Source organism: Pleurodeles waltl, chromosome 3_1 (genome assembly GCF_031143425.1).
Source record: "Pleurodeles waltl isolate 20211129_DDA chromosome 3_1, aPleWal1.hap1.20221129, whole genome shotgun sequence".
In the NCBI taxonomy this organism is placed as follows: Eukaryota; Metazoa; Chordata; class Amphibia; order Caudata; family Salamandridae; genus Pleurodeles; species Pleurodeles waltl.
The window spans coordinates 1,378,630,620-1,378,734,188 of NC_090440.1; the positions used below are offsets into that span (position 1 = coordinate 1,378,630,620).

General features: G+C 47.2%; 1 long non-coding RNA gene across 1 annotated transcript; it reads right to left on the minus strand.

Annotated features, from left to right (window-relative positions):
• Positions 1-25,154: 25,154 nt before the first annotated feature.
• LOC138285220 (uncharacterized) lies at positions 25,155-94,162 on the minus strand. Its single transcript, XR_011201543.1, has 3 exons — positions 94,024-94,162; positions 36,634-36,784; positions 25,155-26,146 (listed from the first exon to the last, which is right to left on the minus strand). It is a non-coding gene; the product is annotated as an uncharacterized lncRNA (long non-coding RNA).
• Between the last annotated feature and the right edge of the window lie 9,407 nt (positions 94,163-103,569).

The window sequence follows — 103,569 nt, forward strand, 5'->3', positions numbered from 1 at the left end:
CTGTAGGGAAAGATGTGATCAATCGCAGCAGTGCTTATGCCAGCACCACTATGCTGATCATGACCTACCTTTCCACCAAGCTGTTCATGGTGGGGACCCCAAAAAGGGTTCCCTGTAAATGAATTGATATTAGACTGGAACGGGGAAAAAGACCAAAAGGAAAGTAAAACCCTACCTCCAAGTAAAGGTTCTAATAATAGAACCCAACAATTGTATTATGTAGCCAAACAGTCAGAAACAAAAACGATTTTCTGGTACTAATCAAACTTAATTTGCGATACCATTTTTTTCAGTTTATTGTAATACATCAAAAAACTTTAATTAACAGAATTATTTCAAATATATACCAACCATAATAAATTGTATAATTATCCAATGTTCAGGACCTAAATATTTGGTGCTTATAACTCTATGGTTCCAACTCAATGCCTATATAGGGCAGAATTGCTGAATTTAAGTACAGAGGCCAGTGATACTCTAGGAAGGGAACTTGCAGGTATGGAATTTCTTAGCCTTTAAGACTACCTTATGCTTCATTGGCAAGATCTGGACCTCGGAATGTCAAAAAGTGTCAAGCCTTTGGTCTCAGGAAATCTCAGGAAGTGAATTAAAATGGGCTGTGCTAGTTAGAAACAGATTAGTAAAAATCACAGTGAGGTTGAAAGTGTGCAAATTTAGAGTAACTGAGGCATCCCACGTATCAAAATGGGAGCTGAGAGAGTCCTGCAAGAGAGAATCTAGGATAACAGACCTTAATTGATTGTGTTGCAGGAAAACCCTCTGAATATAATTTACTAGAGACTTGGGACAACTCAAGGTGGTATCCTTACATATCACCATTTTTGAACCCTGAGAACTGCATGTTGCTACTAAAATTTCAGGTGGCGCTGAAGTTCCGGTAGTTAAAAAGGTGGGTATTTAATGCATTTTTTGATGCTGCAAAGAATTACTCCGGTGGGTTGCGGGTGACAAATTCAAATATTTTGTTTTAGACTGCCTTTGACAAAATATGACATCTGATTTTAAAGCCGCACTTTTTAAAATATGGTATCCATTATCGAAAAGAGGCATTAGCACTTCTCACGACAATGGAGTTCCCTGACGTGGCCTGTGAACTTGCAAAATTATTAAAAGCAAGCTTGTTCTAGAACTATAGTAGAGTTTAATGTTGGTCAATACAAGTTGAATTTTATGTTGAGTTATGGGAGAAGGGGGCCATTCAGGGATTTTAAGTTGTATTTTTATGGGGGAATCAAGTCTGAGGGGCAGGAGCTGGCTGTTTGAAATTCTTTTTTTGTGTGTAAATTGGGTTGAGGGGTGGTTGGAGTTTGGGGGATTTTACTGTGTGTGAATACATTGTTTTACAGGCATATATAAACAATGAAGATGTTATTTACAACTACTTATATTTAAATTATGTTTATTTTATCAATGGTTGTATCTAAGTATTTAACAGATGTGAACTTGCAAAATTATTAAAAGCAAGCTTGTTCTAGAACTATAGTAGAGTTTAATGTTGGTCAATACAAGTTGAATTTTATGTTGAGTTATGGGAGAAGGGAGCCATTCAGGGATTTTAAGTTGTATTTTTATGGGGGAATCAAGTCTGAGGGGCAGGAGCTGGCTGTTTGAAATTCTTTTTTTGAGTGTAAATTGGGTTGAGGGGTGGTTGGAGTTTGGGGGATTTTACTGTGTGTGAATACATTGTTTTACAGGCATATATAAACAATGAAGATGTTATTTACAACTACTTATATTTAAATTATGTTTATTTTATCAATGGTTGTATCTAAGTATTTAACAGATGTTTTATTACTTAATTGTGGTTTATTTTTTATGTTATCAATTATTCTTCTGTACATTTCCATGTTGATACTTCTATTTACTAGTGGCATTTCTGTTGGTAGTATTGTCTCTCAATGTTCTCTCCTCGTCTTTTTTCTTACCGTTTGTTTTTCAATTATTTTAAATATACATTTAAAAATAACTACTATAGCTGTTTAATAATTGTATCATTATTTAAAAGTTTTTGGGGTTATTTTTAGTCTACATTATATTTCAAGTACTTACCTTTGGACTGTTTAGATGTTTTTCTCATGCCTCTGTTTCTGTCCTTTACTGTTGATTTTGAACACACTCCTAGTATAGAAGCCTCAAATGGAGTAGCTCAAGTCCAGGTTTCCCTCACAATCCACATACTTTTTTCTTTAATTTGGAGTTTGCTCACATTTGTTAATTGTTTTTCTTTTGAATTTGACTTGTTACATTTTTGTTAAGATTTGCTTTTTTATTTTTATCTTTATTAGTAGATAGGTTTAAAACTGTTTTGGTGTGTTTGAATATGTATTTATATTTAATATTTGTCCATTGTTTTCTATTGATGATTATTTATTTTATGTGTTAATCTTTATTTTGCTGGTTTATGATATAGTTGTTTACGTGGTGTTTTATTTGCTGAATTATTTTGTTGAAATATTTGTTTTCTATATTTTATGTTTTATATGGTTTGTTTTCCTACATTTTTAATGTTTATATTTTTTTATCAATATATTTATTTTTGTGTAGAATTTATAGGAAGTCAGTATTATTCTACCCAATATATTTGCAGAAATACTTTTAGTAAAAATTCTGTCATAAAACAATTTCTGGGATATTTCATTGTATGTTCACCAGCTCCACGTAGATCCTTTCACAATGTGTTTGTCCCTTTGGTGCATTCAGATATTTACATTTATTGCTGGGAGTTCTATCCTCACCATGTCAAGTGTGCTGCATCACATGTCATACATGTGTTGGATCAGTCACTTTCTCACGAACCTATAGCTCTTAACAAATCAACTTACCCACCTACACTTAGCACCACATACTTTTGCAAGGTGAACACTTGCATATGGTTCCTCACAGGTGCATGATGTCCATGAAGCACTGGGAAGTTATTTTTCCCATCTCTGGAGGATCAGAGTGAGCTCTGCAGAGAAAATCAATGGAGGAAACTCCCTCAACTTCATAACGGTTGTGTGAAAGAGGATGCCTACATATTTTAAGCATGCTTCAATCACCCAGCATTACAAAAGGTAGAAAGAGAGAAAAAACATGTTTGAGTGTTTCCAAGAGTTTATGTATGTGATAAGGACTAAGAGAGGGAGAGTGTGTGAGAGACCACAAAAGTGTTTGTGGCTTGGTGGGATAAGGTGTGTGTAAATGAATGTGTGAAAATAAGAAAAAGTGGGTAAGATGGTGAAATATAGTAAGTTACATAGATTTGTGAAACTGTGTGTGAGACTGTATATACAGGATGTAGGTGAAATGCTTTGTATGTGCCCATGTGTGATTCATTACACATGTCTGTGAATCTATGTCTGTGTGCATGTTGTACTTTTGTTTTTTGTATGCACCATTATGGTTTAAGACAGGTATCATACTTATGATATGGAATGCTATCACAGTTTCTAAGGTGCATGTGCTCTCTGTGATATAAATACAGTAGGGTTTCCTGTGTATTATGTATGGTTAATTTATTTATATCTGTTCATGAGTGGGTGGTGAGGCATTCATTGGACAAATGTCGTTGCAAAGCACCAATACACAACACAAATCTTTGAAGAATTTAAAGATAGTGCTAGCTATGTTTCAATGTACTAGGTGGCATCGCAGTCAAAGAGGAAACAGGAAAATCATTACAAAAGAACTGGAAAACTCAAACGCAAGACAGTAAGTAAGGTAATTTAAATGTGGGAGACTATCATTTTTAATGTATTTGGTGTCCCAGTTATCGTTTACATGTGCTAGCGCTCCTTGCCCTTAGTAAGTAAACTTACAAGGGGACGCGTATAGTTCGATGAATCTTTTGGACAGCATAGAGTATCCTAGTTAAGCGGTAACCAATGGAACATCAATAAACATCATAATCGACAAGTAAACACCATTAAGAAACTTTACCGAACAAGAAAAATACCATCACTCTCAAAAAGGTTTATCGTTTTTATTTCCTATTAGATACAATTCTAATCAGGACCTTTATTTTGAATTTATTGTCAATCACACTTTATTAGAATCATGAGCAACAATTTCACCAAGTGTTATTGATATGTGAAAGCAATCATCAACATAAGTCAGCAAATCCTTTAACATTGAATAATTCAGCAATGCAAGTCAGTCAGTCTACCGTCACCATTAATTCACCCTTGTCAGCCTACCTATGTCAAATTAGCATCAGCATGTGGGTCTTCATGCAAAAACAATTTAGTCAAAAATCATTAATTTGGGATAATCTATCTTAGAGAGAAAACATTAAAAAAAAAAACACAGCGCAGTTGGTACCTAGAAGAAAAAGCACACATTATTCAGTCAACATTTTATAGCTACCTATCCAAGATAGATCAGCAACGAGTCAGTCTTCGTCTCCAGGTCATCAGACATCAGCAAGTATCAGGCTCACAGAGAGTAAGCTCAATTATCAGCCACTTCGGACAGCGTCTTCCGACGTCATCAACTTTCACCTGTCCGCTCTCTATTCCCTTCTATTGTCATGACTTTTTATTAGGGTCTCTCAGTCCGTCCCACAAATTGCTAATTGGTCAATCTCATCAGCAGTTATGATTCTAACCTATAGTTTTTGTTTACCACTTGTTTGCGTCGGTTCAAGTATCAAGTTCCATTAATATGATTGGTCTTTCTGTCGATGAGAACATCGTCCGGCTCTTCAGGTAACAAAATTGTTGCCCACAGTCTTTTAGTCAGTGCTTCCATTGTTCAAGTCCTGGGAAAGTACATTTAGCCTACTCTACACATAATTGTATCAATTTGTTCTGATTGTCTCCTGTCCGCTGGTACAGTGCGTAAAATTCAAGCAGATCTCATCTGAACTCTGTACAGTTCAAGGTCCTTTTCTCCAGTTCCAGTCCTCTGTAGCTCATCGCATCTTCACAGTTAAGGAAGCAAGGCCCAGCGCCTACCAGGCCTCTAGTTCGGCTAAGTTAAGGATATGAAGCATCATAAAACACAGATTATATCATCAATTATGGCATATTAATACAACATTTTAATAATTCACATTATTTTAGTACACGTTAACATTCGTGGTGACCACTCCCCGTGGGCACATTTTACTCATTGCACGTTATTTACAATTATTAGTTTCGTTTGTCATTATTTCTCATTAGTATGTATACGCAAATCATTAGAATATTCTCATATTAGCATATCTGTTCCAACAGTCCCTCCTCTGATGACTAAATATGTCATCATCATCATCATTATTAGCTTTATTTCGGTAAATATAAATACCATAAAAGCACATCACATTTAAAAAGGGAACAACAAACTACATAGTAGACAGTTTTAGTCATAAAAGGTTAAAAAGAAAAAGAAAGGGAAGAAAAAGGTATTTAAACATGAACATTTCCCTGCTGTAAAATCGCACCCTATAATTTTATGTAAAAGCGCATAGTGGGTATTAAAAGATCAAAATACAGACCTGGCAAAACATATCAGATAAAAAAGACATTTCTGTTTAAAGATATGAAAATATCTGAGACAGAACAAAATAAGAACAACAGGTGGGAGATACGTCTAGACCAGTTAAAATAGTAGGTGCATACAATAATAGATTCTTCAATTACTGCTCCCCACGTTCGTTGTTAGATTTCCCTCTGCTTTTTTGAGCGTGTTCAATCTGATACGCCAGATTGAATCTAAGTATTTTGCCAGACAACAAACCACTAAAACAGATAAGTCAGATTTTAGAATTCTCAGAGCTAGCGAGCAATTTTTAAAACCCATTATCCTGCATAGAGGAATGATCCAGCGGGCTCTTTGTTTGCGGTATGCGGGGCATTGGAAAAGAATATGAGTTACTGATTCTTCTCTGGCACAGCCCATCGGACACATCTTAGAAGAACAACTAAAATTAGACCATTTATATGTGAGGGTACGCAAAGGAAGAGAGCCCACCCTAAATCTGATGTATAATGCACGAGCGAACGGAGAAGAAACTATATCCATATATTGGGCAAATTCATAATGACATTTAAAATGTAGAAAATTTCCCGTCATGGAAGATGCCGAGACAGCAGACAGTTGTGTAAGTTGAACGTGGAGCCAGAATGCATCCTTTAATGTCTGAGTTGCATTCTTTGGAATGGATAATGGGTCCTTCCAATAAGACCCCAAGCCAAGTAGCGAGAGGGTCCGTTATACATATGCACACCACTTAATTTTGGAGCTGGTGTTATTGGCCATCAGGTTAACTAGCCCACATCTGTAGTGGACGAGAGAATCTGATGACCATAAGCGAATCCAATACAACAGGGGCCTAAGTGCGACGATCTGGCTAATGGAAGGCAGATTTAGGTCCATTCGTATTGGAAGCAGTGGGGTGCTGGAAGGAACTCTTAGCAGTGACCTTAAGAAAGAGTTTTCCACTTTTGACAAGTCATCTAAACAACAATGGCCCCACAATTCAGCTCCATAAATTGCACCCCCTCTTGCTTGTAATTTATAAATTTCCACAGCGGGCGTCATGGCAAAGCTGGGGGATCTAGCTGCGAATCTTACAATGCCACTCGCTCGCTGTTACAATATGTCATCACACCTTTCCCTTGTCAATCAATTACAAATTACTTTCAGCTACATTTTGATCTCTTTTGCTTATATTCTCTCTATAGATTCTTCTTCTGGGTTGTTCTTCCCTCCTCTGATTATTTTTAGCCCTATTTAGTTTAATTTTCTGCCATAATTTACATGCCCCCCATAAGCCTAATATAGCAATGATCACAATTAATATCCCCTGGATGGTTTTCCAAAGTATCCCCCCCAAAATTTGACTAAACCAATTGCCTACAGTAACAAATCAATTTCCAACCTTTTCCCAAACTCCTGGTTCCTTCAGCTCTTTCAAATCCTTACTTGCATTAGTTAAACTAGTAAGCAGAGTCCCTTGATCATTGTACTCTTGCGTGCCTCTCACTGATACATTGTTTTAGTCTCGGTCTTCATCCACCCCAGACTGATTAAAATTATGATGTTTTGGTGCGCTGAATAACTAACTTTAACCCCTTTCTTGTGTTCTCTCCAACTCAAAATCTACTCTGATTGTAGGTTAACATACTTAATTAAGTAGAACAGCACAGCTTAAGAGCCCCCTCGGGAAGCCCACTAGGCGTTGCAGTGCCGGCCTGGTGAGGAGCATTTCCCGATGATGATGCTAGTCATTCATTGTGATGCTTGAGGGCTCTTGCTCCTGAAGACCCCAGGTCCCCCAGGAGGTCAGAGTAGTTTGGAACAGTGTACTCTAATTCACAGGATTATAGTTGGGAGACTGTACACTGGACCACATAATCTCCCGGTCCCTCCCCCCCTTTTGTATTTATATTGATGTACAGCAGCTAGCTGTGGGACCTTTTATTTATCCGTATTAATTAGAATAATCTTCTTTCTCACTCATCCCTGGGATGGATGATTTCCAAGGTCTTAGTTATGACGATGAGATGGTGTCAGCAATCTTGCAGACACCCTCCATCCTGAGCAGTGATGGGTCAGCCCCCACGAGCAGCCTTAAGGCTGATTGGGACAAACTATCAACTCTTAAAAGAGAATTGATAAAAACAGTCATGCACGGGACCATCATGACGGAATATCTACGTGCAAACATTGCACCCAATGGCCTTCTTGTCTCCAACATACCACGGATATTCCTACAGGATCTGGCTTTCAGAAAAGATTGGGCACAGATAGCTAGGAAGTGTACCAGAGATTGGCTAGTCTTAATTATCAACACTTCCAAACGCATAGCTGACACGATTACAATTCAAATCAGTACTATAGAGAATACTCTTAAAACCACAGTCACCTTGACAGCTTTCAAAAAACGTCTTTCTGAAATTAATGCTGAGCTGAACGAAGCCAAGGAGTTTCTGACTCAACAAAAGATCACTAAACTTCAGAAAGACTTAGTTAAATTCAGCAGAGAAAAGGTATATCCTTACATAAAGGATGACTATGATGTGGATAATCAATCTCGGTCATCAGATGAATCCACCTCATCCTATAGAAAACCACATAACCAGAATAGTGGATCTTCATCTGACGGGTGGAGCACAGATGAGAACCAGCCACAAACTCTTTATAATTACCCTCCATATCCTGTACAACAACCAATACCTTGGCATCCTCCTTACCCCTACTTCCAACCACGCCCCTTTGTACCCTACATGCCTTTTTTAGGCCGCGGTCGGGGCAGAGGCAGAGGCAGAAGGAGAGGAAGAGGCAGACATATTCAATGGTCCGGAGAACAACCACAGATGGTCACCAGGAGCCAAGTGAAGAATCTCCCAGCGAGAACTTAGTTGTCAACCTGTCTAACCGTCATCTCACAGAGGAGGAAATAAATGTGTTGAATAGAGGTTTTGGTTTTGTTCCCACCCCTGATGAAGATTTTTTCCGTCTCCACATTGAACTTGCCCAATTTGTCCGTAAGATTCGCTTACACTTTTTCTTCAAGGACAAAACCGTGACACCACAAACAATTGATTCAGGTTTAAGGAAACCTTCTAGTTTTGTCCCTTCACCAGTAACTATGCCTCGTGAAGTCTTGACCTTTGAAAAAGCAGTTCTAGCGGATATCAAGAAATTGAGCCCGAAACATTCTTATATCAACTTACCCTCTAAAGAAAAGAGGGCTGTACGAGCCTTAGCCTCAGATCCCGACATCACTATTAAGCAAGCAGACAGAGGAGGGGCCATTGTGATCATGGATTCCACCAAATATAGACATGAATGTCTACGTCTTCTAAGTGACACCACTTACTATGCTAAAATAATGAGTGACCCTACAGGAAGACTGCAGATCGAGATTAGAAGCCTTATTGAAGAAGCCAGGAACAATCAGTGGATTTCACCGAAGGAGGCTGAATTCCTTGATACCCCTCATCCTCGGACTCCATACTTCTACTGTTTACCCAAAATCCACAAGGGTATTATACCCCCCCCCCCGGACGTCCTATAGTATCAGGGTTGGGTTCTATCTTGGAACCCCTTTCAATTTTTTTGTGATAATTTTTTACAACCATTGGTACACAGCTCTTCTACTTATCTGAAAGACACCAAAGATGTCTTGAACTTAATAGAAACCATCAATGACTCAGGAATGGTTCAAGGTATCATTACTTTGGATGTTGAAGCGCTGTATACAAACATTCCTCAAATAGCGACTCTACAGGTGATTGAGTCAGCTCTTCAGGAAGTATCATCAACATTATCCACTCCCGTTTCATTCATCATACATTGTGCAAAACTTGCACTAACTGAAAATGTCTTCCTTTTTAAGGATCAATTCTACCATCAGATACGAGGAACCTCGATGGGAAGCACTTTTGCACCAAGTCTAGCATGTTTATACATGTATGATTTTGAGAAAAAGTACATATTACCGTCCACCAATCCCTTCACAAACTCCATTAGATTGTGGTGTCGCTACATTGACGACATTTTAATCATATGGCAGGGTCCATTAGATATTGCAGATCACTTCATAACTTGGATCAATACCCTTGATCCCTTTTTGAAGTTTACTGCTACAGTGTCTGCCAATCATCTACCTTTTTAAGATCTGATGATCACCATTACCAACGGTAAATTGACAACTACCATTTACCATAAACCTACTGACCGGAATTCTCTTCTATTATATGAGAACTACCATCCCAAATCCCTTCGGGACAATTTACCAGTAGGCCAGTTTCTACGGCTAAGACGAAATTGTAGTTCACCCAGAGAATTTGATCTTCAGGCGGATATGCTGGAAAGAAAACTTTATAAACGCCACTACCCCTCCAAAATAGTGAACCAGGCATGAAAGAGAACTAGGAACAACAACAGGGACACCCTACTCACAACTATTGAAAAGACACCTCAGACAAGATTAACTTTTGTCTCTACTTATACACCATTGTCTAATTCAATCAAGAGACTGATAAGTAAACGATGGCCAATACTCACATGTGGGGGTAGCGAACTACCAAGACCCCTTTTTGCTTTCAAACACACAGCTAATATTAAGGACATTGTAGTACACACCCGACCACGACCATTACGTGAAGTATCAAGTCAACGGAGACTCTGGGATCTTCCCTCAGTTGTGGGGCATCATCCTTGTGGCACTTGTAATGTATGCCCTTTCACCAGTCACTTGAAAACGTTGAAGTTAAACCCTATAGGTACTTGGTACCTTAAGAAACACACTAATTGCAACACAAAAAACTGCATCTACATGATTCAATGCCCCTGTGACTTGCGTTATATCGGCATGACCACTAGACCTGTCAAAATACGCATTAGCGAACACAGAAGTAACATCAGGTGCAAGAGAATTACCACAAAACTTTGTGCTCATTTTCTTGAAGCACCCCATACACCGGATGACCTACGGTGGGTGGTTTTGGATGTTCCCAATATCAACTCTAATGACCCAATTGGTCTCTTGAAAATTGAACAAAGATGGATATTTAAATTAGGAACTAACACCCATGGATTGAACGATGATATTCCATGGACCTCTTTATCCTAATATCTATGATTTATACCATTACTGTGACCTTGAATTCCTGTTTGTCCAATGTCCAAATAACCGATGAAGTCATGTTGACCTCCTTTTTAATTTCAGAGGTCATGATAGACTCGACTTATTTTATGCACTGAGTGTACAGACACCTCCACACTGGTTTAATTATTAGCAATTGTTTATTTTCACCCTTGGCTAAAACAAGCTGATCACCACATATTTTTCTATTTCATTTTTACTTTCTTCACCTTGTTGGTCAACAATAATAATGATAGTATCCTTTTGGTTTTTGTAATAAGACGCTCCTTGTGCATAATACACTGTTTCGCTAACACATTTGTTTTTGTATTACTCCCCGACTCAAGAGCATGTAACTTCTTGGCTCCGAGCCCCTTTTCTATTTTTATGGCCTACCACACACATGTCCTTCTTTTATTTTTACTGTTCCAGACGCGCGCAAGCCGGAAGGAATTTCCTCCCCGGTTCCCGCAGCGTCTCTTTAAAAGAGACCCTGACAGCGCCCGCTTGACATTAGAAGCGGGACGCCGTCTTGAGGGTAGGTCCAATACACGGGACCAAAGACACAATCGTAAGTTTATTGCTATATCTGTGGGTTAGAAATTTTGGGAACTACCCCGAGCACATTTGAGCACGCCGCAACTCCCTCACTTTGTGACATTCAGGTGAAGTGAACGATCGCTGTATTTTTAAATCCTGGGCGTTCATTTTTTTGACACACAGACTTTAAAGTGATCAGTTGCTTGGGAAATGTTACTTTATCTTTCTACCTTCATTACTGAACTATACTTCAATGTCTAAGTACCAATTACATATCAACAGCTATTTTGTTTACACATAATACAAGGCCTTTTTATATATCTTTAACTAATTGTGGAACACCATGCATACTTTGCTGACGATTTTGTTTATTTATTGATTATGCACAGTGGTCTTTAGCTTCCATAGAACGTGCGTCCTAAGGAGCCTGGTCTCAATTTTGGGGATGGTAAGCCTTATGACCCGCGTGTGTCTTATCATTTCTTCTTTTTTGGCGTTTGACCCATGATAAGTTTACAGTCTTTATACTTGAATCACTGTATTACCATTTGATGGTTTTCTCTGGCCTATGTATATGTTTGTTTTTTCTTTTAGGGCGACCTGACCTTACCAGTTGACTTGAATGTAAGTGACTGCCTTTAATTCTAAAAAAGTTAGGGTACATAGTATTTTTGGAGAAGAAGTTTAACCTTTTTTGGTCCTGATGAAGCGTCAATGGATCCGGCTGGACCAATAGGACGCGAAACATGTTGACCTTGTTATAGAGGTACTATTTGAATTATAGTCCCCCAGGTTTTGGTTTTGAGAGTTCCTTGATCATTGTACTCTTGCGTGCCTCTCACTGATACATTGTTTTAGTCTTGGTCTTCATCCACCCCAGACTGATTAAAATTATGATGTTTTGGTGCGATGAATAACCAATTTTAACCCCTTTCTTCTGTTCTCTCCAACTCAAAATCTACTCTGATTGTAGGTTAACATACTTAATTAAGTAGAACAGCATGGCTTAAGAGCCCCCTCGGGGAGCCCACTAGGCGTTGCAGTGCCGGCCTGGTGAGGAGCATTTCTCGATGATGATGCTAGTCATCCATTGTGATGCTTGAGGGCTCTTGCTCCTGAAGACCCCAGGTCCCCCAGGAGGTCAGAGTAGTTTGGAACAGTGTACTCTAATTCACAGTATTGATTTTATCCTTCAGGTTGCATCAAAATACTGATTTGGGACTTCTCTATCAAAACAAAAAGACATAAACTTGTTTTGCCAATCACTTGTTGAGGCATATGCCCACTCTGGTCCTGCGTATTTTCGACTTGCTACTCTCTTCCTTTTCAACCTCCTTTCTCCTGTCATTTCACTGTCACTCAATTTGTCTTTCTCTGTTGTGTCTATTTCTTCCCCTATTTTTTCATTTATAACCAAGTCCTTTTTCTTGCCTATCTGAGACTCAGGCCAGTGATCTCCCTTTCTCGCCCCTTCTGCCAACAATCTCTTCAAGATTGGACTTTTTTCCTTTACCTTATCTGAAGTGCCTTCTCTTGATGGACCTGCGATGGGTTCAGGAGGAGTCAGATCTTTTTGGCTTTGACCTGTCTCAACTCTTTCCCCCTTAGGCTCTGGCACTTGATCTCCTTGTGTTTCAGCACTCTTTGTTCTCGTGAGGACCTCTCCTGTGCATGGATCTCTAGTCACTTCTGTTGGATTGATTTCTCGATCTTCCTCCTGAATTCCACACCCTCGTCTCTTACTGGGGTGATCGATCCTTCTTCCGCCAATTCTGGGTCTACTCCCGGCTCAACCTGCTCCGGTTCTGGTTCAGGTAGAACTATTCGTTTTGCAGCTGCTGGCGTTCTCAGCAACATTTCTTCATGATCCTAAGGACTCACCTCTTTTTTTGATTGGCTCGCATGTATCCAGTTATGCAAACCAGCACACTTCACAGCTGTTGTAGTTGTCAGCACCACTTGAAACAGACCTATCCATCGTGGCTCTAGGCAAGTCTTTCGCACATGCTTTTTGATCACGACCCATTCTTAGGTTGTGGCCTGGGTCATGGATAGGTGGCAGGGTAACGGCTTGTACCTGGTGAGAAAAAGAACGAACCACATCAGCTAGGCCCTTGCAGTAGTCCAACACCATATCATCTGTAATACTGACAAAGAGCATTGGCTGGTATTGCTGGTAATCTCATTGCTCTTCCCATAAGAATCTCATGCGGGGACAATCCTGTCTTCCTGTCAGGTATATTTCTCATTGACATCAACACTAAAGGCAATGCATCCGGCCATTTCAGATTTGTGGCAGCACACATTTTGGCAATTCTTGATTTCAGGGTACCATTCATCTGCTCTACAAGTCCTGACGCCTCTGGACGATAGCTGCAGTGGAGCTTCTGTTCAATGTTCAGTGTTGCACACAAGAGCTGAATCACTTTGTTATTGAAGTGTGTTCCCCTATCTGATTCTAAAGAGATCGGGAATCCTAACCTTGGTATCAGTTCTCTAAGGAGTAACTTTGAGACTGTGAGACTATCATTTCTGCGGGTGGGGTATGCTTCAATCGAATGACTAAACACACACACAATCACCAACACGTACTTCAGTCCACCACATGCAGGCATCTCAATGAAATCCAATTGCATTCTGCTGAATGGTCCTCCTGCTCTTCCAATGTGGCTCAGATTTACCACTGTCCCTTTTCCCATGTTTAGTTTCTGACAGATCACACATCTGTGACATACTGCTTCAGCTGCTTGCCTAAATTTCAGATTGAACCAATCAATCTTGAACAGCCTAATCATGGCATCCCTTCCGATGTGTGTATGACCATGGTAATACCAAGCCATCTGAGTCAACAGACAATTTGGCAATACCATCTGACCCTCTTCAGATACCCAGATCTCATCTGGTCTTTGTACACATTTCAATTTTGTCCACAGTGTTTTCTCTTCCTTGTCTACAGTTTCTTGCAATGTTTTTAATTCTTCTAGAGTATCGATTATTTTCAATGCAAAACTTGTACAACTGGTCTCTTCTTCTGGCATCAATTCTCACTTGTCTTTGAACGATATACAGTTCAGGGAGCAAAACCTTGCAACCTGATCTGCATACCCATTTCCCAAGGAAATGTAATCTGGCGTATTTGATGCACACTGCATTTTACCACAGCAATCTCTTGAGGTAATTGAATTGCATACAGTAATTATTTTATCCTGTCACCATTTTGTACTGGGATTCCACTTGAGGTCATGAAACCTCTTTGCGACCACAATGGACCAAAATCATTAACAATTCCAAATCCATACTGACTATCAGTGTATATTGTCACTCGTAGCCTGGTAGAAACATAACAAGCTCTAGTAAGTGCCACCAGTTCTGCCACTTGTGCTGAATATACAGGGAGTGCAGAATTATTAGGCAAATGAGTATTTTGACCACATCATCCTCTTTATGCATGTTGTCTTACTCCAAGCTGTATAGGCTCGAAAGCCTACTACCAATTAAGCATATTAGGTGATGTGCATCTCTGTAAGGAGAAGGGGTGTGGTCTAATGACATCAACACCCTATATCAGGTGTGCATAATTATTAGGCAACTTCCTTTCCTTTGGCAAAATGGGTCAAAAGAAGGACTTGACAGGCTCAGAAAAGTCAAAAATAGTGAGATATCTTGCAGAGGGATGCAGCACTCTTAAAATTGCAAAGCTTCTGAAGCGTGATCATCGAACAATCAAGCGTTTCATTCAAAATAGTCAACAGGGTCGCAAGAAGCGTGTGGAAAAACCAAGGCGCAAATTAACTGCCCATGAACTGAGAAAAGTCAAGCGTGCAGCTGCCACGATGCCACTTGCCACCAGTTTGGCCATATTTCAGAGCTGCAACATCACTGGAGTGCCCAAAAGCACAAGGTGTGCAATACTCAGAGACATGGCCAAGGTAAGAAAGGCTGAAAGACGACCACCACTGAACAAGACACACAAGCTGAAACGTCAAGACTGGGTCAAGAAATATCTCAAGACTGATTTTCCTCAGGTTTTATGGACTGATGAAATGAGAGTGAGTCTTGATGGGCCAGATGGATGGGCCCGTGGCTGGATTGGTAAAGGGCAGAGAGCTCCAGTCCGACTCAGACGCCAGCAAGGTGGAGGTGGAGTACTGGTTTGGGCTGGTATCATCAAAGATGAGCTTGTGGGGCCTTTTCGGGTTGAGGATGGAGTCAAGCTCAACTCCCAGTCCTACTGCCAGTTCCTGGAAGACACCTTCTTCAAGCAGTGGTACAGGAAGAAGTCTGCATCCTTCAAGAAAAACATGATTTTCATGCAGGACAATGCTCCATCACACGCGTCCAAGTACTCCACAGCGTGGCTGGCAAGAAAGGGTATAAAAGAAGGAAATCTAATGACATGGCCTCCTTGTTCACCTGATCTGAACCCCATTGAGAACCTGTGGTCCATCATCAAATGTGCGATTTACAAGGAGGGAAAACAGTACACCTCTCGGAACAGTGTCTGGGAGGCTGTGGTTGCTGCTGCACGCAATGTTGATGGTGAACAGATCAAAACACTGACAGAATCCATGGATGGCAGGCTTTTGAGTGTCCTTGCAAAGAAAGGTGGCTATATTGGTCACTGATTTGTTTTTGTTTTGTTTTTGAATGTCAGAAATGTATATTTGTGAATGTTGAGATGTTATATTGGTTTCACTGGTAATAATAAATAATTGAAATGGGTATATATTTATTTTTGTTAAGTTGCCTAATAATTATGCACAGTAATAGTCACCTGTACACACAGATATCCCCCTAACATAGCTAAAACTAAAAACAAACTAAAAACTACTTCCAAAAATTTCAGCTTTGATATTAATGAGTTTTTTGGGTTCATTGAGAACATGGTTGTTGTTCAATAATAAAATTAATCCTCAAAAATACAACTTGCCTAATAATTCTGCACTCCCTGTACAACAGGAAGCCAAGATGCTTCTAGGGTTCCTGTAATAGTACATACAGCATATCCTGCTCTCAAGGTGCCTGTTCCATCCCTACGGCATGAATCATCAACAAAGACAATTTGATAATTTTCTTCTAACCGAGCATCTCTGATATCCGGTCTAGGCTTTGTGCATCACTCAGTCACTTCGAGACAATCAATTTCTATATCCTCCTCTTTTTCAATTTCAACAGTATCACTTGGCAATAACGTTGCTGGATTCAACACTGTACATCTTTTAAAAGTTACTTTTGGAGCGCTCAATATGCTCGTCTCATACCTTGTTAGTCTGGCCCCCGTCAAATGTTGTGTTTTCGTTCTTGTCAGTAAAATTTCAACAGAATGTGGTACCATTACAGTCACTGGATATCCCATGACCACCCCTTCACATTGGGAAAGACTTTGACCAACTGCGGCTACTGCTCGCAGACAACCTGGTAAAGCTGCTGCAACCGGGTTCAAGGTAGCTGAAAAATAGGCTACTGGGCGATAAGCACCTCCATGGACCTGTGTCAAAAAAGACAAAGAACAAGCATCACGTTCATGACAAAACAATGTGAAAGGCTTTGTGTAATCAGGCATTCCCAATGCAGGAGCTTCGCACAAACTCTCTCTTAATTCAGTGAAAGCCCTCATTTTATCCTCATCTAGGCTAATGGGATCTGTAACTCCTTTGTGTGTCAACTGCTGTAGGGGTTTTGCTATCTCAGCAAAATTCGGAATCCATTCTCTATAGTACCCTACCATTCCCAAAAACATGCGAACATCTTTCGGGGAAGTCGGGGGATTTTTCTGCAAAATCATTGTAATCCTTTCTCTGGAAATTCTCCACAGCCATCTCTCAATTTGATGGCCCAAATATTTGACAGACTTCTGGCAATACTGCAACTTCGCAGGTGAGACCTTGTGTCCAAAGTCTCCTAAATGATTTAACAGGGCAATCGAGTTGTGCTTACACTCGTCCCTTGTTCTGGAGGCAATCAATAAGTCATCAATGTACTGCACAAGAGTCAATTGGCAGGGTAATTTCAATGACTCCAAATACTTCTTCAAAATCTGATTGAACAAGGATGGTGACTCCATATACCCTTGTGGAAGCCTGCACCAGCTCAAGGCTTTATCTAGGAATTTGAAACTGAAAAGAAACTGACTATCCTCATGACGTGCCACTGAAAAGAAAGCTTGTGACAAGTCAACCACCGTGAACCACTCTGTCTCACAAGGAATCTGATACAGTATCACTGCTGGATTGGGCACAATCGGACAACACCTAACCACCATGTCATTCACTTTTCACAAGTCCTGCACAACCCGTACCTTCCCACAAGGCTTTTTCAATCCCATTATCAGTGAATTACATGGGCTACTCAACACTTCCTTTAGAACTCCCTGCTTCAGGAAGTCCCCAATTATATGCCCCACTTTCATCATCACATCCTGTACTTATATCACAACTTATACTGTGGAAGTTTCGGGAACTCAACATTCGGCTTCAAAGTGATTTTAATAGGTTCCACTCCTTTGATCAATCCCACTTCTTTCCCTGTCAAATCCCAAACTTTCTCCTTTACTGTTCCCTGCAGGTCTGCATGCAACTCCTTCAGTGTGACCTTCGGAAAGATTTCAATCAATGGGTATTCTTCGGGAGCTTTATTGAATACCATGGTTAACGCCTGTTCTTCCTCATCATCACTATTTGTCTGGACCGCTATTCCTGCATCTGTGCAATTTCTGGAACATTTGGTCTTGCAAAATAGATCTCTGCCTAACAAGGACACAGGACTTGAATCAGACACCACAAATCTGTGTAGTCCCAAATCATTTCCAATTTCAACTTGCACCAGTTCTATGATAGGGTTCGTTAACTGCCTATTCTCCACTCCCACGACCTGAACTGTCCTGCCGGAAAGGGGTAAATCTGGTACTTCCACACTCCTCACTGTGGAGCGCATAGCTCCAGTGTCAACCAGGAACGGGACATTATGTCCCATTACTTTTACCTTCAAAAAAGGCCCTCTCTGATCTACTTCTAGGGACGCAGCGAGAATGCATGCTCCTTCATCTGAACTGTCAGTCATCCATTCATTGTTCATTTCATCCTCACTGTGAAATGGGTACTGGTGTACTATATTGTTACTACTGTTTGGTCTCTGACCAGTGACCTGTTGAGTAAGCATAACTTGTTGCTGCTCCATCAATGCTTGGGGTATGTGCATTTGCTGTCTAGGCACCATAGAAATCTGCTGCAGTACTGGTGTTAAGAAAGTAAATTGTGCTCCCGGCACCTGCAACTGTTGTACAGGCAAGAAATTCTGACCTTGATTTTGAGTATTCGGAACTATGCCCCTCATTCTTGAGACTCTTACAGTTTGAACTGCACCAACATCACCTTGCTGAAACATTCCTTCCTGCACCATCAATATGAACTCCTGCTTCCAGTGTCCCACGTTTCCGCACAAATGACATGGCAACATCTTTTTCATACGCTGCATGTCATTCTGAACAACCACAGTGCTTAGATCTGGACCACGCATCATATCCATCTCACGTCCTCTACCCCTCACTTGAGGTTGAAATGCGATGGCTCCCTGTTGCGACGGCATTGGCCGCACTAAAGCTCCTTGTACACCTGATTGTGCTGCCTTAATCTGCATCACCATTGCCTTTTCTTTTAACTTATTTTGTTTCAATTCAATCTCATTGCTACAATATTTAGCATACTGCAACACCTCATCAATCGGCTTTGCCTGCCAGCAAATCAAGTGATTCTTAATCATCTGCTCTACTTCAGGTCTCAATCCTTCAATCAATCAATCAATCAAAGAAATGTGTATAGTGCGCTACTCACCCGTGAGGGTCTCAAGGCACTGAGGAGGGGGGGGCCGAGGGGGTGGGCCAGGGAAGGTCACTGGTCGAGCAGCCAAGTCTTGAAGTTCTTTCTGAAGACTAGTAGGTCTTTGGTTTGGCGAAAGTCGGTGGGGAGGGAGCTCCAGGTTTTGGGGGTGAGGTAGGAGAAAGACCTGCCTCCTGTGGTGGTGTGCAGGATGCGGGGAATTGTGGCTAGGGCGAGGTCGGCTGATCGGAGGTTGCGTGTGGTAGTGTTGAAGTTTACTCTTTCATTGAGGTAGGTTGGGCCGGTGTTGTGGAGGGATTTGTGTGCGTGGATGAGGATCTTGAATGTGATTCTCTTGTCTATGGGGAGACAGTGTAGGATTTGAGGTGTGGTGAGATTCGTTCGTGTTGGGGGAGGCCGAGGACGAGGCGCGCAGCTGTGTTCTGGATTTTTTGGAGTTTGCGTTTGAGTTTGAGTGTGGTGCCGGTATAGAGGGCGTTGCCCTAGTCCAGTCTGCTGCTGATGAGTGCGTGGGTGACTGTCTTTCTGGTCTCTGGGGGGATCCATTTGAAGGATTTTTTTAGGGTGCTGAGTGTGTGGAAGCAGAAGGAGGTTAGAGTATTGATTTGCTGTGTCATGGAGAGGGCGGGTCGAGGATGATGCCGAGGTTGCGTGCGTGGGTTGCAGGGGTGGGTGCGGGGCCTAGGGCGGTGGGCCACCAGGAGGCGTCCCATGTGGGTTTGTTGGGGCCGAAGATGATGACTTCAGTTTTGTTTGAGTTGAGCTTGAGATGGTTAGTGGTCATCCAGTTGGTGGTGTCTAGGAGAGCGGCGTGTAGGTTGGTTTTGGCGGTGGTGGGGTTGCGGGTGAGGGAGAGGATGAGTTGGGTGTCATCTGCATATGAGAGGATTGTGATTCTGTGTGCTCGGAGAATGTTGGCAAGGGGGATCATGTAGATGTTGAAGAGTGTGGGGCTGAGAGAGGACCTTTGGGGGACTCCGCAGGTGATCTTGGTAGTGTTGGAGTGGAAGGGCGGGAGGCGGACTTTCTGGGTTCGGTCGGTGAGGAAGGAGGAGAGCCAGTCTAAGGCTTTGTGGCGGATTCCTATGTTGTGGAGGCGTGTGCGGAGTGTGTGGTGGCAGACGGTGTCAAAAGCTGCGGAGAGGTCTAGGAGGATGAGTGTGACGGTCTTGCCTTTGTCGACTTTGGTCCTGATGTCGTCAGTGCATGCGATGAGGGCGGTTTCTGTGCTGTGGTTCTTGCGGAACACAGATTGTGAGGGGTCAAGGGTGTTGGTTTCTTCGAGGAAGTGGGATAGGTGAGTGTTGACTAATTTCTCTGCAACCTTGGCGGGGAACGGGAGGAGGGAGATGGGGCGGTAGTTGTAGAGGATCTCTGGGTCGGCTTGTTTTTTTTTTAGGAGAGCGGTAATATCTGCGTTTTTCCAGAGGTCTGGGTAGGTGGTGGAGTCAAAAGAGGAGTTGATTATGTTGTAGAGTATGGGGGCGATGGAAGGGCTAGCTTTGTGGTAGATGCGGTGTGGACATGGGTCGGAGGGGGAACCGGAGTGGATGGAGTTCATGGTTTTTTCAGTTTCTTTGTGTGTGGTAGGGGTCCAAGTGGATAGTGTGGTGGGGTCTTGAGGGGGGGTTGAGTTGGGTGAGAAAGGGGTATGTGTGGTGGGTGTGTGTGATGTGAAGCTGTTGTGGATGTTCAGGATTTTGTGGAGGAAGTGGTTGGAAAGGGTGTCACATAGGGGCTGTGTGTGTGGGGTCTATGTTGCTGGCTTTCGGTTTCGCAAGTTCGTTGATGATGGTGAAGAGTTCTTTGCTGTTTTGGGAGTTGTTGTCAAGGCGTGTCTTGTAGTGAACTCTTTTAGCGGTGCGTATGAGTTGGTGATGGGTGCGAATGTTGGTTTTGAGTGTGGAGAAGTTGGTTGAGGAGGGTTCTATTCTCCATATTTTCTCAGCTTGGCGGCATTTGCGCTTGGAGTCTTGGAGTTCAGGGTGAACCATGGGGCGTTCTTGATGTTGCGGGTGGTGATGTGTCTTCTGAAGGGTGCTAGTGTGTCTGCGCAGGCAGTGATCCATTATGAGAGGTTGTGTGCTCCTGCGTTGGGGTCATGGTGTGGGGGGGGTTATGGGCCAGTTGGGAGTTTAGACGTTCTGTGGGGATCTTGTCCCACATGCGGTAGGGTGTGGTGTGTTGATGGTAGTGTGTGTGGGGTTTGGTGAAGGAGAGGTAGACGCAGCGGTGGTCAGTCCAGGGGAGTTTGGTGGTGTGGGTGTAGGCTATGTGTTGGCTTGATGTGAAGATTACGTCCAGCGTGTGTCCTGCTGAGTGGGTGGGTGCGGTGACCAGTTGTTTGAGTCCGAGGTTGTTGAGGTTGTCTATGAGGGAGGTAGAGTTGTGGTCTTGTGGGTTTTCTAAGTGAAAGTTGAAATCACCGACGATGATGTAGTCTGTGGAGGTGAGGGCGTACGGGCCGATGCTGTCTGCGATGGTGTCGCAGAAGGCGGGGCGTGGTCCGGGTGGTCTGTAGACTAGTGTACCTCTGAGGCTGGAGTTGTTGTTGATGTGGACAAGGAAGTGCATGTGTTCAGTGTTGCCGATAGTGTCTTGGGAGCTGGTGGTGACTTTGATGGTGTCTCTGTGTAGGATGGCGATGCACAGTGCTTCAACAAATCTAAACACAAAATGCATTCTGTCTTTTGGTTCAACCGCTTCCTTGCCACTGTACTCCTTGAAAGCCTTTAACAACCTTTCATAATAAGTATGTATTGACCCCTTAGTTTCCTGGACTGTCCTGTCAATCCTCTGCCAATCAATGTTTTTAGTAGAAATCCTAGTTTTCAGGAACTCAATCACCTTATAATAATTTTTCATTACCTCAGGTGATGGTGCGCCTGTAATCGTGTTCCTTTAAGGTTCACTCGTTGGCCAGTCTACTGCCCTCTGACATTCAACCCATAAGTCGGATGGCACAACTATCTCGAATAAGGTATTTAAGTCCTCCCACAAACACTTAGAGAGTTTCACGAACCTCTCAGTCTGTTGATACCATTCGACTGGCTTCTCTCTAAATCTGGGATAATCGTTTGTAAAAGACAACATGTCACTTCGGTGCCACGGGACATGAACAAACTGACCCCCTGGAATCTCTCTCATCGGAAGCATTTTAACTGATTCCCCTTTCTCTGCTCCCTCCGTTTCTTCTTGAGAATCTCATTTTCATTCATTGCCCATCTGCCTTCCCACTTTTCTAATGCTCCCCAAATTTGTGCACTCTGCAGCAAGTCCCTCAAAAAAATGTGCTTTCATTCCTGCTGATCTCATGTGTTCAAAATCTTTTGCCTCAAAATCTAATCTGTAACTTTGCCTTAAATGTTTCGTTGTTTTAAAATCAATGTCATGCTTCTCTGCTACTTCCGCTAATTTCTTGTGTATTTTCCCTACTTCTTTTGTAATCCTTGGGCATAAATACCTCAGCTGTTCTTCAGAGTAGGATTCTAACCTGTTCAATCCCATTGTTCCCCCGACTAATTCATTTGCTTCTATATTTAGTCCCACTAGGTTCAATTGATCTTCCCCTTTTGATGCACCTTCCAAAGAATTTAAACTCTCCAGCCAACTAGTTAACTGCTGAGCTGTGAACCCTTGTAATGAGATATTACTCACATTCCTGACTGGCAAATGCTGTGCCACTGTACCAGAGGCTTGCGGAGTCAGAAGTCTCAAGCTCTCATTTGCATTAGAGACGTTTACCGCATCTGGCAATGTTGCAAGTGGACTAAAACCCGTAGGAGATCTGAGCTCACCAGGACAAGGTCCTGAAGATGATGTTGACTGCATTGAATCTCCCACTCCCCTTCTAACCAAACTTTGTGACATCTCAATCTGTTCCCCTGCTTCTGTTTTCTTCTGTGCATAAAGAGATACCGCTGGACCAACAGTGATCGGTAATGATATTGCATCTGGGGCTGCCCTAGCACGTTCACCCTGGGTGAGTGGTACTCCCATTGCCTGGTTCATAACTGGTGTGAGGTCTACCGAAGTCCCTGTCAACGGATTAAACTTCGACATACCCTGCATCTGTGTTGGTGGCAATAACGGTGGGGTCGGGTCAGTCTGGACCAACATTGGCTTCAGAAGCACCTGCTCCCTCGGCACTACGATATTTGAAACAGTCTCAAGAACTGGCACATCTGGATAAACCCTTGTTACCGAAGGTGCCTGATCTACTGCACTCATTCCTGCGACTGGTGTACTCTGTACTGCCCCTGGTAACTGTCCTTCTTCTGCTTGTACAGCTCCCTGGGATGTTCCAGGAGTAGCAGGAGGGGCTGTAGCACTAGTCCTTGGACCCCCTGCATAGGTCGTCATAGGTGGAGGTCTATCTCTCAGCAACTGTGTAATGAGATCCTCAACATCACAATCATCATCATCCACATAAGACTTCTCTCTTTTCTTTTTCTCCTCACTCTCTTCTTCCTTGGCATTATCCCCTTTGTCTGAATCATCACCTTCTGTGATTGCTGGGAACATCTTCATCTCTTTCATAGTTGCAATCCTCCATCTTTTTTGCTCCCAATCCCACCTACCTTCTGCTAGTGACTTTTCTATCTTCTTCACCCTTCTGTTGAACTTTAGCTCTTGCTGCTGTCTGGCCACTAACTCCCAAACCGCTAAAGCCTCAAATTGTGCTGGTCTCGGAAATAGCCTCATGTCGTACAATGATATTCGCAACTGGTCCAAAATTCTCAAATTGAACGTTCCATGCTCTGGAAAAGCTAATGTCCCTTGATTCTTAGTCAATTTACTCCATTGCTTTAACCAAAGACATAAGCTATACCTTTTTCCGTCATTACGAGGTGCGCAGGAGTATCCTCCGGGGGGGTGGGGGTTGTTTCCCCCACTGACGCCTTGATGTATGAATCTCCCCTCATCGCATTTTTAAATGCCTTGAAAAACATCATTTTGCCTGTTTTGTGTACTACAAATTCAATAAATGAAATGACTTTAACTCCCAAGATTCCCTTCACCCGTTTTCTCAACCAATTGCCTCTCACGGACTGCTGCCAATCCGGTTGCAGCTCTTTTCACTAACCGACCTATACCATGCACGGCACACACTGAAGTCACACTGACTCACAGCGGCTGACAAAGTCTTGCGGCTTGTCCTCCTCGACTCATTTCCACTCGACTAATGTGATTTATTGCAAGCGTCTTCACCAAATAATAACTAAAACAACCCTGCTGGTTTACTACAGGAAGGGACACAATCGCTTCAGGGACCTTACGGATTTTCACTAATGGCACTTTCTGGCTCTTTAGCTATTCCTCTTTCTCAGTCCCCCACAGTTGCAAGTAAAATTCGACCTGCAAACTTTACTCTTAACTGATCAATGGGTCTGTCCTGGTGCACATAGGACTCGCCAAATCTCAGTTAAAGCTTCTTTTATTCATCTAACATTCACTCCAACTTGTTGACCAGGCCCGATCAACCTACTAAACCAGACAGATTACAACATATAACCAAGTGTCTCCTACACTTGTCAATATACTCCGGAGTATTAGACCACGCAGGATCCGTACATCACCAACAACCACGTGGACAATTTTTGAGCACAGAGCGCCACACACATATGAAGTTTGACGACTTCCCTACTCTCACACTTTGGAGTACGCACACTCCCACTAACCCTAAACTGGAGTACGCAGACCCCCTACTTTTACCTCTCATACATCATAATTCACCTGCGATTTTGCTTAAGCCTGTGCCAGCGCAATCTACTACTCTCATACTATCTCAAAACACGCCGAGAACACACTCAATCTTACCAACAGGATCCAGGATCTGGGAAAGTCATTTCTGGGTTTAAGAGGACATCATCTTTGCTACCATTGATATTTTAGAAAACAAAATTCAAACGTCATAAAAATCAAACAATTCTACTCAACTTTAAACTACTACCATAGCCACTAGTCACCACCTCACTAGTTCCCTAAGGAAACTAACCATCAAGCTGCTACCAAAAACTGCTAGCGCGCCTTGTTCTTAGTAAGTAAACTTACAAGGGGACACGTATAGGTCGATGAATCTTTTGGATCGCATAGAATATCCTAGTTAAGCGGTAACCAATGGAACATCAATAAACATCATAATTGACAAGTAAACACCATTAAGAAACTTTACCTAACAAGAAAAATACCATCACTCTCAAAAAGGTTAATCGTTTTTATTCCCTATTAGTTACAATTCTAATCAAAACCTTTATTTCAACTTTATTGTTAATCAAACTTTATTAGCATCATGAGCAACAATTTCACCAAGTGTTATTGATATGTGAAAGCAATCAACATAAGTCAGCAAATCCTTTAACATTGAATAATTCAGCAAGGCAAGTCAGTCTACCATCACCATTAATTCACCCTTGTCAGCCTACGTATCTCAAATTAGCATCAGCATGTGGGTCTTCATGCGAAAACAATTTAGTCAAAAATTATTAATTTGGAAAAATCTAAGAGAGAAAACATTTAGAAAAAAAACACAGCGCAGTTGGTACCTAGAAGAAAAAGCACACATTAGTCAGTCAACATTTTATAGCTACCTATCCAAGATAGATCAGCAACGAGTCAGTCTTCATCTCCAGGTCATCAGACATCAGCAAGTATCAGGTTCACAGAGAGTAAGCCCAATTATTAGCATTTCAGACAGCGTCTTCCGACGCCATCAACTTTCGCCTCTCTGCTCTCTATTCCCTTCTCATGTCATGACTTTTTATTAGGGTCTCTTAGTCCGTCCCACAAATTACTAATTGGTCAACCTCATTAGGGGTTATGATTCTAACCTATAGTTTTGGCTTACCACTTGTTTGCGTCGATTCAAGCATCAAATTCCATTATTATGATTGGTCCTTCTGTCGATGAGAACATCATCCGGCTCTTCAGGTAACAAAATTGTTGCCCACAGTCTTTTAGTCAGTGCTTCCATTGTTCAAGTCCTGGGAAAGTACATTTAGCCTACTCTACACATAATTGTATTAATTTGTTCTGATCGTCTCCTGTCAGCTGGTACATTGCAGACAATTCTAGCAGAGCTCATCTGAACTCTGTACAGTTCAATGTCCTTTTCTCCAGTTCCAGTCCTCGGCAGCTCATCGCGTCTTCACAGTTAAGCAACCAAGGCCCAGCGCCTACCAGGCCTCTAGTTCGGCTAAGTTAAGGATATGAAGCATCATAAAACATAGATTAGATCATCAATTGTGGCATATTAATACAACATTTTTATAATTCACATTATTTTAGTACATGTTAACATTCATGGTGACCACTCCCTGTGCTCAAATTTGATTCATTGCACATTATTTTCAATTATTAGTTTTGTTTGTCATTATTTCTCATTAGTATGTATACGCAAATCATTAGAATATTCTCATATTAGCATAGCTGCTTCAACACATGTTTGTTGGGCTAGTTATGGATTATAGCGCTAACTAAAACTAGCAAATTGTAATGATTTTTAAGTTTCGTTTTGTAACCATAGTTTCAATTCATCTGTGTTTTGGGGATTTTTTTTTAATAAACTAACATTACGATGTTATGCCAATTCTAATCATAACTTCACTTAACCAGTTCTGTGCCCAGGACGTAATGGTTACGTCCTGAGGCACACTGCTGCTGTGCCCAGGACGTAACCATTACGTCCTGGTCACAGAGCCCAGAGGGAGCGCTAGCGCTCCCTCTGTGGGGTTCCCCCCACTCCCCCAAGTCAGGGATGAAAGGGGAAGCCCTTCCCCTTCCACCCCCGACCCCCCCACCCCACCGTGATGTCAGCACGCGCTGACAATCACAGAGCCTCCCCCATCGCGCTGGAAGCTCGGCTTCCAGCATGATCGAAAGAGAAATGCTTTGCATTTCTCTTTCGATCACGTGGGGGAGGCCCAGAGAGGCTTCAAAGGGAAGGAAATGCATTTCCTTCCCTTTGAAGTCTCTCCAAGCATTTCAAAAGCCGGATTGCTTGCAATCCGGCTTTTGAAACGCCCACTAGACACCAGGGATGTTTTTTTTTTTTTTTAAATGGACATAAGGGAGCGACCCCTTGGGCAAGGGTCGCTCCCGGGGGGGGGGCATTTTTTGGGAAGGCCTTTTCTGCCCCCCCTGGGGGCAGAAACCTCTAGGCACCAGGGATCATTTTTTTTTTGTTTACTTTTTTGTTTTAGGTGTGGGGAGCGACCCCTTAGGCAAGGGTCGCTCCCCTAGGGGGCAAATTATATTTAGGCCATTTCTGCCCCCCCTGGGGCCGGCTGAGCCTGAGGCCAAAATCCACAGGTAGGCACTTTGCAAAAAACACCTCTGTTTTCTGTGAAAAAATTTGATGTGTCCACGTTGTGTTTTGGGCCATTTCTTTTCGTGGGCGCTAGGCCTACCCACACAAGTGAGGTACCATTTTTATCGAGAGACTTGGGGGAACGCTGGGTGGAAGAAAATTTGTGGCTCCTCTCAGATTCCAGAACTTTCTGTCACCGAAATGTGAGGAAAACTTGTTTTTTTAGCCAAATTCTGAGGTTTGCAAAGGATTCTGGGTAACAGAACCTGGTCAGAGCCCTACAAGTCACCCCATCTTGGATTCCCCTAGGTCTCTAGTTTTCAAAAAGGCACAGGTTTGGTAGGTTTCCCTAGGTGCCGGCTGAGCTGGAGGCCAAAATCTACAGGTAGGCACTTTGCAAAAAACACCTCTGTTTTCTTTTAAAAAATGTGATGTGTCCACGTTGCGTTTTGGGGCATTTCCTGTCGCGGGCGCTAGGCCTACCCACACAAGTGAGTTATCATTTTTATCGGGAAACTTGGGGGAACACTGGGTGGAAGGAAATTTGTGGCTCCTCTCTGATTCCAGAACTTTCTGTCACCAAAATTTGAGGAAAATTTGTTTTTTTAGCCAAAGTTTGAGGTTTGCAAAGGATTCTGGGTAACAGAACCTGGTCAGAGCCCCACAAGTCACCCCATCTTGGATTCCCCTAGGTCTCTAGTTTTAAAAAATGCACAGGTTTGGTAGGGTTCCCTAGGTGCCGGTTGAGCTAGAGGCCAAAATCTACAAGTAGGCACTTTGCAAAAAACACTTCTGTTTTCTTTAAAAAAAATTGGGGGCATATTTATACTCCGCATGTGCCAAAATTGCGTCGTTTTTTTTCGACGCAAATTCAACGCAAAACTAACGCAATATTTATACTTTGGCGTTAGACGCGTCTAGCGCCAAAGTAGGAGTAAAGAGCGTCATTTTTTTGCGTGAACGCCTTCCTTGCGTTAATGAGATGCAAGGTAGGCGTTCCCGCCCAAAAAAATGACTGCGACGCAAATGCGTCGTATTTATACTCCCGGGCAAAAATCACGCCCGGGAGTGGGCGGGTCAAAATACCCTGCATTTGCGCCGCTTTTTAACGCCTGGGTCAGGGCAGGCGTTAAGGGACCTGTGGGCTCAAAATGAGCCCACAGTTGCCCTCCCATGCCCCCAGGGACCCCCCCTGCCACCCTTGCCCACCCCAGGAGGACACCCAAGGATGGAGGGACCCACCCCAGGGACATTCAGGTAAGTTCAGGTAAGTATACATTTTTTTATTTTTATATTTTTTTTTTGGCATAGGGGGGCCTGATTTGTGCCCCCCTACATGCCACAATGCCCAATGACCATGCCCAGGGGACAGAAGTCCCCTGGGCATGGCCATTGGGCAAGGGGGCATGACTCCTGTCTTTACTAAGACAGGAGTCATGTAAATGGCGTCTGGGCGTCGTTAAAAATGGCGCAAATCGGGTGGAGGCGATTTTTTTGCGTCAACCTGACTTGCACCATTTTTAAGACGCCCTAACGCCATTTTTCCCTACGCCGGTGCTGCCTGGTGTACGTGGTTTTTTTCCACGCACACCAGGCAGCGCCGGTCTGCTTGCGCCGGCTAACGCCATTCAATAAATACGGCGCCCGCATGGTGCTTCAGAATGGCGTTAGCCGGCGCAAAAAATTTTTGACGCTAAACTGCGTTAGCGCAGTTTAGCGTCAAAAAGTATAAATACGGGCCTTGATGTGTCCACGTTGCGTTTTGGGGCGTTTCCTGTCACGGGAGCTAGGCCTACCCACACAAGTGAGGTATAATTTTTATCGTGAGACTTGGGGGAACATAGATTAGCAAAAAAAGTGTTATTGCCCCATGTCTTTCTCTACCTTTTTTCCTTCCAAATATAAGAGTGTGTGTAAAAAAGATATCTATTTGAGAAATGCCCTGTAATTCACATGCTAGTATGGTCACCCCGGAATTCAGAGATGTGAAAATAACCACTGCTCCTCAACAGCTTATCTTGTGCCCATTTTGGAAATACAAAGGTTTTCTTCATAGCTATTTTTCACTCTTTATATTTCAGCAAATTAATTGCTGTATACCCGGTATAGAATGAAGACACACTGCAGGGTGCAGCTCATTTATTGGCTCTGGGTATCTAGAGTTCTTGATGAACCTACAAGCCCTTTATATCCCTGCAACCAGAAGAGTCCAGCAGACGTAACGGTATATTGCTTTAAAAAATCTGACATTGCAGGAAAAAGTGACAGAGTAAAACGTAGAGAAAAATTGAAGTTTTTTTCACCTCAATTTAAATTTTTTTTTTTTAGTTGTTATTTTCTGTAGGAATCCTTTGTAGGATCTACACAAATTACCCCTTGCTGAATTCAGAATTTTGTCTACTTTTCAGAAATGTTTCGGTTTCTGGGATCCAGTATTGGTTTCACGCCCATTTCTGTCATTGACTGGAAGGAGGCTCAAAGCACAAAAAATCGTAAAAATGGGTTATCTCCCAGTAAAATGCCAAAATTGTGTTAAAAAATTTGGATTTTCTGATTCAAGTCTGCCTGTTCCTGAAAGCTGGGAAGCTGGTGATTTTAGCTCTGCAAATCCTTTGTTGATGCCGTTTTCAGGGGAAAAACCACAAGCCTTCTTCTGCAGCCCCTTTTTCCCATTTTTTTTAAAAAAACGAAATTTTTACTGCATTTTGGCTAATTTCTTGGCCTCCTTCTGGGGACCCTACAAAGTCTGGGTACCCCTAGAATCCCTAGGATGTTGGGAAAAAAGGACGCAAGTTTGGCGTGGGTAGCTTATGTGAACAAAAAGTTATGAGGGCCTAAGCGCGAACTGCCCCAAATAGCCAAAAAAAGGCTCGGCACAGGAGGGGGAAAAGGCCTGGCAGCGAAGGGGTTAAACTGTATCTTTTCTTTGAATGAGTTTTTATGATACCCATCTTCTTTGTAATGTTTCCTTTTCTGCTGCACACAGCCTCCAAGCCATTCAGCTCTACCTCCCTGGATAGCAGGACTAGGCCTTCTACAAAAATCTGCAGCCACCAATGAGTAGTTCTTTTTTTCAGATTTTTGGTGGTTCTCCCAATAACTTTTTTTTTGTGTGAGGGTTGGGGTTTGCTTGTTTTTTTTGCAATGTGGGTGACAAATCGCCAGTGATACACTTTTTAACATTATAAATATTATTGTGGATTTTTTTTAATGTATTGGGTGTGGTGTTCCTCCATAATTAAATTCCCATTTCTGGTATTTTTCTCCCCTCACCAGATGTTGATTTTGCAATTCATGCAACAGAGTGCAAAGATTGTGATGGCACCCTGACATTTCTTCCTTTCTGCCCCTCCAGAAAACGTGGGTATTCCTTTTGTGCTTCGACATGAAGTGGTGTTCCATTATTGAAGTCCTGAATGACTAAAATCCTCTTGCGCAAATACTGATTGCACAGATTGCATATCACCTTATGGGCATTTACAGCCCTTCGATATTCTTTTCCCCTTCTTCGTCTCTACAGTACAGAGAGAAGTTCCAGAAACCTCTCTGTAAAATATCTCAAACATTCTCCATGTTTCAAAATAGCACATACTCTGCGATCTATACAGGCGAATGTCTCATTATAAAATGGTGGACATATCTGATATTGCTGAAGGATAGGCACTTTTGAATTGGTGGAGACTCTCAGCTACTGAAAAGCTCAGAATGTTGTTTAACTTGGCGAACAGTCTAAAGACTCAACAGGGAGGGCATGGACCATAGAGTGAGCTCTGCCCTCCTTGCAATGCATGCCAGGTCCACGGACTGAAATTAAAGACAGCCTCGTATGAGAGGCCATGTTCATTGCATGATGGGGTGAGAGTTATGGTTAGTTTATCAAACCAAAACTGGTAAATGTTAGTGTTTTTTAGGTTTTGTTCTGTAACTATAACTGTATTATCACTGTGGTTTCTTTAGTGAATTTCTGAGATTTTTCTAAACATACATTCAGATGTCATACGCAAATCTAATCATAATATACCCCGACCCTCCAGTGAAAATACCCTTTTTACCTTTTGATTTCCATATAACTCTGGTTTCCATGGAACAATCCCCCCACATTTTGGCACTTCGTGGTATATGTAGTTAAGATCCGTCATTTCAAATTTTGTCCAGTTCAAGGGAGAAAAATTGAGCGGGAGTCGAATAAGATGTGTTACAATTTTACCTCCCATAGCAAATGTTATTTACTGCTGCAGCAAATGGTGTTTGAAGATCACTCTCCTCAGTCTTCCTTCCTCTGGGAGACCCCACCCGCACCAGGTTATCACTGATTGTGTCCCTTTATGGACATTTCACATCCTCCAGAGTTTGCAGACTGTTTTCTTCTCTCAGCATGCAGGATCGCTTCAAGGCACCTCAGGTCAGACAAAAAGCTTTTTCAAGCAAGGCGGCAAGATTTCAGGTGGCATCCCCTAGTCCCTGGGAAGCTGGCTGTCAGGCAGATGCCAAGTCTGGTTGCACAGCAATTCTCTAGGGACCACTTTCGTAGTCCTAGAAAACTTGAAATTGTAACAAGGGGGTCAGTGGTTTCCACTTTTATTCAGCAAAAGCAGAGAGGAGATGTGGGTCCACTGTCCAAACATTCAAAATGGATTTGGGGTGATTCTTCTTCTCGGTGTCATTTCCAGGCTGCTCTCTGGACAGAGCTTCTTTGTAGAATACGGTAGTCTCCAGACATAACCTTTGTGTAGAGCAGGATAGCCTCCAGAATGGATCAATCACAGCAGAGGCACAAAGGGATGTGAGCTTTCTGCACTTGGGTGCCATCAGCCACAGTGAACAAAGCCGGGGAAAACAGATTCTGGCCTCACCTAAGGGAGTCCCTTTAACCTTCAACAACAGAAACTGGAGGCTCACTTTCCACCTTGATCATCTACCAAATTGTAATTGTACAGGAAGATTTATTGGCAGCTCCTCTCAGGAAAGGGCCTAACAGAATTTCTAAAGAAATCTTGCCTCCTTTCTCTTCCAGCTTCAGGCATGTCACCAATATTACTTCCACTGCCTGAGAAAACAACCTCACTTCCATCTTGTGCAGAAGGGTGAACCATGGGCATCCAAAAGGGATCCCACAGACCTCCAATTCTCTGGTTCACTCTTACACTATATACCATATATGATGCAGGCAACATACACAAACACACACAATATACACTTGTGAGGTTAATACTAGAATTTAGGTTAGCACACTGAAGCTCTACTTTCCACAAGTGAGTCAGGAGGCCTCCACTCAAGTGTCACAGAGAAAAGGTCTGACCACATTTATGGATTCACAAAACTCAGTATGCTGTCAAAGTTGCTTTATCTTCTACATCCATTATATGGATACATGACATTCCAGGTCATATGATATGTGCAGTGCCTCACTTACGTCAAGGGTCAGGCTTAGACCTCTGCACACACTTGATTACTGTGAGGCTAGGGTTAAAATTAAAAAAACAGGCTACTATACACTTTCGTGCACTGAGGACAGGGTGACACAACTGTATACCATGCATGTGACATTTCTGCACAAAACTACATTCCACTACAATGGGGAGGGGGTCTGAAACTCACTTTCTCAGTTTGTATGAGACCATTTAAGACACATATCCTGTACATAAGTGGCTTGTCCATTACTAGTTCACTAACACTGCAGTATTCCTTAGAACACCTTCATATAAAAGTATTTAGGTTGTTCCTTACAGTGTGATTCCAGCTCAGTACACATTCTCTCTGACTTTGCCAAGCCAGTTTTGATTTAGAAACTAATGGTTGCGTCTACTATTCTCCTACTATAGTTTCACACACTTATAGCGTTACCCGTGGATGAAGATTTTTAAAGAGGGAGGTCTGTGGTTCCTCTTAGAAAAACACAAGAGAGGGAACTTCTGAGATCTATGTATAGCGGGAACTCCACAACGAGGCAGACTTTGAATATGATGAGGACTGGTAGAGAGAGTCATTGGAGTTCTCTACTTGTCTTATGTCAAGCTTTCTGAAAGTCTTGATCGGTTGGGCAGTAATATAAATAGGATACTCTTCTCTAAAAAAAATGGTACTACACCGATTTAACTATATTTAAGTGGGAGGTACTTTAATTAAAGAATATAAAAGTTATAATTAGTGTTACATGCTTAATTCACTTAAAATTAAATAAGGGTTAGTGACAGAGTATTTTACAAAAATACAAACAATCTACCCGAGGGCTAAGACAGTGGTTCTTAACCTGAGGTGCACGAAGCCTCTTCAGGGAGTCCCTGACTGTTTTGCAAAATTACATTGTATCAAAATTAATACATTAAAATTAATAAAGCAAAACTGAACATTTTAAAACATTTCCAAATTTGATTGAGAATTGAACTAAACATACCAATATTTGTACATTTGTTTTGTGTATACATGATTGTATTTTTATGTATTGTTTTGAGACTTAAATCATAGCAATTGCTTAAGCTGAGGGTGCCAGGCTTTTACTAATGACTCAGCGAGGTCCCAGGATTCCAGAAATGTTTCAGTAGGGGGTCCACATCAGTCAAAATGCTATGAACCGCTAGGTTAGAGAGCAATATGTCAAAGGTTCATATACACCGAGTCGAGCTTTATTGTTAACTGGTTTCTGTATGCTTTCTTGTCTTGAGATCCCTCTTTCCTTTTTTCACTTTATTTATTTATTTGTACCTCTTTTGTTCTCTCTTTCTTGTTCTTCAGTTGATAGGCATTTTCCTGAACTGGTAGGTAAGAGTTGGTTTGCAACCTGACATTTAGGTATGAGTTTCTAACTTTGTAGTCTTTCTCGGTTTTGTACACTTTATAATAACAAAACTAAGGCCCTCATTATGAACATGGCGGTCCGTACCGCCATGCCTGCAGTGGCGGAGATCACCGCCACCGGCATGGCGGTCCAGACTGCCATATAATTCACAGGGGGAGACCGCCAAAGGCGGAACTCCGCCACCACTAGGCAGCCACTGCCAGGCAGCCTGGTGATGGCAGAGTTCCTTATCCGGCAGGGCAGCGGTACAAGCAGCGCTGCCCGCTGGATAATGAACCTGTTTTCCCCCAGCCTTTCCCAGGAGATTTAGGCACCAGGGAAAGGCTGGCAGAATGGGGGCCCCTGCACTGCCCATGCACTTGGCATGGGCAGAACAGGGGCCCCAGTGCACAGCACCGTCGTGCATTTCACTGCCCGATTTACGGCCAGTGATATGCACGAATGGTGCAGCAGCACCCGCCGCATTCCTACATTGCCAACGGCAATGTACAGGCCGAGCATTCCGCTGGGCCGGCTGGGAGAAACACTGTTTCCGCCCGCCGGCCCAGCGGAATGTTGTTTATTGGGCTGGCGGGGTCTTCAACGTGCTGGCGGTCGTTGTTTCTACCGCCAGCACTGAACTCGCCAGGATTTCCTGCCAAGTTCGTAATGAGGGCTTAAATAAATTAAATATTACTCTGGAATTAGCAAAAAGAAGTTAGAATAAAGAGAAGGAATGTAAAAGAAGACAAAAAAACACTACTGCTCTGAAACAGCAATCCTAACTATTCATTGTAGAATTCAATCACGTTCCCATCTAACTAGCTCAGAAATGGTAGGAACCAACCACAGACTGCCTTATTACAATGTTTAGCCGATTGTTTATTTGCCTAGCCATTATCTCCTTCATTCCACCCTTTCCCTGTAAAGTCCATCCGCACAACAGAGCATGGTGTGACTGTTGTAGGGGCCATACACGTGCTCTGTTCTTCCTCTGACCACTGCAACAACTTTGGCGTGTTGGAACCGAGCCCTCTGGTGGATCCATTGGGATAGGGTCCTAACAACGGAAGCACACACAATATACACTTGTGATGTTAATACGAGGATTTGAGTTAGTACACTGAAGCTGAACTTTCCCCTGGGGAGCCAGGAGGCCTCCACTAAAGTGTCATAGATAAAAAGGTCTGACCACAATTATGAATTCACAAAACTCTGGGAGAGTTCCTTGCAGGAACACACCGCCAAGGTAAAAGACTTCAAATCTTGGGACCTAATTGGCATAGCCAGGCTGAAAAATATTGGGGAAGGGAGTCACATTCACCCATTCTCATACCTGGTAGAGATCTACAGCTGTACCTTAAGACTTTACTGATTGTTTGGTAAATAACAGCTCAGACCCCCATGGAGGCACTTTGGGACAGGTGGGTGCAAGATGTTGGGCCTCTAGATAATTGACCAGAAGCAAGGATGGCCTCATGGATACTTGCGGTCTCCACTAAACTTAACCTCATTCAACTGAAGTACTTATATAGGGTCTACTGTAGCTTATGGAGGCTCAGTAAAAGGGATGAGGGTCTCGACAATTGTCTTAGATGTAAAATGGAACCTGGACCTTTTTTCCACAGAGTGTGAATATGCCCTGTTATACAGAGATATTGGTCCTGTGTGCATTTGATCATCCCACAGGTGATAGACATGACTATTGTTGCAGACCCTAGAAAGACACTTTGGGGGCTCATTGATGAGTGGGTGGGGCCAACGGGACATCAGAACCTTGGTGGTGCTTGGACTCTTTCTAGCCAAATGGGATATCACACAATACTGCCGTTTTGCGAGCTCCCCAATGCGAGAATGGACCTAGGGGATGAACTGGTATGCCATAATTGAAAAATGTGTTTACAAATCTAGGGGTTGTCCCTAGAAAACACACACAAATATGGGGTATGTGGTTAAACTACTCTACCACGACAGATGTCTAGATGTTACTTCTTTTTGGTAAACATGTGTTGCTCGCTTTGTACTACTTCAAACGGTGTTGTGATGCCCGTTTTCTGGACTTAAGGCTTACAAATAAAAAACACTATTGTAAAAGGAAATCCCATCCAGGTGCTGAAGCATGGCAGGATTGACATCCTCTCCGGTCTGAGGACTTTGATAGAGGCACTACGCACTTGTGAAAGCCTCCCCAGGGCCTGAAGGTGCATCTGCTGTCTCTCCTCGCTCTCGCTCTGCTAACGATCACGTTCATCTATTCCAGTCCTCTCCATTGATGAGTTACCCTTCAGGCCACTCCCTTTCTTTTTGTCCTTCCTCCATATTAGCATTTGAGTCTCCTTCCTGGTGGGGAGATATGAGTCCTTCTGTTTTTGTCTTTAAAGTGTTTCCAGTTTTTAATCTCTTCTCCCTATCTTGTGCTTTCCCTACAGGTTGCATCAGGAAGAGGTTCACTTGGGAACTGAAAACTTTCCTAACTATCATGACGGAAAGTTTCAATTCTATTAAGGACACAGGCGCAAGGATTAGGCAGTCCTTTCTTCACTTTTATTAATTACAGCAAGTTCAAAGTTCAAACCCAAAGAACATTACAAATACTTACATGATGCCCAAGGTGTGTAGTCATAGAAACCAGTAAACTAATCATGTCCACGTCCGAATGTCCATATAAATGTCAAACGGAACAGTCCTTCCTCTTCTTCACTGTAGGACGTTAAATTCAAGCGACCTCAATCCATTTTTCAAATCACCTCCTGGAAGATAAGGAAAATGTCAGAGTTCCAGACTTGAACCATGTGGGGACTAATCATAAACCATGTTTATCCTTAAACAACGTCAATAGGGAGAAATGTCATCATAATCACATACTGCTATTGACAGTTCACTAACCATGAAGACCATAAGCATCCAAGAACATTTGTCAAAATAAATATCTGAGAGGCTCTAGAATAGCATAAGAAACAATTTATTTTGCATATAAGGATAAAGTATGTAATACCTATAAGTGTGGATTCCCTGAATCACTGTGTGTCCTGTGAACACACCCTCTGTACCGTAATACAAGGGGGGAATACTGTCCCAGTATTAGGGAGGGATTATCCTCGCCTCCCTAGCCTTAATAGAATTGAAACTTTCCTTCACGATAGTTAGGACATTTTTCATTCTAGGTCAGGACCGGAGGCGAGGATTATGCAAGTTCAAAGCTTACTTACCACCAATGATGCAGCTTCATGTATAGGTTTGAAACAGAATTTCTTAAAAACAGATTCCGATGACCAATCAGCCGCATTCATGATATCTTCCAATCTACCACCTACCTGTATGGCTTTAGAAGCCATCGCTTCCATTGTAAAATGAGCTCCAAAATGATAGGTATCTATGCCTGCTTCCATCACGATCCATCTAACCCACCTGGCAATAGTAGGAGCAGCTACTGTCCTGTATGGTTTTTTTAATGGTGATCAGTAACTGTCACTCTCCCGGAGGTATAATCTCCTCCATCACTTCCTCATACGTTTTAAGACATCTTACTACACACACCTTAGGATGTGAGTCAAAACTGAGATAAGATACCAACCTGATATTCGTCTTAGCCATCCTGAAAATAGTAAATGTAACCCCTTTAGGATTGAAAACCCTTGCCGAAATGTATAGGGTATGGACATCTAAGACCCTTTCGCAAGATACAAGACACAGAATCATTGCCAGTTTTGCCAAAATGTATTTTCTGGATAGGCATTGATTATCCTGTCACTATGAAATAAAGTTAAGTACCTTATTGACATCCCATAACTTAATGTATCTGGGCTCTGGTGGTCTAGACAGTCTGACCCCATTGAGATGTTTACTCACCCATGGATGTTCACCAACTGGTAAATTGTTGGCTTGATTGTGTCCTGCTGAAATGGCTGATCGAAAGGAGTTAATCGTGTAGTATGCTAAGCCAGACATGTACAGCTCTGCCAAAAAGTTAACAATGAGTGTGAAGGGTGCCCCCACAGGATCCACTTTGCTCTCCAAACACCAACGGGCCCATTGATTCCAGGCTGATTCATATCTCTTAATCGTGACCGGTGCCCAACATTGTCTGATAAGAGCATTAGCATCTTGTGAAAGATGGATGTCTTGCCAAAGCCCTCTGAAATCCTCCATGCCATGAGACTGAGTTGTCCATGTGTCACTAGATGGTGCGAGCATCCAGCTGGTACTGAACGATCCTCACGGAGGCTGGTAGCTTTAAAGATGCCATCCAGGAAAGCTCCAGAAGAGTAGGGAACCATGCTTGTGCTCTCTAAATCGGCACAATTAATACCAGAGATGCTATCTGTTTCCTGACCTGAGCTGCTACCCTGGGAATCTGGAGGAAAGGCATATCCCGGGTCCCTAGACCATTCCTGCAGGAATGCATCCACCGCTTCCACTCCCAGGTCCAGTCTCCAAATGAAGTACCTGGGAAGCTGTGCATTCAATCTGGATCCAAACAGGTCTACTTTGCAGGGTCCCCGTCGTTCCATCAGAGATTGGAAAATCGAAGGATCCAGTTGCCAATCGCTGGAGTCCCGGAGATAGCAGTAATTCCAATCTGCCACCTTGCTGTGCATCTCCGGTAGGTACTCTGCCATCACCGAGATCTGTTTCTGAAGACAGAAGTGCCAGAAGTCCTTGGCCAGTTCCGCCAGAGCTCTGGAACAGGTGTCCCCTAGTCTTTTGATGTACTGGACCGCCGACGTATTGTCCATTCTCAACAGGATCGGATAGCAAATGAGCCCGCTAGGAGTTCCAGTCAACTGATGTGCAGGTTTAACTCCTCTGGTGTCCATTGACCCCCATGGAGATCTGTCCACACCTGGCTCCCCTGCCTAGTCTGCTGGCATCAGAATCTATGACCATGTCAGGGAGGGAACCGAAGATTGCACTCCCGTGCCAGGGCTCCATGTGTTCCAACCACCAATGTATCTCCAATCTCTGGCCTCTGGGGATACCTCCACCAGTTCTGAATACGTGAGCCCCTTCCTGAGATGTGATGCTTTCAAATGTTGGTGGGCCTTGTAATGACGTGAGCCCAGGAAGATAGCCTATATTTACGAAGATAGGAGTCCCACTATCCTCGCTATCTACCAAAGGGAGATCCTGTCCCCCCTGATCACCCTTGAAAGTTCCTTCTTGATCTTGGAGATCATCCCATCTGGGAGTTTCAACATAGGTGATACAATGTCTACTAGGAATCCCAGGAGGATTGTGGATTGTGACAGAAGAAGAATTGACTTTTCCCTGTTGATGATGAACCCGAGATCCTGTAGCAAGGCAATAATCATGTTCACGTAGTTGAGCAGCTGTGTACGTTATTGGTCCATCAGGAGGATTTTGTCGAGATAAATTATTGACCTGATGCCCTGAGTCCTTAGGGTCTCCATGACCCATTTCTGCAACTTTGTGAAGCACCACGGTGCTGGTGATAGGCCAAATAGTAGGCATTGAAACTCGTACACTTGGTCCTGCCACTGAAACTGCAAACAACAGTGATGTGGCGGGAAGATAGGGACTGTTATGGATGCATACTTGAGGTCCAGTCAGACCAGCCAGTCTCCCTGGATTAAAAAATCCCTGAGGAGATGGATACCCTCCATCTTGATGTGACGGTAGACTATCCACTTGTTGAGCTGTTTGAGATTTATCACAGGACGGAATCCCTTGTCCTTCTTTTCAACAAGGAAAATGTTGCACAAGAAGCCCCTTGGGTGAAGGGTTGTTTGGATAATGGCCTCTTTGCAAAGAAGTTGCTGTATTTCTGTCTGTATCAGTTGTGACTCCTGCAAATTGAATCGAAGGGGACGAGGTCTCACTTGCTGAGTCAGGGAACCATAACATTCTATGTGGAAACCTTTGATTGTCTCCAACATCCTAGGGTCAAATGTAATCCGTTCCCAATACTTTATCAATAGTTTCAGTCTCCCTCCAAGATTTCGAGGGGAAAAAAAGGGTAGTGCTTTTCACCACCTCCTCCTTTAGCATTGGTGCTTCCTCTTGCGGATCGGAAGGATCTGCCCCTACTGGCAACTTGGTTGGGGAAGAAGGCACTTTGTCTTCTGTCGCTCCAGCCGTTGTTGCGGCAGGCCTGAGCTCTGGAGGGGCCTGGCTGAAAGGAACAGCCGGAGGAGCGACCTCTGCCTCTTCCGGCCCCATGGAAAACCTTCACAGGGGAGATCTTTCTCATAGACGATTGTGCGTTGTCAAGCGCTGAGAAGGTCGCCACAAACTTCCCGAGCTCCTTTACAAAAGGGTCCCCAAAAAGATTGCCTTGTGCAATCGCACCCGCCTCTGAACTTGATACATTCCCCAGTTTGGGATCAATTCTAATTAGTAGGGACCGGCATATCTCCACGGAGATAGCGCAATTAGCGTTTCCGAGCAGACAAACTGCTCATTGTGCCCTCCCCGCTACTATGTCTGTTTGCATGGGCACCCCGGATTGCCTTGATGCTTCTGCCAATTTGATAATTTTTGTGAGTTGGCATAGGATATCAAGGAGTTTATCCTGGCAAGCTCACCAGGAGCGACTGATCCCCTTCTTGGGGTCGTGCATATATTTGGTGAAGAATGTGCATAACTTGGGGTCAATTGAGTGGGTGGCTGCCACCTTGTCCTCTAGTGTGGATCTGGGGCACTCCGTGCGTAGCGGGCTCTTGCTTCCTTGTCTAAGGGGTGTCAAATTGCTTTGGCAACGTAAGTCGCTACCTTGGGATCTGGGACCCATTCGGAACACCTGGGATGGTAGATGTCCTTGGGGTCAAACTTATCGGAATCCTCTGGCCCAAATCACGCCCCTCATCCGATGAGCTCCTTCATCAGAGTCACCCCCCCCCCCAGAATGGAGAGATCCCAGAAAGGGATCTTCATCCAGGGCGGCTGTGCCGCCACGCTCTCCGGGCATTACATCCTGCTGGCAGGGTGTGTTTCTCAGTGCTCGTGCACTTTTACGGAAGGCCTCTCTCAGTTTGTCAAAGCATACCGGGTGCCCTGAGTTACGCTGAACTGGCCTAGAGAAGGAAAAGTTGGTATAGTCACTGGATCCGGCTCCTAAATCCCATAAAATGCACGGTGTCTTAGAAACCTGGTCCATCGACTTGTCCACCCTATCCTGCAGGGGTGCGAGAGCCTTAGCAACCACCTGCAAAAGGAGTCTGTCAACCCCTGTGGGTAGGTGGTGTTGGAGGGGGCCATACCTCCTCTGCTGCCAGGGAGGGGGCACAGGCATGGTCCTCAAAGGATTCGATAAAGATATGACCACCAATCATGGAAGAAGCTGCAAGGGAAAACTTTATTCTTATTCCCAAAGGAATGTAAAATGTGGTGGGAGCACCAGATACTTGCCCAGAATTTGATACAAAGGGCACTCTCCTTGCTGTGCTCCATGTTACTTATTTATGCCCACACAACAATTCTTGCCCCAGCCTGGCGTTTTTTTAGGTATTAGCACCTGCTATGTCTTCCCACCAGGAGATAGATTTGCAGGTCTAGCCTGCTCCTACCACGATGGCGGTGTCCGAGAGGGTTGGGAGGGGCCGAAATTGATCGATGACCGCAAGGGCACGGTCTTATCTATACCTACATGCGCCGGCAATTTGTCAGACGCTCTGGCGAAGCGGTGCTGAACAAATTGCTGAGCGTCTGACCGAACGTGAGCATAGCGTGAAAGAATGCCCCTAGCTGCCCCGCGTGTAATCACAGAATGCACTTGGGTTAAAGCCTGCCAGGCATCTTCAACAGCTTAACAGAGGAGAAAAACATTAGTCAATAAAATATCAGTGCAATGCGACAAGTCACCAGGCAATCCCCGGGCAACCCCAAACACAAAGGAACATTAAGGAAGCAAGGACTTAACTGTTGGGTCAGCAGTGAAGAAAGAGGACAGACTGCTCCTGTATGACATTTGTATGGACATTCGGAGGTGGACATGATTGGTTTACTGGTTTCTATGACTACGCTCTGGGCGTCATGGGAGTTGGAGTATTTGTAATGTTTTTTGAGTTTGAACTTTGACCTTGCTGTAATTAATAAAAGTGAAGAAAGGACTCCATAATCCTCGCCTCCGGTCCTGACATAGAATCAGGTAAGTCTATTTTATTTTCTCTCCTTTTGTTACAGTCTCCCGATTCCTAAAAGTCTCTATGGTTGTTTGGAAGAAGTCCCCAGACACAACCGCCTGAGACAAATCCTTCTTGTCAACGAGTGCTACTTTGAAACCCCCATTCAAACACAGCAGTGTTTGTTCTCATTAAAGAAAAAAATCTGTTATAATCCCCATACTGCCAGGTACAATCCCGATTTATCTGGTATCTCCCAAGTGAGAGAAATATATATATTATTAGCTGTCAGTTCTTTATTTCATAGAACCTGCTGGTACATTCATGCTTGAATGCACCCTGTTCCACATAACTAACTCTGCTGAAAAAAAAATGTTTTACAGCTCATCCAAACCTGCCCATGATTCCTCCATCTAAGAAACCCAATAAACACCACAAGAAGAATAGTAATATGGTCATAACTTACATCTGAGCCCCCATGTGTGCCGCGAGCCCCAGTCGCCTCAGATTATTTCATCATTTCCCCTGGCATCCTTGTCCCTTGTATACCTCCCTTTCCATACGTTTACAGTGATCCATGCCTGTCTCCCAATAGTGGTGTGTGTGGGGGGAGGTGGGGAGGAAGTCCCACTACCCCACTTTTGGGCAATGTCCCTTTTTGCCACCATGCGTCCCAGGTTCACTGGAATCTTCTGGTACTGTCATATCTGTTGTTCCCCATATGCCCAGTATCTCCAGACTGGGCTGTAACTCCAGGGGCTACCGGTATCTTCCTCTAGTGAGCCCTGTATCTTCTCCCAGAAGGATCACAGATGGGGACAGCATAGTGTATGTAGTAGTGTGCCCTCATCCCACAGCCCCTGAGACAATCTGCACTCTCCATCCTACCAATTCTGTGTGGTTAAGGCTGTGTGTAATATGTTTGGTGGAGGATTTTAAGTTGAACCGGGTTGTAACATGCCTTTAACTCTACCTTTGTGGGGAATCCCAGTCTCCATCATATATCTCCCACAGGTCCAGCTCCCATCTATCCTCCAGATTTAGAAGAGGAGGCATGTCTATTCCTAATTATTGTGCCATATGTCAATGAGATTAGTTTACTATCCACCCATCCATCCAACAGTCTTTTTTCTAATGAGGAGGTTTCCTGGGTCTCCTCCTGTGAAACACATTCCTTAACAGCATGTCTCAACTGCCCATAATGTTAGCCATTGTGACTCTGGCATCTAGTATTCCTTTCTCAGGAAGTCGAATGGTAGTACCCTAGGATCTAGCCTACCCCCATAGAATGCATGCAGATAGCTCGGCTCGCCCATACCTAACATGTCTTGACAGAAAGTGGGGTCCTCATAGTCCACACATGCCCAGTCATTTACCACGCCAACCTGTGTTTCATCATAGTATTTTTGGGTGCATGATAGGGAAAGAACCCCCTCGTCTTTGGATCTTTGGAGGACCCTCAAGACAATGTGGGGTTGTCCACCTGCCCAGAGAGGTGTTCTCATGAGCACATCCACTTTGGTGAACAGAGCATCTGGGATTTTATATGGGCTATTTCGAAGAATATACAACAGTCGGGGAAGGTCCACCATCTTAAACATTGCTGCCTTTCCCAGTGATGAGAGGCAATGTATACCAGTGTCTGACCTCCAGTTTTAGCCTCTCTTAGCATGGGTTCCAGATTTGCCTTGTAGTGCAAATTGGAATCCTGAATTTTCCAAATTCCAAGGTATTTAAACCACTTCTTATCCACTCTGAGTAGAATAGGTAGCACACCTTCCGGTTCCCAGTCACGTGTTGGCAGGGCCACTAGAATTATTAAGCAGGAGTGGGCCAAATTATGCAGTGGGGTTAAGTAAATTTTGCGGCAAAAAAAGCGAAATTATGCAGCATAATGTGGCACATTTTGCAATAGCATTACTTCTTTATTTCATCATTTTAAATTTGATAACACCTCATTAGTACCAGCTTGACACCAGAATATAGCAATAAGCAACTGAAAAGTGACCAGTCCAGCTGTGAAAATGGACTTTGATGGCATGGCAGCGCATACGCTATATTTTTAGTAACGTTTGAAGCGTTTGAGCTAGAAACTATATTTTTGGTTAAAATCTGCAGATTATGAGGCAGTTGATAAAGTATGTTGCAAATCTCTAATTGTCTCTAAATGTGATAATCGCTGCAGCCGCACAATCACTTAATTCCAGTGTCCCTGCCTATCGGGAACAATAAGGATTTCTCCCAATTTATGGCAAATCCACTATGTTTGCCAAATGTGCTAAAGATATCCGGGACAGTGTTTGTTCTGGTTTTGTTCAGTACAACAGAATATCATCGTCATAAAGTGATATACGCTCTTCCGATTCCAGTGCCTCCCTGCCACCTTCTGATCTGTGCATCTATCCACCACCATGCCGCCAATGCGTCTATTACTAGTGCGAACAGGTGAAAGTTAGAATCCCTGTCTCGTGCATCTCTGTGCCAGCAACTCCTAGGAGGGATGGCCATTTACCTTCACTCTGCCTTTTGGCCTTTCATAGCGCATTTCGGGCCTTAGCCCATCTTGGCCAGGATATCAAACATGTATGGCCATTCCACAAAGTCAAAGGTGTTGTTAGCATCAAGCGAGCAAATAATTTGATCCTCACTCGAAGCCTCCTTCGCAGTCAACTTGTTATACATCCTCATCAGGTTCAGACTGGTCGAGCGATCCGGCATGAACCCAGCTTGGTCTGGGTGCACTAAATCATTACCATTGCTCGTAGTCATGTTGCCAGGACTTTTGCCAGGATTGTGATATCTGCATTGGGCAACTAAATCGACAGATAAGACTTGCACCGTTCATGGCGTTTCCCTGCCTTCGCTATCAGAAGAACTGTCCTTGTCTATATATCCTCCAGCAGTTCCCCGTCTTTAGTGCTGCCATATAGGCAGCATGAAGAGGCTCCGCTGTTGCCTTGCTCAGCTTACAGAACAGCTCAGATGGTAAACCGTTCAGGCCCGAGCCTTTCCCGTCTGCATCTGTCCCGTGGCCAGTGACATCTCCTCAACCGAGATGGCTGCCTCTAAGTCTCTCGTCTGTTGTGATGCAAGTCCCCTCGTCAGACAGTCCTCAACAACGGCCAATACATCCTCCTGAGTGACCTGCACCTAGGTGCTATAGAACAATTCCATATACCCCGCAAAGACTTCTGCTATGTGCTGGCTATCTCTCACCATTTCCCCTGACCCAGCCAGGAGTTCCCGTACCTTGCTACCTATCAAAGTCAATAATTTGCCAGCGCTATTACCAGCTTTGTATATATGTTTCTGTTTATCTAGGTTTTTACCTCATATCTAGCAAGTCCATATCAGTTTTCAAGTGGGGTGTGTCGGAAGTCACATAATCCCTTTGGCAGTTCCCTTTCCAGGGCAGTCATCCTACTCAGTCTTTCCCTCCTGTTGTCTATCTCTCCAGTAATAACTCTTCAGATCAGAGCTTTATACGATTCCCACAACATTATCAGACTTTGCACCGTTCCCTTGTTGTCCTCAAAGCAAAGCTTGGTGGCCTTGTCTAGTCACTTGACCTCTTTGCCTATTTAAGAGATGCTAAATCTCCATCTTCCGGGTTCCTCTTTCCCTCTGTTTACCAGTGGTCAGAGTCAAGGGCAAAGGTGAGTGATCACTAATCCCCATGGCCAGATATTCCGTTTCTATAAACCTATTCAGGGTGCAAGCGGGGGTAAAAAAAAAAAAATGAATCTAGCGTTCATGTTGTCTGCATTCAAATAGTGTGAGTAACCCCCTCTCAAACATGTGAAGTGCTCTCCAAACAGCACACATCACATTTGCCTGAATACATCCCTCCAATGTCCTCATGTCACCTCTCCCTCTGTCCTCTTCCTCATTGTATCTAGCTGTGCATCCAGTGTGAGATTAAAGTCCCCCCCCAATATAAATGTGAGTGCAGGGGGAACTCTCATTAAGATATTCCCCAACTTATGGAGTGTTTCAGATTTAAGGCGACCATATGCATTTATCAACAGCTTAACCTCACTTTCACGTTTCCCCAATAATGCCACATAACACCCAATGGCATCCGGCCAGGTGCAGGACACTTGGAACCGCAAGGTCCTCCAAAGAAGGATAGTTGCACCCCTTGATCCCGAAGTGAACTGTGCATTTTAGGCCAATTTGTTTTTACCCTTCCCCATGCAAACAGTGCTGCCAGCCCGTGAGATGTGTTTCCTGCAGGAACACTATGGCCCTCATTACAACCCTGGTGGTCGGTGATAAAGATGCGGTAATACCACCAACAGGCCGGTGGTAAAAAAAATAGAATCACGACCATGGCGGAAACCGCCATCACAGACAGCCACTTTAACATTCCGACCGCCACAGCGGTAGCAACAAACACCGCGGCGGTGACCGCCAACAGACAGGCGGAAGACAATGTACCGCCCACACTATTACAAGGCACCAATCCGCCAGCTTTTCCAGGGCGGTACCAACACCATCAAAAGCACGGCAGAAACAGTCTTTGGAACGGAAACCATTCACCTCTCGACACCCAACGAGGAACCAGGACACCATGGAGTCTGAGTTACAGGTGTTACCAATGTTGGTTTACCTCCTCATCTACAAGGAACAACAAAGACGGCGGCAACGACCACAGTGAGTACTGAACCTAGCACACAGGGGAGGGGGGGAGGAAAAAGAGAGTGACACACACACACACGCAATACGCAGCACTCCCACACTCACCCACAACACCATACACACAAACACAGCCAAATACATCACAGATACACCCCATCACCCCCTGGAAGATTGCAAGGACCAAATGAAATGATAGTAACAAGTGTAATCATTGAAAATCGAGATAGGCCAAGATAACTTTAAATGATCAGTATATACAAATATTTACAGTATGTACACAAGTCTGAATACTGTTCTATTAAATGTCCGTGGACCAGTGGTCCCAAAAAGCATGGGTTAAGCCCACACGTGACACCTGCCTCAAAACGGAGCGAACGCTGCAGGGGCATCAGGTCGAAAAAAACACAGGCACCTCAGGGGGAAGTGGAGGGGGGGCACCTCAGCCGGATGATGAGACAAGGCCACTGCTCCACGAGGGGGCTCCATGACCACTGCTTGGTCCTGGGGAGTGCAAAGCCACAGTCTCTCAAGTCCCTCAAGTGGGTGCACTGCTTGCTCCTGGGGAGTTCAAAGCCACAGTCTCTCAAGTGGGTGGTTTTCCCACTGCTTGCTCCTGGGGAGTGCAAAGCCACAGTCTCTCAATTGGGTTGTTTGCCCACTGCTTGCTCCTGGGGAGAGCAAAGCCACAGTCTCATAAGTGGGTGTTTGCCCACTGCTTGCTCCTGGGGAGTACAAAGTCACAGTCTCCAAAGTGGGTGGTTTGCCCACTGCTTGCTCCTGGGGAGTACAAAGCCACAGTCTCTCAAGTGAGTGGTTTGCCCACTGCTTACTCCTGGGGAGTGCAAGGCCACAATCTCTCTAGCGGATGCTGATCTCCACTGGTTCTGGAGGGGGCATTGTGCCCAGAGTGCTTCATCCTGCCAAGGACTGGATTGGTGGATACTGTTCTCCACTGGTTCTGGAGGGGGCTTTGTGCCCAGAGTGCTTCATCCTGCCAAGGACTGGGGTAGTGAGGGGGCTTTGTGCCCAGAGTGCTTCATCCTGCCATGGACTGGGTTAGTGGATGCTTTTCTCCACTGGTTCTGGAGGGGGCTTTGTGCCCAGAGTGCTTCATCCTGCCAAGGACTGGGGTAGTGAGGGGGCTTTGTGCCCAGAGTGCTTCATCCTGCCATGGACTGGGTTAGTGGATGCTTTTCTCCACTGGTTCTGGAGGGGGCTTTGTGCCCAGAGTGCTTCATCCTGCCAAGGACTGGGTTAGTGGATGCTTTTCTCCACTGGTTCTGGAGGGGGCTTTGTGCCGCCCAGAGTGCTTCATCCTGCCAAGGACTGGGCCATTGGATGCTTTTCTCCACTGGTTCTGGAGGGGGCTTTGTGCCCAGAGTGCTTCATCCTGCCAAGGGCTAGGTTAGTGGATGCTTTTCTCCACTGGTTCTGGAGGGGGCTTTATGCCCAGTGATGCTGCACCTGGGGTGTAGCAGTTCCCATTCCCTCACCTGGGTGTCTGAGCCACGAGATTTTCATGGAACAGGTAGCATGATACTCTATGGAGGCAGAGCCATACTCCGCCCTGTGGCGACTTAGCCTGCCAACTGCTGGTAGTGCCAGTGCTGGTTGTGGTGCCTCATGTGGTGTGTGAAGGGTCCAGGACTTCTCCTGCAGCCTCGGACGGCTGCCCACTGGGGATGCTGCTGATGTCCGCTATAGTGGCACTGGCTGGGCACGTCGCGGGGCAGGTGGCGGTGGCTGCGGCGGTGTCTGCGGCGGAGATGCTGCAGGTGGTGCAGGTGTCTGCACTTGTGGAGGGAGACACAAGCCCGTCTTCTGCAGCCTCGGACGGCTGCCCACTGGGGATGCTGCTGATGTCAGCTGTGGTGGCACTGGCTGGGCACGTCGCAGGGCAGGTGGCGGTGGCTGCGGCAGAGGCTGCGGCGGTGGCTGCGGCGGAGATGCTGCCGGTGGTGCAGGTGTCTGCACTTGTGGAGGGAGATACCAGGCTGTCTCCTGCAGTCTCGGAAGGGTGCCCACTCGGGATGATGCTGGGGACCGTAGTAGAGGCAACAGACGTGCAGGTGGTGTTGCAGGTGGTAGTGCAGGGGGTGGTGCATGTGGCGGTCATTGCGGCAGTGGCTACCACCGTACAGATTGCTGTTCTATCGTGCAGAAGGGGTGACACCAGTCCTTCACCCGGAGGCTCCGTGCCCTGAGCTGACTTCCCTTTGCCCTTGTGTCCCTTCCCCACTTTGGATGTCGCTGCTGGGACCTTGGCACTGTCCTCTTTGGTTCTGGAAGAGGTCTTGCTGGGTGGTTGGTGCAGCCTTTCCCTTCACCATGCGGGCCCCTTCTTTACCTTGGCAGGTGGTGGAATAGGGTGGTCCTTGGCCTCACTAGGTAGCACACTGGCAGCCCGGATGGGTGCCGCCTTCGATTTACCAAGACTTGCAGGGACCACAGTGGTCGAGGATTTTGTGGCTGAGGTGCTGGGCTGGGATCTGGACATCCTGGCCCAAGGGGAAGGACGGATGGAGGTGTAGGAAAGAGGTCAATGGAAGCTAGGAAAGGTTTTTTAGACACACTGGGACGGGAAGATGGAGGGGGTTTGTGAGTGGAGGAAGAGGTAGTGGTTGTAGGAGGTGTACGTCTGCTGAGTTTGGGTGAAGGTGCATGGGCTGGAAGCTGTTGTGAGGTGGACGGCTGTTGAGTGGGTGTGTGCCTGCATTCGTGTAATTTGGGAGGAGGGCTCACAGACACACTGGGAGAGGACACAGGGGACGTGTGCATGGTAGCCGGGGTGGTGATTGCATGTGAGCAGTGTGTGGTGATGGGCGTTCTGGTAATGGAGGTAGTGGCTGAGGATGTAGCTCATGCAGGTGTGAGTGGAGACGAGTCTGGGAGGGAGCTAGACGACGTGGAGGAGGGGGACACAGTGGAGGCAGTGGATGTTGGTGTGTCTGCATGGGTATGGTGCTTGTGTGAGTGCCTGTGGGATGTGTGGTGCTTATGTTTGCCTGAGCCACTTTTGTGTGTTGATGTGTGTGCGTGCTGGTCTGATGGTGTGCTTGGGATAGGCTGAGGTAGAGGGGATTGGGTCTGGGTAGTGGAGGTTGGAGGGGGGAGGCTGGACACAGGGACAATGGCTGCAATCAGTGCTGAGGCCAGAGCCTGAAATGCTCTCTGTTGGGCCGCCACGCCAGAATGAATGCCCTCCAGGTATGCATTTGTTTGTTGCAAATGCCTCTCGACACCCTGGATGGCATTCAAAATGGTTGACTGCCCAACAGTGTGGGATCTCAGGAGGCCAATAGCCTCCTCACTGAGGGCAGCAGAACTGACTGGGGCAGGGCCTGAGGTGCCTGGGACGAAGGAGATACCCACCCTCCTGGGTGAGCGGGCTCGGGAAACATGCTGAGGGGCTGCTGGGAGGGTGGTGCTGGTAGGGGGGGGTGGTGGCTGTACTTGTTGTTGCGGTGGGCACAGAGGTGCCCGCCACCGCAAGGGAGCTCCCATTAGAGGAGGAGTCGCTGTTGCTGGTGTCCCCTCCTGTCCCCGTCGTGGAGCTCCCCTCACCCTCCGTCCCATTGGTGCCTTCAAACTCCGTACATTCACCCTCCTGGGCCATGTGGGTTGAAGCTCCTGCTTGCTCCGGTGCCACTGCTCCTCCGCCAGATGATGCTAATGCACACAAGGACAGGGTGACAAAACAAAAAGGGAGGGAAAGACAGAGGAGACACATGGTCAATGCCAGCAACAACACCACCGTTGGCGGACACAACACACAGGGAGCAGCCCTATGCACCAGGCCATGCACTAACAGTTCTTAGGAAAATCACCTGGCCATGGGGGACTATGCCCAAGCCCATTTGCTGCACACCTGGAACCCACAGGAGCCTGACTAGGTGTAGATGGCCACTGCCACTTTTGGGGTTGGAGTGCCACAGAGCCTGCCTAACAAGGGACCTACCCTACCAAGTTCACCCTGGCCTAGGGGAACCCACAGCCCACTTCCCCCACCCAGACACCTCGTAAAGCTCACAGTGTCAGCTGAATGACACTGTACTCACCCCCTTGTGGCTGCTGTGATGCCCTCAAGCACCCATCCAACTCCTGATATGCCACCGCCAGGAACCGGTACATCAGGGGGGTCATGGTGTGACGGACACCCCTTCCACGGTGGGAGGCCATCCCGAGCTGGGCCTCCGCCGTCTTCTTGCTCCAGCGGCACAGGTCCTCCCATCTCTTGCGGCAGTGGGTACTCTGTCTACGATGGATCCCCTGGGTCCACACTTCCGTGGGATGGCACGCCAAATATTGGGATGGCACACCAAATACCCTTCTTCTGATGGGCGCTGACCTGGAGGAAAGCTAAAGTAAGAATGGATTTTACACCCCCGTCCGGTTATTCTTAGTCATTGGTCACAACTTCCCAACCATGCCCTGAAACACATACACTGACCATCGTCACATGCTGGCCACAGCCCCTCCATGTATCTTCCATCCACGCCACTCCATACATTGATGTCACATCCACCATGCACACAGTGTACTCACCTTTTTGTCTGGAGGACCGTAGAGTAGCGTATACCTGGGGAGGACCCCATCCACCATGTTGTCCAATTCCTCCGCAGTGAAGGCAGGGGCCCTTTCCCCAGACACTGTAGCCACTGTCACTTCCAGACTGAGGTCACAGCAGCACTTGCAGTGTAGCTCCTCTCCTGTTGAGGGTCAGTTATCAAGTGAGTGAAGAGATAGAAAATGGCGGTCACGACTGCAGCGGTGCGTACCATCACAGCTGGAGTACATCGTCATTGGCTCCTGGAACCCATAGGGCCCAATGATGACCAATGCTGAATTGCACAGTGGTCTTCGTCCCCCTACCGCGACGCTGCACAACGCCAACGCAGTTACCTCATTTCCCCTTGTCCCTCCTTACAGGTCAGGCATCCGCCATTTCAGGAAGCCACATGGCAGGGCACCTTACTGCGTCACAGAACTTTTGAGCAGAAATGCAGACAGACAGCGCCACACACCGATTAAATCACAATAGTGCAAAACACCCTTGTGCAACCTATGTGGTATATGACCCTCTGCTCACCCTTCTCCTCCATAGGGCACACCCGCTGGGGCAGATGATGAGATGGCGTCATCCTCCGGTGTACAGACCCCTGGTGTACTTGTCGACAATGGAAGACAGACACATCATTATCACCTACAGACTTGATCGTGCCACAATCCATGAACTGTGTGCCCTGTTGCAGCCAGACCTGATGTCATCTATCCACCATACCACATGAATACCCCCTCTAGTGCAGGTCCTGTCAGTGCTCCATTTCCTGGCCAGTGGTTCCTTTCAAACAACAGTGGCCATGGCATCAGGGATGTCACAGCCAATGTTCTCTAACTTGTTGTCCAGAGTGTTGTCTGCCCTGCTGAAACACATGCACAGCTACGTCGTTTTCCCCCAGGTCGAGGATTTGCCCACAGTGAAAGGTGACTTCTATGCCCTGGGACATATCCCCAACATCATTGGTGCCATTGATAGTACACATGTGGTATTTGTCCCACCCCGCTGGGATGAACAGGTGTACAGAAACCGCAAAAGCTACCATTCGATGAATGTGCAGATGGTGTGTTTGGCAGACCAGTACATCTCCCATGTGAATGCCAAGTATCCTGGCTCAGTGCATGACGCTTACATTTTGAGGAATAGCAGCATCCCTTATGTGATGGGCCAACTCCAGAGGCACCGTGTGTGGCTAATAGGTGAGCCCAAGGTCCCCACACAGTTTGATTATGTGTCTGGGTGTGGGAGAGTCCCTAAGGGTTGGTGTGTGTCTAACAGACACCCCTTGATATTTGAAAGTTAACTCTGGTTACCCCAACCTGTCATGGCTACTGACCCCAGTGAGGAATCCCAGGACAAGGGCAGAGGAACGCCTCAATGAGGCACATGGGCGAACTAGGAGGATTATAGTGCTGACTTTCGGCCTCCTGAAGGCCAGGTTCTGGTGCCTCCATCTGACAGGTGGCTCCCTATACTACTCACCGAAGAAGGTGTGCCAGATCTTTGTGGCATGCTGTATGCTGCTCAACCTGGCTTTGCGACGTCAGGTGCCTTTTCTGCAGGAGGATGGGCCTGATGTTGGTCTTGTGGCAGCTGTGGAGCCTGTGGACAGTGAAGAAGAGGAGGCAGAAGAAGAAGATATTGACAACCGAAACAACATCATCATGCAAACTTCCAGTGAGACACAGGTAAGAGACTGGCACTGCTCCTCTCATATCAGACTACTGTAGGACATTGCATGATTCTGCCTTTTTACCTCTGTGTATGGACCCTGACAGTTCACTTTACCTTTCCTTTTCACAGATCTGGGTACCACATTCTGCCTTCTGCTATGTTTACTGGTGTCCAACAACTGTCATACTTTGGTATGTGCAAATGAACATTGAAATTGATATTTGTCAGAGAGGTTGTAATAACACACTTGTGAAAGTACAGACTGAATCCAGATTGTTTTGTGATTCAAGGGTGTTTATTTAAGTGCTAATCAGTGGAGGGATATGTGCAATGGGCTGGGGTGATGGTGGAGGAATGTCCATGGTAGAGTCAAGTCTCTTTGTATCACAGGTGCATTGTCCAAGGGGGCATAGGAAGTGGAGTAATAGCAGTTCAAGGTGGTCAGGGTGACATAGTGGGACAGAAGAGTGACAATCAGGAGAGTCTTATTTCCTGGCGGGGTCTTGGCAATGTTTTCTGTCTTGTGCCTGAATTGCAGGGACCGTTTGAGGGGTGGTTCTCCTTCTGCAGGGGGTGGGGTGCTGGTGGCCTGTTGGTCCTGTGGCGGGACCTCCTGTCCACTAGTGCCGGCGGATTTGGAGGGCTGTTCATCGTTCAGGCTAGTGTCAGGGGTCTGTTGGCCATGTCTGCCAGCACTCCTGCAATGGTGACCAGGGTGATGTTAATGGACTTCAAGTCCTTCCTGATCCCCAGGTACTGTTCCTCCTGCAGCCGCTGGGTCTCCTGAAACTTGGCCAGTACCGTGCCCATGATCTCCTGGGAACGGTGGTATGCTCCCATGATGTTGGAGAGTGCCTCATGGACAGTGGTTCCCTGGGCCTGTCTACCCCCTGTCGCACAGCAGTCCTCCCAGCTTCCCTATTGTCCTGTGCCTCTGTTCCATGAACCATGTGCCCACTGCCACTGACCCCAGGTCCCTGATTGTCTTTGGTTAGTGGGTTTGACAGGGGTCCCAGTAGTGGTGGACACACTGCTGATTGACGTGTCCTGGGGACAGTGGCATGGGCCCGTTGGGCAGGTGCTGTGGTGGTGTTTCCTGAGGGGGGAGGTTCTGTGGTGGTTTGTGACTGTGGCAGGGGAACCGACTGTCCAGAGGTCCCTGATGGGCTGGGCTGGTCATCTTGATCCAGGCGTGAAGAGTTGCTGTCATCACTGTGGGCCTCTTCTGTGGGGGGACTGGATATGGCTGGCACCTCCTCTCCGGTGACGTTGGGTAGGGGTCCTGTTGGTGTGTAAATGCATAGTTATTGTATCTCTGTGTGCCATCTTGTGCAATGAGTGAGTTTCCCTCTACTCCTGTGCTTGCATTATTGCCTTGGCCCTTGTGTGAGTGGTGATTTTGTGGCCTGGGTGAGTGTCTCTACTGGACATGCTTTGGTGATGGGTGTCCATGCAGGTCTGTAATGGGTGTCCATGCATTGGTGTTACATGCAGGGCTTGGTATTGGGATGGGAGGGTTGTGATAGTGGGGTATCTGTGAGGTGTTGGGGTGATGGGTGTGAGGGTAGGGGTAAGAGTTTGTGATGGCATGCAGGTAGGGTGGGGAGATAAAGTGGTAAAGATTTGCCTTACCAGAGTCTAGTCCTCCTGCTACTCCTGCGAGGCCCTCAGGATGCATGATCGCCAAGACTTGCTCCTCCCATGTTTTTTGTTGTGGGGGAGGAGGTGGGGGTCCACTGCCAGTCCTCTGTACGGCTACCTGGTGTCTGGATACCACAGAACACACCTTCCACCGTAGGTCGTTCCACCTCATCCTGATGTCAACCTGTGTTCTGGGGTGCTGTCCCACTGCGTTGACCCTGTCGAAAATTCTCCACCATAGCTCCATCTTCCTTGCAATGGACGTCTGCTGCACCTGTGATCTGAATAGCTGTGGCTCTACCCGGATGATTTTCTCCACCATGACCCTGAGCTCCTCCTCAGAAAACCTGGGGTGTCTTTGAGATGCCATTATGTGGTGTGGGTGATGTGTGAGGTGATGTTTGTTGTGCTGTGTGAAGTGTTGTGTTGGGGTGTGTTCTTTGAGGTGCGTGGATGTTGTATGAGTGATGGTGTTACGTGCCTGTGGATGCTGGTGATGAGTTTGCTATTCTCTCTCTCTCTGCTTCTTCCAAAAATTTCACTGTAAGGGGTGGTGGGTAATGTGGGTGGGTGTTTTATAGTGGTGTGAGTGTGTGGGTGTGGTGTGTGTATGTGTATCAGGTGTGTGTAGTTTGAATTGTCCAATGTGGTAGTGTTTTGTAAATGTGTGTGTATTTTGAGCGTGGCGGTGTGTACCGCAAATGGATTACCGCGGTTGCAAGACCGCAGCATTGATTTGTGGGTCGTGATACTGTGAGTGTATTCCTGTTGGCTTGACGGTGTAGGTTTTGCTATTGCCAGTTTATCACTGACCTTTGGTGTGGAGGACTTGTGTGGGTGTCTGTATTGTGGCGGATTATGAGATGTGGGTCGTAATACCTGTAGCGGATTTCCGCCGTGGCCATGGTATCTTGGTGGCCATCAGCACGGCGGTAAACTGGATTTACCACCAGGGTTGTAATGAGGGTCTATGTCTGTTTTGTGTCTGCATAGGGCCTTAGCAAACAGACCCCTCTTTACCTTGTTTCCTAACCTACGGACGTTCGATGTTAACAATATCAACGCCTGTGCTTGTGTCATGGTGGCTGCGTATCTTCCTCCCTTCCTGTATATCCCGTCTCTAAATGTGAGTGGCCTGCGTGCCCCAGTGTGTTAACAACCACCCCAAAAATTAACCCTGCCCTATCTTACCATGCTGTGGTCCTAAAAGTAACCCCCCCACCCCAATTCACAGCACGTTTGATGCCCAAACAATAACATTAAAAGAAGAATCCTTGCTTCTGTTGCTGGGGTGCAACCTGAGGTCTCATCTGCACAGCAGTCCATAGGCCTTGCTTCCTGCCTCTGTAATCAGGGTAAACTCCGTTGCCCCCTGCAACCAGTGAGACACTGGATCATGTTACTCTTAAGGCATCCTGAAGTCTGTTGGTCCAACAAAGAAGGGGCCGATCATACTCTCTATCCCAAAAGTTCCGCTGTCATGGGAGTGACCACTGACAGGCACTAGTCTTCTGTTTCCAGTTCTGTCTCTGTCCAGTCCTAAATACTGCTCTCCTCCTCCGAGACCAGTGCCCTCCACTAGATATTATTGAGAACGTCGCTACAGTTCTCAACTTCTACTACTGTTTTTTCTTGGGCTGTCTTCATTTGTTCCTTTGTCAGAAAGGTTGTAGTATGTTTAGTGTTCCGTTGCCACAAGGGCACTTTCCGCCAGTGCCTTCCTGTGCACGGGGTGGAGGACCTAGCCACAGGCCCTGGTGTTCCAGCCAGGACCAGGCGTCCTGCGCTGATGACATGAAGTGGGCCTTATCCCCATGGACTATCTGCAGCTTTGATGATAAAAAGACAGCATATTTGAGATCCAAGTAACGCAGCATCCTTTTGACCAGTATAAACACTCGGCTGTGCCACTGGACCAGGTTTGAGTAGTTTACCTCCCGGCCTTCAATAAACCAGGGTCTGTGCTTCCTCGACGCCTGTAGGGTGATGTCCCTGTCTCTGAAGTTCATCAGGTTGGCTATAATCGGGCGCTGGGCTGCCCCAGGCACTGGAGGGCACACCGGGATTCTATGTCCATGTTCGACTAAGAAGAACAGTGAGGGATGGCCTTGCAGAATGGGTTTTTCCAGCCACTCCTCCACAAACAGCTCTGAATTTGGCCCTTATGCTTTTGCCGGGACTCCAACCAGTCTCCCTCTCCATAGTGGAAAATTTCAATATGTGCTCTTTGACATTCAGTAAAGTGGTTCCTAGTTGGTCTTGTGTTTCCTTGACGTGGTCTAAGAGCGTTTTATGATTCTCATGCAGAAGACTCACCTCATTCACCACTACGCCAATCTACGTTTCCAACTATACCTTTGTTTTCCTTATTGCCTCCAGAATGGTCGATGTGTGCACAGTAAAAGGGTCAACCTCCCCCTCAGAATGATCAGTCCTGATTGTGACCTTGCGTGTGTCCATTGCTCCCCCACAACACTTCTCCATCTCTCTCACGTCTTGTCTGTTGGTATTTTCAGTGAGTATGGTAGATTTTGGTCCTAAGTTCCAGCACAGCACAGCGTCTCCATGGGAGGTGTGGAGAAGGCTGCTGCTTCTATCTATAGTCACCCCAGGGGCAGAGGACATAGCACACTTACATCCACCACTGCATGCATTTTGGTGTTTTACTCAGGGCCCAGTCTCATAGCAAACAGTTATAGAATGGGCCTCCAGCGACCCACAGCCTCCAATCCTCCCTTACACTATCTTGAGCTACTCCTTAGCTCCACTTGGATGCTTGTAGAGCATGCCTCATGCCAGCGCACCGCTTCCCGGCAAATCCGTTATGAATCCTAGTGCAGGAGGGCCTATCTCCACAGTGAAGCCCTGCGAGTGTGGTCCTCCCATTGCGCTGTTTCCTGCAGTACCTCAAGGAGCTCCTCGCTTGACCTATGTTCAAGTCCTAGGGAGGTGGGGGATGCCCCCGGTCAATGTCACAATTTTGTTTTTCCAGAGGTGTGGGGGCCGGTCCACACCGAGAACCAAGTTCTTTCCTTGCCACCGAAAATGGCTGTTCCGGGCTGCTTCCAGTTACACACTCCACTCCCGGCTCCCCTTGATCTCATGCTGACCTCAGGGCCGCAGAAATGTGTCGAAGGGACCTGACAGGGTCCAATATAGCCATCCCCATTGGTGGCCAGGCCCCCAGTCGGCTCCCAGCACTCCCAGGCCATGGCACCCAACCTCAGGCGTCGCTGTATTTCTCTGCTGCCAAGCGGCTGCCATCTTGGCTGCTCAGTGCTGCGGACAAGCGCAGGTGCTTTCGCACCTGGATGGCAGCCATCCGTCTCCTCTGGGCTCTGCATGAGGTCCTACTTTGATATTCAGAGACCCTGCTGGGACTTGAAGCCCTCACACTATCTTCTCCGACACCCGCCATACATAGGGCATTCAGGGCAGCCAGACTGATGCTATCTTGGCTGCCCGACTCCTCTGAGAATTTGTACTCACTTTGCTGTTGTTTCCAGCAGATGGAACCTCTAGCTGGCACAATCCGTTCCCTGACGTCTCAGGGGTCAGCTCCCACTACGTGGCCATGAAAAGCCTGCTTACATGCAGGACATTTGTCCCTGGGGCCTCCTCTGGACGCAGGAGCTTTGATATGCATGTCCTATTCCATGACCAATCAGGTCATCTCCCGTGCTGCTCCATTTTGATATTAAATCCTAAACTTGGGGTGACTTAGCCTTATCTCACAGGAGTCTGGTCATGGAAGGCATGTTGTTTGATAGCTATTTCATCAAGAAAATGAGAAGATCTTTACCACTTTTTCTTCAAACAAGACCTTTTGAGGTAGGCCGGTTGCAGTATGGTGTGTTTGATCACCTAGGCTATGTAACTTAGGGCCAGATGTAGCAAACTTTTGTGAGTCGCAAATGGCCCGAATCGCAATTTGCGACCCCGCAAAATCGGAAATGGGATGCAAAAATCCTATTTCCGAATCGCAAGTTGCGACGCGAGCCATTACCGACTCGCAAAAATAGCGACCCCATTTTGCGACCCGCAAATAGGAAGTCACAATTTGCGAGTCACAAACCACATGAAATAGCCACTCGCAAATTGCGACTAGTCACAAAAAGCCCATTTTGCACTTCCAATTTACCACTAACTCAGAGCACGTGGTAACCAGAACCAAAGTATAAAAGGAGACCCAGAAGGCACCTGGGCCACTCAATATGGCGGAGATATTTGTGATAGCAAGGAGGAGGAGAGCCCACGCCGCACAGCAGATGAGGAGGAGGACCCAGAGACAGGAGAAGATATACAGAACCAGACAGACACTTTTCCAACAAACTGAGGAGGAGATATATGAGAAATACAGACTTAACAGTGCAGCAATACTACATTTAATAGATCTACTCAATCCGCAGCTTCAACGCCAGACTGTGCGCGGCAGCGCCATCCCCACACATGTGCAAGTGCTATGCTCACTGCACCTCTTGGCCTCGGGTAGCTATCAGGGGGTCATTGCCGTGGCAGGTGGGGTATCTCAAAGTGCACTCTCACGGTTCTTCAGATCATTCCTAGATGCCATACTCACACACATGTCCAGATACATATATCTACCCAGGAATGAGGCAGAAATCAACAGCACCAAGTTGGAATTCTACAGGATTGCCAACTTCCCGCATGTAATAGGATGTGTAGACGGGACCATATACAAATATGCCCTCCTGCAAATCTGGAATATCTGTTCCGCAACCGGAAATGTACCCACTCACTGAACATCCAGGTGGTATGTGACGCCCATTATGTTATAACTGACATGGTTGCCAAATTCCCAGGGAGTACACATGACTCCTACATTTTCAGGCACAGTGGGATACACCAACGCCTAGAACGTGGGGAGTTTGGAGACGGATACCTCCTAGGTATAGCTGAATACACCTTGCAGACATACACACAGGTAAATGTGGAACCCATCTATGCCCAGCTAACATTGTACATTTTGTGCCAAACAGGGGACAGTGCATATGCACTACGACCATGGATACTTACCCCATACTTAACACCCAGCAATGAGACAGAGAGGCGATACAACAGTGCACATAGGAGGACCCAAAATATTATAGAGGACCTTTGAACTGTTGAAGGCAAGATTCAGATGCCTCCACAGAAGTGGAGGTGCCCTCTAGTATGCCCCATTAACAGCATTCAAGATCATTGGCGCATGCGCTATACTGCACAACATTGCCACCAGACGTGGGCTACATCTCACCCCAGAAGACCCAGATTCGGAGGATGACGAGCAAGAGCTACCACATCGCCATCATGGGGATAGAAGCATTGCAAATCACGGCAGACAGAGACGGGACCACATTGCAAACCAATACTTTGGAAGGTACGTGCTAACTGTCACCACACACACGAATGTCACACACAAAGGGCCCTGGTGTGAAATGGAACAAACAAGAACTTTAATGATGTGAACCAATAAACTATTTACAGAAACTACTGATCAGGGGCTGTAAAAGTCCACCTGCTATGAGGACACATTAACCTCATGTGCCTCCATTGTATGTCAGTGCGTAGCTCACACCCTATGCCGTGCTCGCCCACCATGGCTGGTTCCTGGAGCGTCTGCAGTGCCCTGCCGTGCACTTCCACTACGCAACACCCTGGTGTCTGTGGCTGATGCACTACTTATAGTAGAGCCCTCCTCACTGTCTTGCGGCGTGTCTGCCGCGCCCCTAGCCACCTGTCATGCCTCCATCATGTCGACTGCGTGGCTAATGCGTCCCAGCCCACAAGCCACATCGCTGGCAAAGTGGCCCATGTCCACCTGTAGGCTGACTGTGTGGTGTGACAGCCCTGTGGTGTTTACAGCCAGCCGGACGATGGAGGAAGCCATGCGGTCTAGGCGGTGGATGAGCTGCCGGTCACGGCGCCTTGCACCCTCTCTCCGTGACAAGTTCAGCCACCAGTTGTCTGATTGAGAGCGCAAGGTCACCTACATTGCTGTTTAGATGTAGCTCTGTGTGGACCTGTTGCAGCCCTGTTGTTTGGTTTCTTTCCATGCGCCGCATGGCCCCTGAAATAAGTCTAATTTCCCTTGTCTGCAGGCGCTGACCATGGATGAGTGCAGCCTCGGCGGCGGAAATGGAGGCGTCCCCTACTTCTCCCTGTGACACTGTAGGGACAGTGACACGTCGCCTGCGACGCAGTGGTGGTTATGTGTCCTGTACGCTGGTACTGTGGCTGGGACCGGGTGCTGCCTCAATCTCCAGTATGGCCACTGGTGCATCTGGAGGGGACTGTGGTTGGGTGGTGCAGGTCCCTGTGGTGACTGCTCCTGGGTCCTGTGCTGCCTGGTGGCTGACCTGTGGCCCCTGGACGGTGAGGCTGGAGGTGGTGTCTTGTGGGAGACCTGTGGGACATAGGGAACACACTGTCAGTATCTACCATCTGTTATATGCTTCCTAATAAACTGTTGCCTATCAGCTGCCTACTTGACTACATTGCCCACAATGCACCATTCAGGTGGTTGCTACTCTGAAATGGAGCTATTTTGGTTGTGCATGCTGCTGTGTACTAGGTGGGTGGGGGTATGGCAGATATAGGTGTACATGCATGTCTCATGGTACTCACTGGTTGATGGTCCTGGCGCTGACGTGTCCAGCTCTCCTATTCTGGACACTGCCTCTGGCTCCAGGGTCTCCTCCACTCTTTCCTCTAAGGGTGTGGGTGGTGGTATGGTAGATGGCCCTCCTCCAGTGCCCCTCATCTCCCGGAGGTGCTCTGCCACCCTCTCCTTGGTCCGGGAGCGCAGGTCATACCACCTTTTTTTTCAAGTTCCTCAATACTCATGTGGCTCACACCCATTGAATTTACTTTGTCATGGATTTCACTCCAAATCCTCCTTTTTTCCTGCTCTGGCACACTGAGGGCTGCTCTCCCAAAGAGTTGATCATGGTGCTGGCAGCATTCGTCCGTCAGCACCTCCAGTTCTTTTTCTGCAAATTTTATCTTTCTCTTCCTGGCTGTTTCTTCCATTGTAGCTGCTGTTCCTCCTGTTGGCTGTTCAGCAGTTGAAAATGGGTGTGATCCTCCCTCCTCCCAGGTGTATTAGTAAACTTCCTGGCTGTGATGTCATCATCAAGAGCCAGGAAGTGTTTTCCAGAGTGTTCTGTTGCACCTGCATTCAATTTGCGGCACAGTCGCAATTTGCGACACCCACTCGCAATTTGCGTGTTCGTTTTTAGCGCGGTCGCAAAAAACTACCTCGCAAACAGCAGACTCGCAATCTGCGGTGCGACTTCATTTGCGAGTCGCAAAATGAAGTCGCTTTTTCTTGTTGGATACCATATTGCGAGTCGGAAACTGCGAGTCGCAACGACTTGCAATTTCCGACTCGCAATTTTTTAGCTACCTACATCTGGCCCATAGCTCTCAACAACAATCAAATACCAGATGACATAGAAGCTAAGGCCAGTACTGATTTGTTATCTTTTTCCATCAGGGCTCTTAGGCTGTCTTGGCGAATTGCGAAGAGGGAAAAAAAAAGGGAACCAAAGGTGAGTTTCATTATCAGCCAGCGAAAAGATCATCTGTAGAAATTAACAGCTCTCCTCTTTAGGTACTACTCAGTGTTTCACCAACATGATGAAACTGGGGGTTGACTCTTCCAAAGCCCAATGCATACATATAATTTTCTATCTTGACTATATGATTCTTATGTCTCAAAATCCCTTGACCCAGAGAAAACAATTAACATTCACAACAAAACTTTTGCAGTTTATGTTTTGACCCACAAACAGGCCAAAGTTGTTTTTCATTCCCAGTGAGCAGATGGAATGTCAGGGTTTCAGACAGACCCTCAAGAGTCAAAACATCTTTTTCCAGGAGCAGAGATAAAGTAAATAAGGGGTAATCCGAGGATAGCCTGTTCATAAGACAACTGGCATGGGTTGCGGGCATTCTTTCCCCTTCTATTCAGGGGATATATCCAGTCCCATTTCTTTACAAAGCCATTCATAGGCTAAACATTCTCTATCCCAAGCACTATCTTATTCAGATTTGATTTCTCTTTTGAAGAAGCACAGACAAATTCTGAAGTGGTGGTTGATGCAATTGGGAGGCATAGAACTGTTGCACCATTTTCAGATCTCCCCATGACATCTTAATAGTTTGAGCCCAGCAGAGTGATCTGGGGAGCTAAGTGTGGCTCTTTGTCCACAACAACGACATGGTTGGAACAAGAGTTGAATGTCCATATGAATTGCATGGACTTATTGGTTTGGTCAATAAGAAGGTAGCTGGGAAGGGGTTATTTGGTACTGCACTTACAAAAATAGTAGGAAGGACTAAGCTTTGCAGATTTATTTCCAAAGACACTATTGACTCATCAGATATTGACAAGGGTGGGGATGGAGGCTACAGACGATTGGAAAACGGCAGGTAAATACAACTATACCACTTTCAGGGGAGTGGTAAAATCAGAATTGAAAGTAATTTGGGGTTATTCTAGGCAGAGCCTATTTAATTCCATAACACACATGGCTCCGTGCCTGGCAACCTCTCGTCTTGTAATGTTTCTCAGTTCCCGTACTATTTGTTCACTCAGTTTGATCCCCTACACATTTATAGGGGGTCATTACAACATTGGCGGTGAAAGCCGCTTACCGCCGTGCAGAAGACCGCCAACACACTGCCGCGGAATTCCGCCACAGCTATTATGACCCACAGCTCAGAATCCGCCGAAATCTAGACACCCACACAAGTCCGCCACACTAAAGGTCAGTGATAAACTGGCGATAACAAAACCTCCACAGTTACGCCAACAGGAATACGCCCACACTATCACAACCCACGAATCCACGCGGCGGTCTTTCAACCGCGGTATACCATTGGCGGTACACACCGACGCGCTCAAAATACACACACATTTACAAAACATTACCACATTGGACAATTCTAAATACACACACCTGATACACATACACACACCACTCCCACACATCCAATACAATATAAAACACACACCCACATCACCCACAAACCACTACGATTAAAAATGTTGACGAAGGCCAGAGAGACAGCACAGCAAAGACAACACCAGCATACAGAGGCACTCAACATCATCACTCACACAACATCCACACACCTCACACAACACACCTCTAAATATCACAACACACACCACCCCATGGCACCGCAAAGACACCCCAGGTTTTCTGAGAAGGAGCTCAGGGTCATGGTGGAGGAAATCATCTGGGTAGAGCCACAGCTATTCGGATCACAGGTGCAGCACACCACCATAGCTAGGAAGATGGAGCTATGGCGCAGATTCGTGGACAGGGTCAATGCCGTGGGACAGCACCCAAGAACACGGGATGACATCAGGAAGAGGTGGAACGACCTACGGGGGAAGGTGTGTTCTGTGTTCTCAAGACACCAGATTGCAGTTCAGAGGACTGGCAGTGGACCCCCACCTCCTCCACCAAAACTAACAACATGGGAGGAGCAGGTCTTGGCTATACTGTATCCTGAGGGCCTCGCAGTAGTAGCTGGAGGAATGGACTCTGGTAAGTCAAACCTTTAACTACCATATCCCCCACCCTACCTGCATGCTAACACATACCCCCACCCTCGCCCTCACCCCATCACTCCAATTCCTCACACATGTCCCACTATCACAAACCACACATCCCAAACCCAATCCCTGCATGCAACACCAAAACATCCCATCACCAAAGCATGTCCACTGCACATACCCATACACCCCCTAAACCATTATCACACAAGGTCCCACACAAGAATGCAAGCACTGGGGTACAGGGTCACCCACCCATTGCACACCATGGCACACACAGTTGCAATAATCATGCCTTTACACCCCTGCAGGACCCCTACCCAACGTCACCGGACAGGAGGATCCAGATATGTCCACTCCACCCACAGAAGAGGCCCACAGTGATGACAGCAGCTCTGTCCAACTGGATCTAGATGACCAGCCCGGCCCATCTGGGACCTCGGGACAGTCGGTTCCCCTCACACTGGCACAGGCCACTACAGAGCATCCCCCCTCTGGAAACACCAGCACAGCACCCACCCAGCGGGCCCATACCTCTGTCCCAAGGACACGTCAAGCAGTAGTGTGTCCACCACTACAGGAACCAGGCTAACCCATCAACCCAACAACACCAGGGACCTGTGGGTAGTGGCAGTGGGTGCACGGTTTAGGGGACGGAGGCCCAGGAACACAGGGGAACTGGGAGGGCTGCTGTGCGACAGGGGGAGGACAGGCCCAGGGAACCCATTCGCCACAAGGCCCTCTCCAACATCATGGGGCCTACCACCATTCGCAGGAGACGATGGCAACGGTACTGGCCAAGTTTCAGGAGACCCAGTGGCTGCAGGTGGAACAGTATTTGGGCTTCAGGGAGGAACTCAAATCTATCAATTCCACCCTGGGCACCATTGTAGGGGTGCTGAAGGAACTTGTCAACACCAGGAGGGACACTGTGGCACAACAAGGGCCCCCTGACACTAGCCTGGACGATGAAATGCCCACCACCTCCGCTGGCACTAGTGGACAAGAGGTACAGCCACAGGACCACAACACCAGCACCCCACCCCCTGCAGATGGAGAACCATGCCGCAAGCGGTCCCTGAGATCCAGGACAAAGACAGAGAACAATGCCAAGACCCTCGGCAAGAAATGAGACCACCCTGATTGTTATCCTTCTGTCCCACTTTGTCACCCTGTCCATACTTAAACTGCCCTAGCTCCACTTCCTATGCCCCTTTGGACAATGCACCTGTTAGACTAATTGAGTGGACTCTGCCATGGACATTCCTCCACCATCACCCCTGACCATTTTACAACCACCTCCACTATTTTGCACTTAAATAAACACCCTTAAATCACAAAACAATCTGGAGTCAGTCTGTGCTTTCGAAAATGTGTATTTGCAATAACTGTGGAAAAATGCTATATCCAATGTAATGTCAACATACCTATGTCACACAGCTCTAGTCCATGAGGAAACAAAGCAGATGTCACACAGTGGGACCCACATCTGTGAAACTGAAAGGGAAAGTGACAACTCAGGATCCATAAACTGGGTGAAAATGACAGACAGTTGAGAGGTAGAAGAATTAAATCAGATGTAGCAGGCAGTGTTGTATTCTTACCTGTGTCTCACTGGAAGTATTGCTGGATCACCGTGTTCCTGTTGTCTATGTCCTCTTCTTCTGCTTCCTCATCTTCACTGTCCACAGGCTCCACAGCTGCCACAACACCTCCATCTGGACCATCCTCCTGCAGAAAAGGCACCTGTCGTCGCAAAGCCAAGTTGTGAAGCATGCAGCAGGCCACGATGATCTGGCACACCTTCTTTGGTGAGTAGAATAGGGAACCACCTATCATTTGGAGGCACCGGAACCTGGCCTTCAGGAGGCCGAAGGTCCTCTCTATAATCCTCTTAGTTCGCCCATGTGCCTCATTGTAGCATTCCTCTGCCCTTGTCCTGGGATTCCTCCCTGGGGTCAGTAGCCATGACAGGTTGGGGTAGCCAGAGTCACCTGCAAATGGCGAGGGACAACTGTTAGACACACACTAACTCTTAGGGACATCCCCAGACACCTAGTCACACTGTATTGGGTCCATGTCCTCACCTAATAGCCACACACGGTGCCTCTGCAGTTGGCCCATCACATAAGGGATGCTGCTATTCCGCAGAATGTAAGCATCATGCACTGAGCCAGGAAACTTGGCGTTCACATGGGAGATGTACTGGTCGGCCAAACAACCCATCTGCACATTCATAGAATGGTAACTCTTCCGGTTTCTGTACACCTGTTCACTCCTGCGGGGGGCACCAAGGCCACATGTGTCCCATCAATGGCACCTATGATGTTGGGGATATGTCCCAGGGCATATAAGTCACCTTTCACTGTAGGCAAATCCTCCACCTGAGGAAACATGATGTATCTGCGCATGTGTTTCAGCAGGGCAGACAACACTCTGGACAACACGTTGGAGAACATAGGCTGGGACATCCCTGATGCAATGGCCACTGTTGTTTGAAAAGACCCCCTTGCTAGGAAATGGAGTGCAGACAGGAACTGCACTAGAGGGGGGATTCCTGTGGCATGGCGGATAGCTGACATCAGGCCTGGCTCCAACTGGGCACACAGTTCCATGATTGTGGTACGATCAAGTCTGTATGTGACAATTACATGTTGCTCCTCCATTATCAACAGGTCCACCAGCGGTCTGTACACCAGAGGATGCCGCCATCTCCTCACCTGCCCCAGCGGACGTGCTCTAAGGAGGAGAACAGCGAGCAGAGAGTCAACCAACACTGAGGTACGTTAACACAACTTTATAGCAAAATGTGTGAAAATCGATATATGGCTGTATTAGTGTTTAAGCAAGGCCTAGATATGTGTGACGCTGTCAAAATTAATGCCATGTGGCCCCATGAAATGGCGGCTGCCTGACCTGTAATGTGGGACAAGGGGACATGAGGTAACTGTGCTGGAATTGTACACCGTCGTTGTAGGCGGTCGAAGACCGCGGCACAATCCTGCATTGGTTAACATTGGACGCTATGGGTCCCAGGAGCCAATGATGATGTACGCAGGCGGTGACGGTACGCACCACCGCAGACGTGACTGCCATTTTCTCTCTGTTCAATCAGTTGATACCTGATCTTCGACAGGAGAGGACCTACACTGCAAGTGCTGCTGTGACCTCAGTCTGGAAGAGACAATGGCTCGTGTGTCTGGGGAAAGGGCCCCTGCCTTCAGAACGGAGGAGTTGGAGAAACTAGTGGATGGGGTCCTCCCCCAGTACACGCTACTCTATGTTCCTCCAGACAAACAGGTAAGTACACTGTGAGCATGCCGAATGGGCAATGCCTGTGTGGAGTGGTGATGATGAAAGATACGGGGGGGAGAATGAGGCGTGCATGATACGACGGTGAGTGCATGTGCGTCATGGCAAGGGTAGGGATGCGGGCCAATGACTGTGACGGTGCGGACGGTTATATCTTCTCCTTTTACCCTGTACTATTTCTGTAGGTCAGCGCCCACCAGAAGAAGGATATTTGGCGTGCCGTCGCCAAGGAAGTCCGGACCCTGGTGGTCCACCACAGACGGAGCACCCACTCCCGGAAAAGATGGGAGGACAGTCGCTGCTGGAGCAAGAAGACGGCGGAGGCCCAGCTGGGGATGGCCTCCCAATGTGGGAGGGGTGCTCGTCGCACCATGACCCCCCTGATGTTCCGGATCCTGGCAGTGGCGTATCCGGATTTGGATGGGCGCTTGAGGGCATCACAGCAGCCACAAGGGGGTGAGTACACTCTCATTCTGCTGATTCAGCGCGCAGTGGAGGTGTCTGGGTGGGGGAGGTGGGCTGTGGGTTCCCCTAGGCCAGGGCAAGTTTAGTAGGCAAGGTCCCTTTTTAAGGCAGGCCCTGTGGCACCCCACCCCACCTGTGTTCAGAGCCAACTACACCTAGTCAGGCTCCTGTGACTTCCATGTGTGTAGCAATCGGGCATAGGCCTTGTAAACCATGTCCCTGTGATTAATTAGGGAACTCAAAGTGCACAGCGTAGTGCAGGGGGCTTCTGTGTCTGGCAACAGTAGCGGTATTGGATGCACTCAACATGGTGGTCTCCCTGTTCTTGTGTGCATTAGCATCATCAGGCTGGGAGCAGTGCCACCGGAGCAGGAGGGAGCTGCATCCCACATGGCCCTGGAGGGCAACACAACGGAGTCAGAAGCCACCAATGGGACAGAGGGCGAGGAGAGATCCACGGAGGGGACAGGAGCAGAGATCAGCGACACAGACTCCTCCTCTGATGGGAGCTCCCTTGCGGTTTCGGGCCCCTCTGTGCCCCCCGCATCTACAGGTACAGCCGCCACTCCCCCTACCAGCACTGCCCTCCCAGCAGCCCCTCAGTGTGTGCCTGGTGGCCGCTCACCCAGGAGGGTGGGCATCTCCTTCACCCTAGGCACCTCAGGCCCTGTCCCAGTCAGCCCTGCTGCCCTCAGTGAGGAGGCAATTGACCTCCTCAGGTCCCTCGCTGTTGGGCAGTCTACCGTTTTGAATGCCATCCACGGTGTAGAGAGACAGTTGCAACAGACCAATGCATACCTGGAGGGCATTCATTCTGGTCAGGCAGCCCAACAGCGAGCTTTTCAGACTCTGGCCTCAGCACTGATGGCAGCCATTGTCCCTGTCTCTAGCCTCCCCCCTCCAACTTCCTCCACCGAGACCCAAAACCCTGTACCTCAGCCTATCCCAAGCACACCATCAGACCAGCATGCACACACCTCAACACACAAGGGAAGCTCAGGCAAACATAAGCACCACACATCCCACAGGCACTCACGCAAACATCATACACATGCAGACATACCAACATCCACTGCCTCCACTGTGTCCCCCTCCTCCTCGTCTCCCTCCTCCCTCTCAGTCTCGTCTCCACTCACACCTGCATGCACTACATCTTCAGCCACTACCTCCATCACCAGCACACCCCGCTCACATGCAGTCACCACCCCCACTACCATTCACACATCCCCTGTGTCCTCTCCCAGTGTGTCTGTGAGCCCACCTCCCAAGGTACTCAAACGCAGCCACACACCCACCCAACAGCCATCCACCTCACAACAGCCTCCAGCCCATGCACCTTCACCCAAAGTCAGCAAACGTACACCTCCTACAACCACTACCTCTTCCTCCACTCCCAAACCCCCTCCATCTACCCATCCCAGTGTGTGCAAAAAACTTTTCCTGTCCAACCTTGACCTGTTCCCCTCACCTCCCCCACCCCTTCAGTCCCCTAGGGCCCGCCTTTCAAGGTCCCAACCCAGCAGCACCTCAGCCACAACATCTGCGGGAACAGTGGTGCCAGTAGTAACCGCTTCTGGAGTGCACCAAACAGCAGGGCAGCCAGTGTACCAAGGAGTCAGACCACGGACACAGTCCCCCACCTCAAAAGCACAAAAAGTTTGCCAGTGCCCGGCGGTGGAGAAGCAAAACATCTACCACCAAAGCCTCTCCCAGGGGTACAGTTGGGAGTGGGAAGACAGCTGAGCCCCCATCCAAGGTGGGGGAGGGGCACAGAAAAACAGGCAAATCTGCGAAAACCTGTACGGCGGACAAGACCGCCACCAGCACCACTGAACAGGACACTGCCGCCACAAGCACTGCTGAACAGGACACCACCGCCGCAAGCACTGCTGCCAAGGACACCGCCGCCACCAGCACCACAGGCCAATGAGCGCCAAAGCTTCCGACGCTACTGAGGCCGCCACAAGCAGGATGAATCACTCTGGGCACAAGGCCCCCTCCAGAACCAGTGGTTAAAGACATCCACTACCTCTGTCCTTGTCAGGATGAATCACTCTGGGCACAAGGCCCCCTCCAGAACCAGTGGAGATTAACATCCACTACCTCTGTCCTTGGCAGGATGAAGCACTCTGGGGACAAGGCCCCCTCCAGAACCAGAGGAGAAAGACATCCACTACCTCTGTCCTTGGCAAGATGAAGCACTCTGGGCACAAGGCCCCCTCCAGAACCAGTGGAGATTAACATCCACTACCTCTGTCCTTGGCAGGATGAAGCACTCTGGGCACCAGGCCCCCTCCAGATCCAGTGGAGACTGTTATCCACTTGAGAGACTTGTGAGACTGTGACTTTGCACTCCCCAGGATAAAGCAGTGGGCAACCCACCCACTTGAGAGACTTGTGAGACTGTGGCTTTGCACTCCCCAGGATACAGCAGTGGGCAACCCACCCACTGTAAAGACTTGGGGGACTGTGGCTTTGCACTCCCCAGGATACAGCAGTGGGCAACCCACCCACTGGAAAGACTTGTGAGACTGTGGCTTTGCACTCCCCAGGATACAGCAGTGGGCAACCCACCCGCTGTTCAGACTTGTGAGACTGTGGCTTTGCACTCCCCAGGATACAGCAGTGGCCAACTCACCCACTGGAAAGACTTGTGAGGCTGTGGCTTTGCACTCCCCAGGATACAGCAGTAGGCATGGAGACCCCTCGTGGATCTGGTGTTGTGCACTCATTCGGCTGAGGTGCCCCCCCTTGCCTTCCCCCTGAGGTGCCTGTTTTATTTCGATCTGATGCCCCAGCAGTGTTCTCTCCGTTTTGATCGGGTATTGAGTGTGGGGCTCGCCCATGCATTTTGGGCCCAGTGGTCCACGGACTATGATGGTGGAATACCTTGGACTTGTATTCTTGTTGTATATATTTGTTTATAGTGTAATAATGTATATATATATATTTGATTACTGTATTTGAATAGATTATAAACGCTCGACTCATTTCCTTTAGTCCTTGCGTTCTTCCACAGGGGGTTGGGGGTTGTAAATGTAATGTATCTACATGTACATGTGTGTGTGTTGTAGTGGGTGAGGGTGGGGATGGGAGTGTTGCGTGTGTGTATCACTTTTTTTTGCCTCCCCCCTCCTCTGTGTCATAGGTGCAGTACTCACCGTGGTCTTCGCCGCCGTCTTTTTGTTCCTGGTAGAGGAGCAGGAAGATAAAGGCTGGGAGAATCTGGAGTTCCGGTGCTATGGCATCCTAGTTCCTCGTGGGGTGTGTAGAGGTGAGCGTTTTCCCTTCCAAGTCCTGTTTCTGCCGAGTTTTTGTTTGCGGTGAATCCGCCCCGGAAAAGGTGGCAGATTGGCCTGTTGTAATACAGTGGGCAGAACCTTGTCTTCCGCCTGTCTGTTGGCGGTTACCGCCGCAGTGTTTGTACCGCCGTGGAGGTCGGAGTGTTAAAGTGGCTGTCTATGTTGGCGGTTTCCCGCCACGGTCTTGATTCCAATTTTTTTTTACCGCCGGCCTGTTGGCGGTTTTACCGCCGCTTTAACAGCGACCGTCAGGGTTGTAATGACCACCATAGTGTTGTTCCTTCTTGGTAGACTCATGCATTGCCGATTTGTTAGTGACAAGAATTTGGTTTGTCAACTATTGTTTGTCGGCTAACATGCTGCTACTGTTCAAGTTACTCGCTCTTTGGTATACCCTCTCATGACACGTAATTACTAACATTCCGGCACTTACCATCTTATACAGAATGAACTTCACTATTGGACTTCACCAGCAGCCCACTTACCAATCCGGAAATCAAAACTTATCCATTCTGGCTTTCACCATTGACAACCTGCTACAGGAAGCACCTGTTTCTCTTCTGCCCTTTTCCCTTTCCCCCTCTTTCTCTGCTGAGGTAGGAGAGTGGTCAAACACTTTTAGAGTCTGAAAAGGCGAGAACAGGGAGCAATGGAGACCAGAGATTACCATTTTTAGGGCCTAATCAATCTGTGGGGCCCATGTATTACATTTTGTGTTCCATCTTACTCATCACCTTCCTCAGTTGTTTAGTTGGCATCTGGATCCTCAGAAAATCGGCATTGATGTATTTCTGTAGGACTGGTCCCAAGTTCATTATGCATTACCCCTCTTCATGATTCCAAGGGTAACGATGTAACTCAGATATCAAAGAACAGAATATGAGTTAGCAACACCTTGGTAGGGATCTCAGGTGTAGTTCCCGGTTCTTCTGCAATTGTTGGGTGCTCCTCCTGTCAAGTATGCTGCTTTACTTATGATCTTGTCGCCAGTTCTCAGATGCAAAGGCTCTGTATTTAGATGGGAGGCTCTTCACATATGAAGGAGTAATCTTGTGCGAAGAATGAAAACAGTGACTACAACTAGTGCTGGAATTGGAAATATTAACCACGGGAACCCTTTAATTGGTAGTCAAGGTATGGTAGAGGTAAAGGAGTGGAGTTACTAGGGGCCAGAGCTTGAAAAGCAGAATCTGACTGTGAACTTATGCGTTTATTAAAAATAAATCTGCTGCAAAGAAATTGACAAGGACAAATGTGACAGCAAATCTGTTGTAGCTTACCTAATTGGTCACAAAGTGACTGTATTTTAAAATGTCTTCAATTCATCTATCATTTGGTATTTGTAGAGTATGGCTTGTCACCCCAGTGGGTATCCAGGGGCTGAGGGATGATGCTTGGCGCTGGTGGCCTTTTGTCAAACAGCCAGGTCTTGAGTTTTTTCTGAAGTCTGGCAAGGTGTGTGCTGTTTGCAGTTGAATGGGGGAGGTTGATTCAAGCCTTGGCGGCGAGGTATGAGAAGGAATGACCTTTACTTGAGGGAGTTGTTCCTGATAACAATGTGGTGGAGTCTGGTGATGAGGGTGTGATGGGAGACAGTGTTGAACGTCACTGAGAGATCGAGGAGGATTAGGGCTACTTTTTCCCCTTGATTGATGAAGGTTCTGATGTCACCCATTGCAGTGATCAAGGCGGTCTCGGTGCTATGGTTGGTGCGTAATCCAGTTTGGGAGGAGTCCAGTAAATTTTGTTCTTCCAGGTGTTCGGAGAGCTGTAGGTTAATGGCTCTTTTAAGAACTCTGGTGGAGAAAGGTAGCAGCGAGATCAGGCATTAGTTTTTGAGTTTGAAATCGTCTGCAGACTGTTTCTTCAGGAGCGGTTTTTCATCTATGTGTTTCCAAACATTGGGGATGGTGGCAGTAGTGATGGAGATGTTGAGGATGGGAGTGAGAGAGCTGCTGATTTCCTTTTGTCCCAGGTTGAAGATGTGGTGGCGGCATGGGTCATTGGGTGATCTAGAGTGGGTCGAGCTCATGAAGGCTGTTTCCTGAGTCGATAGCGGCTTCTAGTTGGTCATCACTTGGCATCTGTTGGGGTCAGAAGGTGGTCATTGCTGGTAGATGGAGAGTCGAAGTTGATGTGGATGGCTGTAATTTTGTCATTGAAGTAGTTTGCCATTGAGTCGCAGGGGGTCCTGGAGGGTTGGATTGTGTTCTTGGTGGCAGCCAGGCAGGAGAACCCTCTGACGATGTTGAAGAGATCCTTGGAGCAGATAGAACTTTTCTCTATGCAACTGAGCATGGCGTCCTTTTTTGTTATCCTGAGATGGTGATATTTGTTGAGGGCTGCCTTAAAGGTGGTGTGGTCTGCTGGGTTTTTTCTTATGTGTCATCATCTTTCTAGTTGTTTGCATTTTCTCTTTAGTGGGCGGAGTATGGGTGTGAACTAGCTGCCGGGCGTGCTCGATCTTCTGGTGTTGGGGTTCCTTGTGGGGGGCAACCTTATCGGCGCAGTTGGCGATACAATTGGAGACATTGCAAGCATCTTGCTCGAAGCTGCTGGATGGGGTGCATCTGTTGGAGGGGACAGCGGTGGTCCACTGGGTGTCGGTGATTTTCCCCACTGCTGGAGACGGGGGTGGGTGGTGCGGTTGAGGGTTCTGGTGTGCTTGTTATGTATAAGTGAATGAGATAGTTGTCGGCCTATGTTAGCTCCGTTGTGTGGGAAAATTTGATCCTGTCGCTGGCTGTAAAACTGACGTCCGGAGTATGTCCTGCATTGTAAGTGGGGCTGGTGATTAATTGTTTCAGTCTGGTGCTGCCTAAGATGTACAGGAGGTTAGTGGAGTTGCCGTCGTTAGGGTCGTCAAGGTGGAAATTGAGGTCCCCAGGAAGACGTAGTGCCTGGAGTTGATCTTACAGGGTTAGATACCTGTGGCAGAGATTTTTGTGCACACAGCACTTTTGAGGGAATTATAATAGCGGTAGGTTAACTCTGGTGGTTTATGCAGTTCTGGGAGAGTTCTGTGTTATGTCCAGTCCCTGTTTTGACTCAGAAAGCATAGAGGATTAATGCACCTTCTGCAACCACATTGTGTAACATGCACATCACAGATTTGTATTTTAAATAGATATGGAAGTGGGGTACTGCTTTTGACAGAGATCATTTTATTACTTCCAGTTCATAAGTTGTAATCTTTCCGATATAGCACAATTATCTATTTACCAGCATCAAGGAGCTGTATGCAAACTGTAAGTCATGGGCTTAGATCCTTATTGTTTTTTTCTTAATCTGTTGTTATTCTAAGAGTGCAAAAAAAGGGCTCGTCTGGGAATTAAAAAAGTTGTGTTAATACAAACAACCCGAGACACTGTGTAACAGTTTATAACCTGACTTTGTATTTCTCCCAGAAATTCACTCTTATCATATAGGCCCTCATTACAACATAAAAACGCTTACCGCCATGCAGAAGACCGCCAACAAACCGTCGCCGCCGCGGAATTCCACCACAGCAATTATGACCCACAGTTCTGAATCCGCCAAAATCTAGACACCCACACAAGTCCGCCACACCAAAGGTCAGTGATAAACTGGCGAAAACAAAACCTCCACCGTCACGCCAACAGAAATACGCCCACACTATCAGGACCCACGAATCCACGCGGCGGTCTTTCAACCACGGTATTCGATTGGCGGTACACACCGCTGCGCTCAAAATACACACACATTTACAAAACACAGCCACACTGGACAAATCGAAATATACACACCTGATACATACACACACCACTCCCACACACCCAATACAATATAAAACACACACCCACATCACCCACAAACCCTTACGACAACAAATCACGAACGAAAGCCAGAGAGAGATAGCACCAGCAAGAACAACAGCATCCACATGCACACAACACCATCACCCACAGAACTTCCACGCACCTCACACAACACCCCACTACATATCAGCACACTTATCACCCCACACTCCACCCCACACATCACCTACACCACCCCATGGCACGGCAAAGACACCACAGGTTCTCGGAGGAGGAGCTCAGGGTCATGGTGGAGGAAATCGTCCAGGTAGAGCCACAGCTATTCGGAGCACAGGTGCAGCACACCTCCATTGCAAGGAAGATGGAACTATGGCGAAGAATAGTGGACAGGATCAACGCAGTGGGACAGCACCCAAGAAATCAGGAGGACATCAGGAAGAGGTGGAACGACCTACTGGGGAAGGTGCGTTCCGTGGTCTCAAGACACCACCTGGCGGTTCAGCGGACTAGCGGCGGACCCCCACCTCCTCCCCCACAACTAACAACATGGGAGGAGCAGGTCTTGGCGATTCTGCATCCTGAGGGCCTTGCAGGAGTAGGTGGAGGAATGGATTATGGTAAGACAAATCTTATCTATTACATCCCCCACCCTACCTGCATGCCAGCATATACCCCCACCCTCACCCTCAGCACTCCAACTCCTCACATATGTCCCAACATCACAAACCACCCATCCCAACACCAAGCCCTGCATGCAACAACAAAGCATGGACACCCATCACTAAAGCATGCCCACTGCACATACCCATACACCCCCCTAAACCATCATCACACAAGGCCCCACACAGGAATGCAAGCTCTGGGGTACACGGTCACCCACCCATTGCACACCATGCCACACACAGATGTAAAAAACATCCTTTTTTGCCCCTGCAGGACCCCTACCCAACGTCACCGGACAGGAGGGTCCACACATTTCCACACCATCAACAGAAGAGGCCCACAGTGATGACAGCACCTCTGTCCAACTGGATCTAGATGACCAGCCCGGTCCATCGGGGATCTCGGGACAGTCGGTTCCCCTCACACAGTCACAGGCCACTACAGAGCTTCCCCCCTCTGGAAACACCAGCACAGCACCCACCCAGCGGAACCATACCTCCGTCCCCAGGACACGTCAAGCAGCAGTGTGCCCACGGCTACAGGGAACCCAGGCTAACCCACTACCCCAACAACAACAGGGACCTGGGGGCAGTGGTAGTGGGCACACGGTCCAGGGGACGGAGGCCCAGGAACACAGGGGAACTGGGAGGGCTGCTGTGCGACAGGGGGCGGACAGGCCAAGGGAACCCACTCTCCACGAGGCCCTCTCCTCCATCATGGGAGCCTACCACCACTCCCAGGAGACAATGGCAACAGTACTGGCCAAGTTTCAGGAGACCCAGCGCCTGCAGGAGGAACAGTATATGGGCTTCAGGGAGGAACTCAGAACCATCAGCTCCACCCTGGGCACCATCATAGGGGTGCTGAAGGAAGTACTCAACACCAGGAGGGACACTGTGGCACTACAAGGGGCCCCTGACACTAGCATGGACGATGAACTGCCCACCACCTCCGCCGGCGCTAGTGTACTGGACGCCCTGCCACAGGACCACCACACCAGCACCCCACCCCCTGCAGAGGAAGAACCACCCCGCAAACGGTCCCTGAGATCCAGGAACAAGACAGAGCACAATGCCAAGACCCCCGCCAAGAAATGAGACCACCCTGATTGTCATCCTACTGTCCCACTTTGTCACCCTGTCCATACTTAAACTGCCCCAGCTCCACTTCCTTTGCCCATATGGGCAATGCTCCTGTGAGACTAATAGACTGGACTGTGCCATGGACATTCCTCCGCCATCACCCCTCACCATTTTACTACCCCCTCCAATATTGAGCACCTAAATAAACACAAATAAAGCACAAAACAATCTGGAGTCTGTCTGTGATTACGAAATAGTGTATTAGCAATTACAGGGACAAAATGCTCTTTCAATTGTAATGTCAACATACCTATGTCACACAGCTCTACTCCATGAGGAATCTAAGCAGATGTCACACAGTGGGACCCACATCTGTGAAATCGTAAGGGAAAGTGACAACTCAGTGACCATACACTGGGTGAAATCGACAGACAGTAGAGAGGCAGTAGTGTTTAAGTTCATGTAGTAGGAAGGTCTGTACTCTTACCTGTGTCTCACTGGAAATATTGCTGGATCACTGAGTCCCTGTTGTTCATGTCTTCTTCCTCTGCTTCCTCGTCTTCACTGTCCACAGGCTCCATAGCTGCCACAACACCGCCATCCTCCTGCAGAAAAGGCACCTGTCGTCGCAAAGCCAAGTTGTGAAGCATACAGCAGGCCACGATGATCTGGCACACCTTCTTTGGTGAGTAGAATAGGGATCCACCTGTCATATGGATGCACCGGAACCTGACCTTCAGGAGGCCGAAGGTTCGCTCGATCACCCTCCTAGTTCTCCCATGGGCCTCATTGTAGCGTTCCTCTGCCCTTGTCCTGGGATTCCTCACTGGGGTCAGTAGCCATGACAGGTTGGGGTAACCAGAGTCACCTGCAAATGGCGAGGGACAACTGTTAGACACACACTAACCTGTAGGGATATCCCCAGACCCAGACAACCATTCCAACTGTCTTGCTTCCAGGTGCTCACCTAATAGCTACACACGGTGCCTCTGGAGTTGACCCATCACAGAAGGGAAGCTGCTATTCCTCAGGATGTAGGCATCATGCACTGAGCCAGGGAACATGGCATTCACATGGGAAATGTACTGGTCTGCCAAACATACCATCTGTACATTCATTGAATAACTCTTCCGGTTTCTGTACACCTGTTCACTCCTGTGGGGGGGTACCAAAGCCACATGGGTCCCATCAATGGCACCTATGATGTTGGGGATATGTCCCAGGGCATAGAAATCACCTTTCACTGTAGGTAAATCCTCCACCTGAGGGAAAACGATGTAGCTCCGCATGTGCTTCAGAAGGGCAGACAACACTCTGGACAACACGTTGGAAAACATAGGCTGGGACATCCCTGATGCTATGGCCACTGTTGTTTGAAATGACCCACTTGCAAGGAAATGGAGCACTGACAGCACCTGCACTTGAGGGGTGATTCCTGTGGGATGGCAGAATGCTGACATCAGGTCTGGCTCCAACTGGGTACACAGTTCCTGGATTGTGGCACGGTCAAGCCTGTATCTAATAATCACATGTCTTTCCTCCATTGTTGACAGGTCCACCAATGGTCGGTACAACCGGAGGATGCCGCCATCTCCTCACATGTCCCAGCGGATGGTGCCTATGAAGGACAACAACGAGCACAGAGTCAACCAATTCAGAGGTACGTACCCACAGTTGACACAGAACACCATTCATACACAAAAAGTGGCCTGTATGTGTGTTGAGTCTAGGCCTAGGTATATGTGACGCAGTTGAAAATGAAGCCATTTGGGCCCCTGAAATGGCGGCTGCCTGACCTGTAAAGTGGGACAATGGGATGTGAGGTAACTGCGCTGGCGTTGTACACCGTCGTGGTAGGCGGTTGAAGACCGCAGCGCAATGCTGCATTGGTTAACATTGGACCCTATGGGTCCCAGGAGCCAATGACGATGTGCGCCGGCGGTGACGGTACGCACCGCAGCGGACGTGACCGCCATTTTCTATCTGTTCAATCACTCGATACCTGATCTTCGACAGGAGAGGACCTACACTGCAAGTGCTGCTGTGACCTCGGTCTGGAAGAGACAATGGCTCGAGTGTCTGGGGAAAGGGCCCCTGCCTTCACATCGGAGGAGTTGGAGAAACTCGTGGATGGGGTCCTCCCCCAGAACACGCAACTCTACGGTCCTCCAGACAAACAGGTAAGTACACAGGGAGCATGATTATGGGCTATGCCTGTGTGGAGAGGGCATGTAAGAAGGAAGGGGGGAGAGTGCGGCGTGCATGAAACGACGGTGAATGCATGTGCCACATGGCAAGGGTAGGGATGGGGGCCAATCACTTTGACGGTGCAGTTGGTAATAACTTACTCTTCCCCCTGTACATTTCATGTAGGTCAGCGCCCACCAGAAAAAACATATTTGGCGTGCCATCGCCAAGGACGTCCGGACCCTGGGGGTCAACCACAGAAGGAGCACCCACTGCCGGAAAGAAGAAGACGGCGGAGGCTCAGCTGGGGATGGCCTCCCAACATGGGAGGGGTACCGTCGCACCATGACCCCCCTGATGTTCAGGATCCTGGCGGTGGCCTACCAGGAGTTGGATGGGCGCTTGAGGGCATCACAGCAGCAACGAGGGGGTGAGTACACTCTCATTCTGCTGACTTTGCGCGCAGTGGAGGGGTCTGGGTGGGGGAGGTGGGCTGTGGGTTTCCCTAGGCCAGGGCAAGTTCCGTAGGCAAGGTCCCTCCGTAAGGCAGGCCATGTGGCACCCCACCTCTGTAGAGTGCCAAGAACACCTAGTCATGCCCCTGTGTCATCTATGTGTGCAGATGTCATCCATAGCCTTGTAGGCCATTTCCCAGGAATTGAACAGTGGAGCACAAGAGCGCAGCGTAGTGCGGGGGGCTTCTGTGTCTGTCGTGTCCGCCAACGGTAGCAGTAATGCATGCACTCAACATGTCTTTCTTCTGTCGTCCCCCCCTTTTTGTGGTCTCCCTGTTCTTGTGTGCATTAGCATCATCAGGCGGAGGAGCAGTGGCACCGGAGCACCAGGGGGCTGCATCCCACATGGCCATGGAGGGCCACACTACGGACTCGGACTTCACCAGTGGGACAGAGTGCGAGGGGAGCTCCACAGCGGGGACAGGAGCTGAGACCAGTGACACGGACTTGTCCTCTGATGGGAGCTCCCTTGTGGCAACATCTGTGCCACCCCCATCTACAGGTACGGCCGCCACCACCCCTTCCAGCACCGCCCTCCCAGGAGCCCCTCAGCCTTTGCCCCGTGCCCGCTCATCCGGGAGGGTGGGCATCACCTTCGCCCCAGGCACCTCAGGCCCTGCTCCAGTCACCCCTGCTGCCCTCAGTGAGGAGGCCATTGACCTCCTCAGGTCCCTTAGTGTTGGGCAGTCTACCATTTTGAATGCCATCCAGGGTGTAGAAAGGCAGTTGCAACAAACAAATGCATTCCTGGAGGGCATTCATTCTGGTCAGGCGGCCCTTCAGCGAGCTTTTCAGACTCTGGCCTCAGCACTGATGGCAGCCATTGTCCCTGTGTCTAGCCTCCCCCCCTCCAACTTCCTCCACCCCGACCCAAACCCCTGTACCTCAGCCTATCCCAAGCACACCTACAGACCAGCATGCACACACTTCAACACACAAGGGAAGCTCAGGCAAACATAAGCACCACACATCCCACAGGCACTCACGCAAGCATCACACACACACATGCAGACACACCAACATCCACTGCCTCCACTGTGTCCCCCTCCTCCTCGTCTCCCTCCTCCCTCCCTGTCTCATCTACACTCACACCTGCATGCACTACCTCTACAGCCACTACGTCCCTCTCCAGCACACCCACCACCACACCCCTCTGACGTGCAGTCACCACCCCCACTAACATTCACACGTCCCCTGTGTCCTCTCCCAGTGTGTCTGTGACGCCACCTCTCAAGATACACAAACGCAGGCACACACCCACCCAACAGCCATCCACCTCACGACAGCCTCCAGCGCATGCATCTTCACCCAAAGTCAGCAAACGAACACCTCCTACAACCACCACCTCTTCCTCCACTCCCAAACCCCCTCCAGCTACTCGTCCCAGTGTGTCAAAAAAACTTTTCCTGTCCAACCTTGACCTCTTTCCCACACCTCCCCCACCCCGTCCATCTCCTAGGTCCCGAACTAGCACCTCAGCCACAACATCTACGGGACCAGTTGTGCCTGTAGTCACCGGAATCTGGAGTGCACCGGCCACCAGGGCAGCCAGTGTGGCACGGAGCCACAGCACAGACAGTCCCCCACCTGTGAAGCATCAGAAGTTGGCCAGTGCCCGGCGGGAGAGGGGGAAGACTCCAGCCACCAAAGCCCCTCCTAGGAGTACCGGTGGGAGTGTGGAGTCAGCTGTGACACCTTCCAAGGTGGGGAAGGGCCACAAGAAACCCGGCAAGTCTGGGAAGGGCAGCACGGCGGAGAAGACCGCCATCATCCCCGCTGCCCAGGAGGCCACCTCCAGCACCAGCCCAGCTGCCCAGGATAGGACCGCCAGCACAAGCCCAGCTGCCCAGGACAGGACCGCCAGCACAAGCCCAGCTGCCCAGGACAGGGCCGTCAGCACCAGCCCAGCTGCCCAGGGCAGGGCCGTCAGCACCAGCCCAGCTGCCCAGGGCAGGGCCGCCAGCACCAGCCCAGCTGCCCAGGACAGGACCACCAGCACTAGCCCAGCTGCCCACGACAGGACCGCCAGCAAAAGCCCAGCTGCCCAGGACAGGACCGCCAGCACAAGCCAGCACAAGCTCAGCTGCCCAGGACAGGCCCGCCAGCACCAGCCCGCCAGCACCAGCCCACCTGCCCAGGACAGGACCGCCAGCAGAAGCCCACTGACCCAGGACAGGACCGCCAGCACCAGCCCACCTTCCCAGGAGGCCACCGCCAGGAGGCCACCATCAGCACAGGCCCAGCTGCTGAGGAGGCCACCATCAGCACAGGCCCAGCTGCCCAGGAGGCCACCGCCAGCACAAGCCCCGCTGGGCCATGAAGGACCGCCAGCTCAAGCCCCGCTGGGCCCTAGAAGGACCGCCAGCAAAAGCCCCGCTGGGCCATGAAGGACCGCCAGCAAAAGCCCCGCTGGGCCATGAAGGACCGCCAGCACAAGCCCCGCTGGGCCTTGAAGGACCGCCAGCAAAAGCCCCGCTGGGTCATGAAGGACCACCAGCAAAAGCCCCGCTGGGCCATGAAGGACCGCCATTGAAGGACCGCCAGCAAAAGCCCCGCTGGGCCATGAAGGACCGCCAGCAGCTGAGTCCCTGCAATGGAGACCGCCGCCTCAAGCACCGCTGAACAGGGCACCGCCACCTCAAGTAACGCTGAACAGGGCACCGCCGTCTCAAGCACCGCTGAACAGGGCACTGCCGTCTCAAGCACCGCTAAACAGGGCACCGCCGTCTCAAGCACCGCTGAACAGGGCACCGCCGTCTCAAGCACTGCTGGCCCATGAGCGGCAAGGGCACTGACGCAACTGAGTCCGTCACGGAGTGAATGATGCACTCTGGGCACAAAGCCCCCTCCAGAACCAGTGGAGAAAGGCATCCACTACCTCTGTCCATAGCAGGATGAAGCACTCTGGGCACAAAGCCCCCTCCAGAACAAGTGGAGAAAGGCATCCACTACCTCTGTCCTTAGCAGGATGAAGCACTATGGGCACCATGCCCCCTCCTGAACCAGTGGAGAAAGTCATCCACTACCTCAGTCCTTAGCAGGATGAAGCACTCTGGGCACAACGCCCCCTCCAGAACCAGTGGCGAAAGGCATCCACTACCTCTGTCCTTAGCAGGATGAAGCACTCTGGGCACAAAGCCCCCTCCAGAACAAGTGGAGAAAGGCATCCACTACCTCTGTCCTTAGCAGGATGAAGCACTCTGGGCACCATGCCCCCTCCAGAACCAGTAGAGAAAGGCATCCACTACCTCAGTCCTTAGCAGGATGAAGCACTCTGGGCACAAAGCCCCCTCCAGAACCAGTGGAGAAAGGCATCCACTACCTCTGTCCTTAGCAGGATGAAGCACTCTGGGCACCATGCCCCCTACAGAACCAGTGGAGACTGTCATCCACTTGAGAGACTGTGGCTTTGCACTCCCCAGGATTGAACAGCGAGCAACCCACCCACTGTAGAGACTTGTGAGACTGTGGCTTTGCACTCCCCAGGATGGAACAGTGGGCAACCCACCCACTGTAGAGACTTGAGAGACTGTGGCTTTGCACTCCCCAGGATTGAACAGTGGGCAACCCACCCACTGTAGAGACTTGTGAGACTGTGGCTTTGCACTCCCCAGGATGGAACAGTGGGCATGTGGCTCCCTCGTGGATTTGGCGTTGTGCACTCAAGCGGCTGAGGTGCCCCCCCTTTCCCTCCCCCTGAGGTGCCTGTTTAGTTGCTCTCTGATGCCCCTGCAGTGTTCTCTCCGTTATGGTCGGGGATCTTGTGTGGGCCTCGCCCATACCGTGTGGTCCCAGTGTTCCACGGACTTTATTAGAGCACTACCTGGACTACTATGCTTGGTTTATATTTTGTACATGGTGTGTACATATATATTTCTGCCTACTTGCTTTTAATATATTACAATGGTTACACTCATTTTCTATTATCTTTGCATTCTTCTGGAGGGTTCGGGGGGTGTAACTGTGATGTATTGATATGCATTAGTGTGTGTGTTGTAGTGGGTGAGGGTGGGGGTGTTGCGTGTGTATGTCCCTGTTTTTTCCCTCCCCCTCCCCTGTGTCGTAGGTGCAGTACTCACCGTGGTCTTCGCCGCCAGCGTTCGTGCTCCTGGTAGAGGAGCAGGAAGACTATTGCAGGTAGAATTTGGAGTTCCGGATCCATGGCGTCCTCGTTCCTCATGGGGTGTGTAGAGGTGAGCGTTTTTCCTTCGGTATTCCTGTTTCCGCCGTGTTTTTATCCGCGGTGAATCCGCCCCGGAAAAGGTGGCAGATTGGCCTGTCATAATAGTGTGGGCGTTACATTGTCCTTCGCCTGTCTGTTGGCGGTGACCGCCAAGCTGTTTGTTTGTACCGCCGTGGCGGTGGGATTGTTAAAGTGGCTGTCTTTGTTGGCGGTTTCCGCCAAGGTCGTACTGGCACATTTTTTGCCGCCGGCCTGTTGGTGGTCTTACCGCGGCTTTATCACTGTCCGCCAGGGTTGTAATGACCACCATAATGTCTACAAGTATGGAAGATATGTGATTTCTAGACTTTATAACCCCATTGTCTTCTGTAACGTTTCCTGCATATTGATTTACACACTTCTATGATTTACTGTGTCTCTGTGTGTGATATGAAGTGCTCCGACACCTTACACTGGGATGAGTAGCGCTATAAAAGAACTACATAAAACATGAATTAGTATGTATCATTTAAATTATTATTAGTGTAATTACTCGTACACACAGGAAAATTGTGCATTCTTGCCAGGGTGAAGAAAATCAAAACCTACCTTTAAGTCATAGTTATTCTAACGTACTTTTGAAGTGATAAGCTATGTGCCTTTATTTCCTTGCTGCCTGCAAGTTGCCGCACAGAACAGAAAGCAGACAACATGTGGGCACTGCTGAATTGCGTCCCAATTTCATCAAATAACACCAGAACAAATTCATCGTATTTCCCTAGGTCGGCAGGATCCCAGAACCGAACCATAAATAGCTGCTGGAACCGCGATCCTTCTACTTTCCAGGACTGACTATAACCATTTTGTATCTGACTTATTTGGACAATGAAAGGTCATGCACTCTACAATATTTGAAAGAGTATGAAGTCAGAATGTCAGGGTTTAGATCAAGAGGGTGTGAAGTAGCTTCTGATTTTCTTGTGAAACACTTTGCACCAGTTGCTAGTTACTAGTTACCTTTATGCACTGGGTGAAATGACTCTTGTCCCAACTAGAATAGATGTAGACAGGCTTTCTACTAAATCAGCCAAAGGATTGATTGGCACCAAGTCAATTCTATTGGGTGAACATTTGGAAGATAATATAAAAGCTGCTGAGTAGTCAAAAACATGATAATTAATATTGCTATATTTTACACTGATTCCTTCTAAGGTGTTGCTAGTGGCATAGAAGCTTTGACAAGCATAATGGTCGCCTCAGATCATGTCATGTAATACAGAACTTCTTAGCTTGTGTGTCTAAAAGTTATATATCTATTAAGGACAAAGAGGCAAAGATTATTCCCACCCTTAGCTGCATTTGCCATGTTTATGCAAAGCTTTTTTATATTACAAGTGATGAAGACTGAAGAGCTTTATTGCTCAATCAATTGTGCTTAGGACATATGAGCTAGCAAAGATGGGGAAGAAGCTATGTTTATAGTAGTATACCCGTTCTTTTCTTTATACAAATGGGATGAAACAACATCAAATATTGTTGAAATTCTTTACCTTGCAGGAGGAAATAGGAAACGATTGTGTTGTTTCTGTACTTTTAAGGCATGGAGGGTTATTAATGTTGCAATTAATCACAATGTTGCAGTCTAGTGACTCATGGTTACTGCATTTGGTTTTTTAGGTCTCACTTACCAGATAGCTTTTAGATGCTGGGTTGGCAAAAGCCTGTTGTGGACTATACCAGAAGAATAGATTGGGCTTAGTTGGCTTTACTGCCACTCTTAATTGCTTCCTTTGTGTGCAATGGCTTGCCTCCCTCTTTTTGTATTAGTACCTCCCTGTACCACAGCCTTTTTACTATACTTTTGTTTGGCTGACTAGTATAATTCAATACTCACATTTAGGTACCAGTTTTTCTTTTTTCTTTAAGCACTCCATGACAGTGCATGTCCCTTCAACATATCTTCCTCATTCACCTTTTCTTCCCTACCAAATTGCCACACCTCCCTCCCAAGCACTATGTGCTGCTCCCTCCTCTCAACACTTGTCTCTCTGTGGTGTGCTTTTTACCCCGCCTCTAACCGCATGCACTCTATGCTGCTTCCTCCTCCTTAGTTTTCCTAATATTTGTATAAATTCTATAACCCTGCCCCTTGCTCCCCCACGCGCTCTCTATTGCTTCCCTCCCCTATTCACCTTCATTGTGCCCTCATCTCTTGAGGCAGTTAAAAAGACATTGGAGGGCCGGCTGTGACACTTTAAAAAAACTGCACAGGTAAAAATGATCATTTTTGTTTTTAATTTAATGATGAAAAAGTTGGTTTGTTTAAAAAAAAGTGGCATCCACACCAATCAGTAGGTGCATGCATACCACAATTTTAACACACTTTACTGTTTATCGATTTCATACATCATTGCCAGAAACTATTTACAAAGCCAATAGGTCCCAAAGATAAAACCTATTCAGTTTACCAATGCTTGTTGTATACTTTGGCAACAAGCTGCTGTTAATAAAGGAAGAATGAAGCGAAATCCTGGCCTCCTTGTAGTTAATAGTATTACATTTTCCAGATGTGAAAACTAGGAATTTTTAATTCTCTTACTTTTCCATTTATTTCTGTGGGATACCTCTGTTCATTAATTTTCTTAGTAAATGTCAGTTCTTGCTCTTAAATTATATTGGGTAGGCACCTGGGCACCTAGCCTGTTACTTGCCGGTGGCCTCCAGTTCCTGCTTGTTCCAGCCTGATCCAGCTGCTGCTGCTCCGTTTTTGCAGTGCACTGTTCTTCCAGCCAAAAGAAGCTCCACCCACCCCAGGACCTACTTATTGCAGGCCACAGCACTACAGTTCAGGCAAGCTCATCTGTGCCCATCCGCGTTTGGACTGCACCCAGTACCAGGAACTCTATCCCCACGACCATCCAACCCTACACTACCACACAGCAGCAGCCACCACCATAGCCAACAAACGGAGCCACTCCTCCTCCTTCATCCTCGGCGACCTCAACACACACAACGGGAAACAGACTGCTGCAGCGTCTCCCCCAGCATCACCTTTAGACCTTTTTCCTGTACCCATCACAATTTTACCTGCAACATCTCAGATGCTGACACCACTAGCTCCAAACAATCGAAACACGCCACCACCACCACCACCCCACAACACCTGTCTGTCATGCTCCTCAACGTCCAGTCCCTCGGAAAACACTCCACCAAAATCTGGGACGTCCTCAGCAGAAACACACCGACCTCCTCTTTCTTACAGAAACATGACTAAACCCAGCCTCCAACACAGACATTGCCACAGCCATCCCATGCTCCTACAAAATTAAACACCAGGATCAAATCCACAAACCAGGCGGAGGACTTGCGATCTTCTTCAACAACAAGATTGACTGCACCACCTCTATGGACACAGAGGCCAACCTCACACAACACCTCTACTTCAAAATATGAAAGGACTACAATGCCACCCTGAAGGGAACTTCACCTACTGTCCCCTGGGTCTGAGAGCAGAATTCTGCAACCACATTTCAGACTTCATTGCTCCCCTCTCTGTCAGGTCAACCAACTACATCCTCCTAGTGGACCTCAATTTCTCTCTGGAAGATACCACAGTCCCTAATTCCACGGCCCTCCTCAACAGCTTCAGCAGCCTCAGACTCACCAAGGTTGACCAAGGACCAACCCACAACCTCAAACCTATTTTCTCTTGCAACAGGATCACCACCACCCACAAGACCCCACTCACATGGTTTGATCACTATACTATACATTTCAAGATACCCGCCCAGAAAGCCACCCTACCAGAAAAAAAGCACCATCAAGACACTAGGGCAAAATAGCAGAAAAACTGGACCAAGACTCTACAAGAACGCCCACTCTACCACACCAAGAACCTTTGTGTCAACACCAAACTCTTCAACAAATGGCTCACCAACTGCACCAACCGCACTGCTCCCACCAGAAACAAGACCTTCAAAAACAACAAATGACCCAGCTGATACAGTAACGACCTCAGGTATTCCAGGCGCCACTGCAAACAATTTGAGAGAAAATGGACACTCGACAAAACACTACCGCAAGATTCACGTACAAAGCCGCCTTCAATCGTTACCTGTTAGAAATTGTGTCTTTGGTTGACAGTCGGGTTACCCCCTGTCCAAGCAAGGACCCTCACTCTAGTCAGGGTAAAAGAAAATCACCCTCAGCTAACCTCCGCTCACCCCTTTGGTAGCTTGGCACGTGCAGGCAGGCAGGCTTAACTTCAGAGGGCTGGGTGTAAAGTATTTGTACCAACACACACAGTAACTTAATGAAAACTCTACAAAATGACACAAAACAGATTTAGAACAAATAGAAAATATTTATCTAAACAAAACAAGACCAAAACAACAAAAATCCACCATATACAAGTCAAGTTATTAGTTAAAATATAAAGAAAGTCTTCATGTCCTTTTAAACACAACGCTAACGATGTTAGCGTGAAAATGTACCTGGGTTGCATCAAAATAACCCACACGGACGAGTGTGCGTCGAAAAAGGTAAGCGGTGCGTTGATTTCTCACCCGCAAGCAAGGTCGTGCGTTGTTTCTCCTTCTCTGGTCTGATCGGTGTGTGTCGTTTGTTTCCCCGCAGGAGAGAGATGTGTCGATCCGGACAAAGCACCTCAGCAGGCTTGCGTTGATTTTCCACGCCCAGCAATGTTGCGTCATTGCAGCCTCCGTCAGCGATGTCAAGCGTTGTTTCTCCAGCCGCATGCATCGATTTCACAGCTGCGCTGCAAGCGCTGTGTCGATTTCAGCCCCGGAGCTGGCAGCGCGCCGTTTCCTCAGCTGCTCTCGGAGGATGCATCGGAAATTTACCTGCACTGCGATATGTGGGTGGATTTCCAACCTTGGTCCAGCAGCTTCACCTGTCAAGGCCCCAGGAACTGGATAGGGAACCACTTGGAAGGGCAAGAGTCTCAGCAGAGGCTCCAAGCGCTGGGAGAGGTAAGTCTTTGCTATCCCTGAGACTTCAACAACAGGAGGCTAGCTCAGTTTCAAGCCCTTTGAGATTTCTTCACAAGCAGGAAGGCACACAAAGTCCAGTCTTTATCCTCTGGCACAGGCAGAAGCAGCAACTGCAGGATAGCTCCACAAAGCACAGTCACAGGCAGGGCAGCTCTTCTTCCTCAGCTCTTCAGGTCTTCTCCGGGCAGAGGTTCCTCTTGGTTTCCAGAAGTGATCTAAAGTCTGTGGTTTTGGGTGCCCTTCTTATACTCATTTTGCCCTTTGAAGTAGGTTTACTTCAAAGAAAAGTCTCTCTGGTTTGTGAAATCCTGCCTTGCCCAGGCCAGGCCCTAGACACACACCAGGGGGTTGGAGAGTGCAATGTGTGAGGGCAGGCATAGCCCTTTCAGGTGTGAGTGACCACTCCTCCCCTCCCTCCTAGCACAGATGGCTCATCAGGATATGCAGGCTACACCCCAGCTCCGTTTGTGTCACTGTCTAGAGAGAGGTGCAAACAGCCGAACTGTCAAACTGACCCAGACAGGGAATCCACAAACAGGAAGAGTTACAGAATGGTTTAAGCAAGGAAATGTTCACTTTCTAAAAGTGGCATTTTCAAACACACAATCTTAAAATCAACTTTACTATAAAATGTATTTTTAAATTGTGAGCTCAGAGACCCCAAATTCCACAAGTCTATCTGTTCCCAAGGGGAATCTACACTTTAATCATATTTAAAGGCAGCCCCCATGTTAACCTATGAGAGGGATAGGCCTTGCAACAGTGACAACCAAATTTAGCAGTATTTCACTGTTAGGACAGATAAAACACATGAGTATATGTCCTTCCTTAAACATACACTGCATCCTGCCCATGGGGCTACCTAGGGCCTACCTTAGGGGTGTCTTACAGATAAGAAAAGGCAAGGCTTCGGCCTGGCAAGTGGGTACACTTGCCAAGTCGAGTTGGCAGTTTAAAACAGCACACACAGTCACTGCAGTGGCAGGTCTGAGCCATGTTTACCGAGCTACTAATGTGGGTTGCACAATCTGTGCTTCAGGCCCACTAGTAGCTTTTGATTTACAAGCCCTGGGCACCTCTAGTGCACTGTACTAGGGACTTACCAGTCAATCAAATATGCCAATCATGGATGAACCAATTACATACACATGTTGTATAGGAGCACTCGCACTTTAGCACTGGTTAACAGTGGTAAAGTGTCCAGAGTAACAAAAACAGCAAAAACAGAGTCCAGCACACATCAACAACCTGGGAAACAGAGGCAAAAAGGTTAAGGGAGACCACGCCAAGGATGAAAAGTCTAACACTACCACTGACAACTGTGAGATGCAAAGAAAAAGGCCCTAACTCTCAGACTCAAAGCCAGCGCCAACAATGCCAAAGAACTCTTCACCATTGTCAAGGATTTCACCAAACCCGCAGCCACCAACAGCTACATCATCCCATTCCAAGCACTCTGAAACAACCTCTCAAACTTCTTCAAATAGAAGCTTGATAAGCTCTACAACACATTCGACCCACAGCATACTGATACAAACGCCCAGCAGGACACCCTCCTCACTACCTCACAGCAGTTAAGCAGCTGGAAGCCCCTCTCCAAAGAAGAAACCACTACTCTGATAAATACCATCCACTCATGAGCCCCCTCAGACCTGTGCCCCGACTTCATATACAACCACTGAAGAACCGTCATTTTCCCCAACCTCACCACTATCATCAACACCTCCATAACCATTGCCACCACCCTATCTTCCTAGAAAAATGCAGAAGTAGACGCCCTATTGAAGAAACCAACAGCAGACCGCAACATCCTTAATAGCTATGGACCCATCTCGCTCCTGCCTTTTCTAGCTAGTCATGGACAAAACCATCAATATCCAACTCACAAACCACCTAGAAGTCCATCAACTGCAAGACAACTTTCAATCTGGCTTTCACAGCAATAACATCAGAGAAACATCCCTCAATGCAGCCACTAATGACATCAGAAGCATCCTTGGCCAAGGAGAAATGGCCGCACTGATCCTCATCGACCTCTGCAGCTTTCGATACTCATCAGAAAACTTCAGTACTTGGGTATCTGTGGAGGGGCCCTCAAGTGGATATCCTCCTTTATCACGGACAGAATTAAATGAGTTAGATTTTCACGTTATACCTCAGAACCCAAGAAACTCTTCAACAGAGTCCCTCAAGGATCATCGCTCAACCCAACACACTTCAACGTCTACATGATGTCTCTTGTGGGCAGCATCAGAGCCCATTGCATCAACAAAGTATGCTACGCTGATGACAAACAGCTCATCCTCTCCCTTACCCACTTAACCAGCACCGCCAAAGCAAACTTCACCAACTGCATGAGCAACAACGCAGCTTGGATGAAAAACAACTGCCTCCAGTTCAACATAGGCAGGGATCGAAATCCTTATCTTCTGCAACAGCCACTCCCCCTGGGATGCATCTTGATGGTCCTCAAAACTTGCCTCCCCACCACCACACCCCTAAGGCCCATGCTAAGAACCTCAAGATCATCCTGGACACCAACCTCTCCATGAGCCGACAAATCAATGCTGTCACCTCGTCATGCTTTTACATTCTGTGAATGCTACACACAATTTTCAAGTGTATCCCACTTAACACCAGACGAACAGTTACCTAGGCTCTTATCACGATTGTACGACGAAACAACGACTTCAAAAACAACTACTGCCTTAACAACGAGGTCGGAACACCGACCTCGTTGCTACTACTAATGATTTTACCACGAATGCCTTAACAACGATATTTCGTTGTAAAGGCATTCCTGATAAAAGCATTAGTAATAGGCACCATTCACCCTACATCCCTCACCCCACCCCCCCAACCCCACCCCAAAACCTAAAACCCACTGACCCCCCAACCCCTCCCCAAAACCAAAAACGCCTCACCCCCCCAACCCCACCCCAAAACCTAAAACCCCCTAACCCCCCACCCCCTCCCCAAAACCAAAAACGCCCCGCCCCCCAACCCCACCCAAAACCTAAAACCCCCTGACCCCCCAACCCCTCCACAAAACCAAAAATGCCCCACCCCCCAACCCCACCCCAAAACCTAAAACCCCCTAACCCCCCACCCCCTCCCCAAAACCAAAAACGCCCCACCCCCCAACCCTACCCCAAAACCTAAAACCCCCTGACCCCCCACCCCCGCCCCAAAACCAAAAACGCCCCTCCCCCCAACCCCACCCCAAAACCTAAAACCCCCTGACCCCCCACCCCTCCCCAAAACCAAAAACGCCCCACCCCCCAACCCCACCCCAAAACCTAAAACCCCCTGACCCCCACCCCCTCCCCAAAACCAAAAACGCCCCACCCCCCCAACCCCACCCCAAAACCTAAAACCCCCTAACCCCCCACCCACTCCCCAAAACCAAAAACGCCCCACTCCCCTCAACCCCACCCCAAAACCTAAAACCCCCCACCCCCTCCCCAAAACCTAAACCCACCACTTACCTTCGCCAACTCCCTTCTTTGTACCTTAACCACGCATGTTCGTTGTTCAGAACATACGTAGTTAAGGCACAAAAAAACGGAGTCGTGGTTAAAAAAAGCGTTGTTGCGCTTTCGTTAACCACGACTTTCGATAAAAAAGTAGTAAAAAAGGATGTTTCCCTCTTATCACAAGTAGGCTAACCTACTGAAACACCCTCTAGTGCGGAATACCAGCCCATGTTCTATGCTAGCTCCAAACCATCCAGAACACCCTGGGCAGAAACATCCTGAACATCCCGGAAAAATAACCACATCTCTCCACACCCAAACAATCTCCAATGGCTCCCAGTTCAGGAAAGATTTAAGAACATGCCACTCACTCATGCCTACAATGCTCTCCACAACACCAGCCCAGTGTACGTCATATACCGCAATTTTTACCAACCCACCAGAAACCTTTAATCTGCGTCACAGGCAAGAGAGCACCTCCCTTGCATCAAGAAAGCCAGAAGCAGAGGAAGCTCCTCCTCATACCTCGCAGTCAAGACATGGACCAACTTCCCGCAACACCTCTGAACCGTCCTGATGGACTTCTGAAGGAACCTCAAAACATGGCTCTTCCAGATGAAACAGACATGATTTCCTCCTTCTTGCTGAGACCTGCCCTACTCAGCGCCTAGATACTTTCAGAGGAGATTATTCATGCTCTACAAATCCTCATAACACATTTTATTAACTAATTGTTATGTTCCAGACATGAGGAGTCTGTACACAAGGGTCTCCCTCAACTTTAGGTTTAATGCCTAGTTTACTGAAAGGTAGTATCAACCATTCGCCAATGTGAAAGGATTTTTAAATTCTCAGAGGGGGACTCCTTCCCCTTTGAGATTAAAAAAAATTAAAATTAAAAATGTAAATTTTCTTTTGAAACACATCCCATTTTCCCTTCAGGAAAACAGGCTGCATGTCAAAGAAAAGTTTGCTTTATTAAAAAGCGATCACAGACATGGTAGTCTGCTGACCCCTGCAGGCCACCATACATGTGATTGGTGTGATTTCTAGTTGGTCACAAGCTGAAATGTACCCCATTAATATTCATGAGGCATGTCAATTTGTGACCCCCAGTAGGAACTGCTGTTTTAAAATATATTCTTTAGTACATTTGAAATTGTGATTTCCGAATTGTGATTCAGTGGTTTACCCTATAATCACACAGAAGCGCAGCTAGGTTGTCATGGGTCCTATGGCAAGCAATGCAAGTGAACCCCCTCACTTGGGTGACATCTGTCTGCCAGCTGCCCCGACACTCCTCAACTTACACTCACACGTCCTTCACACTGCACTCATACAGGAATATGCCTCACTGTGCACTCACAAAGGCTCAATTTTTAACCTGTAGACCAGTAACCCTGCTCTTCTAAAATACAATGTTAAACCTGCATTCAGATAGGTGCACCCCTCACAATGTTCTCAAAGAACGTGGTGGCTATCCTACACACAAGTGCACTGCTCACATACAGGTACATGGTTATTTAGGTGCACTCTCAGGGCTCAAAGGCCTGTTGTATTTGGGCCTCCTTCCACCTCTAGGTACTGGTGCATGAAACCTTTTGCACCATTGATACCTATGCACCTGCAATCACAGGATGTTGAGTTGATGCTGCGATCTGAACCTTCTTCCCCATCCAAAATCGGCAACTCTGGCCAAAACACAACCTCCTCTCTCCTTTGGTGCCCTGGGGTTCATTCCTTCACACCATACTACTTCCTTAACCCTGTTGGCTTCGTCTTAAACACCCTCATCCTCACCCCATTACTCCCTGCCCGGTCCCAGGTGTAGCGATACCAATGGGCCTACTCTACTTGTGTTTTCTCACCATGTTGCTTTCGGCCCTCGGTTGTCACTTCTTGTGAGGAATGAAGACGCCCATAAGTGCTCGGCAGAAGCTAAAAGCTCCCTGTTGCCCCTAGCAAACGCCTCTCCAATGCTAAAGGAGGGACATCAGGGGCGGGGGGTTTCCAGAGATTGCTGGCGCGCAGGTCAGTACCACCCACTACGGTCCACTCTGAACGAAACTGTACACAGACCAATCGGTGCAGAGAAGGGCGTCCACTGTTGTTTCTTGGCACCCAATCGAAAGGCAAAGCCCTGTCGGCCTCTCCGTGAGAGCTGTGTCGTAATTTCTCCCATAACTCTAACTCTTATGACAAGCCCACATGGGGCGGGACATGGACCTGTCAGGCTGAAGGAGGCGTGACGTGAAATCACATGACCTGCTGGCAGTTAAACCTCCGTAGTCATTGTGGGAGAGGAATCGCAGCCATTGGACGGATAAGCTGTTACGCCTCGGAAGGCATCGCCCCCTGTTTTGCCCGATTTACCCTCAAGAGTGCAAGCCAGGCTGACACTTGGGTGGGGCAAACTACAACAGCCACGGCAAAGTAGCCCGCCCACCAGCCAATTTATGACGTCATGTACTCTATGCAAAAGAGTGTTACGAGCGTCCTATGTTTTGATTTTGTGGGGTAAGCTGAGCAAATGACAGCATAAAAGCTTACAAACTGTAGTGTGTAACGTACTATACTGGCGAGGCCACAAGACACAGCATGAGCTATCTGACCTGGGAGCTGATTCTGGTTAGCCTTGATGAGAAGTAAGTACTCTGACACCGAAGGTATCAGAAACTGCTGCAAGGAGAACGGAGTGGGCGTCGCCATCAAGAGTGCAGGACTTGCAGGCGTATGGTGTCCATTTTCTCAGCGTGCAGTAGGGCCCATTGTAACATTGCTATGCCACTAAGAACCCTCACTCTTAGACATGAATATATGGGGGTCAGAGTCTTCACTATTGGGCATAGAAACTCTGAACTTCAAAGTACAAAAATCCAGTATTCTTAGGCTCAGAAGGCAAAATAGTACCCTATAACCAACCTAGCATTCAATGTTGTTTCAAGAATGTTTTGCATTTTGTGTGTATTGCAAACATTAAATAGCATCATTATAATTTGAACCTGCTTGTAGGTGTGCTTTTCATGAGTTTACCAGCAGATTTGTTTTTTGGGGGGAGTGGCACCACAGGCGTTCTAGTTGAGTGCTGCCCCTTCCTATATGGAACAGAAGCACACAACCTTATAGCAAACTGGTTTGGGAAAGACAGCAATGAGAGATATGTCAATTCACCGGACAGATATGCAGACCCCTTTCCTAGTTCCAGGCGGACCGAGACTTTCAGACTGAAAGTTTCCATCTTTATAATGAACATGGAATATGCTGTTTGAATCTGGCATGCCACCTGACCAGATGTCTTCTGCCCTACAGCCCTTTCTCTCTTTCACCACCAGTTCAGCTTTGAGAAGGACTGCTGCAGGTGTACACCATGACCAACGATGTCCATCTCAGCCATTACAGATGATTGGTTGCCTGGGTTTGTTATGCCAACATTGGGCGAGAAGGCGAAATGACCAGGCCAGCTTTAAGAGAGTAAAAGGCCGCTTTATTGGACAGGTATGCAGTTCTGAAACTACTTTAAAACATTTTACAATATATAACCCATAGCCTCACTAATACAAAACCAAAACTAACACCCCGCCCCTAAACACTCCCCCAAACAGCACAAATCCCCAGAGCAGTCTTCCACACTTCAATCTTCCACATTCCCTTACTTTCATCCACTGACCTTCCCTGTGACTCACCCATACCGGTGTCTCCTCTGCCAACCCTTTAGTTTGTAATGCCCCCAACCCTTCCTGCTTACTGGCCACCAGGAAAACCCTGTTTAGGAGTTATTGCCTGCCCCTCCTCCCCCAAACGTTTGAACTCACAATTCTTCTTTAGCTTATACCCGCTAAACTTGTTTGAAAATGCTGCTCAAGCAGATAGGCATTGGTCAAATGCCTTAGTGTTTGACCAAGGAAAAACAAATGTGTTCCCCCAAATTTGTTACCTTACCAGCACCATCTTTGGATAGCCAGTGTTGACGCTAACTTTTCTCTTATTTCAAGAAGATACAATTCTGTCCCCATGAATGAAAGATGCACCCCATCTTGCCTAGAAAACTGAAAATCCTCCTCCTTAATATCATGATGCTCCAACCTAGCTAATCCCCATTTTTTTTTAAAAACAAAAATCTGACAACTCTCTGTTAACCTTGCGCCTAGCCCTTTCAACTGCTGTGAATTTCACTGCTCCCTTCCAAACTCTTCTAGGCACTAAAGCTGTTACCACTATTTCCGTCCCCGACCAAGACCCCCAATGATATCCAGATCCTTTTTCATTTCTTTAATCAAACCCAACCCTGACCATTGTACCAAATCATTTTCAACTAACTGCTAGAAAACTACATCCCGGCAAGCTCTGTTACCAAATTTGATAAACAGGGTAGCAGTTGCCCCCATCTTATGTCCCCCTTCTCTACCACTCAGTATTCAAGTCATTGCTTCTGAAAACCATATTCCTTCCAAAAGGTCTGCAGTCAGCTTGCTTTGCAGCCCACTTAATGAACGAGTGTCCAACAATCCATATTGACTGAAAAGCCACAGGGGGCCAGCTACACAACCTGAAATAATAGAAAAATGTTAGATACATCTCACAGTCTAAGCATCCTCAATATCTCTAATGTACCGAAAGCAGCAATTAGATGACCAATGACCCAGTTTCTTCACCTCCTTGATTGAAAACCCTAATCATTCAACTTAGGATTCTACACCTATACACAAAGAATGACTGCCAAAACGAAATGGATCTAGTATGATGTGGCATAGCGGTTTCCTCAGGACACCCAAAACCTGTGAGGCTGTCATCCTTGTGCTGTTCTGATGAATAAAGATGAAACCTGAACCACCTCCCTTAACTGTGTATAAATCTCAACCAGTTATCCACCGGGCATACTGGTCCTCCTATTGTGTGTAGGGATACCGTTGACCCCTTTTTTATTTTGTCTGTCTTGGACTGCTCCAGAAATATTTGAACATATTCACCTGTAGACTTTACATGTTCCTTCATTAGCCCCCCAGCTTGGCCTTTACCCAGTAGTTCCCATATTCTAAATGCACCAAAAAAACAGGCATGACATACATAACCTAAACAAACTTTGTTCATATAGGGAAAACATACCTTCCCCAAACTTTTTAACAGACTTACCAACAATTTTATGGAGATAGGATCCTTAATTGAGCATGCTCTCTGATTCACTTTTGCCCATCCTTGCAGCAACCTCCTGCCCATTTTCCCAGCTGAGGGCTCATACCCCAGAAAAATGTTCCATAAAAACTCAAACCGGCCAATTTACCTGCAATAGTTGTAGTGGAAATGTTTTTATCAATATTGTTCATCATGAAAGTTAGCACATCATCCCTTCTTTGCAAACAACCTATTCATTTCAGTCCCTAAGGGTCACCCCTATACTTAAAAATTCCTCCCAAGCTCTTCTGTAAGCTCTTCCAGTGGTCTTCGCTAAAGACTTCTCAGTCAGTTCAAACATACTCAAGCGGCTAGATCCCATACCTCCTGTGGGGCCAGTGTTGTTTGCAAATCTGCTCCAGGCACCAAACCACGGAATCTCTGCCACTGTGATCGAGACAATAAGTCCACTATATTATTGTTCATACCTGGCACATGCTTGGCTCTAAAGACGATATTAAACATCAGACAACCCAGCATGAATCTTTGCAGTAATCTTAAAAGGTGCTTATCTTTAACCTTCTGACCGCTGACCTAATCCACTTCTGTCTTATTGTCCACGTTGAAGGTAACTGTGTTGTTCTCTGACTTCTTCGCCCAGACTGTCAATGTAACCAACAAAGGAAAAAACTCAAAGAATGGAATGCTCCTTTTTTCTTTCATCCACTTCTTTGGCCATTGTTCGGCGCACCATCTGCTGTCCCAAAACTAATTTTTTGACGCAAAAACGGCACAAACTTGCAAAATACAACTGTATTTTGTAAGTTTGCACCGTTTTTGCGTCAAAAAGCAGCGCAAATGCAGCGCTAAAAAAGTATAAATATGGGCCCAAATCCTTTGGCACCAGCTGCATCTGAAAAAATCTGAATCATCTAAATCAAGGAAACACATGGCTATCCCACTGAAACCTCTCAGGAATGTCATCCAAACCACAGAATCTGCTCTCATAGCTGCTGTGATCCTGACCTTATGGTGTGACAAACTAACTCCTGACATAGCGAAACAAAGTCTTCTACTGAATGAACTTCCTGCTATTAGCACCCTACAAGTAAAATTAAGGAGACCTAAAAAGCATTGAACTTGATGTAACTGCAATTTGGGTGCTTTTATTGCATCCTCTAGCATCTCAATGATCTCCATAACTTTCTCTTGAGGCAGCCTTGCCTCCATTTTTACTGTGTCCAGTTCAATACCAAGGAAAACCAAACAAGTACTAGTGCCCTCCGTTTTCTCTGGAGCCTAAGGTACTCCAAAAACTTTTGCCATAGCCTGAAATTGTGTCAATGCTTCTGTACACTCCTGACTCCCTCCTGCCCCTACCAACAAAAAATCATTCAGATAATGTGTGATCAGTTCCTTTCCTGGTGTATAAGTGAAACACCACTGTAAAAAGGTACTGAAATATTCAAACAAACTACAAGAATTGGCACAACCCATTGGTAACCTTATCAACTTACAACTGATTATCACATTGAATCCCCAGCAATGAAAAATCCAAAGGATGCACTGGTAGGAGTCGAAAAGTTGACTGAAAATCACATTTTGCTAGTTCTGCCACTGGACCCACTGTTCCCACAAACTCCATAGCTACAGCAACCGAGGCAAAATGAGCTGCAGCATCTGCCTTTGCTGTGTAATCATTAACAGTCCTTGCGACCAAGAAAGGTGGTGTATCATTCAAAATTCTCCCATGCTCTTTTTCAGCACCACCCCCAAAGGAGAGATCATTCAGTCAGGTGAGGGCCAGGAGTCAAAGGGACCCGCCATTCATCCTTCTGCCACTTCTTTGCCCAGTTTCTCTCTTATGTTGTGGTGATGCTCATTTGCTGATTTTCAAATTGTCAGAAAACCTCTGTGCTCTTGGACTTTGATAATCCAACCTAAAACCTTCTTTAAATCCCCATTCCAACTTTGCTGCATCTTCTCTATTGGGGTAAAATTTTAACCAATAACTCAGGACTTCCAATTTAATTGGAGTAAAAGCCCTTGTAACCAGATCCCCCTTTCCCCCTGCCTTGCCCACTCGTACCGAACCTTCCTTGCTCCCTAGAACATTGCAGGACTGCATGTTTACCTACATATTTTGAACATTCATGTTTGTATTTGCATGTATGTCTCTGACATTAACCCCTGTTGAATCCCCAACAGGCACCTGAGTTGAAATTCTGTCCTCTTCCCCATGAAACCACCCCCGGGGTGGATTTCCCATGAAAGGGCCTGGGTTGTACTGCTAATCCACTAGCCATATGCATCGTAGGCGGAGGCCTTTGTGGATACATTCATTGGACCCACAGTTTATTATCCACCTTCCCCCAGGGTTTCCACTTATAAGTATAATTTTTACCCAAAACTCTTCATCGCAGTGTAACCATGCGAAGCTTCCTAATTCCATAGGAGCCTTTCTAATTGTGTCTATATACTTAAAAATAGACACCGCCCTATTAGGGAATATTTCGCAATAGATACTGACAAATATTAAGAATGCTGATGTCCATGGTCAATTGTAGTGGGTACTCTAGGTCTCTTAGCCAATTCCCACACCTCTAGACCCTTCTTTGGATTATATCTCCATGTGTAAAAGCTTATATACATCCACAAATTCCCCTTTCAAGATTTTCTCTTTTGTCACTGTGCTCAAATGTGCTCCCAGTGGCATCAATAGCCCCATGCATTGCATCCTTTTCAGTCCTTCTGTCTGCCCTTTGACCTATCTTCTTCTGCTCTTTCTACCTTATCCACCACAATCTTATTTGTGTCACCCTCTTTACCTTTTGGATTTAGATTCTTCTTTCCCATCTCATTCTATGTCTTTCTTACCCGTTGCTTCTTTTTCCGCTCCAAATTCGGTCACCACACTCTTATCCTCTACCATCTATTCTGTTTCTTTATGCTCTTTTTTCAATATCATCTCGTTCTTTTCCTCCCCTCCAACTACACCACCACTATGGCTCACCTGTACTCCGTCTGCCCCATGTTTCTGGGGATGTTCTGCGCTGTCCACTCTTTCCTTGTGGTCTCTTAACACACCATGTCTTTTCTCTGCAATATCTGCATTGCTTTTTTCTGACCTGCAAGATATGATCCTTGGACAAGTTTTAAGCGTCCCTGATCCTTTTTTCTTCAGTGCTTTTTTTGCTTCTCTACTCCCAAGGTATCTCCCCTTCTTCCAGTTTCTCATCCTCTTTATCCTAGTCAAATTCACACTGCATGATCTCATTCACATCACCAAAACTGACACCCGGACATTCACCATCCCCTACACCCTCACCAAATCTTCTCCAATCTACAGTTTTGTTGTTTATTGCAGATGACGCACAACCTGGCCAGCTGTGCCTCACTGCATCTGCTTTGTTCACGCAGCATGCTCCCTCCGGCGCCCTGCAAGTCCCAAAAAACCTTCAAGGGCTGTGGCCGTACATTTGCCCTGACCTAAGACCTCCTTATTTGCCTCAAATGTCTCAGGTACCCATAACCATCTACCTGAGCCTGTATACGATGACAAACCACTAGCACCTTCAAGAGACCCCTCGCCTGACTCCTTGACCAATAAATCCTTCTGCATTTTTATATTACTCACCTCACTCCCCCCTGTCTTTTTCAAAGCCCCTCCCTCATCCCTATCTGCCTCTTTCAACTTTTGATTTGTGGCTTTTGTGGGCTTTTCACACTCTACTACTCCCTCACCCCAAGAAGGTCTCATTGGCAGAAGTGCTCTTTCATTACTTGGAGCTGTTTCTGAAACCTGCTTCTTACGTTGCCTGCTCGCACTGCTGAACGTGCGCTCAAACTCTGCTTCCACGATAATTCTACCACATGATCAGTGTGCGGGACCGATGCCGCACACTGCTGACAGCTTCCATTCTTCTCACCATAATCCCCTAGGGCCCGTCTTTCGCTCTCTGTGTGCCTCCCAGCAGCCGCTGGTGTGCACGTGCGGCCCAACCTCATTTCCATTCAGAAATAGGAAACACCTGATGTGGTGCGACATCCACCGCTTGAACGTCTTCATTATTTTTCTCTTTTATCATACTAACTAACCTCCCTTAGGCAATGATCACTTTCACTTTTAATATGTTGTGGCGGTGAACAAGCTAATATCGCCACGAAACACCACTTGCCGCAGAGTGCGTCAGGCATTTCAAACCTTCCCAGGCTTGCAACAAAATGCCTGGCTGTATAAGGTTCTCTCTTCCTGCTTCACAAACCACCCTTGGCGTCTCTCTAACAGCTGCCGCTTTATCCGCCATGCCCAAACGCTCAATTGAATTATCTCTTTGACCATAAAAAATTCCGAGCCCTACACTATAGGGTCACAGCGTTAGAATCGGTATACAATGCTGTGATAGCTGCAAGGGGTTACCTTGGTATTCCCCACTTACAAGTTTGGACGAGAGGATGTTTTGATAGATTCCATTGAATGCGGCACTGTAATTGATGAAGCAGGTATAAAGTGGGGGCGTAGATGTTTCAATAGCCTTAGCTCCTAGGTAGGAAAGGGCTATCACATTGTGTATAGTAGACAAGTTCAGCCTGAATCCCGTCTGATAGTATGGGATAATGCTGTTATCATTAATCCAGTTCTCCAGCTCATGTAGCTGACATAACTTTGATTGATCTTTTTATGCCTTCAGCGATGTCAGTTACTTCCATATGAGTAAGGTCTCTGCAACTTAATAGTCTCTTTTGGATCTTCTATGAGGCACAACTGTACACAAATTAATCTTTAATAATGTATGTATCCAATGAGTTACCTAAGTTGCAGGATGAAGCTGGATGAGCTAACAGCCTTAAAGTCAAAATATATTCCTCTACCGACTCCTCAACACTCTGTTTTCACCGGAAGAAATTAAATTAGAATGTGTTCTAATAACACCCCTGGTTCCTCAGAAAATTTCTTTGTGAGCCTAGCAACAGCTTCTGAATATACATTCCAAGACTCAAAACATCTTGGCGGTGCATCTATCTCAGGGAGATTGTCAAATATTGTTGACCCTCACAACCAAAATACTCAAACAACAATGCAAGTTTTCTTTTAGGCTCAAACTGCGAGGCATCAATTCAAATCATCTAATTTTCAAAAGACTTAAACCAGTGTTTCCAACGCATCAGTAGTTTGTCAGGATTAGGTAAAAAGGAGTAATTTGTAGCAAACGTGCATTAGTGACCATCACACAAACAAATAGTGATAAACAAACCAGTAGGCACTGAAATGCGCCAAAGAAGATGAAGGGTAACTCACCTCAGTAGGTGTGCATACTGCGCAATAATTAGCTTCCACAAAAATGAAAGAAAAGAAAAATTATATCTTAAAAGTATCTTTTTAATAGCATAAATGCTATACAGTTGTGCCTGTCACTAATCAAGCAGGCAGAATCTTGGGTGAGGATGCAGAAGTGAGGTGTGCCTGTCACAGAACGTGCAGGCTGAACAAAGAAATCAGTTGAAACACGCTGGCTCAAGTGTGTGTATATCGGTCTCCAGTCATTTAGATCCCCAATTAAAGATGGCCGCCACGCTGCTGAGTGATGACATGCATTAAAAAATGTCTAGCTGACGCGTCAAGAATTTTCAATTCTATTTCAAACCCAAGAACTTCATAATCAGGTTAGTAGACTTTTAAGCATAAATACTTTGAATTCTCAAATCACCACTTAGTGCAATGTTCATAGTTCTTCTCAATGTTCAGCAAATACAGGGGTAACAAAGACTTAAGCGGTTAATCTCAGGGAGCAAAGGTAAGTACTGGGCACTGATTAGAACCACACCAAAAGGTCATACCAGGTGCAGAGTTCCAGTAAGGCAATGGAAACTAGTGGTTACCTATGGGAGATGGATCTAGTGACAAATTGGCCAGCATACTCTGTCTGGAAAGCCAGTCAGGGTCAACAAACAGGTAGGTTGTAGGCTTGGGGAGCACAAAGACGTAGGTGCACCTTTCATCCTCGTCTCCTGGGATGACTGATGCAGGGTTGTCAGGTTTTCATGCCCGAGAGCACTAGCGATCAGATGGGCTTTTATGTTGAGGCTGCAGTTGTCGGATTCCAGCAGGGGTGGACTTAAGCTCGGGGGAGCCGGGGTGAAGTTGTTGGCACCATTGACCCACCTCGGATGTGGTCAGGCGCGATCGGTGCAGTGTGTGCTAGAGGTGTTGGGGTTTCTCGCTCCACCAGGCTGTGGTAGAGGGGGCCTGCATTCAGAGGCTGCAGGCCTCTGAGTCCAAGATGGGTGATAACACTCAGTTTCTG